Raw genomic sequence first — 144,179 nt, 5'->3', positions numbered from 1 at the left:
AGATGTTTACACTGATGTAGTTGAGCAATATTTGACTGTCCATGTACCACTTTTGTTGGTGACATTGCTAACACTAAGGCAGTGCATAAGCTTTCTGCATTGTTTAGGTATTTGTGCTTTCACTGATACTTTGAGGGGAAAATATATCTGGACTCATGTCTTGGAAGGAAAACCTTATTTCAGGTCACCTTTAAAATGTATTGTTCTGCTTCTGAGGTGTCAAAGAGGGTTTAGATCAGGCAGTGGTTAATTCATGTTGATAGAGAAACTGGTGAGGCATTGTTTCCTATTTTGTTTTTATTGCCATTATGCACATTGTTCCTGTTGCTTTGAGCAGTGATGGTAAAATGAAAAAAGAAGAAAACTTAAAACATACTTGTGATGTTACTCTCCATGTTCTTCATATAAATATTGTTATGATATGAATATGGCATAATTAAGATATGTTTTATGCAAGATGGGTCATGTGAGATATCATTGGAAAGGTTATGATTTGCTGAATGTGTTTATCCAATTTGTATGCATGTATCTTTTCTGTATCTGGAGTTAGCAATATTAACTATGTAACAATTACAACTATGTTTTCACCTGGGAAGCGCCCACCAGACAGTAGGCAAAGAGCCTGGATGAGCCATTAAGGAGAACAATAGAATTTTGAAAATGCTAATTTCACTCCTTCCTGAGAAGTTTATTGGGATGCTGTATTAACACAGCAGGGTCAGGTGACCATGTCACCTGGTACTGGACAATATCTTAACTTTCTGGTACTTTTCCACGTACGGGGACGGGGATCAAACAAAGGATTCCCACCTTAGGTAAATCCTTTTTTAAGGCTGGGAAGGGGGTTAATCTTATCTCTCTCTCCATTGCTGCCAGGAAGGAAGACTGCTAAAAACAACTAGAGGGAAAGGCAGGGTTGAGTCCAGACTAAGACAGGGGTCCAGTCTATAAAGAGAAATAACTGGAACTCTAAGCTACGGAAACTCTGCAACTTGCCTAAAACAACATTGAGAGTGAGAAATTACATTCTGTAACCTGTTTATTGAGTGTATTAAGTCTAGTTAGTTTTATTTGCTCAGTAATCTGCTTTGTTCTGTTTGTTATTCCTTATAATGACTTAAATTTACCTTTTGTAGTTAATAAACTTATTTCTTGTTCATAACATAACCCAGCATGTGGAATTCATATCTTGGGGGTGGGGGGGGGGGCAAGAAGCTGTGCATATCTCTCTCCACATTGAGGGAGAGGGTGATTTTTATGAGCTTACGCTGTGCAGATTTTTCTACATAACACAAGACAATATTATATTGGGTTTACTCCCCAAAGGGGGTGTGCATGTGAGTGCTTAGTAAATTTCTGAACTGATACTTCCCACACAGTGCTGATTTCAGTCTGTGTCTGCAGCTCAGTGTGGCCTTACCTGTGTGCATGCTAGAGAAGGCTTGAGGGCCTGGCACAACTAAGACAGGGTGAGGAAACCCAGGCTGATGGAATGGGTGGAACCAATGGGACCCCAGCACATCAGGTGGCATCCTGGATGGGGGAATCTAACATGTCACAATACAAATACAAAATATTCTCTCTCCAACAATATACAGCTTGTGCCCAAAATCTCCAGCCATACTGTTTCTCTCATTGCCTCTTTTCCAAGGCACTGCTTCCAACTGCTACAGTCCAAACACACTGAAGCCCTGGTATAAGAACATATGCTTGCCCTGTCACTTAAAAATTATTACTCTGACATAGAAGTACAAAACTGAATTTGAGGGTTGTGCATGTGAAATGCCATCTGCAGACATTCTTAACCAATCTAATTGGGGTTATCTTGCTTACAAATAAGGAATAATTTTAACCTACTACATCTAAAAGCAATCCTGCCTGGTACTCAATGTAGTAATTATCTTTTAAATTCCTCATTCCATACCAATAAGAAGTGATGTATTATCCACAGCCAAAGGAAAACCAGAGCTGCTTTTCACAGAGCCAGTGCTAATACATCGTTGCTTTTACAACTTGGTTACTGTATTTGGACTCCAACCTGAAAGGGACTGAATTCTCCCTGCAAACTATTGAGTAGCCTCAATCTGCAGTGCTGTCACTGAGAGTTGAGGGTACTCAACTCCCTACAGCAGTAGTTTTCAATCTGTGGTCCGCACTTCCCTGTGAGTCCGCAGACTATTTCTAAGGGATTCTCAAAAAGTTTTCATTACCATAGAACAGAGGTTTTCAACCTGTGGTCCGCAGACCCCATTGCATCTGCAGATTATGTCTAAGATTTCCAAAGGGGTCCATACCTCCCTTTGAAAATGTTTAGGGGTCCACAAATGAAAAAAGGTTGAAAACCACTGTCCGACAGGATCAGGCACTTTGTAGTGTAGGGTCAGTCCTGGGGCCAGTTTTGTTCAATATCTTCATTAATGATCTGGAGGATGGTGTGGATTGCACCCTCAGCAAGTTTGCAGATGACACTAAACTGGGAGGAGTGGTAGATACGCTGGAGGGTAGGGATAGGGTACAGAGGGACCTAGACAAATTAGAGGGTTGGGCCAAAAGAAATCTGAGGAGGTTCAACAAGGACAAGTGCAGAGTCTTGCACTTAGGACGGAAGAATCCCATGCACCACTACAGAATAGGGACCGTTTGGCTAGGCAGCAGTTCTGCAGAAAAGGACCTAGGGGTTACAGTGGACGAGAAGCTGGATATGAGTCAACAGTGTGCCCCTGTTGCCAAGAAGGCCAATGGCATTTTGGGCTGTATAAGTAGGAGCATTCCCAGTAGACTGAGGGACGTGATCATTCCCCTCTATTCGGCACTGGTGAGGCCTCATCTGGAGTACTGTGTCCAGTTTTGGGCCCCACACTACAAGATGGATGTGGAAAAATTGGAAAGAGTCCAGCGCAGGGCAACAAAAATGAGGCTGGAGCACATGACTTATGAGGAGAGGCTGAGGGAACTGGGATTATTTAGTCTGCAGAAAAGAAGAATGAGGGGGGATTTGATAGCTGCTTTCAACTACCTGAAAGGGAGTTCCAAAGAGGATGGATCTAGACTTTTTCAGTGGTACCAGATGACAGAACAAGGAGTAATGTCTCAAGTTGCAGTAAGGGAGGTTTAGGTTAAATATTAGGAAAAACTTTTTCACTCAGAGAGTGGTGAAGCACTGGAATGGGTTACCTAGGGAAGTGGTGGATTTTCCTTCCTTAGAGGTTTTTAAGATCAGGCTTGACAAAGCCCTGGCTGGGATGATTTAGTTGGGGATTGGTTCTGCTTTGAGCAGGGGGTTGGACTAGATGACCTCCTGGGGTCCCTTCCAAACCTGATATTCTAGGATTCTATGATTTTTAATCTGCTAAAGCAAAGTAGAGTGCTAAATTATATAGCGGTGTTTCCAGTAGGAATTATAATGAAATTAACTCATTTAATTTAGTCCACTGAACTACCATGCACAAGTAATGACACTCTCACTCTGTCAACTGTCAAAATCCAACCCAGTTTGATTTGGCGGTAAAAAGCTCCTTCTCACAACATTCTTTAGACAATTAGGGCTGGTCTACAGTAACGCTGTAAATCGATCTAAGTTAGGCTACTTCAGTTATCAGAGTAGCAGCTGTGTTAGTCTGTATCCGCAAAAAGAAAAGGAGTACTTGTGGCACCTTCGAGACTAACAAATTTATTTGAGCATAAGCTTTCGTGAGGTGAGCTGTAGCTCACGAAAGCTTATGCTCAAATAAATTTGTTAGTCTCGAAGCTGCCACAAGTACTCCTTTTCTTTTTACTTCTGTTATGTAAGTCGACGTAGCTTAGGTCAACTTACAGTGGTGTATATACCATGATGTGTTGTGTTATGTCACTCTCCTGCTGACTTACCTTCCCCCTCTCCGGGAGGTGGAGTACAGACTTCAATGGGAGAGCGCTCTCCCATCGACTTAGCTTGTCTTCACCAGACCCACTAAATTGATAGCACTGCATCGAACACAACAGTGCTGATTTAGCCAGAAGTGTCGACGTGACCTTAGTCCCTTCTCATGGGTTATACTGAAAAAGTGTCTTATGATTTGGAGCATGAGATAGGTAGTGGAGTCATGCCAATTTTAGATTATTGCATCTATATGTCATAGCATCAAACTGGATATTTACTGGAGCTTGATTCTGCAAGATGCTTAGCTCTCCTCCAAGATACTGAGCATCAGTTTCATTTTTAATGTCTGTATCAATTTATCTATGGACAATAGCAATGTCAGAACTGTAATTTTATAAAAGAATTGAAAAAAGGGAAAAATTATGCATTTCATTTATCAATTCAATTTATACTGGGAGGATGCTTTCTTGCAGGCTGAAATCAAGGTTTGACTGCAGCTTTCTGAGACTCTCAGTCCTGGTGAGAAGAAAACATATAAAAGCAGAATGTTTTCTTGGGGAACTTTGTACACTATACAGGTTTCATTGTCCTCCAAGAGCCAAGATACCAATAGATTTTAAGGCCAGAAGGGACCGTTATAATTATCTTTTCTGATCTCCTGTATAAACACAGGGAAAAGAATTTCATCCAGTGATTCCTGCATCAGGACCATAACTTCTCTAACAGAATAACATTTTTCCTACATTTTTTGATCCAATGAAGTGGGTATTCACCCACGAAAGCTTATGCTTCAATACGTCTGTTAGTCTATAAGGTGCCACAGGACTTTGCCATTTTTTTCCTAAATCTTCAATCTTGTATTAAGGATTTTAAGAGACTGAGAATCCAGCACCTTCCCAGGCAAGTTGTTCCAATGGTTAATTACTCTCATGGCTAAACATATACATATATCTAGCCTGTAGTATTCCAGGTGTTGGTTCAGCTTCCAGCCATTGGATCATATTGTGCTTCTTCATGCTAGACTGAAGAGCTCCCTCCTATCAGAAAACTTCTACCTATGCAGGTACTTATGGACCGTTATCAAGTCACTTCTTAATCTTCTCCTGGATAAAATGAGCAGATGGAGCTTCCTAAATCTTTCATTGTAAGATTTTTATTCTAGGCCTCATATAAATTCTTGCAGGATTTTTCTTAATCCTTTTCAATTGGTCAACATCCTTTTGAAGTGTTTGCACCAGAATGGCACACAGTATTCCAGAAATGGTCTCAGTAATGCTCTATACAGAGCATTGCCTCTACTCTGAACAGAGTAATGCTACCCCCTTACTCTTAATCAATATTCCCTTACTTATCCACCCAAGAATTACATTAACCCTTTTAGCTACACCAGAAGCTCATGTTTGGTTGCTTATCCACCATGAACCCTAAATCCTCACAGAATCACCTATTACACTTTGCAAAATACAATCATCATCCTTGAAGTCTGACCTACATTCTTTGTTCCTAGATGTATGAGCCTGCATTTGGTTGTATTAAAAGGTATGTTGTTCAAATGGCCACATTTTAGCATGAAATCCAGATTGCCCTATAGAAATGACCTGTCATTATATGCAGCTCCATCAAATTGCCATCTGCATACTTTATCAGCAATGATTTTATAGTTTTCTTCCAAATCATTGAATCATCATATACCAGCAAAAGAAGCACACCTTGTTACCTTTAAATTATCAGTGCTATTGATAGATAAAAATTGTTGAACGTTAAAGCACATAGCCAAGGATCAAAGAAAAAAAACTAAACATTTTCTGAAAGATATAAAAGGATATACATTTACCTAATGCATTTACCTAGGGCAATGTAAAGGATTATGGCTTTTAATTTTGTTGTATAATTTTCTGAAATGCCTACTCAATGTACCAGCTGCTAGGTTAAATTGCACTGCAGGTGTAATGAAGATGCTTAGAAATATGTAGAACTCATGCATGAGGAATGATTTTTTCTGTCTTTCTAAAAATACATTTTTGTTGTGGTAGACATTAATGAGTTATGGCTTTTCTTAGGATGGAAAATAACAATCGTCTTTTCAGCAGGCTCATCCTATTTATTCTTTAGGGAGTGTCATATTTAAAATTAAATTAGCAGACACGTTAAAAAGCAAGTCAAATGAACACCGAATGAAATTGTTGAAAAACAATCACATCTCTCAATACTGGAGAGTTTGGAGATAAGAATGCATGTCTCAATCGATTATCATTCTCATGAATCAAAATCTATTATAGAATATATACTGTCAGTACTAACAACGCATAATTTATCATATACTAACTGCATGTGATTTGTTAGTGTAATTAAAAGTTAAGCAGACCATCTTATTACTTACCAGTTCCAATAACAGTAAAGATACAGTTGATACCATGTATTTTATTCTGACACAGTGTATGTTAGGTTAAAAATAAAACTGTAAACAGAGTATGTTGATTTGAATTTCCCCATGGCTAACAATGCCAAGTTCTCAAAATCTCAGCCTTGGGGGAATTGTTTTCCCCTTTGATTCAGAATAGCAATGAAATAAGAAGAAGTATCCCAGCTCCTCTAACAATCTCAAGCAGGGGCAATGCAATTCAACTGCTGACACATTTAACAAGAAACCAATGTGGGTATGTTTGCAAATGTTCCAATCTGCTTCCCTGAAAACTGCTTTTGTAGATTGAAATCACAACCACCAAAAAGGAAAATGTCATCACTCAACAAAAATTGGACAGAAACACACTTTTAAAAAATTCCATTTGCAACAATTACGTCTCAGACATTCATCTCCTGTTGAAGTTATCTGGTCACTATATTTGTTTTCAGAATTAGAGCCATAACTTTTTATATTTCCAGCATTGAAAGAAAAATGCATTCAGATCCCAGCAGGATAATTAGCATTCAAACTTATTGCAATATATGAGAAACTAATTCTTTGATGCATTCTTGTGTTTATAAGCTAGTGATTTGCACACTGGTTTTTGTAATAGAAAGAGGTGGCTTAAATTATTTAAAACAGTGCATACAAGAGAGCTTTATGAAAAGATAATTACAGATCACTGAAGGGAGATGGCAGTGAATTTGTTCTGGATTACTTGAAATTCTTAGAACACATTAAGTACATACTTGCCAAAGCAAAAACTGATTTATCAACAATGAATTCATCTGAGAGGGAAACTCACCTTTATTCACATTTAGTACTGGGTGATTTCACATTTCCATTCTTGTCAGGTTAACAGGGATAAAGAGATACTTCCTACATTCAGAAAAAGAAAGATAATGTTAGTTTCTCAAGCACTTCATGCATCTTGCAGGAAATATATGCTATAAAATATAAAGTAGTTCTAGTGAAAATAAAAGTGTGATTGCTTGAACAATGCCATCCAGCTCATTTTGACAAAAATGATTCAAGTCTGGTATTCAGTAGCCCTGTCTGCCTATTGGTAAAAGAGATGGTGTGCGCATATGGGTTTTTCCCCCTCTCGAGAGATTTAAGATACCTTAGGATCCCACCCAAGCTACAACATTAAGACAGTTTGTGTTCGTTAAGGTGTTAAACCATGTTTGTGTGGGTGTTAACCTAAGGGATGGGTTCAATTGAGTTAAGGAAACTTGATTGAAAACCAACGTCCCCTTTTTTGGCCAAAGTAGAGACAGAGCCACTGATACCATTTTGTTCAGCACAAAGTTCATTGAGTGTGATAAAGTTATGTTATTCAACCATAAACACAGATTAGGTCTAGACTGGTCTTTCTGGCTTCTGACTTGAAAGCGTCATGGGCTCTGATACACTGGTATTCTAAAAAGAAAAGGAGTACTTGTGGCACCTTAGAGACTAACAAATTTATTTGAGCATAAGCTTTCGTGAGCTACAGCTCACTTCATCGGATGCATTCAGTGGAAAATACAGTGAAGAGATTTTTTATACATAGAGAGCATGAAACAATTGGTGTTACCATACACACTGTAATGAGAGCGATCACTTAAGATGAGCTATTACCAGCAGCAGAGCGGGGGGGTGGGGGGAGAGGTTGGGGGGCGGGGGGAGAAACCTTTTGTAGTGAAAATCGAGGTGGGCCATTTCCAGCAGTTGACAAGAACTTCTGAGGAACAGTGTGTGTGTGTGTGTGGGGGGGGGGGAAATAAACATGTGGAAATAGTTTTACTTATGTAATGACCCATCCACTCCCAGTCTCTATTCAAGCCTAAGTTAATAGTATCCAGTTTGCAAATTAATTCCAATTCAGCAGTCTCTTGTTGGAGTCTGTTTCTGAAGTTTTTTTGTTGAAGAATTGCCACTTTTAGGTCTGTAATCGAGTGACCAAAGAGACTGAAGTGTTCTCTGACTGGTTGAATGTTATAATTCTTGATGTCTGATTTGTGTCCATTTATTCTTTTACATAGAGACTGTCCAGTTTGACCAAAGTACATGGCAGAGGGGCATTGCTGGCACATGATGGCATATATCACATTGGTAGATGTGCAGGTGAATGAGCCTCTGATAGTGTGGCTGATGTGATTAGGCCCTATGGTGGTGTCCTCTGAATAGATATGTGGACACAGTTGGCAATGGGCTTTGTTGCAAGGATAGGTTCCTGGGTTAGTGGTTCTGTTGTGTGGTGTGTGGTTGCTGGTGAGTATTTGCTTCAGGTTGGGGGGCTGTCTGTAAGCAAGGACTGGCCTGTCTCCCAAGATCTGTGAGAGTGATGGGTCGTCCTTCAGGATAGGTTGTAGAGGTTTTAGTTGGGGGTGAAGGTGATGGCTAGTGGCGTTCTGTTATTTTCTTTGTTGGGCCTGTCCTGTAGTAGGTAACTTCTGGATACTCTTCTGGCTCTGTCAATCTGTTTCTTCACTTCAGCAGGTGGGTATTGTAGTTGTAAGAATGCTTGACAGAGATCTTGTGGGTGTTTGTCTCTGTCTGAGGGGTTGGAGCAAATGCGGTTGTATCATAGAGCTTGGCTGTAGTCAATGAATCATGTGGTGTGGTCTCGATGAAAGCTGGAGGCATGTAGGTAGGAATAGCAGTCAGTAGGTTTCCGGTATAGCTCACGAAAGCTTATGCTTAAATAAATTTTAGTCTCTAAGGTGCCACAAGTACTCCTTTTTTTTTTTGCGAATACAGACTAGCACGGCTGCTACTCTGAAACCTGTGGTACTCTAGTTGAATTAAACTTAGATTTCTGACAATGATTTTTATGGTTCTCTGAGTTCCTTGAGACTCTGCCCCTTGATTGCTTATAGTAAGTAACAGTATCATAGCCACATTATAACATACATTAATAACTATGTCAAGAAAAGAGAATGCCAACCATCCTCAAATGGACAGAAGTTTTGTTTTTTTGAGAAGACATCTCTTGATGAGGGTGTTGTTGCTTCACTGACAAAGGAAATTGCTGCTGTTTCTGGAATTGTCCTCCAGTTGTTCAGTGTCTTGCCCCTATTTAGGGAAGGTGATATAGAATGTGGTGGCTATTTGATTATAAGTGCAGTCAGACACTAGTAGGGTTCTGGTTTTGCTTAGCAGTTGAGAATGCTCTGCTGATTTTAAATGAAGGTCAATAGGACATTTTGGTTAGCTGTTATGCTTGATACGAAAGAACATGGGTGCTGTTTTGATGACAAAGAAATATGACTGAACTGCTGTCCGGTGGTTCATGTTATAAGTAGAAAACATTGTAAGAGTCCATCACTGATTGATATCTGTCTACCACAACCTGGGGGTTTGGTATGTGGCATCTCAAGGATCTGTCCATCTTCCACTACGTGCAAAACATCTGAGGCCTCTTGGCAAGGTAGTTTGTAAACACATGATGGAGTATTATCAAGATGCCATATATCTTGTCCTATAAATATTGCAATTTTCTCCTGAGGGTTATTTAGATAATAGTGCTAACTAATGTGTCTTAGCTTTTATATCCTCACCATGGGAAAACAGATCTTGCAGCATGGTGTTAGTTGCCATTGTGAAGATAGAACATGAAGAAAATAAGAATATCTTATTGAATGGACTTGTTTACAAGGAGTTGAGGTAAAGATCTTAATGTCACAATCGAATTTGCCTTAAAAAGCTGCATGGTACAAAACATTTTTGCGTGTCATGGGTTAGTGAGGCTGCACCCAAATTTATCACATGATGACCTGCAAAACTTACATACGACTGATTACAAGGTCTGATTATTGAGATTTGCTGAGGGAGTCCGCCAGCTCGTTTCGTACCCCTGGGAGATAGGACACCTCGAGGTGAATTGCATGAGCTATGCAAAGGTCCCAGAGGCGGAGAGCCTCGTGACAGAGTGGCAAGGAACAAGCTGCTTGTTTATATAAAACACGACAGTAGTGTGGTCTGTCAGAACTGTCATGCTGTGACCACTCAGAGTGGTGTGAAAGGTCTGGCAGGCGAGACGAACCGCCCTGAGCTCCTTCACATTGATATGGAGCGACTGCTCTGTTCTGGACCACAACCTCTGCATCATGAGGTCCCCCAGGTGAGCCCCCATCCGTGTTCTGACGTGTCCGTCACCAGCGTCAGGTCCGGTTGTGGGGCAGCCAAGGGGAAGCCTTCACAAACCACAGGATGGGACTGCCACCACAGCAGGGAGTCCAGCACGTCCCTTGGGGCTGTCACTACCAAGTCCAGGGGGTCCCTGCCTGGGGGTTGCACCCGAGCAAGCCACGCCTGCAGAGTCCTGAGTCTCAGTCTGGCATGCCTGACCACGTGCCTGCATACTGCCACGTGGCCCAGGGCATCACTTTTACCTGCAGATTGTTCAGAATACAGCAGCATATTTAGTCATTGGCCCTAATCTATGTTCTTTACACTGACTGTCTGTAAAGTGGCAAATTGCCTAGTTTGATCCAGTTTATTTTAAAACCCTAAATATTGTAAGCCAGATATATATATTCAAGCCTCCTATTGATCAGTAGCTGAGCAGACATATCCTTTATCCCAAAATCACATTCTAAATTGCCCCATGAACATGCCTTTTTTATAGTAGGCAGTAGGATGTAGAACTTCTTCCATCACAAATTTGTTCTCCTCAACTTAACACTTTCCTGTTAGAAATCTGGTTTTATTATTGTATTATTGACTCCATATCAAATTAATTCCCCCTCAATTTTGCATTGGAACCCACTGGCTTTTATTTGAGCATGAGTTTAATAAAGTTTTCACTGTATTTAACTACATTTCAATATGTTGTGCAGCACTCTGACATATTGTAGAGGGTGCTTCCAAAATAAAATGATTATTCTTATAAAGCAGCATGCTAACAACATTGGTTCCAGCTTGAAACATATTGTATGTTCCAGCCTGCTTTTCTCTTTGGTGATCATAAATATCTTGTAGAAATTATTTTCTTTCCACATAAACCCCAGCAATTTCATAGCCAGGAAAAAATAATTTAATGATAATATCTGACAGTATACAATTAAAATATTGTAGAGGAAAAACATTGGTAACTGTAACAGTAATTAAATTCAGACTAATGTCCCTACAAAGTATAGGGCAGAGCTTTTACTTAATTATTAAGAACTACACCTAAGTAAAAGGAAGATTTTTGTGAAGTCATAAAATAAAAAGTCTGATTCTGAGACGTGAGGAGTATAGAATCATAGAAGATTAGGGCTGGAAGAGACCTCAGGAGGTCATCTAGTCCAATCCCCTGCTCAAAGCAGGACCCACCGCAACTAAATCATCCCAGCCAGGGCTTTGTCAAGCCGGGCCTTAAAAACCCCTAAGGATGGAGATTCTACCACTTCCCTAGGTAACCCATTTTAGTGCTTCACCACCCTCCTAGTGAAATAGTTATTCCTAATATCCAAACTAAACCTCCCCTACTGCAACTTGAGACCACTGCTTCTTGTTCTGTCATCTGCCACCACTGAGAACAGCCTAGCTCCAAAATCTTTGGAACTCCTCTTCAGGTAGTTGAAGGCTGCTATCAAATCCACCCTCACTCTTATTTTCAGCAGACTAAATAAGCCCAGTTCCCTCAGCCTCTCCTCATAAGTCATGTGCCCCAGCCACCTAATCATTTCTGTTGCCCTCCACTGGACTCCCTCGAATTTGCCCACATGGTGGGTGGGTGGGAGCAAAACTGGACACAATACTCCAGATGTGGCCTCACCAGTGCTGAATAGAGGGGAATAATCCCTTCCCTTGATCTGCTGGCAATGCTCAAACTAATGCAGCCCAATATGCCATTAGCCTTCTTGGCAAGAAGGACATACTGTTGACTCTTATCCAGTTTCCCATCCACTGTAATCTCCATCTTCTTTTCTTCAGAACTGCCTCTTAGCCAATCGGTCCCCAGCCTGTAGTGGTGCATAGGATTCTTCCGTCCCAAGTGCAGGAATCTGCACTTGTCCTTGTTGAACCTCACCAGATTTCTTTTGGCCCAATCCTCCAATTTGTCTAGTTCACTCTGGACCCTATCCCTACCCTCCAGCATATCTACCTCTCCCCACAGCTTAGTGTCATCTGCGAACTTGCTGAGGGTGAAATCTATACTATCCTCCAGATCATTAATGAAGATGTTGAACAAAACCAGCCCCAGGACCGACCCCTGGGGCACTCTGCTTGATACTGTCTACCAACTAGACATTGAGCTGTCGATCACTACCTGTTGAGCCCCTACAGCAACTCCTAATCATGGCATTGAATCTCTCAGGAATGGGTCAGTAAGTTCAGGCTGAAAATCTCAACTAGCAGTGCAAAAAAAAAGGAACAACAAAGAGATAAGAAGAAATTTAAGTCTTGTATGTAGTGAAATAGTTTTAAGAAGACAGTAGATTGTTAAATATAATGAAGCCAAAATGCACCCATTTATCCTCTCCTTTATACACAGTAGCAAAGCATCAAGCTTAACGGATCAATTATTTAACAGGATAGTGCAAATCTCCTTAACCACAAGGAGTAGGATACTTGCATATTGGGCCAGATTCACCTACTTGCAGCTGGTCTGTGCAAGTCTTCTTTGCTTAAATCTCATGTGTGTATGAGGCTAAAGGAATGTGTCCAAGGGGGTCTCTCATTTGGCTTAGATTAGGCCAGTATGAGGAAAGGGAGATCACCTACATGAATCCCATGTACACTCCCCCCTACACACATAATGGTCACTATTCCAACAGATAGGAATGTATTGCAGCTCCCTGGCTTACCTGTGAATTAAGTCAGTGGATTCTGAATCTGGCTGCCTGTCTACACTCTCACTTCCATGATCACTACCACTGTTGGAGTTTGCAATGTTGTAGCAAAAGTGTGAAATTTTAAGGGGAAAAAAAGCATGGAGAAGAAGGATTTTCAAGCATGACCAGTAATTTTAGGTACCCAACTCAAAACAACTTCATGATTATTAGAAAGTGCTGAACTTCTTCTCTCAGTAGCAAACCAGTCTCCAAGATGTCTCAGATTAGATACCCAAAATCATAGGTCATTTTGGAAAATCTTGGCTCTGGAGACCAAAATCTTTGTCACTATGAACAGCTACTGGAATTTAACCACCCTTTCTGAAGTGGCAATAGGCCCATGAGTGTGAAATCCAAACGATGAACACTGTTTTGTGGACTTAAAGTACTTGTCAGTTTAAGTAACTGATTTAACATTGTTATGTGGACCAGAAATATGGATGCTACAAGGGACTTAATGCAGTAGTTCCTTGCATGCAACTATTGTGTTGCTAAGCGACTTCCATCCTGCTGCATCAGCCCTGGGCATATTAGAATATTGCAGCTCCATCTATGTAATTGGAACCAGCATATATTTAGTGCCAGTAAAGTTATTTTCCCAGGGATCTTTTGAAACATTATTACAATATGCAGTTATACAGGTAATTTGTGGGTGATAGTTTTGGTGGTAAAGGTTGGGGAGACTTAACAAGGTTACGTCTACTGTATAATTTAGGTGAGTAATGGCATGTCTCCTTCCTATATGTGAATTTAATTGCACTGACTGTTTAATGGCATATCTAACATTTATTGTTGCTTTTTAGCAAATCCTCTGGTAGCAACTTAGTAAAGTCTTTTTTCCCCTTTCACTTTTTGAATGCTGTATTATGACACTTGATCTTCTATATCAATAAGCAATGAAACGTCATTCATAACAAAAGGCTTTGTATATATTTTTCTGGAATGGAGCACTTTGAAATATCAAGAAAATCACATTAGGTATTAAGAAGATGAAAGTGAACAGGTTTAATCAAGTGATGTCTGGCATTACCCACAATAAATCTAGATAACCTTATTTTTGTAGCTGTGACATTTGTACACCTGAAATCAGGAAAGATTACTTGCATTAGCCTATTATCATGGTTTAAACAAATGTGGGCAGAAAAATGTAAAGCTGAAAAATGAAGTTTAAAATAGGATACTGAATCAGAACTACAATTGGTATCATAAGCAATCATTACTTAACTATACCTTTCCACCATTTAACTATACCTTTAACCACTGTCATTTAGGCAAAGTCATGAAACCTAAGACGACATATTTACTTCGCCTCCACTACACTGTATTAACACGTGATGTGGTTATCTTTTTTCCTTATGTTTCTTAACAAGATATTTGTTTATAAATCAAACTATCCCCTCCATTCCCAGTCTCTTCCTTCTGCCTACCTGACTCACTGAGACCATGACCATTGTTTCTGATATCAAAATTCAGCACCACAGGGTCAATAATGATAATACAGACCCTGAGTTTTGGCATCACTTGACGAATAAGATGTGAAAAGAAAGACAGGTTCCTTAAAAAGGGAAAAGCTCCTGTTTATTCTAAAATATTTTGATAATCAGCAACATTGAGAAAGGCAATATAAAACATGTAATTATATGACAGCAGTTTTAAATTGATTAACCTGCAGCTTTCTGGAAATCTTTCTTATTTTTCCAGACTGGCTGCCAGATTCTCATTTTACATCCCTAAATATCAGAAGAAATGTGTCACTGTGCTTACATATGCATGGAAAACAGCAGATTTTTTTATTAAGTTTGCAAAATAAACTGTACATCATGATTTAGACCTTCTAGTCCTGTCATATGTTTTAAATTCATGTGCGGTTGCAATTTGAATCTTTTCATAAGTATTTCAACTGCTAATAGCAACCCCTACCCGTATACAGAGGTGCTCATTGTTGTTCTTGAAAATATCAATCAATAACTGACGGAGAAAATTCATGTTCCAAAATGAATTAAACAATGCTTCTTGAAAATATTTTTGTTACAAATGGACAGGAAAGATTTCTTTATTTAAAAAAATGCTAATTACCTATTTCCAGAAACTGTACAAACATTTCTTTTGGAAAAGTGCTTAAAACATGGCTTGGGAACAGGAAGAGTCACTCACTTCCCTTTTGTTGTGAGGAAGTTTATATTAAAAACCCTGCTCTACATCTTCTAATTCAAGAGCAATACTAAACAATTCCAGTTATAATCTTCTTAAAACTCTTTTCTGCTCTTATAATATGAATAACAGATTTCTCTCAAAGATTCAATTTGCTTATTCAACCCATCTGAAGCCTCCCTATTTTTCCTATCTTCCACCATGTCCAAACCCAACATAATCTCCTAAATAGATGAAGAATCTTCAGGGACAAATCTCTACGCTTGCTTTCTCAACAATATGGTTAATGGATACCTTTTAGATCAGGCTGAAGTGTCTTTTCCAGCATCTGTCAGGACCCTTTGGGATGGGGGGTTCTGAAGACACCCATAACCAGACCCACGTGTGCCTCCCAAGCAGCAGGTAGTGGTGCTTAGCAATGCTGAGGCCAAATGTGAAATTTGGTCTCACCAGGATTTCCTCTTTATTAAGTCCCCAGAGTACCATGAAAATTCAGTTAGCACAAAATTTAATGCTGCTCAATTGCACTCTGAGGCTTAGTGTCACAGGGTGCTCCACTCACCACTTGTCTGGCACCTTCTCCTGGTCACTCTGGGAATTAGCTACTCAAGGTCGATGCCCCTTTCCATGGTTGTACACTATCATCCAATCTCTCACTCTAATCTGCATCTTCTTGCTCATCCCAGGAATTGTAGCATCCTCTTCATGACTCAGCCCTCCAGCTAGGTCACTGAGGGCTTGTCTTCACTACCGAGTAAGTCAACCTAAGTTATGCTACTCCAGCTACAGGAAAAACGTATCTGAAATCAACATAGCTTAGGTCAACTTAGTGTCTTTACTGCATTGTCTCACCTGGAGACGCTCTCCGGTTGACTTCCCTAACTTTTCTCAGGGAGCTGGACCCGCTAAATCGACACCCGCTGCATCGATTGCAGAAGAATCGATCTCTCTGGTAGTGAAGACTAGCCCTCGGTGTTCCCCGCTTCTGGGGTACAGTCCTTCAATTCTCCGCCACTCCCACAGTGACCCAGGCAGTCTTTCTATTCGCTGCCTCAGGTGCCAGTTCTTCAGTGGCTGGTAGGGGAACCCAGGCCTGCCCAATACTGCAGGTTCCAATCCAAGACCCTGTACCCAGCAGTTCTGGGTTTTCCTCTCTAAGCCCTCACTGCTCCTTCCCTGGACTTCTTCCTTCAACTTCTGGTTCCCCTCCTTGCTCTGGGTGTACCAGATCCAAACCCTCCACCCTCTTCCCAGGGAGTGTCTGCCATATCCCAGCAGCAACCCCTATCTATTGCTAGCTTCTTGGCTTTAAAGGCCCAGCCTGTTCCTGCCCAGCTGAACCTGCTTGCAATTAATTCCCTGCTCTCTGGTTCTCTTTCCAGGTGCATCCTGTGGAGTTAATGGGCCTACCTGGCCACCTCCACTCCTTCCAGTCCTGGGTGGGTGGATGCTCCCATCAGAATTAGTCTGCACTTAAAATGTATACTGGCATAACTATTATATTATAGGGGTATTATTAAAAAAAATACCCCAACATCCCTGACCAACATAGCTATGCCAATGTAGATGCAGCTATGCTGAAAGGAGAGGGCTTCTGGGGAGATGGTGTTCCTAGATCAGCTGGAAAACTGCTTCTGCTGGTCTATGCTGTGCCCACACTATGGCTATGCCAGCATAGGCTCTGTAGTGTACACATAGCCTGAGATATCACAACAGAGAAAGCCACAAAGCAGTATTAGCAGTAACGGATCTGCTTGATCCAACCATTAAAATAGCAGGAGGAGGAAGTGGTAGTAAAACTTAACCAAACTACTCCCAAACCTAAAAATCATTTTGTGGAGGGGGGAGAAGGCTCAGGTGAGTACTAAGTTATTCAAAATGGATTCACTACTCCATTATTTATAATGCTGTAGTATACATACATATTTTAGAGCTTTGCCAAAGTTAGAATGAAATAGATATGCCATACAGCTGTGGGGCAGGAAGAAAAGAAAATATCTTTCCACAAGTTATTGCAAACCTATAATCATATTTTAGTTCCAGGGCCTTTTGCATTCGCAGAATGTTACCAATTTATTTTATGTATAGTCATTTCTATAGGGCTTATTATATTAGTTCCCCCCCCCCCACTCAGAAAAGGACATAATTCTAATGTGAGCTGCTGGGTGTTACATTTCCAATGACTTTTGAAAGTTTGGCCCGAGGTTCCTAGCTAAAATGGTAGTAAGAAAAAAAAGATACTTAGATTTTAATAATGACAAAGAGTAGAACAGCATCTCTGGTGCAGTTATAGCTAAACATACCACATCTCAGAACATGCAGAATACAATTCCTGTTCCATTTGCTTCTTTTTCTTATGGCCCTAATTACCTACCACTAAACTCAAGCACTGTTAATAAAATAGTCATCATATTTTTCACTTATATGGAGATTCACACATTTTTAAAGCAATGTAAAAAAAAAAAGAAATCAACACAGCAATTGTTACAGAAAATTCAAAGTAACTTGTTCAGTGATAAACAGCAAGTCATACGCAGAGCTTGGATTAGAAAGCTCAAATAATTATTATATACTTGAACACTACTACACTGTCCATCTTGGAATAAATAAATAAATTCATTTCCAAGAGTAAAGAGAAGAGAAATATATGTACCTCCATATTTTGGAGAGGGGACTTGAAATTTGGCAAGGGGTGGCACCACGGTGTCAGGGACATGCCTGTTGCCTTCATCATGAAAATTCAACAAATTTTGGCTAAGTTAGAAGCCTCAGAAAAAACTGCAGTTTGCACATGTTCAGTAAAGACCTGTTAGAACTTGCAGCTAAGTTCTCTGAAGAGACTGTCTGTACTAGGCATGCTCCAGCCCAGGGCTGCAGGAGCTGAGAAGAACTTTCTCTGAAATTGTTTCATTATGCTGCCAGAGGCTGCTATGGCACGGCACATGTGAACAGAGAGCAGAGATACTGTCTCTCCAATGCTTTCAATATTCCTGCCGTTGGACCTCAGGCAGCTAAGCTGCAGAAGGTGGTCTAAGTAGAATGCAAAGAGATGATGAGTGGAGATGGGGGATAGCAGCAAAAAGACAGAGGGTGAGGAGAAGCCTGAGAGAGCCTGGGAACGTGGGGGTCAACGGGACCAGAAGGGGAGAGGGGCAGGAACTGGAATGGGGGTATATAGAAGATAAGAGGAATGGGAACAGGAGCCAAGCGTTTGGGAACGGGGAAAATGAAGAGAGAGGGACAAGGCAGAAGCTAGGGTGGGGTGGATAGGAGCAAAAGGAGACAGAGACAAATTGGAGACACAGAGGCAGGAGAGTCTATAACCACTAGAGAACACTACCCCCCCAGGACATGGAATTGAAGCCAGGAACCCTGAACCTCTACATTCCTCTGCTGTCAGCAGATAGCTGGGAAATCCAGAGCAAAGTGTGTGTCTCGTCCCCCCCTCTAGTGGTTGGTTCACATAGAGAATAACAGCTTACTGTTACCAGTTACTCAGTTCAAACAGTAAAAGTCTACACTATGGATTTAAAGGTCCAAACTTTGCGATGACCCAAGCATCAAATCTTCATGGATCCATATGATGGAATTTCTGTTTTATCAGTGTGTTTTTAAATTTAATTTCCTATTTTTTAAAAGAAAAGACAACTATGTTAAACAAACATTATGTTTATGAAAAAAAGAACCATAGAGTTAGAAAGGTCCAAAAATAAGGTCTCAGCCCCCTTGTGCATACGTTTTATGATACAGTTTATGATTACATAAGATTCCCCCCACAGACTGGGCAGCTGTAAGTAGCTTTGTGGCACCACTGGGGATTGGTGGGGGTGGGCTGGAGGGGAAGAACTAACCCTTTGAGAATCAGTATAGTTATCTCGATTGCAGAGCTCTGCTCAAGTTTAAAGTCAGGATTAAGACATGAGGCTTGAATTGGAAACCTTTTATGAGCAGCAAACATATCTTCATACCTGACTGTAAAGCACAAAGCACAGGTTTTTGCTATATGCATAAATGATTTTTTTGCTACATGAATAAATATATTTATTTTAGAGACTTTTTTTTTTTTTAGAACTTATTGTTTGGCTTTCATTGCACAGTCATCTTGATTTGCATGCATATTTTACAAACAGTAGACAAAGGTGCACTTCTTGATCTATGATGTCCCTGATTCTCCCTGCAATTAAGTTGTTTAAGCTGCTGGAGTCAAACGTTATGACCATCTTTGGTTTCTGAATTCAGATTTTCAAATGCCGAACGTACGAAGTGTACAAAGCTAAAATAGATCAAGTAGAGCTGAATGAGAGACAAATAGATCAAGAGGGTAACAAATCTTACAAATGAGAGCAACTAAGTGATTACATTTTATAGAAAATATTCAAACAAGTATTTCTTCACTACTTTTGACAGAGCCAATTTTTTTCATCTTCACTTTCATATCCATCATATTTAAATTGCTGAAGTAGTGATTTATCTGCTGCAGACTTCTTAGGTGAGACGATTGTCAGTGTACACAAGCGGAGAGAACATGAACAGATTTTACCCTTGGAAAATAAATTACAGTACCTGTTTCTTAAAAATTCTAACATTTTTGGTGGCTCAATCACTGGTACTATAACAAGCTGCACAGTTCCAGCTAGTTTACTGGAAAGCTGCATAGGGAAGGAAGAAGAAATAATTACCCCTATTTAAAACCAAATTTAATTAACGGGTTCAGTTTTCAAAAACATATCCAATTTATCATTATTTATGCCTGGTTGCAAATTATGTAGTTCCCTTATTAGTTTGCTCCTGCAGTTAAAGGGAACATGTACTTTTCTTGTGAGTTGCATCTGCCTGATCCTTCCTTTTAATCCTGCAAAATTGCAGTTTCTGGAAATAGAAGACAATTATATTGTAAAAATAATGTACCTTTTAGTCTTCAAAACAATTTTATTAGAAGTTGTCAACATGTTATCTAGTGACAGTTAATTAGCAAAAGCTTAGAGGAGTGATTCAGTTAACATAAGTATCCAAAGAGCTTATACAAAAACTCTTTCGTCTAGTAACTGGGGTGGAAATCTCATGAGAAAAGTCCTTCTCTGAGATTTCCAGTGCTTCTTGTTTTTAGACAGTTAGAAATACTGTGAAAAATAGCCATAATGCAAGAAGGAGAGAGTATTTTATATTCCTGCTTCCTGTCCTAGATGAATCAGGAAGTAAAGACATATGCAAAACTATAAACAAGTTTAAAAAAATTAACAGACCTTTACAAATTTCTGAAACTGTTTCAGTTCAGTCATATTTTATTCACTACCATTCATTCACACAGCCTTGCTAACTCCAATTTCCAATTACTTGTCAACAGATTCAGGTAACAAGGTATCCCGCAAAGTCAAATATCAACTTAAAAGTGCAGACAGGCAGTAATGGGATTTCTTGAAAGCTGCAACTGTATCACTTAAAGATACAACCCTAATATTGATGGATAAACAGGAATTTGGGGGATAATAAATAACTATGTGGCTCTTCACAACATCTGCTTTACTCTTACTTTTCTACAATAGTTTTGTCTTAAAGAGCTATCAACATTTTTAAAATACTAATTAATGGCTTGGGTTTTTTGAATTTGATCTTACAGATGGGTCAAATTTTGAATAAGAAAGCCTTTCGAAGCAACTGAAAGTATTATCCATATTCCTTTGTTCTAGAACTTGTCTCAAGTTCTCTTGAGTCGTTAACCTGGAAGTTTAAAGCCAGAAAGCATAAGAGTTCATAGGGAAAGTAGAACGGTTGCAGGCTTGGGCAAAGGACACCAAACAATAGAGGGAACTGGCTGCAAGAAAGAGTGACCAAAACACTGCAATATCTAATGAGAGTGTGTTAAAACTGTAGGCACAAGTACTGAGATAAAGGGGATCAGTATACAGCCTGGTCGCAGTAACCAATAAATGTTAGAAGGAGTTGGCTGTGTTGGAGCAGCCTGGCAGCAGGCCTGCAAGAAAGGGATCAGTTATGCAGTGATGTCAAGAGGCTGGAAGGTGAATTAAATGTGGTTCAAGTGGGGCTGGCTATCTTCGCTTTAACGGCAAGTCACCCTGTAACAGCACTGTACAAACTCAAAAAAAAAAGACAGTCCACAGCCTAAAGAGCTTACAATTTATTAACATGAAGGCATTTATATTTGCAGTTTCCTGGAGCAGTGGTAGAAAACTGATATGGTGTTACAATCTCTGCATAGTCCTGCTAAAAATCTTTACATAACTCTTATTATTACAGTACACTTAAAGCTGGGGTTGTATAGACTGATTTGGAGAAACAAAAAAGACTATCTCTGTCCCTTTTCATGTATAGAATTAAGTCCAATTAAACTATAAGGTTCTGAAAAATTCTGATCCTTTTTCCCCCAATCTTCCAATTTCTGTTTCTGGCTTGAACCAGATGTGCTGAAAGGCTTGTATCATGGTATTCTGGCTGTAACCAATAGTCAATTTTCCCCAGAGTGTAGATTTGAGGAATGGGCTTGCGGGCCCAGCCCTCTAAAAACTTTCATGAGACGTAGATCACTTGGCTAGCCCCAGAAGTTAGAAAAGAGGAGTAGGTTGGCCTATCAGCCAGTTACCTTAAGAAATGGATTTTGGAAAAAGAGAGAGACACAGTTACCTCATTAGGAGATGACATTGGAAAAGGGTCCCTCTACAAGAAGATATGCCAATAAGTTAGGGGAAGGAGGGCATTTTTGGACTAAAGGTATTTGTGTGACTTGGATGGTGGGAGTTAAAAACTGATATAGATTAGCACCTGAATTTTTCAATATTTGTTTCAACTCAAACGATCAGTGAATTTGAGGTTCATGCTTACTGTGGGTAGGTCCACACTGCAATTAGAAACCTCTGGCTGGCCCGTGCTAGGGGGTTTGGGCTCAGGCTAAGGGGCTGTTTAAATGTGGTGTAGACATTCCCTTCCATGAGGGGGAGGGCCCCAGAACTCGGGATCCAGCCCAACCCTGAACATCTATATCACAATTAAATAGCCCCTTAGCCCGAACCCCTTGAGCCCAAGTCAGGTGGTATGGTCAGCCACAGGTGTTTAATTGCAGTGTAGCTATACCCTATATAAGTTCTCATCTTTCTACCACTTTATACCTTTGATACAAAGTTATGACTAGAGCTAGGCGAGCACAGAAATTCTCTATCATGGAGGATTTCGAGGTCTCAAAATTTACTTTTGTTCTGATTCAGAACAAAATCTGAAAATTTCCAAATTCTCCACGAAAGGAAATTCTGATTTTTTTGGTTTCAGGTCAACTGAAATGTTTTGTTTCCACAAAACAGAATAATTTCTTTTCAACATTTACTTAACATTTATATGATATACTATAAAATAAAATTCAAAACGAGTCATTTCAAAAGCTAAAAAGTCAAAATGTTTGATTAAAAAGATATCAAGCTACTTATCTACACTGTTGGAACTCCTCCCTCCCTTTTTTTCTGTGAAATTAAATTTCAGCAAACATCAATAAACATTCCCAAAGTATTGATATTTTGACAAAACTGCATTTTCTGATGAAAAACTGTTTCAAAGTTTTTTCCAACCAGCAGTAGTTATCACGATGGAATTGGAAAAAAAATCAATTGTTTTAATCCTATGGTAAACAACTAGTAAACATAGTGGTGTTGCAAGCGTGGAACAATGGCATATTTAAAGAATTCTGGATAGACAGAAGTTTCTAAAATGTGATTATTTATTTGATTTTTGTTATAATATGCATACAAAACTGAGCAATTAGAACTCCAGAATGCTACATTTGTATTTCGTACAACTGTGAATATTATTTCTGAGAACTAAAATTATTTCTAACATGCAAAAGGAAGGAATGAGCCAATTCAACTAAAATAGGAAACTAGTTAAAACCATTCAAAACTTTAACCTGATGCGTGAACCAAATGGAACTAGAACCTTTTATGAGGGTGGAAATCCTCAATAAACCTGTTAGAAAATTTTCTAATACTCTTACACAGACCATATGGTTTTGCCTGAAATAAATAGTGGGCATATCACAGGAAATCCTATTCTTTTGAGATTTCCAGCCTAAAGAGGTAAAAACAAACATTTGAAATTTTTATGCTTATTTAAATTCAAACAGAAGTTGATATATTTTGTGGTTAGGGCACTCATCTGAGATGTGGGAGACCTAGTTTCAAGTGCCTGCTCAGAGCAACTTTTAGCTGTGGGACAGTGACCGTGCTTAGGCAGATTTGCACATAGCTATGGGCAGAAACCTAGGTGCCTACAAGATTAGGCAGCAGGCGAATGGTGAGTTTGAGATAGTCAGTGGTGCCTAAACAGTGGATGCAAAGAGGCAACTAGGTGCCTAAATACCTTTTTGGATCTTGCCCTCAGTGCTTAACTTCCATTGGCTCCTTTGAAAATCCCAACTTAAATTTTTGTAACCCATCTTCTCACGTCAGAATTCCTATACCCTTCATTTTAGAACACAAATATCAAAATTTAGGTCTAATTAATTAGAAGCAAGTGTGTGGCACACTGCTGTAAAATGGAGGTGATGTTCCATGCTAAAAGGCCAGGAACATCAGTTCACTTTTACCATACTAGTAAAATGCTTTGAGATTTGACTTGAGATTTTGAATGATGATATGAAGCTATAAACACAAATAAAATATAGTGTACAATATTTGTGTGATGAATATTCCATTTATGCCCTGAGGTGTGCTCCACACCTCCAGATGGCATTTTAGGTAAGAAAGACTGTTCAGAAAGTGTCCACTATTAACTTTTTAATACCAGCATGGCACTCTTTACCTCTGTCTGGAAATGTGCTTGAGTTAGCAGAAAATAATCTGTAGTTTGTAATTCACAAACTAGAATACATGCAGTGCATGCTTAAGCAACATTCAACTACTGTACTTTTCAATCTGCTATGATCACTTCAAATATATTGAATTACTATTGCAGATGGCTTATGATCAGGCATAAAGGAAATACTAATAGAAATGCTGAAGCTTTGTGAAAAGATTGAAGAAATATGGGTTAAATATAGCAGAATTGCTACTAAGCAGAAATGACAGAGCTGCTGCTGTAGCTCAGTGACCTGATTAAGAGGATACAGTGAGATACCATGGTCCTTGTCCATCTTAACATTCAACCATAAATTAGTCTATTAACCTCTTAATATGTAAAGAATATCTCTACTAAACTGGTAGTTAGATTGTTGAAAGACATATATTCATGTGTTCTCTGTTGCTTCTTTGAAAGTAATCGGAAAATGTCACAGTACAGATATTAAGGTTGAAATTCAGAGTTTATGATAGTTTTTTTTCTGATACAAGGGTTAGTAAACATTAAATAAAACCTATTAAAAACAGTAACAATGCAAAATAAACATATAAAAATAAAATAAAATTAGGGTCGCCAGTACCTTTCATATTGTTACTCATGATATTCCCCAAACCAGGAATGACTGAGTATATTGTAAGTGTACACTAAGTTTACACCCATACACCAGTCCTGGAACAAAGGTGGTCACAAACAGCATGCACTCCCTTCTTTCAAGAGTCTCAGAATGCTAGGTGGCCATGGAGTTCTGTGAATCTGATCAGAAACTAACTCAAGAGAGTAAACTCTCCTGTGGCTCCCCTTACAAAACAAAACTGACACCCATTGCACAGCATGTCTTCACAAGACTGAACGTCTGCTACCATGCAAAGAAAAATAGCTTGGAAGACTACGCCTAACAGCACTACCAGGTAAAATTTGCTGTAAGTATACACTATGGCTGACAAGAGAAAAGAAAAGTCTATAGTTACAATGTGGATAAACAAAATACATGGCACAGATCACAGCTCAGATTAGACAGTCCAGAATGGGATGGATGAGTGCTCATCTTAACCAAGGACTGCCAGTACTTTTAATGTGACCTTGACTAAACACCCAGGGATTCTGGAGCCTGAACAGAGCCATATTTTGGGGACTCTAAGCACACTCTTGGGGTATAGATCATTTATTTAGTACCCCCATCCTCAGATTTGGAATCACGTGGTCTACTGCACACTGCTGGGAACCAGTGGCAACCTCTCAGTTTCCCTCTATAGTTTAATCACACTTTCTGAGACCTCCAGCCATGTGGATGTTCTGGGCCCATAGTTTAGCTCCTCGAAGGACATGAGAAGAGCATAACAGAGACAGACTTTTCACAGGATTCTAAAACCATTACTGTTGTCTTAATTGCATTAGAAACAGATATACACAAAAATAAGAAACCCTACAGGAATATCCACACCACTCCAGAGCATTCTTTAGGCTGGGGTCAGGGTCTTTCTGTTGCAGTGTATGGCTTGTATTCTGAAAAGAATGGTTACTCAATTTTTATAACTGTTGTTCTTCAAGATGTGATGCATATGCCAATTATACTAGGTGTGAGTATGTCTCATCCTGACTCCAGTTAAATCAAGGACTGCTTTGATGAATTCTGTTCTCTGGAGGGGTACTAGCATTGATTTGTCATTGTTCACTTCCAGGCCTATGCATCAAAACAGGAGGAGTATTTGATGGATACTTTCCTCCTCTCACTGACAAGAGCAGTCCCACAGCAGCCAGTTGTCCAGGTAGGGGTATACCTGGACATCAGATCCATAGAGGTATACTTCCATCACTGCCATGCATTTGTTGAAACCCTTCAGTATAGATGATAGGCTAAAGCATGGAACTGTAAACTGTAAGTCATCTCCTCCTACTATGAACCTTAAACATTTTCTGTGGCCAGGGTGAATAGCACTTGGAAATACACATCCTTCAAGTCAAGGCAGCACACCTGTCTCCAGGATCTAATGAAGGGATAATAGTTGTAGTGAAGATCATGGAGAATTATAACTTCTTGATGTATTTGTTAGGTTCTGAAGGTCCAGAATGGGCCTAAGACTCCTTTTGCTTTGTGTATTAGGAAGTATAGGGACTAGAACCCCTTGTCCAGACACTGAGAAGGCCCTCATTCTATGGCTCCTAAAGAACATGCCTGCCCTCAGAACTGATTTGTGAGATGGGTCCCTGAAAAGGGAGTGGGAAGGTGGGGAGTAAGGAGGGGAATACGAGAATAGGAGGATATATCCTGATTCCACTGTGCTTAGCACCCACTTGTTGGCGGTGATGGACTGCCACACATTTAGGAAATGTGACAACCTGCTCCCACAGGAGGCAGGTTAGAACCCTCCTGGGGCTGGTTGAAAACTCCAGACATAGAAGGCCTGTCTGAAACCAACAATAGGCAGGCCCAATCCTGGGTGCTGCACAAGAAGGGTAAAGCAGCCTATCACTATTACACCGGGACACTTTGCTCCAAGGGGATATATTTCTGTAGTGTAGCAGGTGCCTGGTACCAACTTCCAACCGTCTATTGGTATCAGATGACAAGACTTCCCTTCTTGGGGGTTGGTTTCTGCAGTGCAATGGAGGGCCAGTGATGGAGCTGGTATAGTACTTGAGGCCAGCTATGTCTAGACCAGACCCTCCAATCTCTCTATCTGCTCTTGTCTTGATGGCTCCTACAAGAGCAGTCACCATCTCTAGAAGATGCCCTGGATTCCCTGTAGTTGGAGGCTGAGAAACCCATTTCAGACTCTGAGGTGGAGTATGAGTACGCCACAGGCCAGGGAGGTGTGATACTGGGTGGCATCATCAGAGATCAGGACCAAGATCTATGACTGGACTGCAGTACCAGTGGCAACATAAGGGACTTCCTGGCTATCAGTACTGCATGCTGAGGCAGAGCAGTTTCTGTTGGTATCGGAGCTGACATCATGATAGATGAATTTGATACTGGACCTGAAGCGACTGGTGTCATAATGGACATTGACATGGAAGGCAACATATGCATCATATGCAACAGCCCCGAGAAGAAAGTGTTGATCTGATTAATCAGCACTGGGGGTACTGAGAGGCTCAGGAGATCTTTTGCTGCTGCATAGGCCTCTGGGATGGTCGCCCTGTTGTGATCAATGGGAACAGCTCCAGTGCTGGCTCCGAGGAAACAGCCAGCCTTGATGGTACCAACTTAGGAATCAGAAAGTCAATAGCTTGATTGAGCCAGTAGGGAACAGTACTGGAGAGCGCCAAGCTAAAGGGCATGCTCTTCCTTTGATACTGAAATAGCTAGCCTCTGCAGCTGAGGATTCCCACACCAAAGATTTCGACAACATGGAAGCTGTCCCTTTCTTTGGCTTTAGAGGCTGAGAGGGCTTTAAGCAATTATGTCTCTTTGAAGAATGCCTCGGTGAAGGGGATCTCCTCCGAGCTCTTTGTTCTGGTTAGGCCAGGGGAACACTTCTGGGCAGAGAGGAACTCCCTGTAATTGGCTGAGGTGGTAACAAGACAATGCCAAGGTGAAGGGAGGCCTCTATAACAATGTATCTGAGTGGTTCTTCTCTCACCTTCTTGTTTCTTGTCTTGAAGCCTTGGCAAATCAGACACCTGTCCCTGTCATGATCCTCACTCAAGAACTTCAGGGAGTGAGACCATTCCTCACAAGCCTCTCTAGAGCAAGGTTTGAAGCCAGGGGATGTAGGCACAGGCTCCCTGCATACCAGGCAGAGCCTTGAGTTACCCAATTTATAAACAGTGGGAGGAAATAGGTAAAGAAAGAAAAAAAGAAGGAAAAGAAAGAAAAGAGGGTTTGAGAACCCCCTAACGAGTACCACTAACAAGGCAAAACATTAACTGCACATTCACAGAGGAACAATTGACAGTATATGACCATCCCTGGTCAGTGACCATCGCTGACCAGGGATGGTAAGCAGGAACTGAAGAGTAGGCAGAATGGACCTGTCCTTTTATACCTTCAGTTTGGATCAGGGGGGCAACAAGGCACAGGTGTCATCACTCCTAGAGGTACTGCTTAAGAAAACTCTTCAGCACTGAAGTACAAAAGGCACACACATCTAGTCTAATGGAAATATGTAATCACTTGAACAACAAGGAACTTTCTTTCCTCAGCTTATCTTCTCTGACCTGGCCAGTCCACCCCTTCTCCTCTCCTGCACAAAACTTCCTGTGTGGCTCTCAGTCCCCACTCAGAGTCCTTTTAAAACTCCAACTTTGTCCTCTTTGTCTCAGTCTGGTTTGGGAATTTGGCACTTCTGTGCTCCCTGCAGACAAGTTTGGGGAAGTCCCCAGGTCTAGTCAGTCCATTGTAATTCAGGTGTTTCCATTTGAGTAGGTGGTCTTTGAGACTTAACAACATACCATTGTCCCTGATCTGGAAAGGATGTAATACACCCTTGCCAGCAATGGTAGACATACAGACTGTCAAGGTTCCTCCCCCACTCTGAACTCTAGGGTACAGATGTGGGGACCTGCATGAAAAACCTCCTAAGCTTATCTTTACCAGCTTAGGTCAAAACTTCCCCAAGATACAAAATATTCCACCCGTTGTCCTTGGACTGGCCGCTACCACCACCAAACTAATACTGGTTACTGGGGAAGAGCTGTTTGGATGCGTCTTTCCCCCCAAAATACTTCCCAAAACCTTGCACCCCACTTCCTGGACAAGGTTTGGTAAAAAGCCTCACCAATTTGCCTAGGTGACTACAGACCCAGACCCTTGGATCTTAAGAACAATGAACAATCCTCCCAACACTTGCACCCCCCCTTTCCTGGGAAATGTTGGATAAAAATCCTCACCAATTTGCATAGGTGACCACAGACCCAAACCCTTGGATCTGAGAACAATGAAAAAGCATTCAGTTTTCTTACAAGAAGACTTTTAATAGAAATAGAAGTAAATAGAAATAAAGAAATCCCCCCTGTAAAATCAGGATGGTAGATATCTTACAGGGTAATTAGATTCAAAACATAGAGAACCCCTCTAGGCAAAACCTTAAGTTACAAAAAAGATACACAGACAGAAATAGTTATTCTATTCAGCACAATTCTTTTCTCAGCCATTTAAAGAAATCATAATCTAACACATACCTAGCTAGATTACTTACTAAAAGTTCTAAGACTCCATTCCTGGTCTATCCCTGGCAGAAACCAGCATATAGACAGACCCACAGACCCTTTGTTTCTCTCCCTCCTCCCAGCTTTTGAAAGTATCTTGTCTCCTCATTGGTCATTTTGGTCAGGTGCCAGCGAGGTTACCTTTAGCTTCTTAACCCTTTACAGGTGAGAGGAGCTTTCCCCTGGCCAGGAGGGATTTCAAAGGGGTTTACCCTTCCCTTTATATTTATGACACAGACAGAGAGGCATTCCATGATAAAGCCATTTCTTAACAATTCTGCAATACCAACCAGAATTCACAGGTTGACAGATAGATTCCCCAAAGCACCACACCTGCAAATAACTACTTTCCCCTCCCTCATATACGTAAATCATTCTTGTGCTTCTCCTTCATTATTTCACTTCTCCCCCTTCCCTCAAACTTTTTCTTCCCTCTGTCCCCAGTAAATTTCACACTGCTTCAACCCATGATACTATCTAGATTTGGCATGGGTACTGGGAGTAGGAATGAAACCTCATGACCAAACATAAATAAAGTCTGATTGTTCTTCAGTCCTATCCTTCATTCATTTTGCTTTGTCCTCCCTCCATAATCCTTGGATTTGAACTATTCCTGACTCTAAGGATGGGAAAGGGAAAGTGGATTTCAGAATCTGAGTGTTGTTGAACAGTGGAATTTTGGAGATCAAGAAAAGAGAAATGTTAGGAAAATGGAAAACAATATAGGTAAGTTGGAGGAGAGAGAGCAAAAAAAAAAAAATTGGGGATGGGGGAAGTGCTGCATTAAGTTTGGATCAGTACCCACACCTCTCAGGGCCTATCCAAACTGAACCGCAGTCTTTTGAGGTTTGACTATTACTAGCAGTTATTTAAAATGGTACTTAAAGAATGGTACACAGACAACTACACATGATATATCTCCAAGTAAGACAAAGTGAGTGTCTTTTTCTAATACTACCAGTTTCTGTGTGTCAAAGTTATGTATATTACTATCTAATATTTATATACACTTCACACAGCTCTGAACATTTAATGCTTATCTAATAACGAATCTCTAAAATATAATTAATTTTGTTCAAAACATGTTTTGATGCACACTATCAAAAGAATGGTTTAAAAAAATCCCACCCTTTGACAGAGTGTGTACGAGGGCAAGAGGGCGTTTACACAGGCACTTAGCCAGGAAGCATTGTGTTTTTCACAGATATGATCATTTAGGGAGGGTTTCTCCTCCAATTTTTGTAAGCTCTTCCTTTTCTCGTCCCCACACTTAGTCATAATGATACACCAGAAATGCTATCCCTCGTTAAGACAATATTTCATACACTACTGCACAATGTATTTTAAATAAGAATGTTCACTTTCTTTTAGGTAAGCACTTCAACGCTTAAGACTATTTATAGATATTTCACATAGTAAAGTGAGGTCTACTGCAACAAATGTAGTAGACCTGTTAAGGAAAATGTGAGCTGCAGGATACTTTCAGAGTGAATCATTAGCAAAATCCACATAATTAGTTCACCATTCATCATTTTGTAGTGAAATGCAGTATTGTTTATTAGCAGACTACATGCAAATCCTCATGGGAAACAAGGTCTTACCACTTTATTTGTATGTGCTTCTCTGCATCTTAAGTTGCTGCCTAAGATCCCTCAGGATCATGTGAGGCTAGGTTATATCTGAGAGTGCTGTGCTGTATGTAAGCTTAGCAGCTGGGTAGTGTTATGGTAGCTGCTTTCCTGTGCTAAGCTGATTTACTTGTTTAAGGTCTGACCTCACCATCCTGTCAGTATGGATTCCCACCTATACAGTTAACAGCAGCTTAGCATCGGCTTGAAGTGCTAGCAGTATATTGTCAGAAAAAAAGAGGGCTACTGGTATTTGTTCCTTTGTCGTCTTTTCTTAAGAAGAGGCGCTGAAACACAAGAGATAACAAAGAATCCATTTCCTTTCTAAAAGAATAGGCTTTTGTTCTTTTTTCCTGCAAAAATGTCAGTTTCTGGAAAGAAAGAGTTTGATGTGAAACAAATCCTAAGGCTACGCTGGAGGTGGTTCAGTCACCCCTCTCAAGGTTCCACAGGCACTGGAGGCTGCCTTCAGGAAGGATATGAGCATAGAGGGACACCGGTTCAGAATAGGTTGAAGAGCCACTCTCGGGACAGAAATGGGCTAAAGAAAAACAACAGTCCAGTTCGCCACAATATACTGGCACCAGTGCCAGGTCCAACCCCTGTGCACCACCGATCTATTCAAACCTGGCATCAACAAAACCTCATAGAACAGCTGCGAGCAAATGAGGATATCCCCAAAGCAAGCACAGAGGAAAATTGTGTCAAAGAAGATTCAAGTAAAAATATACAGGAGTTGCAGATGATCACAGACGACAATACAGATGAACCCACTGAGAGGTAGGCGTTTTAGATGTCTGCACTATACTCCTATCCAAATTATTCCTAAATAATGTCTTTGTTTTTAACTAGAGTTGCCTACTATATTCCTTGAACTTGCACTGTAAAATACAGATGTGACTGACAAAGAATATTTATAAACAAAAAAGTGTTCAAAATGAACATGAGCCTTGCTATGTATTTTTTGAATCTTTTATGCTTCACATTTTTCATTTTTGAGATCTAGTTCCTAATGAATAAGATCTGTCACTGTTTCCTTTGTTACTGCTTTTAGCAGCTCCAAAAAACATGCTAATTTGTTGCCCTAATTTCCTATGCATAAAAACAATGAAAAACAATCCATCATAAAACACAGCCCTCATTCTGATTTTATCAATAACTGCAACTTTGAGAAATGTAAAATGTTGGAGATGCACCCATTATGTTGTTGCCACCAGTCTGTTAGCATCTTCACTGCCCCTTTTTACTTCCTTCTTGATAAATATAATTATCCTTGAACCATGTGGAAAGGGACCTACTTGGCCTGGCTTTGAAAAGGTTCATTTCAAATCATATTACCTTCACAGCTAATTTGCTAGAGAGAGAGAATAAATACTCTCTGCAAGCTCAGGTAATAAAACATTACTTACAGCTATGAGATCTTAATGCAGGAAGCACAGGGTATGAGTTATTTTAAAATGTTGATATTGAGGGCTAAGATATTTATACAAGTCATTTGATTGAGGGTGACAGGTAATATGCTTATTTTATTTTTGCTGATTTTTAATAAGCAGATACCAACATTATGTACAATTCCACACAAAATTAGATCCAATCGAGTGTATATTTTAACATGGCAATTTATTTGTTGTATTTTGTGGATTTGCTATCACTCTACCGGGAAAATTGAGGATCTTTACACTGTAACAAAAATGCAAGACTAATTTACTTAGAGACAGTTTCTGGCAGTAAGACACAGTTGACAGTTTGTGTATTTTTAGCAGTTATCTGTTCAAATTGTGATATCTGGCATATAGGACATCTGTGATTCCTTAAATATGTCTATACAAAAGAAGATGCATTCTTAAATTTCTTAGCCTGAAATTTCATTTCAAGTAGCATCCTACCAGGCAGTGTTTATTATATAAATTCATCACAAAACAAAATCAAATAGGGAGCAGTGTATATAAACAAATCACTGAAGTTCTCAAATGCAATCAGATCAGATAAAATTAGGTGTATGCAGGTTAACTTGGTCAATCAATTGTAAGAGGAATGAAAGATCTAAGGTCAGAACATGCTTTGTTGAGATAATACTGGATATTTGGAACTGTTATGAAAAAACAGTCAACGTTTCCTAAAAATTAAGTCAAAGTATAAATTTGCTGAGAAAGTATGTGAATGAAAACACTGCCAACAAGAACTGTATTGCATCAGAGAAGTGTCCACTGACTGTTCTGAAACTACCCGAGCTTCAAATTTTAAAAAAACTATACATTTTGACTATGAAGTGAAAAAGAAAAAGAAATGATCAAATTCAATTAGAGAAGTTATTAAGGACCTCTCTCTCAAAACAATATATTCACAACATTTACCCTTTTGTATATAAACATTCTATCATAATCTGACAAAATTCTGTGTCCTAACATTTCAGCCAATGAGTCATTTCAAGAATCTGTAAAAGTACTAGAGTCTGCTTCTTGCTTTAAAAAACCTATATAGAAATATACAGCATATGTTAGTATGTGCACACAGCGAAAACAAATCTCTCTCTGGACTCTTCTCCTTTTAGTGTCTCTTGTAAAAGTTTTATACTGAGACTATCAATTTTTTTACAAATATAAGCCTCTTATGAAATAATGCAGCTATTCAAGCCAGTGCTCTTTCCACATAAATATTAAGAAAAGATTCTGCTTTGTTTTATATTTTTAAAAAGCCTATTAAACTTGAAAATATAAAACTTAACTGCAAGGCGGTGGGGGAAATACCTTAAAAGAAGTTTTAATACATCCAAGCAATCTTACTTTAGCTCCTATATCTCAATTTCCACCATCAACGCCCCTCCACCAAAAAAAAAAAAAAAAAAAAAGTTATTTCTATGGCATACAACTCCATACACAAACCACACACACTAATTCATATTGTCATTGCAAGAGTAGATGTTAAATAATAGATGCACTACAGTTCATAACAAATACAAAGACAAAGCCTTTACTACGTTACCAATAGAAGTTGTTGCTGTCATAAATTGACACATACGTTTTCTGCTCTTTAATGCTATCGTTGTTCAGGTACCGACAAAAGCAATCATCTTAAACCACACAGGGCCTGACTTCTCCCCAGAGATGTTAGGAAGCCACGATTTGAACCAGAGTCACAGGGAACTGCCAGTGCTCAGGCCTTCTGAAATATCAGTCTCACTCAGTCTTCTGGATCTGCTTACTACATCTTACTACACTGTTAAAGCTATGGCAGATTACCACAGCCATACACTCCAAGTTTCTCATCCGTGCCTGAATCCATACAAAAGGTGTTATCAACAGTAGCTCTTGTTCTAGGAGTGTAATGCCTCCATAGAAGTGCCTTGCTGCCATACTCTTTAAGTGTGCAGTCACATAGCCATGGAATCACTATACTGTAGTAGGTAGCAATCAGGAGGTATACACAATTACTTCAATCCCAGTATTCAAAACACAGAAAGTGTAAGTACCATGCTGCTTCTAACCATCCCTCCACTCCTCTCTAGATTCAGAAGCCCTATTTGTAGCTGGACTCTAAAAAAGAGGGGAGAAGTTCTAAGGGTCACTTTGACCAAACCAGAGACAGTAAGAACTCTATGATAAATGGAAAAGGACAGGAAACCAGGTCAAGACCTTTACCATAAACAGGCTTTTGAAACCACTTCCATTTGGCAATGTAACTCTTATGGAATCTAGATGAAAATTCCCTGCAAAAAAAAATTGATTCAAACCTGAAGATCTGGCCAGGATGTTTGAAGTTTTCATCTTTTCCTAAGGACTCATCTGTCTTCTAGCTGTAAAGGTCTGTGTCTACAAAAGACAGTACAAACCTTCAGCCTTGGGCCTCAGAAAGACCACAATTCCTTGAGTCAGGCAAGCCCTGAGAGAGAGATGGCATTGATGCCAGAGATATCAAAGGAAGTCCCAAGGGAACATTTGGACACACATACAGAATTTCTTTTCCATTCCCTCTTTCTGGAATGGGCTCAAGAGACAGCTTTGTGTCATATAGATAAATATACTTCCAAACCTATATAGATATATTTACAAACAGCTGAAAATTGGCATTTCTTAACCTCAGGAACCCTAGTTTATTAAATAAGCAAACTCTTTCAAAGTACATGGAGGCACCTGTCTTCAAGCAGACAAATACAATAAAATGCTGGGTATTTTTAGGCCAAGCTGTTTTTGAGACACTATAAGCCAAAAACACAAGGGAACTTTCCAAAAAGCTGAGAAAATAATACCTGATTTTTAAAAAGGTTAGCATCTCTAAAATACATGGTAAAAGTTTCCTTGTACTTTAAGAATAAAGATCTATTCTGGCATCAGATCCTATATGGAACATTTTAGACAGTCTTATTTCAACTTGGCAAAATTAGCAGGGAAGGGCATGAACAGATTTTAACAGAAATTTAGTTCTAATGTCAACTATGGACAGAGATAAAATGCAGAAGTGAAAGTCTGATAAATGGAGGCTACTTACATTATAGAAATCAAGTTTTTAAGGGGAAAAATATACATACATACTATACACTAGAGGGGTGACTAGAGAAGGGAAAATGCAAAGGCTGCTTAGATTACACACTAATTGGAAGATAGATTAAAATTAACAAAATAGACTACTGAAGAGTGATCCCTATAGAAAACAAAAAAATTGAAACACCAAATAAATTCCAGGTAACATTTTGTAGGCAAATTCCCACATCAAACCTATATATAAGCTGGATATTAAATATCTGTTCGCTATATTTTTTATGAAAACATTGATATGGAATTGATGCCTGATAGATGTGATTATGTATCCGGATCTGTGGAAGCATACAGTATCTATAAAAGCAGAGATGTATTATTCCAGGAAACACACTACCACATGCGTATTGTTTAACACTATGTTCATCCAGGTTATTGTACAGTATGTGAGAATTAGAATTAACTGTGGTATGTAAGATACCACAGCTATTTCCATTTTTCAGCAGAGATTGAACTGTGGTGTCTATGATATCACGATGTGTTACCTATGGGTAAATGTGAGCACTGTCCAAGTAAGGAGCTTTTGAAAAACCTCAGCCTTGGAGATATAGATGTACAACTCCCATTAATATGAGTAGAATTTTCCCCTCTAAATTATAAGGTGGTTTTGAAAGTCTTAGTAATGGTGTATAGTATGGTGAAGTATATATTCAGTAGGACTCCTTTCTCCATGGAGGCAATGTATTTTCTGTAGTTTCCACTTACAATTTTCAGTTATATCTGGTCATTCATTCTGAAAGATTTTGAAGTGTCTGAGATTCCACTTGAGGAAACACTGAGAGGATAGACTGAAGTATCTTATAAGAAATGTGTAGTAGATTTCTTGTTGAAGACTGAAAACTCATTTAAATGTCAGCTATGTATGCCATCCACACAGATAAACATTATTACAAATCCTATCCCTCACTCTCTCCGATAGACAGCTGTCTATACAGTAAGCCAGTAGACCCTTCATGTGTTATTACAGTGAGGGTATCTCTCTTGTAGGTGCTCATGATGGGGTGAAACCCATCACAGGATGGAAAGGGAAAGTTAATTATAGCACAGGTGCAATAGATGTACCTAATAATATGCATGTCAGCTGCAGAGTGTGGGATGGGATGCATTCGGTAACTTCATGGACACCTTGGTCCCATTAAAGGGAGGAGAGTTCAGTCTGAAGGCAGAAGCCACAGACAGACTATGTTATATGTGAAGGAGGCTATCTTAGACCACTTGCGAGCAGAGCCTTGCTCAAAGGACAATGCCAATTGACTTGATGACATGGTGGTTGTGTCCTGATAGGAACTCATTGGATAAAGTATCTGAGTGAATAATTTTAGAACAGTTTTAATGAGTCTTGCCTGCTGGATCCCAAAGGACAGAGGAGGCTGTACTAGCACAGAACTGGATTCTCAACTTGGGGAGATACCAGAAAAGGATGAGCAGAAAGCTCAGGGTACACAGATTGGTGACTGCTGATCAGGCCATACGAAAGGTCATACAAGACAAAGAACAGCCGGAGGAATACTATCAAGAGAGTCTGCAGGAAAAAGACCTATGGGTTATGTGGGTGCATGAACTAAAAGAAGAACTAGAACAGGAATTTGGACCAGCACAGTAAGGAGGAGGAGAAGGTGGTGTGATAGGATAAAAACAATCACAGGCTAGAAAGAGATTAATAATTATTAACGGGAAACAATAGATTACTTAATTAGTTACATCTCAATCACAGGGTGTGGGACTGGAAGGCATCAGGTGATAACATAGTGGACACGGATGCCCCAAAAAGGCAGGAAAGTTCCTTCTGATCAGAGAAGTAACAGGGAGCAGACAAGATCCTATGAAAGGCTGAAGTGCCAGAGGCTGTTGGAGGCTGGAAATTCTAGGAAGCTTCATTCTAGAGATGGAGAGAGGCAATGGAACCCCTGGAAAGGGGTTAAGCACCAGACCCAGAAGAGAGGTTGATTCTCTTCGGGACTTTTGACTGTACTGGGACATCTGTTGCCCCAGAAGGGGGTTAGTTTAGCAACTTCTCAACTAGAGGGCTGAGTGGTGCACAAAGAAAGATGACCTGCGGGGGCACCAGAGACAAAAGTCCCTGCAACATCACACCCTGACACAAGGGGGCACACTGGAGGTGAGTACGATAGACAAACGCTACAATTCTGTTTCTTTTTTAAATAAATGTCTGATATTATCAGAAAAAAGCCTCAGCTGACATTTTTCAGGTAGGAACATCATGAAAGAATTATCCGTTTGATTGTTGCAATATCCTGACAGGTTGGGAGAGTGTAGACTATTAAAACAATGGAAAATGAATCAATGAGAGTTCTCTGGTCCTAATTGCCAGTTCAGAGTAATATCATTTTGTCTTAGTTAATGTGACATTTGCCAGTGGCACAGTCTGTCACATTTCTTATTAATAAAGGACCCTTTTGGGGAAGCTTTCACACTACACACTCATGCCCATCTAAGTTTTGCAACAGACATTCAGTGACACATAATGGCATTTTAATTTCTCAGGAGCAAAAGATCAGTTCCTATCAAAAAGGATGAGAGTTGATCATTTCTTTGAAAAGAGAACATAAAATTTTTGTTTTTTAAACTGAGCATATTCAGGCTAAAAAAATCCTCTCCTTACTGAGAATACAACTCTGAGTATTCAGCTTAAACTTCTAGACTAGTTAATAATGTTTGAGAATAAATAAAAAGAAAAAATTAATGAGTTAATTGTATACAGCACCCAGGAATTAAGACAGTATTGTGGCTGTAAAATGTCATTACTTTAGTTATTTGAGCAGGCTACTTACTAACTGTCTCAGTGCAGAATGTGAAAAGAATAAAAATGACAAGGCACTCATTTTCCAACCTTAACTAGAACATGGACAGACCATGGTATATTTAGTAGAACAGGTGAGGAACTACTGTGTTCAATATGCCCCATCGGGAGACTAGTTCCCTGCCAAGAGTAAAGAGTCAGACTTGTAAGACAATTTCTTGATGCTTCAGGCAAAGTTTAGAACTACTATTGCTGATCTCATCCGGCAGCAATCTTTATTTTTAAATGAAGCCATTAGCTGTTTTATTTTATCCCATGGTCTCACTGAACTTCTAGTGTTGTAAAGGAAACCTTTCAACACTATTTGACATACTCACTAATGTAATAAAGAACGCTAAAAAATGTGGCTGGACAAGAAATAGTTTGCCTCTGATCTTCATCAAGAGCTGAAAACTGATTTTAAAAGTGGTTACTGGATGTTAGGCAAGCTATACGTTACAGTCATGCAAGACAGAGGAAGAGGTTTGGAAAACAGCATAGATAAAACTGAGGGCTTAAGATGCTGAACACAATGCTTTCATTATTTCTAAGAGAAAAAGGAAACTCTAAACTATACCAAAGGTCTAACTATTATATTGGAGAAAAAAAATATAGAGCTGTGCAGAAGATGGAAGTTCCTTTTTACAAAGGATTTTAAGATTTCAAAATGTGGCTTAATTCGAAACAAACTCACTCCCCAAATTTAGAAATTCTCTGCAAAGGAGTATTCAGGGGAAAAAAATCATTTTGGTTCAAAACATTTCAAATTCACAAAATTGTAGTCATTTCAGAACAAGAAAACAAAATGTTTCATTCTGCAAGTGTGGAAGGGAGCTGCATTGGGAGGTGGGAAATAGGGTCTGTGCAGAGCTAGCTTCCCTTCCTGATTTCAGAGCAATGGTAGGGATCGTTGGCATAAAGGATATGTTAGACGTAGGGCCCTACCAAATTCATGGTCCATTTTGGTCAATTTCTTGGTCATAGGATTTTAAAAACCGTAAATTTAGTTATTTCAGCTATTTAAATCTGAAATTTCACAGTGTTGTAGCTGCAGGGGTCCTGACCCGAAAAGGAGTTGTGGGTGGCAGGGGAAGTCACAAGGTAATTGTAGGGGGGTTGCAGTATTGCCACCTTTACTTCTGTGCTGCTGCTGGTAGGGTGCTGCCTGCAAAGTTGGGTGGCCGGAGAGCAGCAGCTGCTGGCTGGGAGTCCAGCTCTGAAGGCAGCACTGGTGCCAACAGCAGTAAGGATGGCATGATATGGTACTGCCATCCTTACTTCTGCACTGCTGCCTTCAGAGCTGGGCCCTCAACCAGCAGCCGCCGTTCTCCGGCTGCCCAGCTCCAAAATAAGGGTGACAATACCATGATTCTCTCCCCCTCCATCCCCCCCCACAGCCTCCTTTTGGGTCGGAACTCCAGTTTGAGAAATGCTGGTCAGGGTAAAAGTACACAAAAGACCATATTCCATGTGGGAGACCAGATTTCACGGTCCCCGATGCATTTTTCACAGCCGTGAATTTGGTAGGGCCCTACTTATACACTCTAGTTCCCCTTGCTCTGGCACACATGAAAGGCCACGATCTGGCCCTTCCGCCCCAAGAACTGTGAAAAAGTTCTTAATATTAAGTTCCCTTACCGAGATATGACATTTTTGCTAAAAATTATGTGCAAATATAAATAAGTAAAGAAAAATGCATGGCTGAAATGTTATAAACTGAGAATAAAAACAAAATTAAAGTAAGTATTAGAAGAAGTGTGTGGTCAGAATTATTCTGGAGGTTTCTGGGAAATCTATAGTACTGAATGACAAACCTACACATTTGGTAAATTTGACACCACGATTTTCAAGCTTCCTTTTTTATGAATTAGTATCTAACTTTTCTTATAGGTTTGCAAAGCTTGCTTCCGCAAATAGACTGTTCACCTGAGTCTCCAGTGTTGCTGTGCTTGTGTCATACATAACAGGGTATGCTTTCAGAGCGATGCAGTGTGTTTTAGCCACATAACTGCCTTCAGTGTCTCTCCATGTACCATATGCAAAAGGATGTTCAACTGAAGATGGGCATACTCTTCCAATTGGCTAAGCCTCTCAAAAGAATTTTTACACTGAACAATTTCATGACCCCATGAGCAGGTCTCACTAATTAACAGATTAGTTTTAATAAGATGGTATTAGAAATCCTTAATTGGAATTTTGTATATTCCTTTAAGGGAATGGTTTCAATTGCTCAAGAACAGGAAAAAGGAAATAAAGGAGGAGACTCCACCAGTCTTTATTTCTGATTGATAATTCCATTGACATTAAGAGCGTGATACTCATATCATGAGATGGGTAAACTTCAAAGAGAGAGACGTGTACTACTTATGTATTGACTGCCAGTGAGTGTATAAATGCAACAATTAGTAGACACGTACAAAAAAAAGTGTAAGACTCAAATCTATTCTTGAAATCAGATCTTCTACACCTCAAGGTAATGTGCTGCCACTTCATTAAAATAAACATGCTAACTTGCATCACTATAAAAAAGATTGTCAAAATGTGTCTGCAATTACTTAAAAATATCCTCCTCAAAATCAGTAACTCTGGGACCAAACTCCCTAATTCTAAAAAAAGTTATGAGAGGATAACCTGCATAATTCTGCACAATACCATTGACCTACAAATATTAACCTATCTAACCATTCTTTGCAATCACTGCAGAAAACCAGCTCATCTGAAATATGTGCCTTTTTTGCAAAAACTACTAAGTGCTATCAAACAAAGGTCTGGAAAACCCAAGAAACTTTTATGAAACAAGTGCATCATGTGAGTCTGAGATGGAAGTACCTTTTTAACATATGACCGGTTATTTGCAAGCAGCAGTTTTCCACTTTGCATGAATACACACACAGACAGAACTCAAGGAAAAGTTAGTTTCTTGTGAATTTTTCCTCTCTATACAAAAGCAACAGGAGTACTTGTGGCACCTTAGAGACTAACAAATTTATTTGAGCATAAGCTTTCGTGGGCTACAGCCCACTTCATCGGATGCAATAAGCCCATAAAAGTTTATGCTCAAATAAATTTGTTAGTCTCTAAGGTGCCACAAGTACTCCTGATCTTTTTGCGGATACAGACTAACAGGGCTGCTATTCTGAGTCCCCTCTATACAGTATCTCAGATTATATAAACAGAAGCAAATACAGTTATCTGTCTCTAATGTCTCATGCGAATGCTGTCAGCAGATTGGAAGTCATGTGTAAGAAAGGCTTATATACCATAAATTCTCTTTTGTTGCAAGAATACCTTTGTCTCATGTACAAAAACAGTCTTGGCCTTATTTACTTGCAAATAATTTTCCAATTAGATGCCTTTATCACATTTGAAGTGGGATGTACAGAAACGAAGATAAACTTGGTCCTATAGATGTGAAGAAAGTGTGTCCCTGATCAATAGAACTATATCGGGAGCATTAAGCTCATATTGTCTGAATCACTACCAGGTGTTTGAAGATCCCTTGATAGACAACCTGTGTCAGATACAGTAGTGATGGAGTGAGGCCTGGAATATAGATGGGAATCATAAAAAATAAAGCTAATTTATTTATCTGTCATTTCTTACATTAGGGAACATGGGCTAGCACCAAAAACAGACAGCTAACCAAAACACATACCTCAGCTTGTTAACGCAGTCTGCATCACCAGAAAATACTAAGACTCAGATCCACAAGGGTACTTAGGTGCCTAAATCTGAGACTTAGGCCTCTGAGTCCCAACTTTGCTCCACCTATCTCCTACCTAAGCCCCAGAGTGATTCACGAACTGGGGGAACCTAAACATTCAGCTGCCTCTTGCATGGGGCCTGATTGAGTAGGCACACTCAGAGACTGCCTACCAGATCAGATCCTATTCAAAATCTGGCTGGAAGAAGTGGTGGTCACCTTATAAAGTTTAGCCCAGTGGTTAGTACACCCTTCTGGGATGTGGAAGACCCAGGCTCAATCCCCCCCTCTCTGCCAAAGGGGAAGAAATGATTGGAACAGCCTTCTCCCCACCTCTCAAGAGAGAGTTCTAACTACTGCGCTAAAAGTTACAAGGTGAGCCCCACCAGCACTTCCTCCTCCTCTGGCTTGTTTGTGTGGCATGAGACAGGCACCTAACTCATTCTCACAAGATGTGCCTTAGGCACCTAAGCCACCTGACTCTAGGAGATGGGGTCCTGTTTGCGGATCGCTTGCAGAGGTGGGCACCTTCCTGCAGCCTGGACTTAGGAGCCTAGTTCCATAGGAGGGGCAGGGTTTAGGAGATACCCGTCATCAACATCTCCCATTGGCTAGCTTAGGCAGCTCCCTGCCTAGCATACTGGCTTTTGTGGATTGCATTTAAGGTGCCTATCCCTCCTATTCATTGTGCAGAGAGCCTAGGAATCTAACTCAGCTTTTGTGAATCATACTGTTGTTCTTGTGATTTTCTAGACACTGCAATGCCTAAGTCCCTTCATGGATCTTTCCACAACTATGTGGGATCTAGTTAATTTATTAAAGATTCTTTTCTCCTTGTTATAGTTTCCTGTTGGCGTGACTGAGGCTCCCTCCTGCTCCCTTTCATTACTCACCAACACCTAGGCCTATATCCTCCAAGGAATTTAGGCACCTAACTTTCCTTTAAGGAACCGGACCCTGATTCCCACATTCAAGTGTTTGGCTAGGACTACCCAGACATTTTGGAAATGAATTGGGGGAAGGGAAGGGCTGCCCTCCCAGAGCGAGAGAAAGGATTTGAACAGGGGTTTCCCACCTCTCAGGAGAGGTGCTCTAACCACTGAGCTACGAGATATTCTGATGGGGAAGGGGGGGAGGCTCTTCAATCTTTACTCTTGCAGCTGCTCCACAATGCATAACTAACGAATGAGTGATTGGAGCAGAGAGACTGGACCCGGGTTTTCCCACCTCCCTGGTGGGTGCCCTAACCATTGGACTGCAGAGTCATTCTTTCTTTCTCTCTCTCTGTGGCACAACAGCTACAGTAGAACCTCAGTTACAAACATTTTGGGAATGGAGGTTGCTCATAACTCTGAAATGTTCGTAACTCTGAACCTTATAATTCTTTCAAAAGTTTACAGCTTTGAAACTTTACTATGCAGAAGAAAAATGCTGCTTTCCCTTTATTTTTGTTAGTAGTTTACATTTAACACAGGACTGTACTGTATTAGCTTTGTTTCTTCTGCCTCTGCTGCTGCCTTAGTTTTGTACTTCCGGTTCCAAATGAGGTGTGTGGTAAACTGGTCAATTCATAACTGTGGTGTTTGTATTTAAATATTTATCCAGAGTGGAACAGACATTAGGCCAGAGAGAGAAAGAGAGAGTGAGAGTATGTACCTTTGTGGATCCCATGCCTTTTGACTATGTACATTTGGGTCCTACAATCAAAACTGTTATGGTCTATTCCAAGTTTTGTTGTTGACCTCCTCTATAAACTTGAGCAAATAATCCAACTTCTCTGTGCCTCAGTTTACCCATGTTAAAAGTAAGTATCAATTACCTACCTTTCAAGGACAATGTAAAGCTTAATCAGTGTTTGCAAATACCCATCTTTTCATCAAAGATGCTATACAGGAGCAAAGTATTTTTAATAATATTAATTAATAAATTATGTTGATGCAGTATACCACTTTGCTTCACAGGTCATTTTTCCCATGACATTATCTCGCACAAAAATCTCAGCTACACTATATTACTGTTACATTTTCTATTGCAATACAATGATCTAAACAGTAGTAACAGACAGTGGCAATATTGGAGTGTTTTCATCAGAGAAAGAGGGCAGAGACTGTCAACATTTGCTATGCTTCAGTTCCCCTTACAAGTTAGAAATAAAGAGCAGAGGGTGCCAATCTTGCAAAGTGCTGAATATTTTCAATGCTTGTTGATTTTAACGAAAGTTGTGGAAATTCAGCACCTTTCAGAATTGGGCAATACATACCTGGATGTAAATGAAAACTGATGTGTGAACCACTGAAAGGTAAGAAATCTTAAGTGTGGAAGAACAGCTATTCTCAGATCATTCGTATGGTGTGTGTTGCCAGGGAAACCTTTTTTTTTATATATATATAAACACAATATGAATTGAGCACAGATGCTCAGCAAGCTCTGTGTATGTTATAATTTTACATTGCACTGGAATATTAGGAATTATATATATTATAATTATATTTTCTTAATATTTATATGTTATATATTTAAGAATTATATATTCTTAAATATTTATTGTTTAAATATGTATCTGATTAATTATATTTTACCCATGCCCTGTATTTGTGGGGGATCTCTCGTGTTTTGTCTCGTTTGCCACATTCATTGTGATTTCTTTGCTTCCAGGACACAAGCTTAGCTTTAAATGCAATTTTTAAAATATCAGGATGCAGTTCTGAGTTTTCACAGCAAAAAAGTGTGCACTCAGAGTTTCTTAAATTCTGATCCATACAGGTTCACATTTTAGATTATAAAATGTTTGGGGGCAGTGATCTTATCTTTGCATATTTGTACAGTGGAAATAAGTCCACCTCTGGTGTCCAGATTTTATAATGGATGTTGAAAGAGTAGACTGGGTTCAGACAACAGCTAGAAATGATTTGTGTTCTGAGACAACAAAAAAAGCTCCTATCTTTACCTTCAGTAATAATTTAATAAAGTGCATCTAAGACTGTCCTGCCAATCCATAATCTGACAAATTTCATGATGGGCAGTTATGAAGTTGTTGTTAGAGCAGTTAGAGTTGTTTTATTTTGTTTGTTAGTTAAATCTATAATATAAAATTCTTTACCTATAAAGAGGAAATGAGATGAGTGTCACTGAAATGAAAATTGTGATGATATATATGAGTAGAACTACACTTATAATGATAACAAAACTCACCAAATCTTTAGTACTATGTAATGTAGAAACTGGAGAAATTGTTTATTGGTGGACCACACCTTTATTAAAATATCATTTGCCTGTCCATGTCTTACATCAGCAGGTGGAGAAAGAAAGACACGTAGTTGTGTAGTTTTAAAGTCTCAGAACTACCAAACCAGTTTGAGACTGGATTGGGGAGGAAGGGGGAAACTGATTCTTGCTATGAGGCAATCTAGTTGCTGTAGTGAAAGGCACCATTTAGTTATGAAGCAGACATCAGCCATTCCACACAAATTATTCCCAGGTCATCAGATTCTCTCTTTTCCGGTGCACCAACAATTCTGAGATTGAGAATTTTCTGCTGGTTTCCTAGCTCATCAGCTCTGACAGCTTCTTATCATTCAAAACTGATGTAAATATAACTAAACCATAGCAGTACCAAGAATTTTAAATCTGACACACAAACACACACCTCTTTGTGTTGTATCTTGTCAGAAACATTCCATCTTTTTATCTACTCTACTAAAAAATATCCTGCCATGTGTCTACTTCAGTATTTTGTACAGTAAATCCATACATTTGGCAATAGCAATTTTCCCGGTTTCCTATTGTAGTAACCCAGGCAGTTATTGTTGGTCCACCAGGCAAAGTCTCAGCTTGTGATAACAGTCCCTCTAGACAGGGAAGGTTATGGAGGGCGGGGGGGGGGGAAGGGGGGGGAGACAACAAAACAACCACGTTAAGACTGCGAAGAGGTTTTTTTTCTTATTTTTTTTTCATACATTTAACCATGCCTATGTGAACCTTGAAGGAAAACTAATGGCTTTAGATCTCATTTCTGTTAAAATATACAAATAAAGATGCTCCATATGAAGCTTACATGAGAGTCCTCTAAGCAATAGCACTCAGGTACATGCTCTCCATTTACCCTTATGAACAAATCACTGTCTAGTTCAATTACTATCTAGCTTTGTTTAAATTAAGGCTTCATTACACTGTTTTAGTTAGTGTTACAGTACATTAAAAACTGAATTTAACACAACTGGCAACAAATGTGAAGTAAGGTCTGGAACAACTGTGCAACCTGTTTAATAATTCAAGAGTATTCATTTGTCAGATATAAAGCTCCTATTTGTACTGCACAAAGTACATCTCTCCCAATATTTTTTTTTAAGCAAAACATCACATTTATGCTTCTTCTGTTCATATATACAGGATGATCTCTTGAATCAAACATAGTTCTGTATAATTAATAAAACATCCTCTTTTGTGCGCCACATTTGAGACAATTAGAGGAAAAAGCCATTATTTCATTCCTGCTGGATACTACTGTGACATTTCATAAACTAAATTGATGGTGATCATTGATCTGATTTTCCTGTTTGTCATCTTTTAATGTAGAAGTCATATCATGTACTTAAAAGAGGTTAAAAATGCTAAAGTATGAATGACAAAATATTTGTATTGTTTGTTACTTGTTTCTTTTGTAATCAGCCCATCACATTTATCAGGATTTTTTGTGTTGTCCTACATTAGCAGATCCTTAAAATAAAACACTCCTGTCCTGAGTGTTATGATATACTTAAAGCTAAATTTTCAATGTAAGAATGGCTGGTACAAAGCAGGAAGGGATTGCCATAGCTTTCAATGGTCTGTAGAAAACTCGCAAGATAAAAAGGAAAGCAATGGGAAAAAAAAGGTCCTGACCCAGATAAAATATAAATAGTTTCAACTTTGTCTGTCCATGTCTTACATCAGCACTTTACATTGAATTTTCTCCAGTAGACTATGTTCAAAAGCATGTCTGTGTTTAAATAGGGAGTAGTGTATAGGAAATTGTGGACCTACCATAAAAAAGTTACATCAGTTCTGGAATAACAATGTTTTGGTAAAAGTTGGGAGTTCAGTTACTTAATATGGCCTACACCAGTGGTTCTCAACCTGCAGCCCAATCAGCACACAGCTCTGGCCCATGTGACATCCTCAGGGCCATATAGGTAGTACATATATTGTGTGACTATGGCCCACATAACACACAAAAAGCTGCATATGCAGCCCACAATGGTAAATAGGTTGAGAATGACTGGCCTACACTAACAACCAATAGGAACATAGACATTGGCATACAGGTTCAAACCAGTACCAGATGTTTCAGAGGAAGGAGAAAGAAAACTTGTGTGCCAAATTATGGAGTAATCTGTCTACAGAAAGCTAGATCATGGCCTTTATACCACAACCTTATGTATCACATTAGCAACTACAACAGGTTCTCTTTGAATCACTATTTTTATTGTTCAAATGCTCAAATAAAATCTACGGAAGAGGCACTTGTTTTCTTTTGCAGACGTTCTGCTGGTTTGTTCCAGTTATCTTCATGTGGGTGTTTTATAATTCTACTTTTAAATTATAATGTCATTCAATTTATTTATTACTGAAGGAAGACTCACTGATCTGTAATTTCAGTTTCATTCTGGTTTCTTTTTTAAAACTAGGTACAATATTTGCTACTCTTCGGTCCTTTGTTATGAAAGTTGATACTAATGACATATTGCAGGTTTTTGTTAGCAGTTCAGCCACTTAAAAATTAAGTTATTTAGAACTCTTTCATTAATAACCAGCCAGCCCCAAGAACCAGTTGATCTTCAATTTATTACTTGGTTCCAGCACTACTATTTCTATGTCAATCTCTGACAGAACCGCATCTTAACCTGCCAAAGTAAACCTTTTGAGGGATTTTTGTACAAAAACTGAGGACTTCTGGCAAAAGTCAGATATTCTGGAATAGTTTTAGCTAACACATGTGGAATTTCTGCAGGGATTATTCATTTTGGATTGGTTTGGAAATACTCAGAGTTCTATTTAGGAGAAAATCCCAGTATTAAGAAGAGATGGGCCCCAAATCAAAATGCAAAAGCTGCAATCACAAACTTTGAGAACATTTGAATCTCACACAATTAACTTAAACAAATGAATCACGATTAACTGCAGTTTTAATCGCACTGTTAAACAATAGAATACCAACTGAAATATATTAAATATTTTGGATGTTTTCCTACATTTTCATATATATTGTATTCTGTGTTGTAACTGAAATCAAAGTGTATATTATTTTTTATTACAAATACTTGTACACTAAAAATGAAAAACAAAAGAAACAGTATTTTTCAATTTACCTCATACAAGTACTGTAGTGGAATCTCTTTGTTGTGAAAGTGCAACTTACAAGTGTAGATTTTTTTTTGTTACATAACTGCACTCAAAAACAAAATAATGTAAAACTTCAGACCCAACAAGTCCACTCAGTCCTCCTCCTTGTTTAGCCAATCGCTAAGCTAAACAAGTTTGTTTACATTTACAGGAGATAATGCTGCCCTCTTCTTATTTACGTCACCAGAAAGTGAGACCAGGCATTTGCATGGCACTTTTGTAGCTGTCATTGCAAGGTATTTAAGTGCCAGATATGCCTAACATTTGCATGCGCCTTCATGCTTCGGCCACCATTCTGATGACACTTGTTAAAAAATAATGGGATAATTAATAATTAATTTGTGATTAAACTCCTTGGGGGAGCATTGTATGTGCCCTGATCTATTTTACCTGCATTCTGCTATATATTTCATGTTATAGCAGTCTCGGATGATGACTCAGCACGTTGTTCATTTAAGAACACTTTCACTGCAGATTTGACAAAATGCAAAGAAGGTACCAATATGAAATTTCTAAAGATAGCTACAGCACTCAACCCAAGGTTTAAGAATCTGAAGTGCCTTCTAAAATCTGAGTGGGACGAGGTGCGGAGCATGCTTTCAGAAGTCTTAAAAGAGCAACACTCCAATGCAGAAACTGCAGAACCCAAACCACCAAAAAAGAAAATCAACCTTCTGCTGGTGGCATCTGACTCAGATGATGAAAATGAACATGTGTCTGACCGCACTGCTTTGGATTATTATCACGCAGAACCCATCATCAGCATGGAAGCATGTTCCCTGGAATGGTGGTTGAAGCATGAAGAGACATATGAATCTTTAGCGCATCTGGCACATAAATATCTTGCGACGCTGGCTACTACAGTGCCATGAGAATGCCTGTTCTCACTTTCAGGTGACATTGTAAACAAGAATTGGGCAGCATTATCTCCTGAAAATGTAAACAAACTTGTTTGTCTGAGTGATTGGCTGAACATGAAGTAGGACTGAGTGGATTTGTAGGCTCTAAAATTTGATATTGTTTTATTTTTGAATGTCTTTTGTACATAATTCTATATTTCTAAGTTCAACTTTCATGATAAAGAGATTGCACTACAGCACTGTTATTAGGTGAATTGAAAAATACTCTTTCTTCTGTTTTTTTACAGAGCAAATATTTGTAATAAAAAATAATATAAAATGAGCAGCGTACACTTTGTATTCTGTGTTGTAATTGAAATCAATATATTTGAAAATGTAGAAAACATCCAGAAATATTGAAATAAATGGTATTCTATTATTGTTTAACAGCGCGGTTAATTTTTTTAATCTCTTGACAGCCCTACTATTTTTCCATCAAATACATAAATGTTGTCTAGAAAAAAGTTAGCTGGCAGATTTATATTTAAATAAAGACTAAATAATATTTTCAAACTCATGTTGGTTCTGAATCCCCATTAAATACATGATTATTTCTCTTCAGGTTTTAAAATTACCAGGAGTTATTAGTTTTGTAAAGCTGATTGGAATAGAGAAGCACTGTGACACACACAATGGTGAGCAATCTTAAGGGACAAATTATTTTATGTGATACATTTTAGCTGAAACAGCCGTTGTTAAGCAATCCACACTACCAATTTCATCTTCTACAGGGGCCAAAGGAAAAAAGTTAGTTTTCCTTTCAGCTAATGATTTTTCTTCTTTACTGTAAGCTTAGTTACCATCATACAACAACATATTTTACTTATGGTAAATCTCTCTTATGATGATACTATAACCTCAACTTGAGCTGCTCAAATAGTAAAAGAAGAGAGCCATAAATATTTTCTTGAATAAATGTAATGAAATCACTCTGACACTATTCATAGATCATATTTATGAATATTCTGTTGATAATCAGTTTAATAACAATGTTGCAAATCTTAGCTCAATTTTTAAAACCGAAGGACTATTTTAGAAAATTGCTACCCATAAATCATTACTCATAATTCACTATTCATTATTCTTATATTTTAGAAGTTTCAATCGTCTGCTTAGGGAGCAGAATCAATATGATGTGACCTAGATGACCAATCACACACCATAAATAAAGAATAGCGAATAGGTAAAGTCGACATTTCACTGTCAACCGTTCTATGAGAATTGTTCATGTTAGTTACTTGTCAAATACTTGCAAATAACCTATGTATTTATAGAAATTGGGACCTATTCACAATAGAAAAAAGGGCTAAATTCATCAGATAATTGCTTCACAACAAATAATTTGCCTACTACATCCTCTTCCCACTAATTACCACAAATAGAAATCATGAACAATACTTCAGATTGCAGTTGGCTCACCTAGTTAACAGTACATTAAAAAGTAACCAGCACTGAGTGCAGACTGAGTACTATGATTATTAAAGAGACAAAGTGGGTGAGGTAATATCTTTTATTGGACCAACTTCTGTTGGTGAGATAGGCAAGCTTTTGAGCTTAGGGTATGTTTACACTGGCAAGTTTCTGCATCACAAGTTATAGTACTTTTATTAAAACGCTGGAATTAAACCATTGTTGTGTGTCCACACTATGCTGCTTGTGACACTGGAGTGCATCCACATTAGCAGCTTTTGCAATGGCAAAGACAGCAGTGCACTGTGGTAGTGTATGTCTCCAGGGCAGCCAAGTTCAAAACAATGAGCAGAGCGGTCACCTGAGGCATTATGGGACAGATCTGGAGGCCAATTACAGCGCAGAAAGCAATCAAGTGTCTACACTGGCAATGGAGAGCTGGAGCCTCTGCATAAATAGCCTTACAACTCTTGTCAAGGTGGTTTTTGTGCAGCACTGCAAGTCAGGAGTTTCTCGCACAAAGTGGCGTGGCAGTGTGTATACATCTGCAGTTTGAGAGCAAAAAGATGCTTTACTGTGCAGAAACTTGCCAGTGTAGACAAGCCCTTACCCAGAATTCTTCTTTAGGTTTGGGAAACTAACCCAGAGTGTCATTAACTAAATACAAGGTAGAACAGATTGTTTAGCATAAGTAGTTAAGAGATATTTCAAGGGACCAGTCAAGGTGAAGTGGCCGTTTAACACCCCTTTAGTCATATTGAGGAAAGTAAGGGGGGAGGGAAGCAGCTGGCAGTCTGATTGTTAGTGGGTTACAGATTGTTGTAATAAGCCATAAATGTAGTGTCTCTATTCAGTCCATGAATAATAGGCCACTTCACCTTCACCACATCAGACGATAATGGTAGCACTGCCGGCAATTAAAATGGTGCTTACTTTTCCACGGTGGGGGAAATTTTCATTACCACAAAGGGCCTTTGATAGTCTCACTCTCTCTATCACAGCTTACAATTCAATATGTATTTTTATGAAGTTACCTTGATTTCATTGCTCCATTAAAATTTTACAATCTAAACCATTTTCAATGGCAGGACTAAAGAACAAAGCTTTCAATACACTGTATTTTATGTTTTTCTCCCCCTACCTTCATCCATACCTATCCCTTTTTTCTTTAGTTTTTCCTCTCACTTTCACCACTTATTTCTAAATTACGTCCTTTGGTGCTGACTATAATCTTCTACGTCATCAGGGTGCAACAGGAGTGTGGTGGTTACACACATCAACATCACAAGTTATTTCCTGATACCACTGTTTCTATGGAAGCAAAGGTTTGCAGTTACCGTGGCTATCCCAACCTTCTATGTACATCACTTTGGAGGAAGGGGAAGTTGGGGCAATATTATCTCTACCCTACCATATTGATTAAGCTTCTCCTACATAAAATTCACCTTGTTCTGGTTCCCATATTTATTGTCTATGGTAGTGCTTTATGTAAATATTTTACCAAGGAACCACAACTGAAATTAGATATTTCAGTAGCAGTGAGGCTTTAAGCAAGGTTTTCTGCCATTCATATCAACATCATATTAGCTCTTCAGACTTTATTTTATTTATATTTTTCATTGTCCAAATTCAGTTAAGTGAAGGCTTAAAAGCACATTTGACAAAGACCCATTGAAATAGATAACAGGCAATTACCACTGCATTCTTTCCAGATACAGAAAACATCTGTCCAACTTTAACACCAAGAATGGTATGCTTCTATAAGTCAGACTATTTAAAATATAGTATTAAATACTTGATGTTCTCAGATAAAGACAGCCCTATATTATGTAATCTCAAATTGTAAAGATGATTAATATAATTATTTCATTACCTTGCACTCAGAGGCTAAAAACCTAATTTATTAAAAAGACAAAAATGATTTCTTGAATAATGAGTACATATCTCAGAAAAATAGGGAAAGGATTTTATTGCACTTGTAAAGTAAACTACATAAACAAAATCTAACAGAAACCCATCAAATGACTTTTCTGAGAGCGTGAATAAATAATATGCAGTGCATGTTAACATCTGAGCTTAGAACAGGACAGAAGCAGAAAACAAAATATTTGGGTTTGGAGGGGGATGATCACCACTTGAGACAGGCAGTACGGCCAGGGTCATTGGTGTCATATGAGGACTAGCTATATTATCACACATTTTAGTGTGTCTGGGAAGTAATTCTCTCTCTGAAACAAGCTTTTCAGTCCATTGTAGATCCAGGGTTCTGCAATGGGTTTCATTAGTTTGGAGGAGGTGGAGTCTGTCCGGTATATATAGGACAATATGTTTCTCAGTGTCTTTATGGCCTGCGTGACTGAGCCAAACTCAGTCAAAAACAAAAAAAGGCACAATGAAAACCTCTCTCTGTCCTTCTTTGTTCTTTTTGAGACCAGCTAACCAATCTCAGATTTGTTTGATCTTTTCAGTGAAATAGGCAGCCAGCTCCTCACAGTGGGAGGTATTCAGCTATGGGGATGAGCACAGACTGTACTGATGTAACTAGTTTTCTGTGTAGTGCAGTTATGCTGATGTAGAGCCAGCTGGATGGAGAAAGAATGAATTTGGCTTCCTTCACAGCTATAAAGGAATAAAACAGGTTTTGCTCTTTCCTATTGAGATCAGAGATGGTGATGCACCACCAGTATTCTAATCTTCTGCCATCGCACATCATCTGATGCGGTGCATCCTTGAAACATGGTGAGCAGTACTGTCAGTGAATAAGTGAGAATTTTGGATCAAAAATGTGTATGGACAGCAGATTATTATAAAATTCTACACGTCTGTCCAAGAACCTCACCAAGTTTGGGACCCCATTGTTTTAAATGCTGTACAATCGTAGGAAGACAATCTCTGCTCCAAACAATTTAAACTGTAAATAGACAAAACAGATGGAGGTGACAGAGGGGAAACACGAAGCGCAGAGAGGTGAAGAGGCCTGCCCAAGTCAGTGGCGAGCCAGGAAGAGAACCCAGGTCTCCTCAGTCCCAGTCCTGTGTCCTATCTACTGGACCAGGTCCATGATAAAAAGAGGAGATCCACATATAGAAGCTCCACTCCATCTACAGACTTTAAAGGTACATCGGGGCATAGGTCGTCAGAATCTTAAGACTGTTGCCAGAACAAAGGTAGTGCGTTAATATGATGTACTGGGGCATTGTGAAAGAGGGCAGAGTTAAGGTTGCATGGGTATTAACATAGTTTTTTTTGCCATTGAATTACCTAGTTTTTTTTTTAAAACAGGAATAGCTATATTGTTGTTAGGAGTTAATAGTCACCTAGGCAGTTGTACATCTTAGCACCTTGAGCCAGTCCTCTGCCCCCCAGCATTTCCTGTCCTGCAAATCAGCTGTGCCCCAAGCTTTGGCTTATGCAAGTAGTTCAGGTCTCGTCCTCTGCCTCATGTGACCAGAAACTTGGTGCACAGAACTCGGATAATACAACACAGTGTTTCATATCCTTATGCCATTGATCTTTAAATACAAATTATCTTCTTCCATAGGAATTGAACATATGGTCCTTACAACATATTGGTAGGTGTGAATCCAGATTTTTATTTATAAACTGCAAGGGGCAGAGCACTCTGTCTCTGATCCAGCAAACTGCTTAAGAACGTGACTAACTTTAAACTCAAGAGGTCTGATCCAAAGCCCACTGAAGTCAACGAGAGACTTTCCATGGACTTCAGTAGGCTTTGGATCAGAACCACAAGTTGTTTAAGACAACACACTACTCATATCCTTAATAAAGGAGATAACTTATTTTAACCAATTCCAACACTGAGAAGTGGCAAGATTATGTCAAAGAGGTTCTTTGATGTATCAGGGACAGTTGTCAGCAACTTTCATGACAACCCTCAAACAGCAGCAGAAAAATCACTACTGTTGCAGAGACAACGGTGCATGTTGACACTTGAACAAATAGTTTATTTCACTGATACTGTATTATTATTATTAGAGATTTGTAGTTGTCATAGCCAAAGGAGAATTGAACCATGTTATTTTCATTTTTTTCATTTTGCTCAATAAGATACTAGCGACAATTTTACATTAAAGCCTCCTTGTTCTAGAATATACCCTAGAAAGCAAACTGTTGGTATAAAACTGTAAGGCAGGCACAGGATGTCAATACAAAAAAACCCACAACATGCTGTCTTAGATAAAGTGCTTCAGATAATCTTCCATATTTAATAAAAAGAAAACTGAACAATGGGAATGCCCACAATCATTAATAATCTGCATTACAATAGTCCTGAACATTAATTTTTACAATTAACCACACAATTAGCCTAATCTCAGTATAAGAATTTAGGTACAACTTTCTTAGAGCATTTCAGGTAAAGTTATATAGTTTTGTATTTTCCTGAATAGTTCATAGAATAAATAGTAAGTTTATTGTTTCGTCTGATTATCAGTTTATAGCAGCTCTAAATGTTTTTGTATCCTGCTGTGTTTTCAGCTTCTTTGTTTGCCAGTGGACTAACTCCAGAAATGAAATGTATTATCTTCTTTTTATAGGAGGAATTAAGATATGATTTTCCCAAATTGTGTCTGGTGCAAGTTATAGTGGCATTTCTTTATACATCATTGTGCTTGGGGGAGGCGGGGGAGAGGAAATACAACTGCAGTACTTTTTCCTTAATAAATACTTTGTAAATGCCACACTTTGAACATTTCTGTAGAAATGCCAACGAGTACATTTGTACTTGTAATACAGGAGATAACTTATTTTAACCATTTCCAACACTGAGAAGTGATAAGATTATGTCAATAGAGAGTCAAAAACATTACTAAAAACAGGCAGCCGAGAGCACCATGTACTACTGCATTGTAAAATTACCCCTTTAAACTTTGATTTAGATTTGCTTTGTTGAGTGGTTGCTGAAATGCAGCATGAGAATCACACATATAATTTGCTATCTCTTATGATCAAAAGTAACAACTACTGAGTGTACTACAATTATTCTATTCCCACCAGGAAATAGAAATCTATCATTCATATAATAGAAATTTAGGGCCCTGATGCTATAATAAGGTACAGGACAGCAGACTCTTGTGCTTACATGTGGAAGCTTGCAGGATCAGGGCCTGAGAGAATTACCATGTTTCTAATACAATTCTATCACCTGCGACGTTTACTTTAGTTAATTAACATAAAATAATCAGTTTCAGAGGAAGGACACAAACTAATATTTGCTAAATGGAAAAATTATTCAGTATAAGGACAAGGAAAAGGAGCTGGGACTAAAATGACAAAATGAAAATCTATCAGTGCAGATTAACATGACAAAACGCAAACAAAATTCTAGCTTCTATTGGTGTTTCATTCATGAAAGAAAGATGATCTTGTGACTAGAGCTGGGCAGGAACTAGATTTTCTGTTTAATGGGAAATTCCACAACTTTAAAAAATGTTCCATTCCAAAAAGGAACAAAACCAAAACAGCTGAAATTTACCATTAAACAGAGTTCTGGGAAAAAAGTATTTTGGATCAATTAAAATGCTATGTTTCAATTAAATTGAAACAGTTTGGTCTCATTTTGATTTTTAAAATGTTTTTATTATGCCATATAAAATTTTAAAACAAAGTTATTTTGAAATAGAAAATCAAAATGTTTCATTTGAAAATGGTTGAAATGTAACGTTTTGATCTTAACATTCAGTTCCATTTTCTTAATATGAAATGTAATCAAAATCAATACATTTCCACAATGTTTCACTACCAATTAATTGTAAAATTTATCTGTGCCTTACCTTAAGTTTCCTTTCTTGGAGTAATAAGGTTCAGACACTGGGTCTCTGCTCTCTGCAGCCATGGAAGATGACCAACCTTGTCAATCAGTGGCAGTGAAGGGTAGTCCCACCTCTGAAAAAACATAGGTTTATGGAAAACAGATCCTGTCAAACTAACTTGATATCTTTTTTTGATGAGATTATAAATTTGGTTGATAAAATGTTGATGTAATATATTTAGACTTCTGTGAGACATTTGACATAGCCATAGACAAATAGACATTTTAACCACATGACATTTTGGTTAAAAAAACCCACAGCCATACAAAATAAACATGGCACACATGAAAGAGATTAAAACTGCCTGACAGGTCTCAAAATATAATTGTAGACAGGGACTCATCATCAAGGTGGTGATGAAGCATAGCAAACTGAAACAGGAACTGGGAGCAATAACCTGAACATAAGGACCTGGTGACCTATGGTGCCACCTGGGAATGACAGCCCAAAAGTTAGGACATAGTGATCCAAAGAAGCCTCTGGGGAAGACAAACCAATACTTTCCCAATCTCAGGTGTGGCAGGAGATCCCTAACCCACTATTAAACCTCCCAGGGTACATGATAAGGAATACATAGTTTCTCTAAGACAGCTGCAGACCTCCTAAACATCATTTACAATATTCAGTGCATTGTTGCCTGAAAAAGTCTATTCTCTGTAGTTTTGTTTTTTGTGGGTTGGAGCAGGGAGAGGAGGGTTTGAGGTTTTTAGGTTTACTTTTTGAGTCTACTATCTTATCTGGAATGCTGGCCTTCCTTCCCCATGGAGGGAGAATTCCCTTTGTTGAGAAGAGCATATGCACACCTAGAGGATCAATACAACACTATGGCCTGGTCTTTTCTGCATTGATTTGCTATGCTGCACTCTGTGAGGGTGACCATGGGAAGCTGGCGGGGATGATTTTCCCTCATGCTGCACACTGTGAAGGGGAGTAGGGGGAAAAGATGCTGAGGAGTTGCTGTACTCTACAGATTTATATGGCATGAGGGAAACAGATTTTGGAATGTTTCCTTTGTACTTCTTGCAGTAACTCCTACAGAAATCTCCTGGACCAGAATCTTCAGAAGATAAAGGGAATCAATGGGCTCTTCTTCTCTTAGTGCTTTTTTGGAGTGTGGGGAGTGATGTGAGACCTCTTCCGAGCAGCTTCTTTTCCCGAAGAGAGTAGTTCACACCAGGGTGCTAGCCTGGGTACAGTAGTGGGCTTCCTAGGGTGCCATGTTTTATTCAAGGGAGATTCTAGGCCATGACCTGGACATGCTGAAGCACCAGGCTCCAACCCTGGACATTCAAAAGGAGTCTTTGTCAACTTCTGTAATGTTCTGGGAGACAGAACTGGCTGACATAGCTGGCAGGGAGTAGCCCTGAGCCACTGAAAGGCTCTGGAGGGAGCAAGCTGTAGAATGGAGGGAGGAATTGGTCTCAAGGACCCCTTACCAATTTCTCTTTGCTCTGTCCAGTGGCGCTGGAACATTTTTACTAGTGGGGGTGCTGAAAGCCATCCCCTTACCCCTTTCTGCCCCCCCTCTGGAAGGGGAGGGACCCATTGTAAGGGTGTCGAGGTTGGGGGTGGGTGCAGGGCTAGTAGCCAAGACACCACGCGTGGGCCTGGAGCGGAGCCCTGGGAACAGGGCTGGTGGGAGGGGAGCCCCAGGCGTGGGGCTGGGACCCTGTGTGCAGGGCCGTGAGTGCTGCCCCAGACAGTCAGGTATTCTGGGGAAGTTTCAGAGTCTGTGGTGGTGAAAGATAGAGATTGACAATGAAATCAAATGTTTGTTCAGTAATCAATTTCTAAAAATAAAACTTTCAAGGGATATATTTTCATGTAAGGTGAGAGTCCGAGACCCTTACTCACCTATGTGTGTATTTTGGTGAATTTTTGGTTATTCTTTTTATATATATTGATTTTAGAAGATCAAAAAAGGCAGACAAAAGTAGCTAGGTGGAAGGGAGGCCAGCCTATTTCTTGGCTGTTTCTAAACTTCTACCTCTTATTTCAGACTCACTTTTCCCTACTTATATCACCCCTGGTGGAGCACATTCTGCTTCATGCCATGACATTTTATTGTTCTGACTGGGGATAACCAGCAACATTTGAAAGCCCTTTTTTAACTGAACCTCTAGAATTTTTGAGGATCACCAATCAACACTGTTTAGCTATACCTAAAAACTGGACTACAAGTGAGTTTCTAGATGGTACCACAAAAGCAGCACATTCCATAGCTTAAAAAGAAGACTGTATACCACATCAGCAATAACCAACCTGTAGGCTTCAATTTCCTCTCTGCACCTTCTCCAATCACCATATGCATGGTTAAGGAATTAAGACAACAACAATCTCATAGAGAAATGAAAAAATATTGAAACATCTTGCTATAACTCGTGACAACTCCTGTCAAAGAGAAGCTCATTGCATTTTTGTTCCTCCTCTCACTAATCGCCCCCAGAATGACTTAGCAGTCTGCAGTACATCAGACTTTCTAGAGGAACAAGGATATGCATTCCTACTTTTAGAATCAAAGAGCATTAGAATCCTCAAGTTCCAGAAGGGTATATTTTTTAAAAGGTAAGAAACATACAGTGATTTTTAAACTTAAAAGGAATGGTCCCAATTAAATACAAAAACAGAATTAAACATACATGCCAAACCTCTGTGAACCCATTTGCTGTGTGGCATATTTGCATTCACACTAAGGTCATTGGGCTTGTACAAATGCAACAGAAGTATTTGGCCCAGCATTTTTTGCACAAAAACAGATATCTGTCATATCGTCTCTGGCCCATAACCCCTATTGTAATTCTTTAGTTTTAGTGTCTGTACTTAAGGTTTTGGGAAACTTTCAAAAACCAATGTCATTTTCCATAAGAGTATTATAGTTCCTATTACACATTACTCACTTAGGCCCCACTCCCCCCCCAGCTCCTCCCACCTACCAGCAGCCCCACAGATCAGCTCCTCCCCCTCCCTCCCAGCACCTCTCACTTGGCGCGGAAATGCTGTTTAGCGGCATGCAGGAGGCACTGGTTGGGGTGGGGGAGGAGTGGGGGTAGTTAGAGGAGGGAGCAGAATGGGGCAGGGCAGGAAGAGGCAGGGCACAGTTGGGGACTTGGGGAAAAGGGTGTAGTGTGGAAGGGTCTGGGGCAGAGTGGGGTGGGAAGAGGCGGGGTGGGGGACTTGGAGGAAGAGGTGGAGTGGGGGCAGGGCCTGGGGTGGAGTGGGAGTTGAGCACCCCCTAGTATCTGAGTAAGACCACGCCTATGCCTAATCCTGTAAAAACTTTGCAGGACTGAGACCTAACCCCAAGGTTACCTTTTTTACCTTCCGCTGCAGTATGGGGCCTGGGTTACTTGCAGGCTTAAGCTAGAGTAAATGGTGGAGTCTCTGTAAACTGAAGTCTTCAAACCATGATTTGAGGACTTCAGTAACTCAGCCAGAGGTTATGGGTCTAGTACAGGAGAGGGTGGGCGAGGTTCTGTGGCCTGCTATCTGCAGGAGATGATCATGATGGTCCCTTCTGGCCTTAATGTTTATTGGTATGTCTACACAGCAAAGAAAAACCTGGACTATGGAATTATTTGTACTATTATCAGTAACACACACTGACTTGCAATTTCTGAGCAATCACCAAGTTACTGAAGAGCATTCTTTCAATCATGAGGCTAATAGTTGCAATTACTGTACTTCTATTAATTGCAGCACAGTAATTCAATATAAAATCATTAAAAATAGTAAATAATGTGTATCACCAGAAAAATATATGGCACCATCACTAGCAGGCTCTTTCTGATGCCAAAAAGAAAGTGATACAGTGAAGCATATGTTAGAAATGGGAGGGTTTTTTTTATTATTATTCTCTGTAGTCTTCTCACAGAGATTTTAAGGTGGCTCAATCAATTTCATTATATATCTATTGATAAGTCACATTCCTGAGTCCAGTGTACTGTAATCAAATTTTAAGTTTATGCTCTTATGTTCACAAATAGTAAATAATCATTATAAGGTAGTTGGCTGAACAATCTAGTATAATTAGCCCAGCAGGTAATCAGTGTATATAAATCAGCTCTGCCATTACTGTATGCTGCATGGAGGATCACAATAGGCAATGGATGATAACATACCCAAAATATTTTTCAGATTAAACATATTACATTTAATCCATGCTTCTCTTATTATATTGGACAGAGACACACGACTTCTAATGGTTATATTCTTATTCTTCATCACTATTAGAAAAGGGAAGTGGTCAGCTGGTGTGTATAGCTTGACAGGTGCAGACAAGATGAGATGGCAAACTGCAAAGATTTCCCACAATATAATTTCCCTAACCTCTACTAACAATGTATTTATAGCATTTGCTCTCCAGTTCCGCTGTGTATAATAGGCATTTGATATAATGTACAAAAGATCTGAGCACAGATGTACCCTTTATATAACCAGCAGGCATGTCACCACAATACTAATGCAAGGAGACAATCTTTAATTTTCTTGTAAATAGGTTTTCTAACATATTCTCAGCCTTATTATTCTGTCTGCCAATGAAAAGCAAAAAAACAAAACATTAAAATGAAACAAAGAAAACTTGTACTCTGTCAATAAGAATAAATAAGAGAAGAGAAATCACCTCAAATATAGACAAAAATCCAACTCAAATTTTATTTTTCTGGCTTGATTACTAATTCAACATTTATCCCTCTCCTTCCTGGCCACTTCCTGGCCTTTCTTCCCTTTCCTCTATTGATATGGTTGTTTCTTTCCATGCGTCACTCTCCTCCAATTTTAACTCCTTTGCCCCTCTCCCCCATTGCAAGGTCATCCCCGTCAACTCCTAGCCCCGGCTCACCTCCCAACATACACTTCTGCTCGCACTCTGCAGTACATAACTGGCAGAAATTCCATGACAGAATGACTTGCTCCACTACAAATTCATTTTTTCCTCCTTTGGTCCTGCCTTCCTATCTGAACAACTCTATTTCTTCAACTTAACTGAATTCCACGCTAAAATCCCCGCTGCCTTTTCACCACCTTTGACTCACTCCTCAAACACTCCCACACTCCTACCACCACTTATCTGCATGTACAGAATCTTCCTGTTTTCTTCCAACAGAAGGTCATGTAGTATTTTTTCAAATTTCCTCATGCCTCAGCCTTTGCTTTCCTCTCTATAACACTCTCCCTCCTCTTCTTTCACTGTCAGAGAGAGAATTTTCTGATCCGCCCTCCTCCTCTAACTTCTCCACTTGCCCCCATGATCCTACCACATCTGCTCACCTGCTCATCAATTCCCTTACTTTTCTCCTTAACCTCTCACTCTCCTCTGGCCCCTCATGATACAAACAAGCTTTATTCTCTCCCATCTCAAAACTCACCACTTGCTTCTCCAACTACTGCCACATCTCCTTTCTCCCATACATCTAAAGCTCAATGAATAAGCGGTCTACAATTGTGGTCTGGAGTTCTCCTCCAATTCCATACTAGACCCTCTCTAATCCAGTTTCTCCCCGTTGCATTTAGATGAAACCACTCTCACCGAAAAGTCTCTAAGAACCTCGTCCTATCAAAATCTCAGAACTGGTTTTCCACCCTCATCCTTCTTGACCAGTTAGCTACCTCCAACACTCGTCCATGCTTCTCTTTTTGAAATCTCTTCTTCCCTTGGCTTCCATGACTCTGTCTTCTCCTAGTTGTCCTCTTACCTCCAGTAGCTCATTCAGGATTTTCTGTGGAGGATCCTTTTCATCCCCCTCCCCCCACCCCCAAAGGTTCTCTCTTTGGTCGTCATCTCTTCTTCCACTATACTTTATTTCCAGGTAATCTCATACACAAACACAAATTTAACCATATCTTTATGCTGATGACTCACAGATCTACTTCTCTATTCCTGATCTGTCTCTTTCTGTCCACATTAAAATCTCAGCCCGTCTCTCTGACACCTCCTCATGAATATCTAGCCATCTGTTCAAGCTCAACAATTTCTAATCAATTGCTATTCTAAATCTAAACCTTCCCCCTAAACTCTCCCTCACTTCTTGATCATTGCAGACACAACCACCACTCTGACGGTCACTTAAGCCCATAACCTGCATGTTATCTTAGACTCAGATCCCTCTCTATGTCCTCACACCCAGGTTACGTCTAAATCTTGCAGATTCTTTCTGCACAGCATCTTTATGGTATGGCCTTTTGTACATTTATAAAGTTTGCAGATGATACCAAGCTGTGGGGGGAGGGGGGTGCAAGTGCTCTGGAGGATAGGGTTATACTTCAAAACGAGCTGGACAAACTGGAGAAATGGTCTGAAGCAGGGCCGGCTACGGGCACCAGCGTTCCAAGCAGGTGCTTGGGGCGGCAGTTTGAAAGGGGCGGCAGTTCCTCCGGCCACAGCAGCAATTCGGCGGCAGCTTCTCTGTGCTGCCCACCACAGCGGCAAATTGGCGGCAGCCCCTTCCCTTTGCAGCTTCTTCCTTTTGCTGTCCGCGGTGGCAGTTTCTTTCATTGCTTGGGGCGGCCAAAACTGTGGAGCCAGCCCTGGTCTGAAGTCAATCGGATGAAATTCAATAAGGACAAATGCAAAGTACTCCATTTAGGAAGGAACCATCAGCTGCACACACACAACATGGGAAATGACTGCCTAGGAAGGAGTACTGTGGAAAGGGATCTGGGGGTCATAGTGGACGCAAGCTAAAGATGAGTCAACAGTGTAACACTGTTCCAAAAAAAGCGAACATCATTCTGGGATGTATTAGCAGGAGCATTGTAAGCAAGACTCGAGAAGTAATTCTTCTGCTCTACTCTGCGCTCATTAGGCCTCAACTGGAGTATTGTGTCCAGTTCTGGGTGCCACATTTCAGGAAAGATGTGGACAAATTGGAGAAAGTCCAGAGAAGAGCAACAAAAATTATTAAAGTTCTAGAAAACATGACCAATGAGGAAAGATTGAAAAAATTGGGTTTGTTTAGTCTGGAAAAGAGAAGATTGCGAGGGGACATAATAACAGTTTCCAAGTACACAGAAGTTGTTACAAGGAGGAGGGAGAAAAATTGTTCTTCTTAACCTCTGAGGATAGGATAAGAAGCAATGGGCTTAAATTTCAGCAAGGGAGGTTTAGGTTGGACATTAGGAAAAACTTTCTAACTGTCAGGGTGGTTAAGCACTGGAATAAATTGCTTAGGGAGGCTGTGGAATCTCCATCATCGGAGATTTTTAAGAGCAGGTTAGACAAACACCTCTCAAGGATGGTCTAGATAATACTTAGTCCTGTGATGAGTGCAGGGGACTGGACTAGATGACCTCTCGAGGTACCCTCCAGTTCTACGTTCGCATGATTCTATGCATACACATAGCTAAAACTCTCATCCAAATGCTCATCAGCCTAATTAGTGCAACCTCCTTTTCTCTTCTCTTGACAAGTGTAATCTTGCCCCACTAATATCCACTCAGAATGCTGCTACTAAGATTACTCTCCTAGGCCATGACTTTGACCATGTCACCCTACTCTTTGTATCCCTCAGCTGTCTTCCCTTTCTCTATCACATCAAACATAAGCTGCTTGTCTTCACTTTCAAGGCAAAGTCCACTTTCATTGACTATCCCCATTTTACCTATCATCTCTCATTCATTATCCAAACATCGACTCCTGCCCCCAATCGTTCCATGATGCCAACCGCCACCTTCCACTTTTTAAAAATTTTTAAACAAGCACCTTTCTGCTTTCTTCCATGTAGCCCCATACACTTGGGAGGAGCTCTCCATAAACATACACAAAGTTACATAATTATCCTCCTTCAATATTGTCCTTTGCTATGATGCCTAAAGAAAAACTAGAGAATGGTTAGGCTGCTGGGGTACTGTTACCAATGCCTATCCTGCTGACCAATTTGGTCTCATCATTTCCTTGTGCTCCCCTAGCTATCTTTCTGTATCCAGCTATTGTCTCCTCTCTTATACTTAGTTTGCAAGCTTTATGGAGCAGGTACCGTTTTTGTTCTGTGTATATATAGCACCCAGCACAGTGGATTTCTGGTCCATAACTAGGGCTCCTAGGTGTTATGGTAATACAAATAATTAATGAAATGATATAATTATTAATTGATAAAATCTGGTTCTCCAGTATGGTTTTCTGAATAAAACGGTCCTAGACATAACTCAAAACAATTACAGCACTGCAGGAGCTAAATGAAATCTGTCTGGCTCTGTTCATGATGGAGTTGCCAAACTGAACTCATAGGATTCAACTAAAATTATAATGGGAATTACAATAAATTTGAAACACAAGATGGCTGCTAGAGAGTATTGACCTTTATTTCCTAAACCCAGTCATCTGACCTTGGTCAGGGTTTTGTGACCATTCCTGTCACACTGTTTCCAGTGGTTAGCATTGCAGGGAGATAATTAGATACACAAATGTAGAGAAACTGAAATCATCTGCAGTAGAAAGAGACATCAAGCATCAATCTAGATCCACTGCTATCTAAATTTTTATATAGCAATGTTAGTTGTAAAAAAGTATATTTAATGCTTGTATCAATCTGTAAGTGTTTTACAGCTCATATTTCAATATGTTTGCCTAGCTACATTTCTAGATGCACTGGTAAAGCAATTTAACTTGCTCACTGCATTAAACAACACATATTAGCTGTTGATTTGCTAACAGAAATGTTTACCTATTTGAGGTTTTTTTTAATTTAAACAGATTACCATTGTAAATAAAGACAACATTAAATTTGAAATTATATAGCCATCTACTAGTAAATGATACTCTTTCTATATTGGGAGAAATAGGGTGGTGGGGGGGAAACAGGGTGAGATATTCCTCCAGGACTAGAAAGGAGAACAGCTGATACTGATGGTAATAAACCACCTACAATACTAATACACATAGACTATCTCCTTTAATTTCCTATAATATTACACAAATGCAAGTGATACTGAGCTGATCTGGCAATCAGTGAAAATTGGTATCATTACTGTTAAAAGAGATCATTGTATCAAAAAAGTATTTGACAACAAAATGATGGTTTCTAACTTATAAATCTCCCCCACCCCCATAAAGCAATTATTTCCTCAGCTGTTTGTTAACTAAATACACAGCATGCTTTTGGAGAAAATATTACACACTAGCTTTCTAATTAATTATTCTTCTAATGATTTTCTTCTGTGATAATGTCACTTACATTTTTTAAGAGCAATTTCTTCTAGAAGCCCTTCGTGGAAGCTAATCTAAATACATAGAAGAGAATAAATGATGAGTGCATACTATAATGTTTAAAGCTAGAATTCGAAGGTGAAGTTGAATGTGATATGCATATTTGAAGCTTGAGGCATAAGCAATGGAAGAGGGGCACCCAGTTCTATGTGCCATTAGCAATATAACGTGTATGCCACATCAGTGGTGAATAATAAATCCAATAGTGCAACATTTGTTAAATGTGCTGTATTGAAAAGATGATTGAAAAGCAAGTCTAAAGCATAATTAGGGACAGAATAAAGAAGACAGAAGAAAGCTGAATATGTTGCTGATTAGTACTAGAGGTTGGTTTAAAGGGCAAAGGAATGGGAAAGGACAGAATATTTTCCTGTGAGTCATTTCTTAATTTCTGTTAAGCATGACATCGAATGTCACTCTCATGTTATTCTGCTGGACTGTTTTATTTCTCCTTTTGTTTGTTACAAACACTTTATGAGAAAAGAGATAGAGATATTAAATATTTTATCTCAGCATCTCAGAATATCTCCTACTCAGTGGGAGTATGGGGGTAAGTCTGTGACAGCACGTTTGATAAGGTAATCATTCATTGTTATTGAACTGAGTAGCAGAATTCTATTTTCCTGAATCTGCACACGTTACACTGGGCCATCAGCATAGGTTTTTTTTTTGTTTGTTTGTTTCCAGTAGCAGCCATATGGCCAGATTCTGCCACCCTTCTTCATCGGTTGTACCTTAGTCATTTCAGTGGGATTCCTCAAGGAATAAAACACTACTCAACATGAATAAAGGTGGCAAAATCTGGCCCATAGCATACTGGATGCTATACAAATACAAAGGTGACATGGTCCCCGCCCCAATAGTTCACATTCAGCCGTTTGAATTTTCCTCAAAAAAACTCCTCCATTTTGAATTACCTGTATTTTGATTACTGAAGTAGGATACTTGTGTAACTCCCTCATTTTCCCCTCCTCTATTGCGATTTGTTTCCCTAGGAAGAGAGCGACTCATTTTGGAGAGGGTTTAACAAATCAGAAAAGCAGAATATAATTTGTACCTTATTCTGAAAAGTCTGAGAAAAAAGTATCAGTGTGATGGTTATGTAATGAGTAGAATGTTAGGACGCAAGACTGGAACTCATTGAATTCTCTAACACTCAGTAAGAATACAATTAAGTATTAGCACCGCTGGTCTCAAATGTGAAGAGAGTTGTGAAAAAAACTGTTTTGTCTGCATTTGCCTACATTATTCATCAGCATTCTGAAAATTTTTGACTAGCTCTAATTATAATATTGTTTTGCTATAAGCATGTTTAAGAGTCACTTGGCACTGGTAGAGCGACCAGATTTCCTGATTTATAGGGACAGTCCTGATTTTGGGGGCTTTTTCTTATATAGGCACCTATTACCCTCCACCCGTCCCGATTTTTCCCACTTGCTATCTGATCACCCTACTTGGCAGTCTTGCATCTCTCACTGTTGACTACCCGAATGCTTGTTACAGTAGTTTGAGTGAACTGAAAGGGATCACAGAACAAGGAGTAATGGTTGCACTTTTATCTGCAGATCCACAGGGCACTCTGCACCACAAAGTGGAGACAATCATTGGCCGCTGTTGAAATTGTTGGTCTTAATGGTTTAAGCAAGATTCCAGGAGTGTCCAAATTATTCCATAATGAACAAACAAAATACCAAAAGAAAACAAACAAACAAACAAAACAACCAATGAAAAAACCCCAACCAAGTTGCAGTGTGGCCATTTTTTGCACACATTATGGAGTGTCAAAAATGTACAGCTTCTACTGTGTGAAAATATAATTTTTGTAAATATAGCTTTTTGTGGGATGGGGCCTAATTAAGTGGAAAGTTGTGTGCAATTCACAGTGACGTGAAATCTTTCTTTGGAAGCATTTCTCTATTTTCTCTAAGTTTTTTCCTCCGTCTCAGTGTGTTTTTTCCAAGGTGTGCTGTAAGTGCAGATCCAAAGAAGCTCTAGTCTTGCAGAGATTAGGCAGTTTAGCCACTAAACTCTTCAGAAACTGGATTTTTCAATGTGGGTTTTTAAAGCACCTAAGTAGCTCTGTGGTCTACACTGTCTGCTGGAAACACCTACATGTATATACACTCACAAAACCACCAAGTGAAATGATAAGTGGAAATTCATGCACAAGAATATGTTTGCTAAAGATTTTCTTGGAAACATAAGAAGAGAATGTTTACTGTATTCTTCTATACAGGTGAACGAAAATGCAAAATGAGGGAAAGGCACTTGAAGTAGGTGTCATACCAATTTACAAAAGCAAATTGTCGCACAAGCTGCTAGGCAGTCATGGATTACTGCATGAAACAAAAACATTTTATAGCATCCAATTCCAAAACCAACCATATGTAAAATTATGCAACAGTGAAGCTTTCTACTATATGATTACAAAACAATACCAGATAATCAGGGTGTGGGACAAATTCAAACAATTTTGATGTTGTTTTCCTCCTGTCTACCTTTCTCCATTTCTGTCTGTGTGTCAATTAAAATATTTTGTATAACCATACCTAGAAGTTTCACTTGTCTTCAATCACGGTCATCTAATGTAACTAGAATGTCTGTAAGAACAGAGTTGTCAAAATCTTCTCAGATTTTCTCAAAGAAAATCCCAACAAATCATTAAATGACATAAATCCAAGAATGTTTATAGAACGGTGTACAATGAGGGCATGTCTACACGACAAAGGCTTTGCTGGTATAGCTATAGCACTAACTATACCAGCAGTGCCCATATTGCAGATGCAGCTTGTGACAATGGAAGGAGTTTTTCAGTCAGCATCATAGCACCACCTCCCTGACCCACATTAACTATGTCGACATGAGCACTCTTATGGGTGTTTTTGCCAGTATAGCTACATCTGCAAAGGGTGTAGCTTTTTCACACACACTCTGGCCAATATAACTACCCCGACAAAACTTTGTAATATAGAGCTGGCTTGAGCTCATGAGACACCAAAAAGGAAGGAATACTTTCCATATCACCTTTAAAAAGGGGAAAGGCTCCTCTGCATTTTTCTAAGAAAACATGCATAACAGCAACCACCCTCTCAAGCCCCAGTAACCTTCCCCCTTATTTGTGTGTGCATTTCAAGATCAACACCGCAATGGGTTTCTGTACATACATCCTCCATGAATTTTGCCACTTCAAAAGAGTTACAAAACTTTCCAACTTATTTGTCACTTATTCTTTATCGTGCACCACTTCTAAAGCTATGATGCATTTTCTAACAAAACTAATTAGACTAATTAGACTGCGATATTTGTGATCCATATCATCCTAATCTAAAATTTACTAGGCCTAATGATTTCATTTATATTATATAATATGAACATACATATAACACTACTAGCTAATTTTTCCTTTAGCCAGAAACAATACACATAATGAATTCCTGAGAGCTCACCATAGCTTCAGAGATGGCAGGAACGATAACACTGTAATGCTTTACAAATCTTTTTGCTCACATAGCTATTTGACAGAATAGCCAGATTATTGTTTAGGTAAAAGGATAAAACAAGTGGCTAAATGGAAAACACTTCTAAATTCCTTCAGCAGTATTACTATTCTGTTAGCAGAAATTTATTCGGTGGAGAAATATCACTGTATGTGCATTCTCAGGTGCTAAAATATTAAAGACCCAAGGGTTTAAAAAAAGAACTTATCACACAACTTAAATACCAATTAAGGCATTTCAATCACTACTTCTAGTTACAGCAGAAGTGTTCTTTACTTAGTAATAGTGGTCAGAATAATGTAAAAGTGTAATGGCATACAGGAGTGGGGTTTAGTATGGGGGAGGGGAAGAAGGAATAAGACTGGAGCCACTTCAACATAGACTTAATTTTTGTAACAGCCAGCCAACTCTGTCTGCAGCCTGTCCCTTGGCTTTCTTCTCTGCTCCTCAGTGAGAGACTAGCATTACCCTATTGTCCATGTCAGATTCACTCTCTGATGTGTTATTTTATTGTACTGTGTCCAAGTCTGTATAGATCTTGGAAGGACAGGGAAACTATAATGAATACATTTTTAAAAATGATAAAAATAACCAAATATAGCATTTCTATGAATTTTTATCATGACTTCTGCACATCTGGGAGAAAAAGGGGAAATATTTGTTTTCAGTTTTATTTAAAAACTAGCGTCTGGCAGGTGTTCACAGGCTAAGCATTTGAGGATGCAAACTCATTTGCCTCCTTGCTATCCCCCTTCTTTGGGCACATAATACCTTTGATGCTTTTCACTCGTGCAAATCAAGTCAGAAATATTTCCCCCTAATCATAGCCAAGCAGAACAAATTTGTGATTCTGGAAGAGCCCAGGCCTTATTTACACTGGTGGTGGTGTTTAGGGTACGTGTAGCTACATGCTGCAGTGAAAGGCAAGCTGTGTGCACAATGCAGCGTGTAGCTACACACAGTAGCAAAAAGCTCTGGCAAGAGGGAGGCAGCGGGGAAAGATTCCAGCACAGGGGAGCTGCCAGAGCATCTCTCTATTGTTGGAGTCTTTCACGGAGGTGGGGAGAGGCTCTGGCAATAGGGAGGGAGTGGGACACTACACTGTAGACATGGGATGCACTGCTTGGGTGTAGAGAGCACCATCTAGAACCTTTTAGAAGTGGTGTGCCGAAGACACACTTTAATATAAGGTTTCACGCGCCAATAATACATTTTAACGTTTTTTAGAAGGTCTCTCTCTATAAGTCTATATATTATATAACTAAACTATTGTCGTATGTAACAAGGTTTTCAAAATGTTTAAGAAGCTTCATTTAAAATTAAATTAAAATGCTGATCTTATGCCGCCGGCCCGCTCAGCCCGTTGCTGGCCTGGGGTTCCGTTCACCTAGGCCAGCAGTGGGCTGAGCGGGGCCTGCGGCCGGGACCCTAGCTGGCAAGAGGCAGGCAGCCAGAACCCCAGACCGGCAGTGGGCTCAGTGGGGCCAGCGGCCGGGACCCCAGACCAGCAGTGGGCTGAGTGGCCCAGCCCGCTGCCAGTCTGGGGTTCCGTCCACCAGCTCCTGCAAGCCGGGGTTCCATCCGCCAGCCCCGCTCAGCCCGCTGCCAGTCTGGGGTCCCGGCCCTGTCCACATAGAGTAAGTACCTACCTTCTCCCCGGTTCTAGCCATTCTCTTCCTCTCTCTGCACTGAGATGAGGGTGGGAGTATGCTGAGAACAGGGCTGGGGGTGAAGGAGCAGGCTGGGGGCTGGGGTGCAGGGTCTGGCCAGGAGCTAGAATGAGGGCTCAGAGTTGGGGCAGGAGGTTTGGGTGTGGAGCGCTTACCTATGCAGCTCCCATTTGATGCGAGGGGTGCAGGTGAGAATGTGGGGGGTGCAAGAGTCAGGGCATGGGGTGTGGAGGGGGGCTGGGTATGTGTGGGGGATGCCGGAGTCAGGGCTGGAGGTGTGTGAGGGGGGTGCAGGGGCCAGGGCTGAGGGGTATGGGTGGGTTCATGAGGTCAGAAAAGAGGGCTGGGGACATGGGGGTGCTCCCAGCCCCCTGCCATGAGCGGCTCATGGCAGGGGGCTGGAGGGGTATGCCCTGATTCCACCCCCTTCCCCAAGGTCCCCGGAGCAGAAAGCGGGAGCAAAGAGCGCGCTGCGGCTCCACTTTTCCCTCTCCCCTTCCATAGCAAGGGCCATCTGCTGATAGGCTGCAGGGAGGGAGAGAAGGAGGGACAGGAACCCAACACGCTGGGGGAAGAGGCGGGGGAAGGGGGAAGCTTGCCTGCCCTGCAAGGAGAGGGCGGGGGGCGGAGAAGAGTGGTCCGGGCCAGGCAGGATTTTTAATGACATGCTGCTGTCTGCTGGGGTCGGCAGACAGCAGCGTGCCATTAAAAATTGGCTTGCGTGTGCCTTCTTTGGCACGCGTGCCATAGGTTGCCGACCCCTGATCTAGGGTATATACCCTAGTCATTACTATAAGGTGGGAGTAAAATGTATGAAAGACTGTGCTAAAAGAGCAGTTAATTATCAATGGTTTGCTGTCAAACAGATTGTGTAGAGTCCCTCGGGGCTCTGTCCTGGGTCTGGTAACATTCAATATTTTCATTAATGACTTGGATAATGCAGTGGAGAATATACTTAATAAAATTTGCACGTGACACCAAGCTGGAAGGGGTTGCAAGCACTTTAGAGGACAGGATTAGAATGCAAAATGACCTTGACAAATTGGAGGATTGGTCTGTAATCAAGAAGATGAAATATATTTAATAAAGACAAGTGCAAAATACTATACTTGGGAAGAACATCATCAACTGCACAAGTACAAAATGGGGAATGACTGGGAAAAAGATCTGGGCGTTAGAGACTATCACAAACAGATTATGAATCAACAATGTGTTGCAGTTGCAAATAAGACTAATATAAGGCTAAGGCTGGGGTGTATTAGTGAGGATGTTGTATGTAAGACAAGGGAGGTAACTGTCCCGCTCTACCTGGCACCGGTGAGGCCTCAGCTGGAGTACTGTGTCCAGTTCTGCGTGCCACACTTCAGGAAAGATGTGGACAAATTGGAGGGAGTCCAGAGGAGAGCAACAAAAATGAAAAAGGTTTAGAAAATATGACCTTTGAGGAAAGGTTAAAAAAAACTGGGCATGTTTAATTTTGAGAAAAGAAGACTGAAGAGTAACCTGATAACAGTCTTCAAATATGTTAAGAGCTGTTATAAAGAGGACAGTCACCAATTTTTCTCCATATCCTATGAGTATAGGTCAAGAAGTAATCAGCTTAATGTATAGCAAGAATGATTTAGGCTAAATATTTTGGGGGAAAACATTATTTTTTAAGGACAGTCAAGTACTGAAATAGGCTTCTAGTGGACGTTGTGGATTCCCAGTCATTGGAAGTTTTCAGGAACAGGTTACACAAACACTTATCAGGAATGGTCTAGGTATAGTTGGTCCTGCCTCAGCACAGGAGGCTGGACTAGATGACCTCTCGAGGTCCCTTCCAGCCCCATATTTTTGCGATTCTATTATTTGATTGACATCAGGTAGAGGCCCTTAGTTGGTCAGATTGCGAGTCATTAGTTGTTTTGTCATCATCTTGCTAGAATTTTACTTGTTACTACTTCATGGTAAACCAGCTTAATTTTTATTCAGTTTCACTTCATGTATCAAGTGAAATTTAAACCTGCTTCATTGCATACTAGATAACATCTATCATATGGAATTAAAGCTCTATCATCAGCTTTCTGGATCTGGCATGATGCACCCAAATTACAAGATTGTTTGTGACACACAGGTTTGATATCGAATACTTTTTGAATGACTTACAGCACTGGCATTTTCCTTTGTGTAACAAAATGAAAAAAACTGCAGAAAAACCTTGACAGGAATAAATAAGGAATATATCCAATTTCTTAACCAGAAAACAATCTATACTCCCATAATCCCCAAACGTCTACAAAAATATATTCAATTGGCTCATTAGCACTGTCGTCCCCCCGCCCCCCCGCCACTTGGTAAGGCAACTCCCATCTTTTCATGTGCTATAAAATATATTCTGCTTACTGTATTTTTCATTCCATGCATCGGGTTTTAGCCCACAAAAGCTTATGCCCAAATAAATATGTGAGTCTCTAAGGTGCAACAAGGACTTCTCGTTGTTTCAATCTGAGTAGTATGTTTATGATAGAATTATTCTGTTTTCACCTTTGGGGTCACAAAAATTGGTCTGCACTCTAGACAGCTAGACTGTGAAGGATACAGACATTGTGGACACATGGATAACAGAAGACGTTTCTTAGCAACAAGAACTACGTGAAAGCTTCTGGAATTTCTTATTACCTCAATTTATTATTTCCTAAATGTAATAATGGCTTGCACATTCTGTATGGTTAACAAGCAGAATCAGACACACCGTATCCAGTTCCATTGCACAAACAAACTGAATAATTGCAGTTGTTATAAAGAAGGAAAGAATGAGAAATAAAGTGAAGAAATTCCAAAGATGAATGGGCAAGGAAAATCTGAATTTCATTCCAAACTATTTAATGTGACAAGGAAACCTCACTTTAAAGAATAAGAAAAGAGTTCATTCTGTTTGGGCGGGCGGGCAGGCGGTGGGAGGGGGGAAGAGCTAAAGGGCACATGAAAATGCTGCCTCACTCCAGTAGAATCTTTATTTTGTTGTTGTTTTAGGGGCTGCTCTCTTTTAAGTCCTGCCATTCATTTCAATAGAAGTTGAATTAGGTGCAAAATTAATGGTCTCAAGTTGACTTTGAAGTTACACTTTCTCAAATATCTGGTTTACTCTACAGACCTATGTCAGTATAACTACAGTCGCTTAGGGGTCTGAAAAATCCATACCCCTGAGTGACAGTTATACTGACCTAACCCTCTCCCCACCATAAAGACAGTGCTATGTCAGTGGGAGAGTGTCTCTCACTGACATAGCAACTGCCTCTCGGGGAGGTGGATTAACTAGGCCCACCGGGGACCTCTCTCCCATTGGCTTAGAGCATCTTCATTAAAGCATTAGAGCGGAGCAGCTGCCGCAGCATTTTAAGTGTAGACTTCCCCTAAGTAAATAGGTTTTACACAATGTTGAGATAGTGCCAAAATAAAAACACAAAGTGTCCAGATCTACACTAGAAAACTTTGCTGGTATAGTAATGTCGGTGAAGGATGTAACTTTTGAACAACACATCTATAGAGGCAAAATCACAAATGTAGACACAGTAATACAAACATGAAAATGCTTTTGTCAGTGTAGGTAGTTTCACTGAGAGAACTGGTAGATGCTATATCAGCAACAGAACTCTTGTCTGCATAATGTGCATTTATACTAGGCAGGCATGCTGGTATAGCTATATCTGAAAACCTCTTCTACTCCAGACCTGGCCAATGCACACACACAATGGCAGCAACCCTACAGGACCAAAGTGTTATATTATGAAGACTACCTTTGAAAACAGTGAAAGTGAGAAATTTCTTTAAAATGGAAGCTTTGATTCTACAAATCCAGAACATGTTGCTGAAAGACCTTATCATCATGAAAGTTGCTTGTTTCTTTCACTTGAGTTTTCACATGCACAATGCATGAACCCAAAAGAACTAAGGTTTGCTGCTGCTTCTTGACATCTTCAGGCCCACTATAAATCCAAATATAACTGTAAAGATAATTTTCCAGTTTAAATGTACCAAGTATCAGGAAAAAAATATAGCAAACTAGATTTCATCAACATGATAAATGGCCAAAGAAATGATTAATCTTAACTCAAGAAGAGTTAGGAAAAAGTAAACATCCATTAAAAGTTGACAAAAAAATAAAAACAAAAACATCATTTGAAGAGGTGATGAAAGGAGCTGGGAAAAATAATATGCATATCAGACGATTAAAGTTCATAGAAATGGCCTGCAGATTAGGTACCTACTTGTTAAAAAAATTAAAAATCATGCATTGAGTAATATGGTATTCAGCAAGAAGAGGAGAGGTCCAATCATGAATTCATTGAGACTTTTCACATTACATTTATTGACACTCATGTGCTTGCTGATTAATTAATATGAATTATCAATCAAATGTTTGGTCAAAAACCAGCGGTTTTTTTGTGTATTTTTAGGAGTGTAATGTAATGCGTTATTTTTGTATTGAAGTCTGGGATTTGCCATGAACTTTTTAGACCATGACACTTTATCTTCATAGGCTCTACCCATGTAAACCTTTACTAGCATCAATAGTCCTCTAATTGATGCCCATGGAACTGCTCTTGGTAGAAATTGGTGGACTTAGTTGTCTTTGCAGGATCAGACCCACAGGAAATAATTCTAAAATCAAGCTTTTAAACTATCAGTATTGCATTCATATTAATAAATTGGTAGACATACTTATGACAATTGCCTAAAGCACACATCTGAGCAGCAAAAACTACTTAAAATAATTGGAAATACCCAAATTATATTTACTGTATGATTTAATAAAATCAGCGCAGTAAATGAGAAGGAAGTAGTATCTGGAGGAAAAAACCAGCGCCACCTAGTCCTGATTCATAATCTCTTTTACTCAAATCTAGAATCCTCTGCCTGACTTCATAGAACTCACTAAAATAGTGTAATATATCCCTAATATTATTTATATTTGCCAGATATGAACCCTTTCTTTTTATTTTGTTTTTCTCTTAGAAAATGTTTATTATAGTTACAATAAGTTTTAAAATAGTTTACAAAAGGTCTGAAGTATAATTAAAAGAATCAAATGGAAAATGACACATTAAGTCCACTCTCACCAGATCAATATATTTAAAGATTTCCAGTTATACTGCAATTTCCACAGCTCAATTAAAGATGAAGTTAAAAGCATTCTCGGGTTTGATAATGCTACAGTAACCTCATTTTCTCTTTCTTTAACAGATTATCAATAGCTAGCTGTTCACCCACTGGAATGAACACCAATGGCTCAGACGAATACTTCCAATCTACAAATCATGCAGAGCAGACATTTCGCAAGATGGAGAACTATCTCCAGCAGAAGCAGCTGTGTGATGTTCTTCTCATTGCTGGAAATCACAAGATTCCAGCTCACAGGTGGAATTTTCCTTATTGTTTACTAGCCTTTATAGCCTGACAGTTCCAAGAGCTCAGACAATGTGAGTTCCCACCTTGTCCCTGATTAGTTATGAATGAATGGTTACAATAATTAGCACATCAGCTGAAGACAGTTAAATGATATGATCACAGCTTTAAATTCATTATTGTAAATAGAAAGAAATTCAAGTATGAACCAGTTTTTTCTATTTTGCTACAGTCAAACTTTAGAGAGATGAGTGAAGCAAACAGCACAAAGACACCCTCTGAAAGAAAAGTTCAGATTCTAATTTACTAGATTACTTTAGATTACTTAATTCCCTTTTAACTTCACTGTAAACCACTGTAAGGATAAAGTCTTTTAAAGGCAGCCAATATGTTTCTCCTAAACACACAAATGAATTGCATAATAATGGGCTGTTTCCATTTCAAGATTGGTTCTTAGCGCTGTGTCTGATTATTTTGCTGCAATGTTTACTAATGATGTGCGTGAAGCAAAAGAAGAAGAGATCAAAATGGAAGGAGTGGACCCAGATGCACTGAAAGCTTTGGTGCACTATGCCTATACAGGTAATTCCTAATCTATTCTCTAATTCTGTAAAGAAAGGTGAACACTGTCCAGCATGCAAAATTTTTCACCTCATCCATTTTATATTAGTGCTTAGATACATACCCAATACTGGAAAATATATTTGTGTAGAATGCTATTTACTAAATATGATGACAAAATAAAAATAACCCACAACAACCCTAGCTAGCTCTTATTGTGAGGAAAAATAAGAATATGTCATAGTTACAGGGTAAGCTGTGCTTTAGACCCTTTTGTGTCCTTTGAGTGCACCGCTAAGGTGAAAGTTCTGGCTTCATTCATCTCTCTGAAGGGTGGAACAACATGGTTCAACCCCTCTGGGACTGGACCTCTGGGTGGTAAGTTCAATTCAGTCCAGTTACTTCCATCTCAGCTGGGAGAAGCAGACTGTCTTGCTGCATTCTTTCCCTCCTTCCATGAGTCTGCATTGGCATCTCCATCTCAGGCAGCTTCTGACAACCAACTCAATCCCTTTTCTTACCCGTGCCAGCATCTTTAAGGTTTCAGAATCCACTTAGATCCTAGGTTTGGCTTTGGGAAAAACAAACCTCACTGGAGTGAGGCAGAGAGTGAGGGGGTTATTAACTACCCCCATTGTTTCCTCAAGGAACCCCATGATATTTTCTCAGACTGTACTTTCTCTTTGCCATTGTTTTGTTTCCTGTTTCTCTCCTCCCCCATCTCTAAAAAGCCTCCTTTGATTCACTTCTTTGCAGTCAGGCAGGATAATATCAAATAAGTAAACTGAGGTGCACGTGATATATATAAAAATAGACAACTCCCTCACACTCCACATCTTGTATGACAAATAGCTTATTCTTTTATTGGACCAATGTCTGTGGTGAAAGAGATATGTTTCTGAAACTGAGGAAGAGCTCTGTGTAACTTGAAAACTTGTCTCTTTCACCAACAGAAGCTGGTCCAATAAAACATCATCTCACTCACCTTGTCTCTCTAACATCCTGGGACCAACATGGCTATATCAACACTGCAAGTACTTATTCCAACAGATATACGAATGTCAAAATATTCTGTTACTCTGTACATGATTAGAACATCTGCTATTTTTAATTCAGGCACAAAGAAGAGGAATAGTAATTTAAATGAATAAAGGCCAGATTCTGCCTGTTGCTTTGTTCATGAAGTTATATGGGAAGAGCATGCTGAGAACCTTTGCCCTTTGGATGCCCCACCAAATGGCCAGGTTCAACTTCAGCAACTCATCTCCTTCAGGGGGAGAGGCACAGGCCCGTCCTTGGAACTGGATCAAGGGGAATAAGATGTACTCCTTAATGTCATGAACTAGCCACAAATTTGAAAAATTAACTACTGATGTTTACTTGAAAAAAATTGGTCTAAGATATTTTATGTTAGTAGCAGAGTATTTTCAGCTTTTCTATTCTACTCTCCCCACTCTTTTCAGTACAACTGCACCCCAATGTTTACATTAATTACTAATTTGATTCTGAGAACTTAGTCAATAGCCAAACAGACCAAACCAGAGAAGTGTGAATTGTCTTTTTCTTGCTGCTCTGTAATCTGTGGAGAAAAAATGTTGTAGAACAGATTTCTGTTACTCTAGTGTACAATCCAATTAAAAATATCCACAGCATTCAAAGTTATGCAAGCACTGAAAGGCTGCAGATACTAGCTCTTTGGGAGATTATTCAACTCAGAATAAAGGTCACTCTGCCATAGGTGCTAAAGGAGCTCCTTCTCCCATGCCTGAATCTTGAGAAGGGGGAAAAAAACAGTCTCCCAGAATGTAGCAGCACACAAATTACCAGAACAACACCCTTGCACAGTCTATGGTACAGAGATGAACTATCTCGGACTGATCTTCCATTCTCCCTTTCTCATACATGCACTCATTGGTTTGCTTTGAATAAGACAATTTTCTACATGCATCACCTCCAGAACGGGACATGAGAAACTGTGGCTCATACCTGTTGAGTGGGTCCAAGCTTTCCATGCATCATTTCAAAGAGAGTAAAACATTATTTCATGGCAAATATAAAGTAAAATTAAATTTTAAAAAGGTTACTGTGCAAGAACTTGGCATTTAAAATGTTTTCCAAGTGCTCATTTCATTTACTGTGTTTTGATATTTACATTAAAGTGCTAAAAATATAGAAGACTGTTTCCACTTTGATGGTCTTAGAACCTGTAGAAATATCAGGTATTATGTAAAAGTGCAACCTACAACTAGAGATTTTACACTAATATTCAAATAAACCTCACAACAATGATATTATGGAACAAAATATGTAAGTGTAATTCAAGAAAATGGATGAATGCAATTTTATAAAAGTTTAACACATTTTAGTTGGTAAAATTAAAAGAAAAATATGATTAATATAAATTAACTGTAAAAGTCTTTTAAAAATGAGATATGGGAAAAGTTTAATTCATAATTAACATCAGAATTTAAATTAATCTACAGGCATAGTATTTTATTTGAAAATAAATGCATAGCATATAAGCATGAAATAAACTTTCCATGTTGTTAATATTAGTTGACCCCTTCAATACTATGTTACATTAAACAGAGTCTACCAACCCCCTACCTAGTACAAAATTACCAATTTTCTGGGGTTTGGGTTAGTGGGTAACTCAAACAAGATGCCGTGAATTTCAGCCTAAGATTTCTCCCCAGACTGGCTGTTTCTAGATTTTCCCTGCAGGTCCTCCTCCATCCCAATCCCTTGATTCCTATTTACAGAGATACACTTTATATCCCGGTTAGCAGTACTGACCCAACCTAAGAATGATCAACAAACATCCTTCTGTATCTTGACTCAGAATTGTCTGGGTATACCGCAAGAAGGACAGGAGACTTGTTATGGGTTTTAATCAAGCCACCACCTTATTCTATAGATGTCTGGGCCTACCCAGCAGATAAAGTATACAGTGCAGGCAAATCCATGCTTATTAAACTCAATTCTCCAGGACTTCCACCAGCCCCTATTTGTTTCCATCCAGGTCCCCCAGCCGACCCATGGCTTGGACCTTACCATCCACCAGCCTCGTAAGAGGGTTAAGGAGGGCTATGAGAATGGAGGGGGTTGGCTCCCAGCCATACCGATCATAGGAGTCCCCGAACCCCCTCCCCTGTTCTGTTCCTTTATCCAGGACCTCCTTTTAAGTCCTTTACCAGGCCATTTATTTGGTCACTGGCTGCCCTCCCTATGGAATACATTCACTGAACATCCACCCAATATTACAAAATAAGTTGTGACAAATCGCCTACCACTTTTTCTATTCACCAGAAAAGGTCCATCCTCACACCTGCTGTGAGGAAGTTGAAAAATCACACTCCACTGAAGCCAATTGTTGTGGTGTGGGAAAAATTCCTTCCCAGCCCCGCTTTAAAAAGGGCTACTAGCGTAATGCCCACAGCAGGTCCTAAACCAGCCTGCCATTCACCTTCACTAGCGGAGATTGGGTGGGTGCTGGCTTCCTCACTGCTTGGACATAGAGACTTGCCCCTCCCCCAGATTTCGTACCTTTATGCACATTCCTGGGGGGCAGGGGTGAGTCACTGCTGCAAAGCACCTTTTGCAGCAATTTCTGACCTTCCTCCTCTCTCCCCGCCCCCCAACCACAAAGCAGAGCTGCCTTTCTTTGGGTAAGCCCAGACAAATTTTGCCCCACTGTTAGTTGTTGTGCAGTCATTAGCATGGAATGGTATATCAGAAGTGGGTTGCGGTAGGGGCTGACAATTAGATAAGATCCAGTTGCTGACAAATGCACACAGAAGGGATATAGGACGACAGCAGACTCATTTGCAACCTAGACTGAAACAGTGGCTATAAAGGGGTGGTTTCAGAGTAGCAGCCATGTTAGTCTGTGTCCACAAAAAGAAAAGGAGTACCTGTGGCACCTTAGAGACTAAAAAATTTATTCGAGCATAAGCTTTTCGTAAGCAGCTCCCTTCATTGGATGCATTCAGTGGAAAAGAGGTGGTGATACAACCTGAAGGCTTGCCCAGATTTTCCAAAGATTATTCCCCAATGAGGAAAGACTCATGGGGAAAAAAAATACAAATAGACCTGTGGGGTACATCTACATACAAGCTATGGCATACACATACTTGGACAAGCTCTCATCTGAGCTAACATACCAAAAATAGTAGCGTAGCCATGATAGCACAGGCAGTGGCAGTACAGGCGAGCTGGGCCAAATACAAAACCCTTTGAACCCTGTAGGTATATGCTTGGGGTGGCAAGCCCGTGCTGCTGCCTGTGCTACCATGGCAATGCTATTTTTACTGTGCTAGCTCAGATAAGAGCTAGCATGAGTACGCATACAGGAGCTGGAAATCACACCCATTGTTCGTAGGGTAGTTGTAGCCGTAGGTACAAGGGAAATGAATGGCAAACCAATTAATGCATAATTTTCTTGATCTAAACCACACTATAGGAGTTTTAGAGTTAAAGGAAGACACTATAGAAAGTTTGCTGGCTGCAGCTTGTCTTCTCCAGCTGTCTCAAGTCATTGAAGTGTGTTGCAACTTTCTCATGAAGCAGCTCCATCCTTCAAACTGTTTAGGGATTCGATCCTTTGGAGACGCACAGGGTTGCATGGAACTCTTGAAGGTGGCACATCTGTACACTATGGTAAGATTATTAATCCAACCATTTTGAAATGACAGTATGAAGAGCAGGCATGAATACTATATTGGATCTGTAAAATCAATGGGGTGATGGAAAGATGGCCAGGGGTTATTGCAGCAGAACTTAGCTGAGTGCAGAGATGTATTGATGCTGTAATTTCACAGACTGATGCAGAGGCTGTGCTCTCCATTTGCACACCTGAGATCTAGAGACACTGAGCCTTGCTAAGGTACCATGCGTCCAGGAACTCCCAGTGCAGGAGTATCCTGCACAATGCCTAACAAGAAATATGTGCCACAATCCATCCTCAAAAGGAAAATGTAATAGGTGTAATTACTGGGATGAAATTGGGAGCTGATAAAAACATTAGAAAGGAACATTTGATTTTGTTGTTTATATTTTTGACTTGTTATTTAATAACTTGCTGTTATTAAAAAGAAAAAGTATGAACAGCCATCTTGTTATATTTGAAGATACTGTATGCAAGCTATATTGTATCCTTTGAAAAGTCAACAGGATTCTGGTCTAGCGGCCGTCAAGGAAGGACAACAGTTCATCTTTATTGACTAATGGTAGTGCAAAGAGAAGTCAAACACTGCTTTCAAGGGGTAGGCAAACAGGAAGAAAGGCAAAAAAGAAAAAGTAGATGAGATTTAGAAAAAAATACAAAAAAGTGGCAAGTATAGCAAAATTAATGTAAGAGGAAACATTCTGAGGAAACAAATAGCAATTTTATTCTCAAACTATGAGCACAAGATATCAACAAATTTAGTAGCAGTGTAAAGGCTTCACAATTCTAAAAGCCATTCCAGAGATAGAAGTAAATTAATTTGGACATTGTGGCAAATGAGGACAAACGCTGGGATGAATTTGAAGTCACAGGTTACAAATTTATTAAATTTAACACAGCAGAGAGGTATTACCCTCCTTGCCAACTATACTCTCAGATATCAGGCATTTTAAGTGGTTTCAGTGCAGGGTTACATGGCTCCTACCACATAACCCACAGACTCTCCTCAGCCTAACCCTAGGACTCAGATCACTCTTCTGAATCCTATCACTGCATCAGTTTCTCTGACAGGGGGACAGAGGGTACTAAAGGGGGAACCTTGGCCCCCAAAGGCACAAGGCCCATCAGCAAAATGTCAGGTTGTTTTTTTTTGTTTTTTTTTTTTAAAACACTTCTGGGAACTCTTGCTTTTTTCCTTTTAAGATTGGAAACTAGCTACAAGTTGTGACAAACTTACATCCCTAGCAAACACTACATCCTATTCTTATTTAACTCCTCCAGGATGCCCTGAGGAATGCAAAAATACCCACCGGGCCTTAGCTAGTTTGGCCCCTATGGGAAGAAAAAAATCCTTCTTGACCCCAAAACAGGTCAACCCCACTGCATCTGCAATAACACAGCTCTGAAGCTACCAGTTTAATGTGGGAAGGGTGGGGCTGTTGAAATGGGTCAAAATGAGGCTCCACATGGCCTTGGCTAGGGTTTAAGTTAATGAAAGGGATGTGTTAGGGACCAATCACTACCCCCGCTCTCCCATCTGGCCAATGAGTGGCTGGAGACGAAGCACTTGGAGAGGTCACCTCTGCATCCCCCAGTGTGTGTTCGCCTTCTCATTTCTACTGGGATCTCCCAATCACTGATGGCCCCATCCAGTTTTTCACCCAGTAAGGTGGGCAAGTAGCATGAACAGATTGACGGCACTTTTTGTGTCCCTTCCTATAATATTACTAGAATACATATATACACTTATAGAGTTTGTGGACAATACCAAGCTGGGAGGGGATGAAAGTGCTCTGGAGGATAGGATTAAAAGTCAAAATGATCAGGACAAAGTGGAGAAATGGTCTGAAGTAAATAGGATGAAATTCAATAAGGACAAGTGCAAAATACTCCACTTAGGAAGGAACAATCAGTTGCACACATACAAACTGGGAAATGACTGCTTAGGAAGAAGCACTGCAGAAAGGGATCTGGGGTCATAGTGGATCACAAGCTAACTGTGAGTCAGTGTAACACTGTCGCAAAAAGCAAACTTCATTCTTGTACGCATTACCAGAAGTGTTGTAAGCAAGACACAAGAAGTAATTCTTCCACTCTACTCTGCACTCATTAGGCCTCAGGAGTATTGTGTCCAGTTCTGGGTGCCACATTACAGGAAAGATGTGGACAAATTGGAGAAAGTCCAGAGAAGAGCAACAAAACTGATTAAAGGTCTAGAAAACATGACCTATGCGGAAAGATTGAAAAAAATTGGGTTTGTTTAGTCTGGAGCAGAGAAGACTGAGGGAGGGACATGATAACAGTTTCCACGTACATAAAAGATTGTTACAAGGAGCATTGAGAAAAATTGTTCTCCTTAACATCTTAAATACTCACATGTATCCAGGAGCTGAGGCTTTCAGAAGAATATAAAATATATCAAGACTCAGGGTAAAGTCATGAGATTTGGTCACACTGCACAGATGTTACTCCCACTCCCCCTCTTTCCTGCTACCCAGATGGAGCAAATCCCAGCCTCCAGAACTGGCTCCTGTTCTTGTTTACAAAATGAAGCATGGTGCTGGCGAAGTGAGGCAGAGAAGAACACTGCAAGCCCCAGAAGGGGGCCTTATATCGCCCAATCACTAAGTGCTTAGGGACAAGAAAGGAAACCTGCACCTTCTGGAATCAGTTGAGGAATAAATTTAAAAGAAAATTTGTTTTAAAGTAGATTGAACCTGTCTTACAAAATGTTTTGGGGAAGGTCAGGTAATACTGCACACACCCTGAACTTCAGGGGAGTGAACTGAATAAAAGATTATGATTTTGGCCCATCACCAGTTCAAACATGTAAAAATATCCAAATTAAGGGAGCAATTTACAAAGGCATATTGCAGATAGAGAGATTGCTTGCAATATGAACTAATAGTAAACAGATTAGAAAATCAGCCACAAAAAAGCAAACCTGAGAACTTCTGTTCAATTACTTTAGTTATTGATGCAAAGTATTAACAATTTCCTGCCTGGTATCTCTCTCATGCAGATGAAGCCTGTTCTGATAAACAGCTTGTACTATTTTTGTAACTTAAAGTGGATTTCTCTTCCTGTTCCTATTCCCTGGAGTATCACAACATTAGAGCAGGATGTGTATTAAGGACCAAAGTGAACATCTCCTTTAAACCCCCAATACTGTTATTTTTATATCTATTTTAAATACAATAACTCTTTTCAAGTTAAATAGTAATAAAGTCTCTAACATTACTATAATGAAGTCTATAACATATTACTGCCTACAAACAAAACGCGTGATATTTTCAACTTTGAAAATGTCTCCATCTCCTTGTTCCAGGTTGCATTATATTTTCAAATATGATATACTACTTTAATGTAATTGTAGATATTAATTTATATTTCAAGCACATCCACTGAATGCAAACATACCTGGCTACATGTGTACAACAAATATCATCTTTAATTTATTTTCCTTACTACTGACTTGTAATTAGACTTCCAGAAGTAGTGTTTTTTGGGAAAATAAAAATATTGCTTTGAATGAAAGATTTTAGGACACCAAGATTCATGGCAAAATCCTGCAGTCCATGGAGAACTGTACCTGAGTAAAAACTGCAGGCCTGGGTCCCCAAGTATTTGAGATTTTAGCGGGAGAAATGTATAACCAGGACTGAATTTCCATGGTCTAACAAAAGGTATTGTTAAAGAGAAAATGTATTTTCTCTTGCTATCTTTTCTGCCCTTAGTAGTACAAATATGTGGTCAAGACTTGTCACAGTTTACTGCAAAAGAATGCTGAGGTAAGAACTTGGTGTATTTAAGACATTTGCATTCATCAATATCTAACCAGCAATAAATTGGACATTCAAACTGATTGTATGTATTCTATTCCAGGTTTATTAGTATAATTTAGCTCTGATTTTCAATCTTAAATTGTTTTAGAACAACATATAGTCGTTGTGTAGAGACTGTGCTGGAGTGTAGGGGCTAGCAGGTGCTGCTTCCTCTTCTGAAACTGGGGCAGCATCAGGCCTCCAAAACTGGGTAATTTCCTCCTTCTTTTACATGTACTTGACAATAGAGTAATGGATTACAGAGAGAAAGTCTCATGTTAAATCAAGATAGAAAAGCTTGTTCATGAAAAGCGCGCGCGTGTGCGCACATACAATTTTTAAAAATAAGTCATTTAAATAACCTGGATTTAAATCACTCCATCTTGATTCAGAGCATAAGATGGAGTCAAAAATCCTGGATTCTATTCCTGATTTTGTCACTGATTCACTGTAAACTTTGGACAAATCACTTACAGAATCATTTTCAGAAGTACTTAGTAACCATGCTCCTCATGCAGCTGAAACTCAGGTCATTAATCTCTATAAAATGGGTGCAACTTTCAGGGGTTTTGAGAGACCTAGAGAGTTGTTTTACTTCTAATCTTGGATGAAATATCATATTAATAGTAAAACAATCTTTAATAATCCCTCTATATATTAAGAATAAATCATTCAATCTGAGTGTTTAATGCTCAAAAAAGTGAGGAATTTATCTCTCTCTGGACCTGGGTGCTCTCTAGGCATATGGCATACAATCTTCTCCATACTGTTGTTAATGAACTTCACCACCATTGTGCTTCTGTTCCTGGGCCTCTCTTTGGGCAGAGTGTGACAACTAAGCCAAAGTGTTTCGAAAGTTTGTTCACAACATAGCACAATGTTAAAAAAAAAATCACTACCCTGTAATTCTGTTTCTTTGAAGATACCACCCAAGATTCTTGTCCTGGGGCCTCAGCTTTCTAGTGCCAAACTGGTTCGAGATCTCCAAGGTATTAGATTGTTGACACGGACAGTTGGGTATGAGCTTCTCCCCTGAGCTCCGTCTCACCTCTGCCTCTTCCCCCGCCAGAACCTTCTAAATACACTCCTGAGGGAGCACCCCTAAAATTGCCAACTCACCAGGTTGCCTTTCCTTGCCACTGCTGATGTATCAAAGGAGGACCCCTGAGCCTGCTAGGTGCTAGTGTGCTAAGGCAGAAAAAACATAGTTGTTCTTCTACCTAGTACTGAAATGTCAAAGCAACTATGATGATGTTTCGAACCTCTCATGCATGTTAGCCCTCCATGCCTCTGATGAAGGAGTGACCAATGGCTTGAAAGAGATGGAGCTGCCTAAAAATAGTTAGTTTCCTCAAAAGAACTGGAGTAGCCATGGGGGAAAAAAATCCAGTGCACGGTTCCTGTGCGGGAGCTCCTTTGCTAACCATAAAGAGACCGACTGACAGAAGATTCTAGAAGGAGCTGAGGCAGCAGTAATTAGAATGGAACACATGGCTCAGACCCAACTGCCAGTGTCTCCAAGAACAAAGATGTAAGATCCAGAGGAATTCTAACCTATCTTGTTAGTAGTGGTGTACTATTATTTATGTATTACAGCAGTGTCCAGAGGCCCAGTTTGGATTGGGGGCTCATTGTGCTTTGCTCTGAAACAGTTCCTGGCCTCTAGATCTATCCTGTTCATACACTATCTCTAAAGAAGGCTAAAGCCACAAAACTCACTTTGATATCTCACTTAAGTCATAAGTCACGGTCTGGAATTCACAAATGAAAGGTTGGCATAGAAACTCAGTACAAATCCTCTAGATCTTTTCTATGTGGTTTTCAATTGCATTCTACATTTCAAGTTATCTATTTCTTTTTAGGCATGGAAAACAATTTCTTAAAGAAATTAATTTTGGCTGTACTTAAGAAACCATGTTAGATTCAGTAATCTGTAGAACATTTGTCTAGATTCTATTGGGAAGCAGGCATACAATCTATGCAAAAGATGCATTCTCTGTTCATATACTGTATCAGGGTGTCAGTAACATGAGTTCATTGAAATCTATTCCTTTCTAGGAACACTTCACAGAAGTAATAAAGAATCAGGAATTTCTTTTGCTTCCTGCTAGTGAAATTGCAAAACTCCTGTCTAGCGATGACATCAATGTACCAGATGAAGAAGCTATATTCCAGGCTTTAATGATGTGGGTGAGACATGATTTGCAAAGCAGGCAACAAGACCTAGGAATGCTCCTCTCTTACATTAGGCTGCCGCTACTCCCACCACAGGTATATGAATGTATAGTAAGGGGTAATAGCTTTAAATCACTACCTGCTCAAAATCTTTCCTCGCTGCCAGGGTACAATCCAGCTCAGTAGGGGGCTGTGTCACTCCTGCCTTACAATCTTGGGAGCCTTGCAATGACTTGCTGAAGTAGCTCCCACCTGGGCCACTCAGAAACAGCCTTTCCAGTATTCAAGCCACACCTTGAAGGTCTGTATGCAACTGCTACCTGCCAGCCATCTTTGGGTTACACTGTGGCACTCACCATCCTCGGTTATTCTGCAGAGTGACCCTAACACACACCCCAGTCTCAGATTTTTCCACAGACATGTTTGTCCTACTCAGCCCTCTCTGGGACAGTACACATATTTTAAATTTGTTATTCCTTTAAGGGAATTGTATCCCAGTTTATTATCTCAAATAGTTATTCAGACTCCTCAGTTTAAACACATTAGATTAGTGTGATGCTCTGAACCTTAAGGGAACACCCTGCACCCCCTTGTTCATCCTTAAAATATGATTGTGTGGTATCCAATGCAAATTTGTCCTGTCGGATGTCTTTGGAGGGCTCATGATGCACTGAGCATTGTTGTTATAGTATTCTTATAGGTTGTAATTTCATGTATATAGTTTGAGGCTCAAAATGTGTCCTCATGGCTTAAAACAAGCCCAGGCAAAACTCTCCAGGAGCAGAGGGGCAGTTCACATCTCATCAGGGCATGGATGGGACAAACCCAGCCCAGCCTCACAGGAACAAAGGACACCGGCCTAGGCAGCAACAAAGGATCTGTTGGACTCTCGAGTGAGTCATCCCCCTTTCCTTGGTCAGTTTGGGACTACAATAAGGTAATGCTCACCTGAGTCTGAAGGAGTGGGGAAGCAAAGCCAAGAGGGAAGAAAGAACATGATAAAAGGGAGAGACATTTGCCATGCAGTCTCTCTTCCACTTCCATCTACAGACACCATCAAGCAACTGAAGCACTGATCAAAGAGGAGAGCCTGGCTGAAAGGCAACCAGCCAGCCTGTGGTGAGAAGCATCTAAGTTTGCAAGGGCACTGAAAATGTTAAGATCAGCTTAGAATGCATTCCGCTTTTATTTCATTTGACCAAATCTGACTTCTGGTGCTTGGATTTATAAACACTTAAAATCTATCTTTTGTAGTTAATAATTTTGTTTGTTTATTCTATCTGAAGCAGTGTGTTTGGTTTGAAGTATGTCAGAGACTCCCCTTGGGATGATAAGCCTTGTACATATCAATTTCTTTGTTAAATTGATGAACTCATATAAGCTTGCAGCATCCAGTGGGCATAACTGGACGCTGAAAGATGGGGGTTCCTAGGGTTGTGTCTGGGATTGGAGATATTGGCTAGTGTCATTCAGTTGTACAATCCAAGCAGCTGCTGGCCAAAAGTGCTCACTCACGTAGCTGGCAGCAGCTTACATGCCAGAGGCTGTGAGTGAACAGCCTGGGAGGGGGGGTTCTCATAACGAAGCAGGGTAAGGCTGGATCCCAGAGTCAAGGATTGACCTAGCAGATCATTGGTCCAGATAACACCAGGGGAATGTCACAATTAGATAAAGCAGTAAAAAGTTTATTAACTACAAAGAAATTGATTTGAGTATAAGTAATTAGGCATAAAAATCAGAAATGGTTACCAGAAAATACAGATATTTATTAATGCCCAAACAACTATATTAGATTCAAGAAAAGTTTCTCCAGCAAATTATTGCAAACTCAGCAAACTCTGAGATCAGGACCCCTCACCCAGAGTCCAGCACCTGATTCCTTTTTCTCTTCACGTGCAGTGAATGCGATAGGCAGGGGGAGTAAAAGAGGCCCCAGGGGGCGTTTGTCCCTCCTTTTTATAGATTCAGTCCCCCTCTTGAAAAAAATATTTCAAGTTGGGCACTAAGAGACAAAGAGTCTGTTTGGAAGGATGTTCCCTGATGGCTTTTTCTCACCTGGTTGAGCCTTCTTTGTTTCCCTCCCAGCTTGATGACTCTGTTTATTGCTTAAGTGCAAATTAAGGCAAGTACACATTCCTTTGTCTAGAACATTCCTATTTGCTGATTTCTGTTTTGGCAGGGCTGTGGTGTTTGAAATGTGTGTTAACAACAATATACAAGTAAATCTTATAACTTTACATAAAATGTTGCCACAAATATTTTATCAGGATGATACTGACCAGCTAATTATGAGTTTTTAAATGATACCTGAAAAGACATATTTTGTACAAAGATTATTACAATCATGTGTTGGGTGCTAATACAGGGGCGTATTCTGTCTCTCACACACAGATGTACGTATTTTCAGTTTGGTAAAGAACATATTTCTATACTAAAAAGATTTGATATTTTGGTAAATGGTCAAGTAACTATTATTGATTTGCAAAGATCCAATAAACAGATAAAAAGGATATCATAAGGCCAATATGGTTATTCGTGCTGAAAATCTGCCCATTTTTAAAATACCAGTCTACAGCGTATCTACCTGAAATGTAGTGAGTGCTTTGCTGTATTTTCTCATCTAGTAACAGAAACTTGGATATCCTACAAAATCACTAAATTTAAATTGCAAATCAGTCCGAAGACTGAATAATTTTTAAAAAACATCCAAAACTTTTATTGTCTTGAATTTTAGCAGCATACCACACAACATAGAAACCAGCAGTGTACATTTCATTACATGCATCATTACTCAACCTTTAACATTGAAATGGACACTTTATCAAAGGGAGTCACAGAGACAGCTTTACAATTCTGTAGTGAGTTGACATCTTATTACAGCTTTGTGATATTTGTGGTATGAGACTGTCAATGCAACCCAACATCAAAACAGAATGTAATGTGTTGCAATGCATTATATGACATGCATTGTTAGATATCACTTCATAATTATTTTATGGCTTTCTGATTCTCTTAATATTTTTACTCTATGCATTTCAACCATGCTAGTTGGTCAGAATCGGAGGTCATTCCTCTTTCCTTCCTAGTTTTTTTAAAGGGTATGAGAGGGACCCTAGTCAGTCTGGTACGCATGTCAGAATATGAAGTGCTGATCAAACCTAGACTCCAACACTGCATGTGGGTTCCCAAAGTGCATAAGCTTCTACAGTTGCAGGCTGGATATCGATATTACACATATTTCATTTAAAAAATAAAAGACAAGCAGTGGTGAGCTGGAGCCAGTTCGCACTGGTTCAGGCGAACCGGTTGTTAAATTTTGAAGCTGGTTTAGAACTGGTTGTTAAAGGGGTGGGGAAGCTCAGGCGGGATGGACAAGATGTGGCCCACGGGACCGTCCTGTCTGTTCTGCCTGAGCTCTCAGCTGGGGAGGCTCCCACGAGAATTTTTACTGACCTGGCGGCACTCCAAGCCTTCGGCAGCACTTCGACTGTGGGTCCTTCACTCGCTCTGGGTTTTCGGCGGCGAGTCCTTCAGTGCTGCCAAAGACCTGGAGCGAGTGAAGGAACTGGTTCTTGAGCTTCTGGCAGCTCATCACTGGACATAGGACTTCTAATTAGTTTCTCTATTAGTAAAGTTGCCTCCTTTATTATATTGGACGAGCTTCTGCTTCTAATCAAGCCAAAGGGAGTTTTGCCACTGACTTCAATGGGAGCAAGATTGTGGCTGTTCATAAGAGTAAATAAAAACCTTTTCAAGATTTTATTTTCTTATATTTACATTAGTTTGCATCAGATAATTTATTTGGACTATGACAAACCTCACATGAAAGATGGGCCCAAGATAATTAGATCTGTGATTTTGTTTCAGATATTAAGCTTTATCCTATCTTTTATTATTTAAATGAGTATAGATCAATCTGTTTGATTTCTCAGTTACTAGCAGATCTTGAAAATAGCCCAATGTTCACACATGACCTTGAGTGTCAGAAACTTCTTATGGAAGCTATGAAGTATCATCTCCTACCGGAAAGAAGGTCCATGCTGCAGAGTCCTCGAACTAAACCTAGGAAGTCTACAGTGGGTGCACTTTATGCTGTGGGAGGCATGGATGCTACTAAAGGCAAGTTTGGAAGTTTTTTCAGTTATTTTAGGAACACCCAGATAATAAGTGACAAAGCAGTTATTGGGTTATTAGAAAGTTTCTAAACACAGAAATTTAGGGATGAAAGAATAAATGATCCTCTTACTCTGTGCTATGCCTTCAAGCAGGAAGACCCACAGTTGTAAGTAATAGATTAACTTCTCAAAGTTTAGACTTCAGGTTCAATTCAGAAGAGCACTCAAAAATTTAGAGGTTTACAGCAGAATTTTTCTGAAAAAATGATGAGAAGAAAATTATATTATTACCTACGTGTGGCCAGTTTGGAAATACTGTGAAACGATCTTTTGCATATTGTTTTAGAACTTTGAGCACCAGTCTCAACCAAATCCTGAAAGGTGAGAGGGAAAATATAGAAAAGTAAAAAAAATTAACTCAATATTATTGGACCATTTTAAGAGTATCATTTATTATCGCTTCTAAACAAAGCTAATCACATATTTTAAAAAAGAGAACCTTTCGTTAGAGTCTTGGGTTTTTTTCACTCTTGCAACAATACATAACATTTTTCAGTACTGCAAAGAAAATTCCTACAGCTTGTCCCTGAAGACTAATTGTTACAGTGGTGTTCTACATTTCCCAGCCATCCCATTGTTGGAACGCCACTGCCTTCCCCTTATAAGAGGATTAAGGGGGCTAGAGGAGGAAGGAAGTTGGTTCCCTGGTGTAACAGATGTAGGTGCCATGAATTTCCCTTCCTCAGCTCCCATAAGGGCTGATTTCCTTTACAACCTTGTCCAATCCATTTTATCCAATAACTAACTATAGCCTTTCCATAACAGGAACCTTCATTTGACATATGCCACAATTTTACTTACTAAATTGCAACATTACAACCTAACTCCCTTGGCCCCACCCTAATGGGTCCCAAACCTGCTGTGGAGAAGGTGAAAAAGCCCATACTGACAGTGAGGGAAAAAATCCATCATAGCCCCTGAGAGGAAAGGGCAACTAGTGTGATACTCACAATGGATCACGAAGGGACACTGTTCCTTTTTTCTAGATTCTATGGGGCAGAGGGGGAAGTGCTCTCAGCCTCTCAATGATCCAAGTGAAGCAGAGCTTTCTCTGGGACTGCATGAAATATAAATACCACCACCTTCCACTTCCCCCAATTTGTTCCAGCTATTTCCTGCTCCTCGTTGCTCTGCACAAGTAAACTTTCCCCCCTTCCTCTACCTCTGCTACCAGATGTGGAAGGATCCCCTCAAGATGCAACAAACCCTTTTCTTCCAACCAGCTGGACAAGAACCCAAAGCATACAGTGTGGTGAGCACATTCTCACACCTGAAGTCATGTTCAGTCATAATGGCATGTACACAACCAAAAAATCAAGGAAATATCACTTAGCAGTTTCTTTTCACAGTCCGCATCCTATTCTTTAATGATTTACTAAGAATTATACATAGAAATGTCATTCAACAGCACTCTGTGATTAAGCCTTTTCAAATTACTAACAAGAGACCGGAAGTACAAGTTCATATGGACTGTAATACTTTTATGTATGTCACTTTAAAAATGGAATAGTTCATACATTAAGGAACATACTGATTAATGTTCTGCAGGAACCTTACCCTCATACCTACAGTATGTGAGCCTGGAAATACAATTATTCCAAAATGTCATAGGGTTACGTCACAGAGCTCCTGCTCTTCAGAAAATAAGCAGCAAGATAGGATGTTATAATTAGGTTCAAGACTAGTGATTCACTCCTTTATTACATTTTGCTGTATGTAATGAATATTAATAGCATTTCAAGACAGTTGCCCATTCCACTTTTAGGTTTTAAAAGTATTACATATACTGAGTTCCTTTAAAAATTACAGCTCACCTCCTAAACATCAAATATCCATAACAGCCAGTGTTATGAAGAGCAAGAAAAATGGTTAGCATGATTGATTTGTGTTCCCTGAAGAGTCTGAAATAATTGCAACTCTACAATCTTTTAAAAGTGAAACACACGTGATGACACCTATCACTAGATAAAGGAAAGAAACTGAGGCTCTTTCCTGAAGTTAGTTTCATCAAACTAAATGATATTGTTGTAAATCATCTGCTACCAAGAACTGTAAGCTTAAAGATAAACTAGGGTTTTTTTCCCCCATCAAAAGAAAAAAAAGGCAATTTGTTTTCCAAGCAAGGACTATAAAAAGAAAGGACTTTTTTTATGAACATGTGTACTTCCCATCAGTGACTCTTTTTACTCATTATCTTGGAAAGAGTCCATTTGTTTGAACTTTCGCCTTTTGATGGTTAGGAAGTCAGTATTTCCTCACTTCCCCACTTTCCCATAACCACTCTGACTCACATCTTGAGCCTGCATTGGATTTGTAAGATAAAATCAATCAACACCTAACTACTGTACACTAGTACAACAGCATGGGGAATGGGAGTAAATTATCACCTCTACCAATAATGCAATTCTGTGAGGAGAACAAAAAACCCCCACTCCCACCACCCCCCGCCAAAAAAAAACCACCAAAAAAACTCCACAACCACCTATGGTACCATTTGTATTTATCAGAGGATATTGTGAAACAGCTCAAAGGAAGATCAAAACTAGGCTTATTTGCTGAAATTTTCAGAGGCGTCTAGGTTCCCAAATCCCATTGAATTTGAATGGGAGCTAGCTGCCTGACTCCTGTAGGCTTCTCTGAAAATTACAGCTGGTATGCACAGATACACTGTTACCAGATGTGCCCGTTACTTTGGGGTATGCTCATTTATTAGGGTTACTCTTCTGGGGTGGGGGGGTCTGTAATTCTATTAATGTACTGCTTATGTCACTTGTGTGTTCATATGGAGCTCTACTCCTTCCTTCTGCAAGTCCACTCCCAATGGAGCTATCTTGCAGGACCTAGGTTCCCCAGGACTGTGATCCTCCAGCCCTAGAACCAGAAGAACACACACACACACACACAGAGCAAGTCTGAGCAGACCAGATCAATCAGCACTCTCAAGCTGACCCCCTTATATGTCCCTATACTCAATGGGTTGGGTCAAGCAGCATTTTCAAGCTGTCATCCTTATATGCCCCTGGTCTCATCAGGCTGGGCCAAGCAGCACTTTCAGCTGCCACTCTTATGTGCCATAGGTTTAACATGTCCCTATCCCCACTTTCACGTCACAATTATACTGGTAGTAACCCACTTGATGAGTATTTTGGGCACTGTAGGGATCTTTAGCTTAGGTAAAAGAAGCGTTGCTGCAGAGTAAATGGGGGAAGCTAAAAACACAAAAGAGTAAAGTTGTGAGAGAGAGAATCAACCAGCTTAGCCATAAAAGTTACTTATTCAATAATAGTGATAACTACACAAGGAGAGCCTAAACCAACATAACAGTTATATTATTAAAGGTTAATACCTGAGGTAGAAAAGAAAAAGAAAAAGAAAAAGAAAAAGAAAAAGAAAAAGAAAAAGAAATCTCACCCATTCCATGAGGCTTGAACTGGTCGGGGTTCCCAGGTGATGGTGGTAGCTCAGTGTCCTGAGTGCTGGAGAAAGGCAGAGCCCCCAGCACTATCAGTCAGGAGATGGAGTCCCAGTGGAACTGAGGCAGAGTTTGGGCCCATGCATCAGAACACTTACTTGGGCATAGGTAGGGGTTTTTGTAGAGAAACAACAAGGGTTCAAGGAGAACATTAGCTTTGTTTATGGGTAAACTGATGACTCAAGGGTTTTCTTTAGGCTAGACTATAGGAGCTGATCACTCTTGGCTATGGGGTGGTGTTTTCTTCCAGGGAGCTCACAGTACAACTTGGCTGCTTCAGTATTTTGGATATCAATCAAGGATTCATTACTAGAATTGGCCTGATAACTGCTGATCTGGGTGTGTGCAGGTGTAGGTTCATTAACGTCTGGAACAGAGATCCCCCATGCAATGCTTCCCTGCTTTTCAGGTACCAGAGTTCAGTGCGCTTCTCTGTTCTCCATTCTGTATGCAAATGGAGAGGTCTCCCTGTCCCATCTTTCAAGCAGATGAGGCTAGGGGAGTGGTCTCTGTTGTTCAATCTGTATACTAATGGAGATTTCTTAATCTTGTCACCCTTGTCAGAAGAGGTCTAGCCATGTCTCCCAACGCCCTTCACTGCTTTCTGCAAGCCTTTTCTCTGATCAGTTTGGTTCAATCAGAGACTTGTGGGGTGGTGTGTCTTTCAGGAGTCAAACAGGCTAGATACTGCGCCCTGGTTCCCCAAAAACACAGAGCTGACTAGTGTCACCATACAGAGTTAATGTAATTTCACCTACTTTTAAAATTAGTGGGTTGAATGTTTCTTTAAATCTTTTGAAATAATCAGACTGGAGGATTTTGTGAAAGCTCACGCATTAGGAGAGCAGAGCAAATGGGGAGGGGTCAAAGGAATGAGTAGCAAATAGGCAAACAAAATGGAGAGCATTGAAAGAGGTAGTGAAAGGGATATACAAATTCAGAATAAAAGGAGAGACTAGGGAAGGGGAAGAAAGTTTAAAACTAGGAAAAGGGACAAGATCAGCGGGGGGGGGCGGGGGGAGAAGGCGGCCAAAATATAAAAAGACAAACCATTTTAAAATGTTATTTTAAACTTCTCGATTTCTTTAGTTCCATTGCCCCATTATTCCTCCAATGTATCTGGAATGGTATATCCAAACAGGGTCTGGTAGGCAGCGATGTGTTCCATGGTGTTAGTCAGAGCAGTAGGGATTAGTCAGATTAATTTCAAGAGTCATTAGATTTTGAAAAGCATGCAACAGCCACCAGAAGGAGATAAAAAGAGAACATTAGATATTGTTCTGGTTATTTCAATATACTTAAACATAGTGTGGAGTCACTCCTGACTGGATTTGTGAGAGTACTATGCAGTAAATTCTAAACCTTCATTCCAGTTTCTTCCTGCTGTTGTGTTGGTGCCATAAACCATACTTTAATTGCTAATTACAGGGCTTGTGGTACTTGCCTTCACTTCTATCAAAATTAGTAGATTTTATTCACATTAGGGGACAGGCAGAAAATCAATTTGTTTTTCCATATGGTTGCCTTCAAGACCACATGAATGAAACCACCCAATCATGCTAGAAAGAATCTTCGGACTCATAGGTATGATTAACAATTGCCGCCTGCCTACCTTAGTTACTGGGCAGTTGCCTCCCCGATGTGTTAAATCAACAATTATGGAAGCAACAGCAACTACTGAATGACTGACAGGAGCCATTGCTTTGAAAAGTGTAATTTTGAGTGGCATGGAGTCAGGGTTCTAATAATAGAGGTAGAAATGACCCTTTCACTCAAAGCATTACAAAAAACACAGCAATGTAAAAAGAAAAGTGAAAATACAGATCATGTATTATTGCAGATATAGGATTATTTCAAGCCCATGACATGGCTGGAATTCATGGTAACAAGACAATTTTACCGTGTCTGTTTTTAATAAAATAAAAAGTATATCAAATGTTGTTTTGGATGCACATGCAGGACTCATATACATTCATAAATATATTAAAGGGCAGATATTTAAACATGGCATCTGCAATTTTTCTTATGGTTGCAACAATTTAAGTACGAATATTGCTAGGCACCACAGTGCCCCCAGATACCATATTCATAAGGAAATGAAGAGAAGAGAACCTCACAGTACCTAAATAACTCATGAATTTAACAACTTTGCAAAATTAACTATAGCCAAAACATTTGTTTACATCTAATTCTGCAGTCTCTAGTGCTTGGTTTACTTTTATATGCCTGACGATGCTATACCAATGCATTTAATGCAGCTGTCTCAGTAAGTCCCCAATTTTCAACCTAAGAACTAGATCTCAATAAGAGTCCATGCACAGCATTGTCAAAGCCTTCAAATTTAGTAATGGTATCCATGACGGGGATGCGTTGGGGAGTGGAGAGGGTTTTGGAATAGAAACTACTGAATGTTAAACACTAAGGACCTTCTGATGTAGTTTAAAGTTTTTATAATTATGCTTTTAACAGGTACCACTACAATTGAGAAATATGACCTTAGGACAAACAGTTGGATACAAATTGGTACCATGAATGGTAGACGATTGCAGTTTGGAGTAGCAGTAATAGACAACAAGCTCTATATTGTGGGAGGAAGAGATGGCCTGAAAACCTCTAATACAGTTGAATGTTTCAATCCAACTACCAAAGTTTGGACTATAATGCCTCCTATGTCAACTCACAGACACGGCTTAGGTAAGAGTTAGAGTTACTGTACAATACATATTGCACCACATTTACAGATTAATACTACTGATTTTAAGAATGATAAATGTAAAAGTTAAGTGTTGCCATAATTTTTTTAAATATTTACCAGTACAAAGCAATGTTTATACAGGATATTTTTCAAATCCAGCTACTTTCCCACTGCTATAAAATCCTGCCTTGTTATTATCCTAACAAACTTGCACTGGCCTTTCAATGCTAATTTTGCTCTGAACATTTGCAAAAATATATACAAAGGTAAAAGTAACAAATTAGTAGGAAATTCTAAATTCCCATTGACTATCTAAGGGATCCGTTTGCAATACACGATGGACCTTGCAGATGCCATTGACTTCAATTAGCATTGGGAGTGCTCAGCATGTCTGAAAATAAGGACCTATAACACTGGTAAATATAATTAAATATAAGTGTGCAAAGAATAATATATTTACAAACACCTACATCCTATAATCAACACACTTTACAACATTCAATGAATTTGTCCTTTCAATTCTATTTAGAAAAATATTCTTCTACTTTACCAATTATCCTACTGAGAGAAAGCTCATACAACTTAATGTACCTTTGGACTATATCCCTCTATACATCTTTAATAACTATGTGAAATCAACCATAAACATACAATTGTGTGTTCCCATTACAGAACAACAAAAACAGGGACAAATTTAAGGCTGGGTGGCTCAATATAAGCAGGATTTTAAAAGGCTGAAAATCCTTCTTTGGGATAAATTGTAGCATGTGAATTGAGAAGGACACAATTCTAGAAACAAGTATTTCATGAAAATCTTCAAGCTGTTCACAAAGATAATCGTTACAGTAAACACAATAAGAATAATAATTTTAAAAGTCAAATGACTGATGAAATTAGATTCATAACCATTCAATCACCCCAGTCCCATGGCATGTTATACCTTTCCACCAAGTACTCTGTACTGACATCACAGCTTAGCGCTCTTCCAGGTCTGTCAACTTTGCAACTATTTGCTTTGATAAGACAAGTAGGAGCTCTACATATCTGACATAAACAGGTGAAATCCTAGCCACAATTAAATCAATGACAGTTTTACTACTGACTTCAATGGGGAGGATTCACCCAATATATAAACTATAACTTTAAAACCTGAATGTTTATAGTTTGGTTCCTAAATCAGCCTGATTTTCAAAGCTGTCTTGAACCTATGGCTCCTATTAGCTTCAATTAGATTTTGTGTCTTTGAAAATCAGGCTATTTATATTTAGGCCTGTAAATATGGATTTAGAAGTCGAACTTTAGGCATCCAGATTCAAACAAAACCAACAAAAACTAAACATAATATAAAGTATACTAAACAATATGAAGGGCCATCCATCCCTAAAGGGAAATGAGAAAACTCAAAGGCTCCACAGTAGCTGAATGATCTTGTTCCTGTACCTAAATGCATAGCGTCAATGAGCTTATGTGCAACTCCTAAACATATTAATAAATACTACTACTACTAACCTGAAGGGTTCAGTACAAATGGAAATGGCCAAACCCTGGAGCGGGGAGCGTCCATGTTAAAACTGCTTCCCTGTTTATCTTTGAGTGAAAGTCAGTGTTTTCCCAGCAGAAATACTGTATTCACATTAAGTGTCTGTGACTTACATTCTGCTCAGTGTCATGCAGATTTTATATAGATTTATATGAGATGATTATTCTGTAAAGACATTTTTAGAGAAATGAAAAGCCATAACTATAGCAGGCAATGAATATTAGTTACTGAAATGTTCTGATGTCAGACCTATCTAATTTTGTCCCCAATTCTATTTTTCAAAGGCGTAGCAATGCTTGAAGGACCAATGTATGCTGTTGGCGGTCATGATGGATGGAGTTATCTTAATACAGTAGAAAGATGGGACCCCCAGGCACGGCAATGGAATTATGTTGCTAGCATGTCAACTCCTAGAAGCACAGTGGGGGTTGCCCCATTAAATAGCAAGTATGTAAACAGACAAGCTGAAGGACTGGGGGTGGGTTGGAGGGTTGTTTACTTACTTTTGCTCAGCTATGTATGTGTGACCATTTACTTCCAATATTTAATAACGTCTTCTCTGAAGAGAATTTAAGATTGTAGAATAGCAAAAAGACATCATCACAGACCACACAACCTCAAAAAATTATTGTGGTAAATAGCCTTTCAAATTTTCCCTTCATAAATTGTATCTTTATGGTATTTTAGCTATTCATAGTTATGCTAATTTGAAATGATACCACAGGTTTGAAATAATTTATCTCCCCAGAGCCATAGTTTTTAGTCTTGTCAGGGTTTATATAGTCTTTTCTTCCATCTAATCTAGACAAATTGAGTTCCAGGCAGTTTATTGTTCCTGGATCTTTCTGATGAGAATTTAAAATGGATGTTCTGTGTACGTTTCAGAGACACTACAGATCCCCAGGAACTTTGCACAAAAGTAGACATTCTATCCATGCATCTTTGGCTAAAAATTGCCCCTCCTCCCAGTGTTGTGTAGTGAGGCACATTTTATTTTCTTCTCTTTTCCAATTTAATAAGGGGCTGCAGCATTTCAGCTATTGGTGGAGCAATTCCTAAATTGGTATATGGTTGGATCAATTTTATCCTCCATTCCCCACACACCAGTCAGGAAGGAAATTGGAAAACCAGGTGAAATGGCACAGCTGCTTTTCGAAGCCTCTCGGTATGATGTTTTGTGGGGCATGGATGAGCATGACAAGGTCCCCTGGCTCACACCCCTCTGCATCCCATGCTGCCAAATCCATTTATATAAAACTTTCAGATTCAAGCAAATTATAACCCAAAATATGCAACGGCAGAATGAAGCTGGCAAATGACCTTAAGAAAAGAGTTTCATGTATATGTTTACTCAAAACATTTAGAGAAGCAGAACTAGCTATTCAAGCCCATTTTATCACAGAGGAAATACCTTGCAGACATCCTCAGTATAAATTTTACAAGAAACTCCTCTTAGTGTCTTCTACATTGATATGCAGGAAATCCCTTTGCTAAAGAGGAAATCCAGCCCCATGGTGTCTCAGGCCTCAAGCACTCTTGAAACAGGCTGCCTGGCTCCAACCTGACCTAAATTATGTCTGTTAGTTTTGTGAGGTAATCTACTACACAACAGGGGATATGATGAGATCAGGTGTGATTCATTTAGCTCCTACTACTGCCCTTCAACTTGGTGAAAAGCTTCCATGTAGACTTTTAAAGACTTTCTCCCTTGTTTCCCCAGGATCTATTTTTTTTTAAAAAGCAATGGTACTGAAATTAGAATATTTATCCATCAATTATTAACTACACCAGAAAACTTTTTAATTGAGTTTCAGTACACACAATGTGTTTTGCCCAAGGAAACATGTAGGAACAATACCAGTTTGTAGTGGTATTTGGTCTTTCTCCTTCAGAGAAAGGGAGAGGTACATCTTATATTTAATTTCTAAAACATGCCCATCACATTGCGCCTGGGTATATATTCTTACATTAAGAAAAAATATCATTCAGGTATATACCTCCTCAGCCAAACAACTGTGCAGGGAAGTGAGCTTTATCCATTGCCCTGAATTCAAAAACTCGAGCTTCGTAGGGTCCAACCCATGAAGAGTGTGCCAGAGTCAAAGAAACTGCCATGAGCATACAAAATGTTAAAATTTAGGGGCGGAGAGTAAGAAGTTTGGTTTGAACAAACATTTCCTAACCAGCTCTAGTGGGAATATATCATCTGATTTCACCTGTAAAGATGGTTTTCATGGAGATAGATGATGATTTCTCTGGTGTGTAGGATAAACATCATGCAAGGTTTGAAAGATCAACGTGACCTTGAAGAACTACATCTAAAAGAGAATAGGACTCTCATGAAGTCTTTCAAGAACACATTCAATTTTCCCCATTCAGGTACCATTTAATACACTGCCCCCTTCTGCACCGGATATAATGTCTGAGTAATCTGCAAGCAGAAATTGTACAAATCTAATCTGGAACCGAAAGAGGCATGGATAACAGATAAGGTTCAGATCTGAAATAAATTCTCACACTAATCACCATCAAGCCACTGCAGCTGCCTGGGAGCAACCCCCAAGAAACATTGGGAAATCCAGAAGGGTCCCAGGATTTATAAAAGTTATTGACAAAAGGCTGAAAAATATCCTGAGTCACAGAGCAAGCACCATCCCCACCATATTCTCTCTGCTCCCAACCAGTCAGCATCATTTGTGTCTTACCTGGATTGAACTTCAGTCAGGTCATTTTAATCAAGGTCCTAATATTAGCCAGGCACTGGAAAAAACAAAAAAGACCATACTACCGAAAGTAAAATGCCTTTTTAATACTAATGGCAAGACAGTGCAAACTACATCACTGTGTCCTCCAGTAGCTTCACACAAGTTTAATAGAAAGGATGATATAACAGGTCCCTGCTGAAATCTACCTTGAGGTCTTTCAGACACAGGGAATGATGTGTCAAATAATTTAACTGATATAAGATTCAGTTTAATAAAGTTTTAAATTATTAATGGAATAATAACATTGTTTAACAATACCTTGTTCAACAAGTCAACCATCCAAAAATAAACATTTGTAGCATCTGTAGGAAAACAATATTATTTTTAAGATTACCTGTTTCCTGTTTTGTCTCTTCAGATTATGTTTAATGAATAGTTCATATGTGAAAAGGCTCTTTAATCTTATTTTTCTTTTCTATACTACTGATAATACTTAATAGTGAGACATGCAAAAATATGGTAGCATTCTTTCCCTTTGAGATTAGAATCATATTCTCCAAAAAGCATTATGGAAAAGAACCCTAGTGCATAGTTAGTTCCAAATTTCAGTCTGTGAGATTAGCCTCACTTAAAATGCTTTAAAATAAACAAATAAGATCTCTATTAAAATGAATGAGTGAAGACAGAACATATGTTTACAGCACTGGTTTATCCCTATGTGGATTATTGTAGATTATATGCCGTTGGTGGACGGGACGGTAGCTCCTGCTTAAAATCCATGGAATGCTTTGATCCTCATACTAACAAATGGAGTATGTGTGCTTCAATGTCTAAGAGGCGAGGCGGTGTTGGTGTTGCAACGTACAATGGATTTTTATATGCAGTGGGAGGTCATGACGCACCTGCTTCCAACCACTGTTCTAGACTTTCTGATTGTGTGGAAAGGTAAGGATTTTTATTTATTTTTTTAAAATCTCTGGAAACAAATTTACTTACAGTACAACAATGGAAATCCCTTAGCTTGGAACATTACATTTGCAAAATATATTACAAAAGTAAAATTATAAAAATGCTAAGGGTCTGCTGAATTTAAATAGATTTTTTTGAAGGCTGGGGTTCATATAGAACACAAATCAACAGAATCTGAAAGTTTGGGTTTCCGTACCCAGCAGCAGTAGAATCCGGCAAGGTTTTATCAGCCCTATTGATGTGTTTCTTCTAGAAGGTCAATTGAACGAATTATGTTTTCACCAAACCCCTAGGTTGCATGTATAAACTATCATGGCTAATGGAGGACTTGTTCATCCCTTTACAAAGCTGTTTCAGAAGCACATTAAGTTGATCTCATGTGGCATATTCCCTCCCTAAATTACTGTTCTTCAAAGGTGAGCTTCATCTCTATCCAGATACCCAACAACACGAGGCCTATGCACCATTTAAGTCCCACTTAAACCCTCAAAGCCATGAGCTAAGTATGAACAGCAACAAGATATTACAAGATAGTTGCTGGGTTTGTATGCATTTATTGAAGAAAAGCTTTCATATTAACCCTTTTATGCAAAGATTTTTAAATGAACCTTATTGAAGCATATTTGCATATGAGATGCTACCAGCAGACGTACAGAGTCTCCGAAAAATGCAGACACTGGACACATCTTTTTAAGGACAATAATATTGTTATATTATGTGCTGCCCCCCACACCATCCCAGTTTGCAATATGAACTAGGAAAAGAGTATGCTCATAGCCTGCTTAAACAGTGACTTGTCTGGACATTTAATTAGCAGTATTGGCAGTATGTACTGAGAGAACTGTTGGGTGTCTCCTGCAGTGCGGTGCTTTGAGAAAGGCAAGGGAAACACTGGTGAACATGCAAAACACCAGAGGGGATAGACAGAATGGTTAAATTCTGCTTTCTGTTATATTGATGTAAATCTGGAATAACTTAACTCCATGGGAATTGAGATTTATACCAGTGTATCCTGAAGCGATTGTATAGGCAGAAGCAAACTAAAAAACTCATGTTAGATTTACTGTATATATTTTGAGTTGTCGACTTTTATAAAGATAAATATTTTAATCAAAATAAATATTACCTACATGAGAAATGTTTCATGTTTGCAATGAAGTTTACTTTAAATGTTAACTCTGGCTTGAAATAGTGGCTGCATGCTTTATGAGCAAAGGGGAAGAAGAATGCATTGAAATCTGTAGCAATTTATCTGATTAAGCTACTGTCACAATATTATTGCTGCACACTTCACATTATACAGCATGAAATAATTGTATCTAAGATGATAGGCAGTGACTATGTCCTGTAAAATGAGAAGATTTTTTGTGCGTGTGCTTGAAGAGTCCTCTAGTGGCTAAATAAAATATTAAACCATTTTACTTCTGTCTCTCTCTGCTGTTAACTGTAATTGTCCATGAATTGGTTCATTTTCTTCTGTACTGTAGTTCATCTAATCTGAGTTGTTTAGAATTTAAAAATGCTATAATCATTATCTTACCTGTGACCAATTATTTTTCTAATCACGGTCATAAAATATCCTAGATATGATCCTAAAACTGACACCTGGACAACAGTGGCACCTTTAAGCGTACCACGTGATGCTGTTGGCGTCTGTCCTCTTGGGGACAGATTATATGCAATAGGAGGCTATGATGGACACAGTTACCTGGACACTGTGGAGTCATATGATGCACAAAATAATGAATGGACAGAGGTAATGTCATATAAATAAATTAAAAACTTGACACTACACTAATTATTACAGGGACAGTAGAGGTGAGTACATTAAAAACAAATAATTTATATATGCTGTACACTGGGACATATAAAAATCAAGATACTATTTTGCGTATGTATAAAATATTGGTAGTGCCTCATATATGACATCAACTTAATTCCCAAACAAAAACTATATTAAGATGGAATTAACACTGAGAGCATATGTTAATAATTTACAGTAACACACTTTAAGCTTCAGCAATTTTGCAAAATGTCCTCAACCGTGGGCTCTGATCACACTTATAATGCCAAGACCAGGATATGCTCTGTTGAACACAAGACTATTACGGAGATGTATTTGATCAAATGTTAAACGCCACAATCCCCGCTTCCCAAGCTAGTGGATGCACAGCCACTTTCAGAGTCTGATGAGCAGAACACCTTAAGTAGATAGTATATAGTTGTTTGATTGCAGTTACAATTGACCATTTAGCTGTATTGCACCACTACATATTGTGTACTGTAGCTATGCAGTTCTTTATGAAATTCTAATGTGCTGTAATAATCTACAAGATTTTGGAACATACAAGAAAAAGGTAAAAATTTGATAACGCGAATAAAAAGGCAGCTCTAATCAATGAAGATTATTTGCTCCTACTATAATGTGTCAACCACAGTGAAAGCAGAAGTGAAAGGTCAAAGCAAATACTTTCACTTTATAATGAACCTCCGATTCTTTTGGTTCTCTCTTTCTGCCTAAAAATAAAGTTTCACATAGACTGATCCCGTTCTGTGGAATTTTACATGTTGATCAAAATACTGATATTTGCATAGATTTGGTATTGCCTTGACTAATGTTTGTCACCACCGCCCTCTACTGGCAGGTATTTTAAGATCTGCTCAACTTTATGTAATAGCATGCTATCTTATTTTTACCATTTAGTTATGTAAGTATAATGTTTACATTCCAATTGATTTATTTCATTTCAGTGTTTAATATATAGAGCAGTATAAACAAGTCATTATCTGTATGAAATTTGAGTTTGTACTGAATTTATGTAGCCTGTTGTAAAACTAATCAAATATCTAGATGAGTTGATGTACCCCCTGGAAAACCTCTGTGACCCCCCAAGGGGTTGAGAACCAGTGTTCTGGACCACCTCCTATTACTTATAGTTGTCAGAGATTCTCCTGTAGGTAGCATGACCCATGCTCCTGGAGCACAAGAAACTGAGTTTTCTCTCCACTAACTGAAAAGCCCCATATGGCCACGAAATCATGACAGCGTTCATTAAAATTCTGCTAACAGCAAACATTGCATTTTTTTTAAATCACTCTTTTGCATGGTTCTATTTAAACATATTTAATGATTTTACATACTAGAAAAAAAAACACTGCTTTCCTTTGAGTCCATGAGTGACAGATTACATGAAATTAACTAAACAGAGAAATGTGTTTCCTCCTTTTAGGAAGTCCCTGTCAATATTGGAAGAGCTGGAGCTTGTGTTGTTGTGGTGAAATTGCCATGATGGATGTCCCTGGTGTGAAATAAACCCTGAGTACAGTTCCATAAAAACCATGTGACAGGAGGAAAAGAGACAAGTTCCAGAACATACTACAAACTACATACATTTTTGCAGCTCTCTACTGGAGGAAGACTCAGATCTGAGCCATTACGTGGTTTGAGCACAAAACTGAAGTTTATCTCCATTGCACAGACAGGTTTTTGCAAAACATGAATCATATGCAAATATCAATATTTTGTTACACCTGATACACAGTAATACAATAATAATGTTTAAATGGTTCAAGTCTATTATAAAACTTTACTTGTTGTTGTTAATAATATACAACAGCAGCTAAAGTGATAGATGTGTGTCACTGAATAAGACTTAATAGACATTTTCTTGTCCGTATCAGCAGCAATGTTTATATGTTTCGAAAACAAGAAATGTGTGTTTAAGTAAGTGAAAAGCAGACACTGGATAAAATAAATCTTCAATGATAGGTAACTGTGCAAAAGGCTGTTTGAGAACTAACACTGGCAACTGAAAATCACAGAAAAAGTTCCTTTAATGTAAGTTTACATTTAATGACATCTAATTTCACAAATGAGAATATTTAGTGGATTTTTAAAAAGCATATAGAAGCAAATTATATCCGAAAATTGTGGAACTGATTCTGTGCCAAATTACAAAACCTAGTTACTAATAATAAGTGTGATACTGTCTAACCTTTTATTATTAAACACTATGACAGAATAATCATTTTTAGCAATACAGACGATTAAATTCTCTAACATTTTAAAATATCTGCCCGAGTCTGAACAAATCATTCTTTTATTAAGTTTCTGCCACTGAAATGAAATCTCATTTATAAAAAAAGATTGCTAATGTAACTTGCAGTATCTAAAAATTGGTAATTTGATAATGTATTGATATGCACTAGTAGCACCCTGATCACACAGTCAGTTTATTGCCCACTAACCATCTGTCAAAATATTTTAAAGAAATTTGGCTTTTTTGGAATAATCAGCATGCGTTAGACTTATCACTGGTAAAATGTTAGTGTAATTACATTAATCAAATATAGCTTGCATAATGGAAAAATGTATATCATATTGATATGACAATCTAGGACCTCAGCTGAAGAGTGCCAGCTTCCTCACATGTACAGTAGAAAATAATGTAGTCAAAGAACATGTGTACTGTGTAACATTATGTACCATTAAAATAAGCATGTTTACATTTTATCTGAAACCAGCTAGAATGCTAAGAATGAAGATAAACTTCACTGAATCAAAGGATCACTTGAAAAACAGCACAAAATATTCAACTGCATTACATCTCTTTCATGTGCCAGTTTATATGAAGGATTTTTTTTTTCATTTCTGATAATTTTGTGTGCTGGAATTATACATTAGGGAATGTTATCATATATGTAAAATGTTCTATACCGTAAAACATGATATTTGGATAGTGTCTATGTTAGCCTTTAGAACTCATCATCATTTCATTCTGAGAAAAATTCAGGGTAAAATAGTAACAAATGTGCTTTATGAATATGTAGGCAACTTTGGGAATGGAATGTTGCATTTTCAGAACTCTTCAATATGCTGTTTTAACAGGCTTTATACTATATATTGTGTAGAAAAGTTCTAAGACTCAGCAACCATGGGATTATTTATAAAAATAAAATGTTTTTAAAGTTGCAAATCAATTCACACAAATTATGTTTATAATATGGCATGCTGAATTAAAATAAATTTTACTTTCTCTGCTAAGAAAGTCTCTATGCAATTTTAAACAGTATTTCAAGAATTGTGTGATTCCTAACTTGTATGTATTTCCAACAGTACTAGTGACAAAAAGACATTTTCTTCCTAAAGTAGTTTTATATAAAAGACCCAGTGTTGCTCATAGTAGCAAGTCTCTCTCCTTTCTTGGTGATGCTGCATCAATATAGGTCATGTGTTCCTTCCAATAGCTGAGAAATGACAGTTTTAAGAGGAATAGAAAATCTTACCTAGCCCTCAGCACACTAGACCCATCTCTCCACCAGATATCTGTGCTGTTCATCCTGCTCTTCTCTTGAGCTAATCTCACTCTCTTGACATAACAGGTTCAGGTAATAAACCAAGATCTACTCCCCTGCCCTCAATGTCCAAATCCTTTCAGCATCTTACCTCTCTATTCTGTGTGACCTCTAAGAAGGTTATTACAATGCTAATGCAGTCACATGAGAATCCCCTTTCTATGGATGCAGAAAGACTCAGGTGCTCCCAATCCTTCTACAGAAAGACCAGATGGCTCACTTGCAAAGTGCTGAGGGTTGCTATTTGACAAGTTTACTTAGAGGGGCCACTGTACAGTGCAGTCCATGAAGCACATGGAATCTCACTTACTAATTACCAGTTTTGAACAGACTTCAAGTCTTTTGGGTTTCTAAATCCAAATCACTTTGGAGTTATTCAATCAATCAATCAATCATCTGGCTAGTATCCAAGCAACAAAAGAGAAATCTGTATTTTTCCACATTTTATGTTTTATTACTATTCATGGAGTATTTCTTTTACATGTATATTTACGTAGCTTTATATAAACAAAAAAACCCCCAACAACCAAGGACAAACTCTCTCCACAATTTAAAAACTAAGTCAAATGTAGGACACACAACAAGGGCTCCGGTGCTAGAAGGGAGGTTGGGAGACATTGATGAAATCACTACTTTTAGCAAAATAAATGGGTCTCAGATGGAGAGGAAGGTTCCTACGAGGAATGGGAAGATGTTCCAAGAATATAGAATGGGGTGAAAGAAGGCACAAAGCAGCAAATTGGAGGATCTAAAAAAGTCCTTAGAGAGAAGTGAGGATGAATACAGGAATATAGGGTCAATGCCAAAACCCATGTTTTTTTCTGGAAATTAAGGCAGAGGTGAAGATGAGGATAATTATAAAGACCTTTGAAAAGGGAAATGTGAAAGGTTAATGTAGAAGACCAGGGAAGCCACTGAGAGAATTCAAAGAGTACAGATGACATAATCCTAGGAATAAAATAGTAAGAATTTATCAAGGGCAATTCTCCAGCCTTTCTGCATATTCTTTCCCCTCCTCCTCCAATTCCCAGTTTTGTTAGGAACTACATAACCATTGAGAAGTGCACTCTTTTTCATTTTTCCTCATTTCAAGATACCGCTGTTCCAGCTATTAATACACTGTATATTTAGAAAGAAAAAAACAAAAAGTAGGATGGTATTGTGATACTGATCTATCTTTAAATTAAACTAACTAAAGTAAGCCAGTTAAGAGGGGGTTGAAAAAGGTACTAGAAGGCACTCTCCATGAAGCAAAGCTCTCAATGCAGACACAGAGAGGGAAAGGTATATTTTTTCCAAAGGAGAAAACTCTAATTTGTTATTCTCAATACTAAATGCAGCTAGTGGATTCTGGCAAGTTCCATTCTATTCTAACAGTATCTATTGACCAAAATCCCCATCATGGATTTTATGATTTTTCCAATTCTACAGCTGCATTAGATGCCAGCTGCTATAGTCCTACTAGGGCATTATTCCAGTTTCACAAAGGTTAACATATCATTCCAGATGGCATTCAGACTCCAAGACCTTCTCTCCCCATGCCCATCCAGAGGAAAACCCTGCTTGCCAGTTCACTTTAAACTGGGACAACATAATATGGGGATGAAGGATGAGCCTGGTTGTGGAGAAAAGAGCATAAGGGTGAGGATGGCTGAGAGGAGATGGGGAAATTTGGTCTATATTCATTGACAAAAAGCACAATGGAGAAAGAAACATGGTAAGTGAGGGGAAATAACTTGTTTAAATATACATCTTTAAAATCTGATTTTGAAAAGTTTTTTTGTGAAAGGGATACTAAACAAGGTGAGGCTCACCAGGACAAGTTTATTAATAGGACCGATTATTAATTCTTGAAAATCCTCAAAAAATTCTAATATTACTCAAAGTGCACATGTTGTGTTCCTCTTCCAAAAAAAAGGGGCAGAATTCCTGTTCTAACTGAAAATCTTAACAAAACCTTAACTATGAGAGTTGCCACAAGTGCCTCTACATATAACATGCTCTGTCTCTTGATAACATGTAAGCACTACAAAGGAACTAAATGAATGCCACTGGCCGGTAAATTTTAAAATGGAAACATGAATTCTCCCTCTTCCCAAGCCACATATTACTGGCACGGATGTGTACTCTAATCAAACAAAATCCGATTTCCCCGGGCCTACTCCTTTAAATCTCTAGCATGCTCAGACAGTAAACAGTAAAAATGGATTTTTAAAAATGTCTCTTCAAGATAAAGAAAATATTGACCTCTTTAAAAAAAAGAAGGATTGAGAGACTACTGAAATGAATGTTTAAGGATGAAAACATGGTTACACTTGTATCCTGATTTATTTTTTAGGATTTTTTTTTAGGGTGATGGGATGAAAGAGTCTACTGTAAATCTAGATCTAGAAGTCTTGACAATCAAAAAGGGCAGTGAGGTCAAGCCTGGATTCCAATATTAAAATGGTACAATTAAAATTATAAAAGTAAGTAACAGATGGAACGGATTGAACATTAATCACCATTTTCTCTCAGACTGAAGATATTTGTCTTCTGTTGTTCTACAATATTTGTAACTAACAATATTTGATAAATGTTGGAGAATTAAGGACCATTATCAAGGAAAACATAAGCGCTAGGGTCTATTGGGAAGAGGTTGTACTGAGACCCCAAATCCAGAAAAAGGAAGACAGAAATGAGAAAAATGTAAAGTGGGGAGCGTGAAGAAGACTATAAACCATCCTAAGGTGAGAGGAGAACATAGGTATCCCCTACAATGAGGCTTCTTCACTTCAGATTTCCCATTTTAAAAGCACGAGTGGAATCTACAATGATGGCAGAAGTGACGATTGGCTTTCATCGTTTACAAACTACTATATGGCAGCAGCCCATACAATGCTCATACCTGCTACTCCATCTGCAAACTCTATTTCTGGAGTAAGGTTCTACAGAAAGTGATCTTCTCTTACCTCTCTGACCCAGTACTGCATTATCCCCCTTCAACCTGATTCTCGCCACTGGAGTGACTGCTACTTATGCTGTCCCTCCTTCTTTGTCCAAATCACTGAGTTTCTTTCCTCTCTAAGACTTGTCTTGAAAATTCCCTTTTCTCTTTGGATTTTGAGTGACCCTCTTTGTAAAGCAGTTTGTGATCATGCATATTAAGAATGTAATATAAAATTCAGTGTACAGTATGTGTAATACACCATTTCTCAAAAAGACAGTATCTCCCCATGTCAGGCCTTCCATTGGCAGACCAGCAGTAACACTGGTCACAGAATCAGAGTAATTAGAGACATAAGAGAACGATTGGTTCAACTGGTTCACCCCCCACCATGTTGTATAAGATTGTTTCTCTGTTGTTTAGATGCCCATAATGGGCTTGGCAAAGGAACCTAAATGGAACAGATAGTTCTCTACAGAATGTGATGGATTGGCTGAGCACAGATGGTTTATCTGCTGCTTCTCTTTTCTTCTTATGATTAGTTGCTGAAAGTTGGGAAGAATGGGTAACAGAGATAGGGTGTCTAGGGCCCTGATAGGAGCGTGTCTTGAGATTCGCCATGATTTAAAGTCATAGAGTGTTAGCAGCTAGAGGGTCTGCAACTACATTTATAGTCTCAAAGGCTTTGTCCAGTGTAACATTAAGAAAGGAAGAACGTTCCAGATGCTCATTAATTTCAGCCCTCTCAAAAAGGGCAAAGATGCTTCTGCAAAGAGGTAGTGTGAATGTTATTTATTAATAGGTTAGAACTGGGTGGGGAGAGGAAACCAATAAATCTAAATTCTTCCCCCCTCCTCACTGCATTATGGTGCAGATTTTTATTATGTGATCACAAACTATTTTGTTTCCATATAACCTCTGGCTCCCTAGGTGTCATGATGGACAATTCTATGTGAGGCCTCAGTTCAATATTGTTTTTTAACCCCATCTTTCAATGAGTGGGCCTCATACTTTATTTATTGCTCATCATCCAAGCCCTGCACTAAATACAAGAATTATAAATTTTCTCATGGACCTTTCTAGGCCCTCATCACCCTCATAACTGTGTGCCAAACAAAAAATAGCACCCCTCTGAAGAAGGGAAAGAATATCCATATTTTACTGATAGGGAACTGAGTCCAGGAGTGATCGAGGCTAACATGCATATGTGATCGCTAATTTTTGATGCTACACAGATTTTCACACTGCAGGTGCATGTGAAGTTTGGTATTTGAATCTCCCCTCCCTCAGTCTAAGAATTCTACTTCCTAGGAGATACAATACACAACACTTGATATTTTATGTAATGTCCTTAATATGCAGCATCACAAAATGTTTAACAGAGTCATTCATAATCCAAAAAGAAAAGTGATTTTAATTTATACTTTAAACAGTGAAAATAAAACAGTGATGTGGCTGGAGAGGGAGCAGTAGCTTAAGAACCTCCCCCAAGTCCAAGGCCAGGTAACAGTACCAAATATTCTGGAATTACAGAAATTAGATACTGAATCAACCATTTGTGAGGTCTGGGCCATTACTACATCAGTTGTTCCTATACTGAATACACAGCACAATGATGAGCTTGGTATAAGATTCTAGATGGACTAGATAGTTCTTAACTGTATCATCTCAAGTTTTGTCCAGCCTAACTTAAATAAGGGGGAATTCCACCACTTGATTACTTCAACAATATCAAAGGATTAAAGATTACTTCATTCAAGTATTACCTATTAATTAGAAAATTGGGTTAAATGAAAGGTTAGAACTGTAAGATGTTTTTTAGGAGGTTTCCCAATCTCAGGCACTGACAATATACATGGATGAAAGTTAAATAGTATAAACAGACTTGGCTGAATACTATATTCTGTGAATTTTTCTGCTTTTCATTAGGTATTTTATGCAACACATAATTTTGTGGTGTTCAGCCAAATCTTCTTGGGTGAGCAGTATTTGTAGAAGAAATTATTTAACCATTTCAAAATTCAAATAATTGATTCAACAACTATTTTTCTGCTATTTATCCAGTCATAGCAAATAACAGAGCCTGTTTGTTGACCTAAAGCATTAGTTTATCTTTGAACTCAGCTCATGCAATGATTTTAACAGGAGTTAAAAATGCTTTGCTTTTGTGTTCTCACATGTAGCTGTCAGCACCTAAAAATGCTAGCTGCCACTGTCGTGCTTGTAGGTCTTTAGTTACACCTGAATGGGTAGAATCATTTTGTTCTGGTCATATTTTCTGTTCTAAGATACTGTTGGTATCAAGTGAAATTGTACGTGTCTGAGACTCATTCTCCAAGATAATAGTGGGATATTTCTCCATCAGTGGTCATATTCTCACCCCACTATGAACCCATACTCAAGACTATGGGATTGGATAAGCAGGTTACTGGTTTTGAGCCTGCAGACTGGTTACTAAAGATGCCTCACAATAGATCCCATTTATTTTCCTTCTATACTCTCTCTCAGCTGTTAGTTCCCTGAGAAGATTTGTACCCATTTTAAGATGGCCAACAATGGCTTGAGCAAATTGAGAAGCTTTCTCACTGACCACAGTCCCTTTCCTCTGCTTGGACTTTAAAGAAATGTCAGGTAACAGACTATAAGACTTTCTGCAGCGATTCAGTCCGTTTCTAGTCCCGAATATTAATGTGACTGCTTCTCAGGGACAGAAGTTCATAAAATGTCCCAGTGGCTGCCAATGAGTCCAACAATCTATACAAGTGTAATCAGGATGCTTTTTTAAAAATAAAATGTTTGCTTACCATGAAGGAAAAAAGGAGGAAGGGTACAAGAGACAAGATTCAATTCTGCACTGCTCTCAGAATGTGCTCATATACTGCACTTATCACAAAGCGAATGAATGAATGAATGAATGAATGAATGAATGAATGAATGAATGAATGGAGAATAAATCTTACTTTTCACATACAAGTTCTAGAGGTTTTCTGAATAACAGATATTTAAGCTCAATATGTCACAAACATTAGGGAGGGGCCCAAACTAAAATCCTGCAACTTTGTCATGTTTGGATTCGATCCAAACTTTGCAGTTTAAAATGTCTGTAAGAATATTTTAACTAGATGATCTTTAACTTAGTCATACATTTTGCAATATGAAGTTTGCTCAGAAGATGGTGCTATATGATAAGGTTTTTTATGAAATCTCCTTTTACCATGAAAATATAGTATTGTAATAAGTTATTTTAAATTGTGAATAAAATGGACAAACTATCTTCCCCATTTTATAATACTTTACTATCGTCTACTGCCTTCTTGTCAAAGCCATCTCCTCCATTTCTCTATATTTGGCATAGGTATGTTGTTGAATTTTTACAAACAACTTTGGACACAATGCCAGGCTCTGCTGAAGTTCGTACTACCCTCCTATTTTTCCCATGATTGTCTTAATGTGACAGTAAACATGGATGATTCGATACAAATTTCATGATACATTCAGCAAATTAGTGTTTGAGTTTTTCCTTTTACTAGTCTATAAGGGTTACAAAAATTGTGAATTGAAAGGATAAAAAGAACTCTTCTCAAAAGGGGAGGGGTGCCCGAGTTTGGCTAATCATAATAAAAATCATCAGAATGAACAAGGTGATAACTACATAATGTATAACAATCCTGAATACCAAGCACACAAACTGTTGGTTGATAGTTGAACACATTTAATTTGTTCTTTTAAATCAAATACTTCCAAAAATGTATGATTCATTCAGCATATTATATACAGACAAGGGTAGGCAAGAGAGGAGTTTTCAGTGGTTAATCAGGTCTATATTATGGAAACTTTTTGACTTCAATCCTCCAACAGTTTCTTTTAACACAGAGGCCCATTCATGGAATATTTGTTGCTGTTATTCTTCTTGTTATCTGAATTTCTCCCATACTGCCATGTTAATTTGTTTGACCTCTGTCTCCATTGCTTCCAGATCCCACAACACCATTTGTCCAGAAAACACAATCACTACTTATGTTTCACTGTTTAGGACATCCAGAGAGGTTCACATCTACTGGTCAGTTTCCTCTAAAACATAACAGACAACTTGGATGCTTTGCTCTTCCCTCTAATGACCACCATGCCTGGAGGAAACATTGGAAAGTTGTTTTGGGCAACTTTGCTAGTTCTGAAAACAAGGCAAAGAAAACTTTCTGTCCTTCGTTGATCAGCCTTACTTCTTACATTTAGTCTACATTTTAAATCTGACCTTTACAAGTACAAAAGATGACAATAAGCTTTGAAATTTTACAGCAAATTAGCAAAGACACCCCTTACAGAATGGTTGTGCGTAGACTTCCCAAATACTGCCATCTCATTATTCATTCAAAATCAACTGATGTTTCTAGGTGAAAAGGGAACTGTTAAGGTAGGAAGAAAAGTGTATTATAAATAACTAAATGTGCATGTGTGAGAGAGAAAAGAAGCTCCTTTCCTCAGTTGCAGCCCTTCACATGCGTTTCTCTTTTTCTGAGACTAGATCCTGAGACACTAGAATTCCCTAGATCCCAGAACAACGAACAAACAGCATGAAAGCTACAGCATGGCTTCTCTCGGTACATAAACCTTTCACGGCAGTTTAAATATTAAAGAGTATATTAAACTTGTAATCATTTCTCCTGCTCACGCCTTCCTTCCTCTAGGAGTCCCTTATCAGACTGCCCAATAAAGAGATAGCTCCACCTGTTCCTCCTTTGACCTCTCCCCCAATTTTCTCCAAAACCTGAAAGCCCCATTTTCCCTACACTACCCCAGCTATCACCAACTTTCCAATCCTCAAAGGTTTTGTGGAAGAAAACAAGTCCTCACTCTGCGTTTGTTAGCGACAAGCCAGAGAGTTTATTATGAGCAATTGCAAGGGAAGACTGCAGTCGGACAGGGGCTCCCCTGACCTTAGGCAGATCTTCCCCATACAAGAAGTATAAGATAAGGATTTATATTTTCCCGTTACATACATCAACGGCTAACGGTTATCCTTTGTTTATACAAATTCCCTCCAGATCCTACCTTATCTCAAGGTTTCGCTTAAGTCAGCATTCCATCCTTATCAACTAAAAGCAATGGTACCAGCATCTCTTACAACTCTTGGGTTGTTAGGGTTAGGGTTTTCTTTTGCTCAATTCCTCAATTAGTAAAGACATCTACCCTCAGACCCACCTAATTTTCTTACTTTTCTGCTTCCACAGTTTGTTCCTCTAACTCAACCAATGCCATGCCCCAACCCCGATGCCCTGACTCGCTCATCCTCCCACTTCTAATTTTTAATATACCTACAGCTGCTGTTTGGCATTCCTTTCCTGTAAAAATTTGCAAGATGTGATGCCAACAATCAGTCCCAGCAGCAATAGTAGAAGCTCCGGACAATCAAAATAGAATTCCGCCAGTAGACATCAAAATAGATGAAATCAAATCTTCTAGATAAGAAAAATACTTTCATCTAGCTGCTGAACAACTCTTGATTGTAACTGGAAATGGTATATACTGCCTGAGGCCTTGCTGATAAAAAGTAGTACGATTCACATCCAGACTCGGAAAAAAATTTCCCCAGATAAAGCAAAACTCAGTCCAATCCCGTTTATTAACCAGTTCCTTTTGTGAAAGAGGTCGCACTACAACAGTTGTGTAACCAAACACATTTTTTTAAAAAATAAAAGTAAATTATCATAGCTTCCCTCTCCCAAAGGCTACATTGTGTATACAAAATTAACAATGTTTTGTTATAATAGGAAAAGATTGGGAAGGTTGAGCCAGGAACTGACTCAGAAAGTGAAGAGAAGGAACAAAGAAGCAGGTAGAGAGATTGGCTCAAAAATAAGTTGAGGGGGGCTTTCAAAATACATTTAATCTGTTAAATTTAAAACCGTCTTATTTGATTATTTACTGCACCAACAAAGAACGATAATCATGAAGGAAAGCAGAAAGCAACAGCGATATGAGACAACTCAGAAACATTCCTTTTCCTTTAGAACAAATGATATTCCACACTAAAAACAGCATGAGCCCATGTTTTTTTGTTAATACAGCTACTTTACTTCCAAACCAGGAAATAAAAGTCATACTAATTCTAATAATCTGACATATATGCAGGTTACTGGATTTTATATTCAAACATTCATAGTTATAATATAGCAGCATCTTATATTTCATTCAGCATTTGATACCCCAAAGGGCCCAACCTGACTCTTTGTAAAAGAAAGGATCCTTTTTTTATTCTCTACATCAAGCTCAGCCTTTGAGAACCTCACTTTATATATACTTTGTCTGCTAGCTTCATTGTATTTGTTGTGTTTGTTCACAGCCAATTTCATTTTTCGCCAGTACCTTTCCATCCTAAAGTACTTAAAATTCTCCCAGGATTGTCAGGTTTGTTCATCCTTCAAGAAGTAGATATGCGAGTTCTGCTAACTGGCACCTTGCCATAAACATATTGTATCTAGAGATGAAAGAAAACTTGTGCAACAGTTATTTAAAAAATGGTGTTGGGGACTTGATTAGATAATAGTCACTATCTTGAAAGGTTTATATCCACACGATTTATTCGGAACCTTTTATGCTTCCTGGGGAATATGTTCTTGAAATACCTTTATATTTCACTTGTTTTGATGTAGTACTTTCCCCTCAAAAGGGCTTATGGGTAAGCCCACCTCTCTTTCATTGCCCCCAATTATATGTCCAGAACATCCCAAAGTACTTACCAAAATGATATTGATGTGAATATGTAAGCATCTGGAGAAGCCACTCTATGCTCAGCAATTGCTCACATCCAGCTTTGGGCTTAAGAATCATTTTATGGAAAGAGAAAAAGTTGATCTGGAATCCTGTTATTTTCTATTCATGTCTTAATGCAGTAATAGGCTCTTCACATTCCTCATTTGAAAGAAAACACTTCTAAGGATATGATCCTGCCAGGTTCTCAGTACCTTGTAGAATTGAGCCCTTTCAATAAATGCCTACAAACCACACTTTTTTGGCATTGAGAGTGCTAAGTCATTCTAACCTATAGGGTTGCTATTGAAGATATTTCCACAGAAAACTACTGAATAAATTAAGAGTGAAAAATCAGCCAATAATAAAATCTTGTATTCTTTCCATTTCAATTCTTTCAAACTCCTATTCCCCAAGTGCAGGTTTTGGGACACTGCTTCAGCTGTATCAAGCCCTGCACTTAAATATGACTGAAGAGATATGTTATGATGCATCAGATGCAATATCATCAATGTGAAATAACTACCAAATGCAGCTTTCCAAAAATAGAGGATAAAAGCCTCTTTCTGAAAGATTTTTTTTTTAAGAAGTGCCTTGCTATGTGCTACCAGGATGTCAGGTCCTTGATGGGAGTCTTAAAAGCTAATTAGAAAGTACAATTAGGAGATCTGTAAAAATATCTGCTGTCTACAGTATTAAAACTTGTTACTTTCTCAAGGTTATAGTTAAGTTTTGTCAATACTTCCATTATTTTATTTAGCAGTTTATAAATTCAAGGTACAAAATTCCCTGTGGGATGAAATTTGTTGTATAATACTGTACTTTGCTTACTTGGTATACGGATCATATTTTTTTAATTTGCCCGATTTCATAAAAACCATTAGCTCACTTCCATATAACAGCTGCTTTTTTAAACAAAAACTCTGACTGGCATCTATTCCATTATGTATATTATGCATTTTTTCTACAAATAAGGGTCCACCACAACTAGACAACATATGTCCACACAATTTTTATGCTACAATTAAGTAATAAACCATAAGTGAGTTTACTTCATTTCTGTGCAATTATTCAGACTCTAAAATATCTAGAGGATGATTAGCTGTGATAGCACCATGACTCAATGTGATGCTGAGGCCAAAGTTCTGCTACAAACGTACTAATTTCCCTACAGACTTGGGGACAACATGACACACACAAGGGCAGATTTTGGCCATTTAGCACAACTACCACAGAGCCCAAATCAGCAAATTTTACTTGTGTAAGTAGTCCTGGGGTTTCAATGGAACTATTAATCTGAATAATGATTATGCAGTGGTAGGGATTGCTACCCACCTCTATAGAAAATAACTGGCAGAAGTAGTGTAATATCTTCAACCATTAGTTCCGTAATTGCTTAATCCAGGCCAAGATGTAAACAGTTGGTATGGAAACTTTTTGTAGCACAGGCTGCATTCTTCAATCTGTGAGCTAAACCTGGACTGACTCTGTAAGCAGCTTTACACTGAAAGTATGCAAATTATGCCAGGTTTCACATGAATTTAGGAAAACAGGACACTTGATTATTTAGTTTCAGTATCAAATGAACTCCAAACAAAAACAAACCCTGAATATGACGTGTCTCAGACTGAAACCAAAAAATAAAAAGCAAAACCACCCCATTTTGAAAAGCTCAATTACTACCAGCTAGATCAGGCTTTCAGGTTGTGACTGTCCATTTTTTAAAAATCAATTTGGCCTATAAATGGGACCATGGAACAAAACAAAAACAAATTACTCCAATCTTTCTTACAGTATGGAAGTTGCATTAGAATTAGTATTTCATCACTAGCTAATAACAGCAATTGAATTGTTTGGATTATTTGTGGAAGGGGTACGGGAAGGAAAGATCCACTGACACCTTTCCTCTTTGCAGGGTGGAAAGGCTGAACTCCCATTCCTATATCTCAGTCTAATTCATAACAACTCTCCAGCTGGGTGGGAGAAACACTGGCCAAGACCTTTAAGCACGAATATATTTCTTATATTAATGTTTTGACAACATCAATCTTTGGTTTATAGGCTGAATAAATAACAGTTTATTTCACAAGATATCAGTTCTGCACCAAATTGCCACTTACCTACCTCCCTATAAAAACTTTGGAACAAAGTTGTCTTCAACAGAAACGAACCGCTTATGATGCACGATTACTGCTATCCGTTACGCAGAGGGGATCTGGATATATGAAGTTCTCTCAGTGTTGCACTCCACAGTTGTGAAGTTGATATGGACAGAAAAGAGTATATACAACCCGGGGTATTTTATAGTCGAGGGTTCAGGGATTGGATTAGTGCTGAAATGTCACAAAATTTCATTCTCAAATACTTGAAGTCCTACCTAATTACTTGAGCTCACAGAATTTCTGCCATTTTACATGAGGAATGTGAAGAGATCAGCTGTTCTTATGAGATTTCTGACACCTTGGGCCACACCAAACATACATCCACAAAACATTCCCCTTCTGACTTTTAGTGTATCCTAGAACTAAAAATCATATGGAATGGTTGGAATTGGGGCTTCACGTATTCCCCTACTCTGAGGTTCAAGTGATCACTTGGTGCAGTTTTCCTGGCTTGACCTTTCTAATTCTCAGTAACTTGAGAGTTGATCTAGACCAGGGGTCTCAAAGTCAATTAACCTTAGGGCCAGTGCCAGTCCTCAAATCCTCCCAGTGGGCCAATAAGATCACCGAAGATGGTGTTCACACTACCTCCCAGACGGTTTCCCACCCTTTTCCCTCGCTCCCTTGACCTCATGCCGCCCCGGCTGACTCTGCTCCTCGACTAGTGATGCTGTCTCCATGGCTGACTCTGCCCAGCAACTAGTGATGGTATTTCTGTCCCTCTCCCCCAGCCAATGGGCGCTGCAGGGGGTGGCACCTATAGCAGAGAATGGGCAGTGTGGCTGCATGGGTCTCTCCTCCGCGGCTCAGCCAGCAACATCAGGAATAGGGAACCACTTGCAGGGAGCGGAGCTGCCCGAGGTGAATGACACGTTGCCGAGTGCAACCCCGGGAGGGTCCCAGGAGCAGCAGGATGGAACAAAATTGCGGGGAGCGGCATGTGAATCTCTCCTGCCTGTTCCCCTCCCACATGAGGGCCGGATGAGGGAACTTTTTAAAAAGTTTCCACGGGCTGCAGTGGGGAGGTTCTCAGGTTGCAGATGGCCCACGGGCCGGGACTTTGAGACCCCTGATCTAGACAGTAGGTCTGTGTTCTTCTCCAACTCAGGTAGTCTTAGTAAGATGCCTACTGTCATTTCTTCATTTGTTTTTATTCCTGGTATCCTTATCCAAAGGAATTCACAAACAACCTCTTCTGGGATGGAGGAAATGTGCCCTCTACAAAATCCTACCCACAGTCCAGCATATTTGGCAATGAGAAAAGGGACTCCTGAAACCAAAGCAAACAGCAGATCTTGGCCAAAGTTTGAACCTACAGGCAACCATTTCTTGATTCTGTGTGGTTACTTCACATGCCCCTCAATTTCTGATCCGTACTTATATTTATCTTTATCAGGCAGCACTAATTACTCCAGAGGGAATTCTGGAACAAAAAATTTAAAATTCTGTACCAAAAAAAAATAAAAATTATGCACTCAATATTTTAAAATTCTGGTTAATTCTGCAAATTACATTTGTCAATAAGTAAATGTGGCTCCAGCATGGCAGTGGGGAAGCACAGGCCAATGGTTGCACTGAGGTGGAAGATCATCCTCAAGCCCCCACATTTCCCAGTACAGGGACTTGGCAGTGAGGCTGCACCCAACCCTGACACAGTGTAAGCACCGGGTCTGTCCCAAAAACACCCCGGGGCCCTGCCCCACTGCACCAGGCACACGATGTGTGGGTCGGCAGCCTCAGTCCAGCAGGATCCAAGTGTGGAGTGGCTTAGTGTGGGGGGGATCCAGGTGTGGGGTGAGAGGCTTCTGTGTGGGGCAATTTGGGTGTGGGTGACTCAGTGGGACATCTGGATGCACAGGGAATCATTGGGGGATGCAGGGGCAATGGGACTTGGAAGGGTATCCAGGTGAAGGTGGTTGGGGCTCAGCAGGGGGGACTGTGTGTGGGAGATGGGATGGGTCTGGGTATGGGGGGCTCAGTAGGGGAGTCCGGGTGCTGGGAGCTCAGTGTGGGGATCCAGGTGCTGGGGGAGTGAGGCTTGATGGAGTGGGGGTCCAGGTGCAGCTAGTTGGGGATCATAAGGGTGGGGGTTCAGGTGAAACTGATTGGGGCTAAGTGGGCTTGGAGATCTGGGGGTCTGGGTGTGGGAGGCTCATGAGGGGGTGTTGTAGGGTTTGTCAGGGTGAGGGTTCGATAGGCCTGCTTAATGGGGGAGCCCCAGCTGCTGCCCAGGGGATGCTGCATGCCAGGCTCCCGCTTCCCCCTATGATTCCTCTATCCCCTTTTCTTCCCCATCTCATCCCCCTCCCTCACTGCCCAATGCCCCAGCCCCCTCCTCTCACTCCCACATTTCCCTCCACCTGCCCTATTCCAACCCCTTTCTTCCCTCAACCCCTTCACCACCCTTTCCCTAATTTCCCCTAGCCCCACTGCTGGAACTCACTATTGCACAGAAAACAGGAAGCCTCTCAGCACACAGAAGGGGAGCTTGACCGGCACTTGGACCCAGGAGACAGCATTCAGCTGCAGAGTCAGCGGAGCAGAGGTGCAGCCTCCTTCAGCTGGGCAGCTCTGCGCTTGCAGAAATGAGGGGAGGAAGTGGCACATAACATCGTGTGCCCCCTCATGCCCAGTCTCTGTTTGGGGGGGCAATCCCCCCCCCAAACTGCACCCATGGTCATAGTCATCCTTGACCTCCTCACACACACACAGGCATGGCTTCCCTGATGTTTTCAGCAGGGAAGCACAGGAATTCTGCGGTGAGGTGTTTTTTCTGTGGGCATACAATCTTGCAGAATTCCCCCAGGAGTAACTAACTCTGCTGCTCTGCACTCATCAACCAGCTGTAGGAAAGACTTTACGCTAAAGGAGGACACTCCAACTCCTTACCTATGATATCAAACCCTGCTTGGGGTCTGCTTAGGAAAAAGCTATTAAAATCAATCGTTTTTTGCACATCTGGTCTGATTTCTTGCAATAACCAATTAAATGTATTAATCTCTAAAGACCTTTGGGGCAGAGAGAGTTGTTCAGTTTGTTTTTGAGTGTATTTTACCACTCATTAAAGACATTAAAATTTAGTAGTCTTATTACCAAGACATAATTGGATTTATCCAAATTAAATTCTGCAGAAAGTACCACTAATTAAATCTATTTGCCGCTGAAACTCAGATGCTCGGGTCATGCCACCACAGGGTTGCAAGAAGGGAATAGTTTCTTTGAGGCCTGGAGGGAAATTTTGTCAGGGTGTAACAGCCAGGTCAGCATTCCCTGTTCTCTAATGTGTGAGGACTGTGTCAGAGAAGTGGTTTTGCCTTGTGTCAGGATACTTAACATGGCACTCCTCAACTGCCACTTGAGAATGACTCTCAAGCATCGCTGCCCCTAGTATCAGGCAAAGAAAATAGAATGAATGCATCACTGAGGTCCTATCAAATGCTATTGATTTTAGGGGGTATGTAGAGAGGTTTTTGGGGAAAGGCCACCAAAATCTCGCTTCTAAAATGAACCTGAAGCATGACTGCCACCTCCGAGGTACAAAAAAAATGAGGCCATTCAGGATGATGCTGAGTCCATAAAGCTGGATAGCTAGCAGCATGCACTGTGCACCCTTATAGCACCAAGCACATGACCTCAAAAAGGGATGATCCTGGGAAAGCCTGGACAGTTGGCAACCCTAACCTGAAGGCAGATGGAGTAGGGCAGAGCAATGATATCCCAATATCTGCAGAAGACTGTGGGAACACTAATGTACCAGAAATTTTTAAAATTTGAATTAGGGGTCGAGTGTAAATTAAAACTGATTGGAAATTTTCCATAGTAATATTTTGTTAGAAAACTCCATTTCCACAAAATCAAAATTTTCCACAAGAAAATTTTGCCAAAAAATATTGGATTTTCTACAAAATATTTAGTTTCACGTTGGTTCAACCCAAATCAAAACTTTTTGATTTTTTGATCTAACTCAAAATATTTTTTTGAATCAGTCCAACATTGAACAGCCTCCTCCTATTGTAGCACATTGCTTCATGGGAGCTGCAGTTCAGGTTCCTGATGCTCCATTGTGACCAAATGAACCAGAATCTCTGGCTGGATTCCATCTCCCATGATGCACCATGCCACTCAGTCAGCAGGGAGACTGTATTGCATCATGAGAGTCACATGGTTGCAGATGCATCATGGAAGATGTCATCCAGCCAGAGCTCAGCCCATAGGATAGAACAGGCACAACTGGCTACCCAAACAGAACTCTGTTGCATTCCCCCCACCCCCCTCTATTACTTTTAAGAGAAAGGCTGTAAATATAACCCCAAAATTTTGGATTTGGTCTTTGGTTCAGAAGTATTTTTATGATTCTGGCAAAATGTAAGGAGCAGAAATGAAAGGACATGGAAATATTTACGTTTTCCCATATTCTAATAACATATGCTTTGCACAACTCCAATTAATATAATTATAGCAGGATGCCAGAAACATTATATAATAGCTGTTAATCATCTTAATATTCTGTCAACAATTTGTTATAAACTTCTTTCCTTTTCAATAAAGTTTCTTCCAATTAGAAAACTTCATGAAAACAGATTTAGGGTTTTGCTGTTCTTCTTGGACATGCCATAAATCTTGGTGTCATATATGAACTACACCTTTAATATAAACAACAGTTTGAGAGTTGTTACAGTGAATTGTTTCCACAGGATTTCTTTTAGGTTTAAAATTAACTAAATTTCTTGGGTTCATAATACTTGTTTTGAGGATAACTTCTCTAATGTCCTGAAGTGTACTCTCAAACTTAACTCCATTTTAAACCTAATTTTTTGTCTGGGAATGAGCTGGAAGTTATTTGTACAGGTACATAAGATGTCTTTTGTTCGAGTTCCCCCGAGAAGTCTTCCACTCAGTTCCCAAAGAACTCATTTGACTCCAGTCTCATCGCTCAGGTTCATTTATTGGCATACAGTTAAACTACACTTGAGTTGATCAGGCATAAGTATGGGGTCACTCGGTACAGTGCATCCAAAGTTACATAGAAAACCTCTTGCTTCATATAGATCTACACATTACATTACTTTTACTATACTGATCCATTTACCTCCCTAATCCCGTCTTCCAAAAAAGGAGGTCTCAGTCATGTCCAATTACTGACATCAAGCCAGGTCTACAAAAAATGAGACAGCTCTAATTGTTTTTAGCTGTAGAACAATACAGGTGCGTATCAAACTGTCTAAAGCATAGGTTCTGCTTTTTAGCACTATCCACATATGCTAAAAGTCCTAAATCTCTTCCTGACATTGTGGCTCATTAGTATCCTGGAGGTTTCAGACTTAAACATTTTTGAGATGTAACTATAAGGATAGAGGGGAAGGGGAAGCATAAGGACTAGTAATTAAGAATTGAAAGCAAAAAACATGGCTGACACCAAAACCACAGATTAGTTAGGCTGCACACAAAACTACAGACTGAGACATGACAACCAAAAGGAAATAAAATAAAAGTTGACAAAGCACCGGTAACATCTATAGAACTGTACTGATCAGTCTTCACATGATGCCTCTTCTGCCATTTGCCATACGGTAATACCACAATCAAGATACTTGATTTTTATATATTTACAAAGTCCTTCTAGATAATCTCTACGCCACACATGGTTTAGGCAAAAGGGATACATTAGACTTATTTTCTTTAAACACCAAAACAAACTCATCTATAAGAGGAGGAGGAGAGAAGTAAACAGTGTGTATGACTGAGATGAGGATGAATGAAAGGAGAAAGGGGAGGAACTAATGAAGCAAAATGAAATGGACTGAGACAGACTTACTTTGAGTGATAAATTACCTGTATAGTAACATTTCATTTAACGCATGCCAAATTTTACTCCCTTTGCAGTCAACGCTGGTAAGGATTTCATTTTCCAATTACTGTCCCAGCATTTTTTATACTGACTCTCAAATTCTCTTTCATAACTTTATTTAAATTCTTCTTCCTCCATTGAACTGTAGTCTGAAATTTTGACCTGCACATACACTTGAATCTTGAGAAATTGTTAATTAGCTGCTATGATAGAGCTTTTCCCTGTTATTCTTTTTTATCCAAATAGTTTCTTTCAGTTTTCTGTTAAGACATTGTCACAGGGCAGGGCTTCTCCTCAGTTTGCTAAGGGCTCACGGCCACATCCACAGTCTCTTTTAGGTAAGTTTGTTGTCTAAACTTCTACAGAGATCCTCAGCTTACTCTTTACATTTTAGGCTCTTACTACCTGCCATCCCAGGGGACTCTGGCAGTCCTGCTTCCTGCAGCATCTTAGCTCTCTTGCTTTCCCTTTCTCTCAGTCAGTTCTGACTCACTGGGTCTCTTCCTGACCCTTTTAGCCCCAGGTGCAACCCCACCCCTTAACAGCTCAGTTAGTTCTGTTCTGGCACAAGTAAGCTGGATCTACTTCAGTCACAGGGACCAGCCAACCTAGAATAGACACATTCTTTAAATGTATGATTGAATTCTGCCCTTGGACATAGGTCTAGCTCTCACTGAAGTAAACGTAGAATTTGTTATTTGATATAAAAAAACCACCAGCATTCTTTACACATCCAGAGTCCAGAACTGTATGACAGTATTATGCTCAGTTAAAAGAAAAAATCCATTTAAAAACAAATTTGTCTATGGAAGATGAATCTGACTTCTAGGTTGCATTTTCTCTATGCATTGATTGTGCATTGAAGATTTTTTGCAATATCGTACCATTGCTGTGCTGGAGATGAAGGTAATGATGAAGGAATGTAAGAAAGCAGACAGCAGACCCCCAGTGGATTGCCCTAAGCTTTAATCTACTGATATGCAATCTCACTTCTCAGATATTTCAGTGGCCTTGACAGTGAATATCTGAACTGTGGCTGGAGGTATCTGAAACTATCATTGCCCAAGAAACAAAGATGAAAAGATCAGATCCCTAAAACTTTGTCCCTTTAGAGAGAGTGTAAAGCTCTTCTCTGGGCAGCATCAACAACACAGATACTGTAATTTATGTTGGGGACATAGTATCTTGCCAACCAGCACCGGAGAGGTCTCATGCTCAGCCACACTTAATGGAGGCCACCTAGATCCACCAGACAGAAGACTATCACTGACCGACATGAATCCTCCAGTAAGAGTTCTACAGCTGTGCAGGTCATAAGACCTGTCCTTTGGCAGAAACTTTCCCCAGCACCAAATCCAGGGACTTCCTGAATAAAGTCATGCCCGGGGTGGGAACCGTGAGAGATTTCTTTCAGTTGGTGAGAAGGCCCAACCATGGAAACAGACTGCAGAATGTTTGCATGGCTTCTGCTGGAACTCCTTGGGACAATGCTCTGAACTACCAGACACCTAAGTAAGAAGAGACATGGATGTCCTGTCTGCAGAATTGGGCTAGCACAGCTGACAGGCACTTTATGAAGACTTAAAGGTACTTCAGAAAGTCTGAAAGGAAGGACCTTATATAGACAGTGTGCCAACTGATGGCAAATCTCAGGTATTTTCAATGAGAGGGATTAATACTGATGTGAGAACAAATGGGGCTGAAAACAACAGCCCCAAACTAGCCTTAAAGGGATTGAGAAGGCATAATGAAGGTCATGGTAAACATACAGAATCTGAATCTTCAGATGAAGGAGTTCAACTTTCTGAGATCCAGAATAGGTCAAAGGCTGCCAGTATTCTTCAGAATCAAGAAATATCTGGAGTAAAACCCTTTTCCTTGAAAAGTCAGTGGAACGTGTTCTTTCACACGCCACTCCTGGATGGGCCACACCTCTGTCAAAGGAGGGTCTGTGAACAGGGATGGAGAAAATGATTTTGGAGGTGGCTTGGAGTGAAATTGAATCACATAATTCAGTTGGTTCTGGGTACGGTAACATCAGTAGACTGATGACACACAGCTCTATGCCTCCATTTCATGATTCTCTGATGGTATGGTTGCTCATTTGTTGAGGATTCTGGGTGAGATCAGGATTTAAATGAGGGCTTATTTACAAAGACAACCTATATAAGACAACAGTGATGCTGGACGATGTAGGAGATATTAAGAAGAAACAATGGAGGTGACAGTCTTTCAATTGAGGGGACATCACTTCCTTTTCTTATGGAGGTTGTAAATAAGGAGTCTTATTAGTGGTCTTAGCTTGAGTTGCGTCTCCAGATGATCTGACAGAGCACAAATTTGTTGACTTTAAGGGCACGCTGCCTTTTTACTAAGGCTTTCTCCCTGAGAGTATATGTTGGGTGAGGGTTAGTTCAGTTTCTTTTTTGAGGAAGGACCTAGCACTTCATTAATATTGATATTGTGGATTAATCAGTAATCCTTTCCAGAACAGTGTAGTGCAGGCCAGGTTTTAGGGAAACCTGGTGTGATAAGTAGACAGTATGGGTTGTGTTAATTTGGGACCAAGGGAGAACTACCATGTTGTGCCTCTGTTCAGTGGCATAAATAACCCTTTTTAAATTCAGTACAACTAAGTTTTTATTTCTTCTCGGCCACAAGGGACACCACACACAGATATGTCAGCATAGACTGAATGGTATAGTTTTAAGTGGGTGCCCAGAGATGACAATGGAAACACTATATGACTAAAAAAATTAAGAAATAGTGATATTGCAATAAGGGAGATTTATGTTTAAGCATTTTGACATAGAAAAGTCCACAACAAGCAAGTTCTCTGCTTGATAGAATAAGGGGAAAGAGGAACAAATTGCAGTATTTGAACAGCATGAGAAATTGAGGGTTGTATCTTATCAAACATTTGACCTCTCCTTAAAATGAGTCCAGAGAAGTGTTTTAAATGAGTGTAAATAATACTCAAATGGTGCTCATTAATGGTGCTGCATATTGCTGATCATCATCAACACCTGTGTGCTCTAAGAAGCCAGATTTTTAAGTCTTGTAATTGGAATATCAAAGATATGGCATTTCACATGTATTTTGGATTTAATAGCAAGGAACTTTATTCACAGATGAGAAAACTAATGAGAAAATATGTGGCTCTTGCAAAGGAGACAATATTATATATTAATTGTATAAAGTTTTCTGTCATTTACTAAAAAGACTAATGGGTGATGGATTTAGTTAGTTAAAAATAAAAATCTATAAAACCTTAATTACTTGTTAGGACACAGTATCAAGATGCTCAAATGAGAACTTCAAAGAAGGCAAGACTTTTCCCCTCTGTGTTTATTTACCTATAATGACTTGCAATAGCTGAAAACTGACATGTCAAAGGTCATGTCTGCTTAACTTGAATCTAAATTGGTCTTCAGGGTTTTTTTTATTACACTTTTCTGAATTAAACTGCTTTTCAGGTGACATGTTACCAGGAGAATTAATACCTACACCAATTGGCTAGGATGACAATCACAGTACTTGTACAGTCCCTGCTCTTTCTGCTGCTAGTATGAATTCCTGTGACAAAGTAGCACTATCTGGGTCCCCTTCTCTTGACCATGACGCTCCAACACCCTTCAAGTGTTATATCAAGGAGGGAGGGCAGGGGCTGTAGTGTTGTGGGATGGTAGCTCTCTCATGACTGCGTAATATGATATGTACAAGACTTTCCACATCTCGGATTCCTCCATGTGGCAGCATTAGGAGGGAAATCCTTTGTCCCCTTCCTGCCATTGCCCTCTATCTGAAGATAGAAGGGTATGAGCACCCACTCCTGTATCATGGCACTGTGAGGATTAGATAGGGCCGAAGATGCTTTCTTTGTCTCAATAATAATAAAAGGGGAGAAAAAAACTACCTTAAATGTGAATCGAAAACGTGCCACAGTGCTCCTTCACACACTGCTCACTGTATTTACCAAGACCTGAGCTGAAGGTCTTGAGTTTTCTTAATTAGCTTTTCACACTATCTTATAAATAAAATAAAGTTACACACTTTAAACTATTTAAATATGTACATTCACTAGTCTCAGAACAGCAGGCCTGTTTTAAGATATTCCCAGGAAACAAAAAAATCTTCACTGAGACTCATTGTAGGTTACAAACACAGAATTGTTTGAGCAAGAAAGCCTTACTAGAAGATTTTAAACATTTTTGCAAAACAGAAAATTCTAAGGGAAAATATTTAATGCTCTTACCTTATTTATTTCATGAATACTCCCCATTCAATAAGTGGGCCAGATCCTCAGCTGGTGCATATCAACAAGCTGCCTTAAAGGTAAGGTAGCTACGTCAATCTATACTAGTGAGGATCTGGCCCAATGGGCCTATTTGTGAAAAAAGTATTACCCCTTGTAAGCATAGCAGAATCTGGCTGCAAGTCAAAAGGATGCTTAAAAAAATACTCTTTGAAAGTCTAGGAATTCAAAGTTAAGGTTCCACAGTCAGTCTCAACTCTGCCCCCATATACTATGCATTTATTTTTAAAACCCTCAAATAGGCCTTGACTCCTACTCAGTGTCTCTTATTTACCCAGGAGATTAGCATCCAGATGGGGATTTATATGTGGAATATGACAATTCAATAAGACAGTTGAATATGTGGAATAAGACAGGCTTTTATACTTAGCTTTCCTATAATTCCACTGCCAAATGGCAGATAATGGTGAGTGCTTGGGGACTGCATGTGGAAATACTGCAGTCTCATGGCAATGGGAATGGAGGGTGAAGAGAGGGAAATCATCTATCTGTACATGGAAGATTAGAGACAAAGTGACCAGCATAATGCCAAAAAGAGGTGTGTTGCTGTTCAGGAAGGAGGATACCAGGCAACATGAGGAAATCAAAAAAGCAGTTTGTCAGCATAGCTACTGTGGAACCCAAGCCAGATTTTTCAAGTTGCTCTGCACAGTGGGGTCACCAAAGGAAGGCAGAAGATTGCTGTTGTCCCTGTGGGTGAATGTATCCGATGAAGTGAGCTGTAGCTCACGAAAGCTTATGCTCAAATAAATTGGTTAGTCTCTAAGGTGCCACAAGTACTCCTTTTCTTTTTACATTTCCCAGAACATTTTAATATTTCAAAATTTAGTTTCATTCTGGTTCAGAACAATCCCCCAAATTTTCCAGGATTCGGAATGGTGTACAGACCCTGGAAGCTCTGGGAGTCTTGACTGCCAAACAGTTGCATGTCTGGAAGCTACTGCTTTCCAGGCTTTCAGTTCCCCAGCAGTCCACAAGGTGGGCTGCCAAGGATCCAGAATTTTTCCAATGAATGCTAGTCACAATGATGGGTCAGCATGTCACAGTGTTACATGTAGTAAAATTACACAGCAATATTGTGTGACAATTCAGGAATGCTACAGTGACACCTTGCAATATCATTGTGTAGATATGCTAAAAAATGAACACCATGGCAATATACAAGTTACTCTGAGCACTCAATTCCTCCTAAAGTGAATGGGATCCAACGTTTGATGTTGCATGAAATAGAATAGGTTGAACTCAGATCCACATCTTTCATTATCTTATCCTTTAGTTGACCTACCCCTATTCTTGATATGTTGGGGAGAAGGGGGGGTTGCTCATAAAAGGTGCTATGATATTTTTGTTAAGTAATCTCACTGTTTGTCCATCACCTAAAATTCTAGTAGAGTTCCAAGTTTCCATCCATGTTTGCCCTTTTTTGAGCTCTTATGCCACAGGTATTACATGTGGCCTTGAAGGGGATTATTGAAGCATTAAGAAGTGTTTTATTTAGAATATATGTTCTGTTCCTTTCTCTGTGCACATTATACAAAAATATAATTGCAACTTAATAGGCTTTTTATGAATAGGGATGTACAATTTTTTAACTTAGACTGATATTACTTGAAAAGGTAAATTAAGCATTTTAAAGTATAAAGATGGTAAGAAAATGGAGAGTTAATTCAAGGCTGGAGAAGAGTTATGCTACTCAGAGGAATCTGAGAAGTACTCATTTGCATTTCTGTAATCAGTTATAGGGGTTATGAGGTGTCGATTATGTTCCATGTGTGACCTTTTTAGTTTCTAGGTAATGTACCTCAATTAATCGTCTGTGGCATCGTAAAGAACCCTTTTCACTACAGCATGACTATGAAAAGCAATAAAATTCTTCCTCTGCAGCTGAAGTATGAAATGCACAACTGACCTTAGCACTTAGCAGTAGCTCACTGATGCTAATGCAGACCTTCTATTGGCATAAATTACAATGCAGTCAAGATTTGACTAGCTCAACTAATGCTTTCCTAGTAGACATGGCAGATTTTTGTAAAGTCACAGAAATGACCATGCTTTGAAATTTCTGTTTCAGTCCATCAGTTCAGCTGTACACTAGGAACCAATTAAGAATTCTGCTGTTAGTGATGCTGAACGAGTTACCACTCTGGTTACCAACATAGCCACAAGAGTGTATGTTGTTATGAAATGTAAAACAATTATTCAGTAAAACAAGCACCTTTTGGGGGTAGATGGGGCTGGCAAAAATCTTGGTGTTTAAAGTCTCCTGCAAATACAGAGTGGGAAAACAAACACTAAGTAGGTGCCACATGAGAGAAATCTTGCAACTTGACTTCACAAGCCTTTCATTTTAAGAGCTCTAAGTATGTTATGTGGTAATGGAGATTAGTGCTTGGTGAATAGTGAGATTGGTTTTTGCAAATTCATTCTAAATCACACTTCGACTCAAACATGTCCTCAATCTTCTTCACTATTCTGTAAACATTTATGAGCACAGAGGACATTTCAAAATGTTCCTGGAAGACTAATTTTGGGCCTTTTGCTGAATTTTGTTTTGTGCAGAAGCAGAATTATTATAGCAGCATTTTAGGTTTTTCATTTCTGAGATTAATGAAAGAGGGTAGATGGCACTGCAGAGAGGGAGCAACGGAGGAGGAATTGAGAATAAAGGTGATGGAGAAGGGTCCAAAGTAGTTGGAGGTGGACTTACTCGGTACTGGAGTGACAAAAATGATAGGAAACAAGACCCAAAAAACCTCTGTAAAAGACAAGTAAACTAACATGCCAATGAACACAGGCTGGATTGTTGCTGTCAAGCACTTCTGGGGAAAATGGTTCTCCTTTGCATCTGCAGGGGAAGTGATGGCAGGACAGAACACCTACAAGGGCCCCCGTGCAGCACCCTCTATAATCTGATGTGCTGGAGGTGGTCTCAATCCCCTTGTAGAAATTATTCTACAATATAGAAGAAAGGAATGGAATGAATTTTATAGAATTCACCTCTCTAGATACTGTGTAATCATCCCTGGACCCCATAAAAATACTTTGGGCAAGTTATTTATTTTTGCTTTAGGAATAGATTAAATAGAGCCAAATATAACATTTTAAAATATTTCCCTCTCCCACCAGATCTCCCAACAAGGTTTTTATTCCGCTGGCCTTCAAAATTACATTAGCTGAATGTCATGCTACATAGTCACTGTACTCAGTATATTTTAGATAAATTCAAGTATAGTTCCAGAATCTGACAAATAATATTAGTTTGCCAAGCGTTTCTTGCCTCTTATGAGATTTTTTTTTTTCTTAAGTGAATAGATTCCCCAATCTCTTCCCTCTTTGCAAACATACATACATCCTTTGAATATGAGATTCCCCTCCGCCCAGTTTAAGTAAACAAATTATTATGTCAGCTCCTTGTCCAATTACTTTAACATTTTAGCAGTGGAAACACACTTTCAACCGTAAATCTTTTTTTTTTAAAATTTGTAATACATGTTAGACCCCTGTGTTTGTTTTTTTAATATGATAGCGTTTAAGCTTCAGGCAAATATAAGTGTTTTGGTCTGTTACTTTTCAAGCGTATTCACATTTTTAAACAATTAGAAAATTGTGACCCCCCTAGAATTCTTGTGTTATGAGAAAGAGCAAACACTTCTTTATTTACTTTTCTCCATATTAGTCATGATTTTGTAGACCTCTATCATACCTTCCTTAGTCGTCTCATTTCCAAGATGAAAAGTACTAATCTTATTAATCTCTCTTATACGGAAGCTGTTCCATACCTTTAAATGTTTTGGTTGCCCTTTTCTGAACCTTTTCCAATTCCAATATATCTTTTTTGAGATGGGGCAACCACATATGCACACAGTATTCAAGATGTGGGCGTACCAAGGATTTATACTGAGGCAATATGATATTTTCTGTCTTATTACCTATCCATTTCTTAATGATTCCCAACACTGTTAGCTTTTTTGACTGCCACTGCACATTGAGTGTATGTTTTCAGAGAACTATCCACAATGACTCCAAGATCTCTTTCTTGAGTAGTAACAGCTAATTTAGACCCCATCATTTTATACGTATAGCTGGGATTATGTTTTCCTCTGTGCACTACTTTCCATTTATCAACACAATTTCATCTGCCATTTTGTTGCCCAGTTACTCAGTTTTGTGAGATCCCTTTGTAACTCTTCGCAGTCTGTTTTGGACTGAAATATCTTGAGTCATTTTGTAACATCTGCAAATTTTGCCACCTCACTGTTCACCCCTTTTTCCAGATCATTTATGAATATGCTGAATAGGACTGGTGCCAGTACAAACCCCCCGGGGGCACACCATTATTTACCTCTCTCCATTCTGAGAGCTGACAGTTTATTCCTACCCTTTGGTTCCTATCTTTTAACCAGTTACCAATCCAGGAGAGGACCTTCCCTCTTACCCCATGACAGCTACTTTGCTTAAGAGCCTTTGGTGAGGGACCTTGTCAAAGGCTTTCTGAAAATCCAAGTACACAATATCCTCCGGATCCCCCTTGTCCACATGCTTGTTGACCCCCTGAAAAAAATTGTAGTAAATTGGTGAAATTGGTGATTTTGTTGTAAAATACTTTAATTTTATCTTTTTAGTGAGAGTTCTGGCATGAAAAAAAAGCATTATGCAAGTCTGCAAATTACAATGTTTAACTAAACTTATAGCTCAAGCTGCTAAGAACAGTTTGAGAAACAATACTTCAGCAATAGGGGCCTGATTCTGTAACCACTTACAGCAGACCCATTGAAACTGAAGTGAAAAGCATCAGAGGGCAAGGTTCAAGTTTTGTATCTACTTCTGTCATTAGCACTCTCAAATGTTTAACCTAAACTTGTTTGGCATTCCATTTATGAAATGTACCACTTAGTTCTGTTCTTTGAAAAATCGTCAGAGAGAGAGATTTCATTTTCAAACAGTGTATGAGCATGCATTAGGAATTATCATATGGTATTTTAGAGAACTCTGGTTATTTTATGGATAAAATAATTCAATGTCTGCTAATAATATTTCCCAATGATCCTAAAAAATGGGATTTCATAATATTATGCCAAAAATGATATTAGTACAGTATGAAGTAGTTCAATAGTAAGCACTATACATTTATATGAAACATATAGATTAAATGAAAATCATATATAGGAAGCCAAATCTTAGCAAAATTTGCTACATTAACTCATTTTTATAAATTTAAAACAGCACTCCTGTTGTGAAAGTTTTTTTCCAAGAGGATACATCCAATCTGAACAATTTCCAGGATAGATGTCATGACCCACTGGTCTCAGATTTGCAGGGTTTATCGGAACAGTCATGTTCCAACCCTCCATCTGGCAGCCTGCTAATGCTTGCTTACCTGGGACCCATGAAGCCCAGCTCCAGTTTGAGGCTTTCCCCCTGCCATCTTATTGGCAAAGTCCTAGAGCAGCTGATTGGCCTGCTGGCCCTACTTAAGCCAGCAGCAGGAACAAGAAGCTGTCAGAACTGGGATCCATCCTGTTTTGCACTGTGTGCCTTGTGCTTCTTGCTCCTGATCCCCGGCTTAATTTCCTGGCATCTGATTCGGGGTCCTGACCTCCAGGTATCCTGAGCCAGCTTACTTCTCTGTCTTGTGACTGGAAACTCTGTTTATGACTACTAGCTCTGGCAACCCATGACCTGCCTGGCTGTGACAATACGTTTCTTGGAAATCACAGAGAATCTAAAAATAAACTCTGATGCCCATTGAAATATTGACAACACATTTTTTCCCAGAGTAAAGATCAATAGTTAATGAAAAAAAGTCAGCTTACTGAGATCCTATTGACAAGCGTGATATAAAGATTTAGATGACAGATTATTTATCCCCCGAGCTCAGTGCCACAGGACTGTAGAACAAAATCATAACATATGTACAGAGATATCTATTTGAGCTTTGCTTTCCCAGAAAATTTACAGGCAGAGGCCTATACTGTTGCTAGGCTGAAATCTAAGTGCTAAGGTTTTCATAGGAGCCTCTGAAATGGTGTTCAAAAAATTAACATACACACACAGAGTTTGGCATCTGACACAGTAAACAGATAATTGTGCACATACACATCATATGATCACTGTAAATTCCTGGGGTTTTTTTGGTAAACAGGTGCACACGCAAGTTCTGGGAGTGCAATTTAGATGTTTTTTCTGAAAATGTGGTCATTATGGCCAAATTCTGACCTGTTTAAAAACACAGGTAGAGTGAGGAAGTAAAAGATAATTTTTCAGAAGTGCTTAAATGACTTACTTGGAGCCTAAGTCCCATTTTCAAAAAAGTGATTTTCCTAAATCAGTTAGACACTTCTGAAAATTTTACCTTAGATCTTGAGCCCTGTCCAGTGTCTTACCCATAAAGTTTTCCCTTCTCCCAAATGGAAATAGCATAATACCTTAGTTAGAATTTTATGAAATGGGGAAAAAAATAAAGCTGTAATTGTTTTGGTCTTTCCTCCTACATTCTGAGAGTGTTCGTCTGTCAAGTTATATGATCTATATGGAATTGTATTAATGGAAATATAACAGCTCCTTCATACTATCAGTGATAGTAGATGGGGAGAATTTGGGTTACTGCAACTTGTCAATTCAATCAAGACCCAATGACCAAAGAAGAACAATCAGATTTATCAAATCCGAAACTCTGTGGAATTTATTACCAAACTTTGTGAAGCACTGATTTGCCATGCTAATTTACTATTACTACACCATGCAACCAACACTGGGCCTGATCCTTCTCTTACCTAAGATAAACTGAGAAAATTCTGTTGTTAATGGAAGTACAATCAAACCTATTTCTACAATCAAGTCTATTTCTTACTATATGAAGCTGCATATAGCAACGTGTTTTGTTGCTGCATATATTAACATATTTTGTAGATATATACACAACAAATAGCACAAGTGAAAGTGATTTTTCTTGCCCATGGGAAGTTATTTTTAGATCAATCTGAAAAAAAATGGTCAAGAACACTATTGGAAAAGAGATATTGGTGTACATGTGCATCTGTCAGTCTGTATGTCCATCCATCCAGTATTGATAAGTGGCTCACTTTGAGCAGCTCAGGTAACCTATAAAATAACTTTTCCTCCTAATGTTGCATGTGACATTGAAAAATGTCCATTAAATCGGGGAATCAGTGCAGGTACAGTAAATGATGTGTAAAATTGAGTAGAAAGTTCTTTACTTTTTCTCCATATTTATTGTCACCAACTATTCTTGGAATGCAGGAGGTTGACAGAGCATTCAGTGGCGGATTCCATCCATGTGTAGCTTATTTTCATTAAACAGTATAGTTTTGTGTCAAAGGAATTTATGTTCAGTTCTGACAAATTATACTATATATGTCTTAGATGTAATAAAAATGTTTTTGATCATCCAAGTTTTTGAGAGTCATTTATTCATTTTGCTTTCCCTGTTCAGCACATGCCCTTCAGTTCTTCTATAATGGCGCTTTAAACTGTTCTTTCAGCAGAAAAATATAGGAGCAATTTCTCTAACCAACAATTATGGCAACCCTGGATCTTGACATACTAGTCATTAAAAAGAAATGAAACAAGTTACAGTTATAATGAAGATTATTTAAACATTTAATCACATCTGATTACAATAATTCTACAGGTTGCATTATAACTACAATGTTCTCAAGTGAAAAAATTTACAACTAAATCATGGTTTGTCTGGCTTTTGCTTTTAAGTACATCTCTTAATGCTGTAGCTATTCCACCCTCCCCCAGCCCCCGTCCTTTACTTCCATGTCCAAGTTTTCCTTCCCCAAGTTGACATGAGGGCTCAACACACACGCAGTCCATGTTCTTTGCCCATGTTTCTTTTGCAAGGTGATTTCTCTAACTCACACAATTAGCTAAAGACATAGAAACCTGAAGTGCTTACAGAGCAAGTCTCAAGATAAAAAACACTGGGTTTCAAAACATTTGCAAAAGATGTAGTGGGTCACATCCCCACTCAGAAAGGTATTCTGCTTTCCCAGCATTTGGAATGGAGTGTCATCAATATGGCATAATGCCTATCCCAGAGGACAGAACTCAAACTCTAATTAGAGAAAGAGAAATCCATTTTCTATGGTCTATGTATTGGGCAGTCCTGGTCCCATGCTTTGGATCCAGGAGCCTACCTGTACTATCACAGACTTTCTTTGGTCTCCACCAGCCTTGTTCAACAACCGGTAAAGTGACTCTCTCCACAACCCTGAATTTCCCAATAAATGTGTGTTCTGTAATGTCCAGCCCTATCCTGGAACAATCAGAGAAATGCCCAGATTCACTGCTCCTTTAAAGAGTCAATATCCAATATCCAACAGTTTGTTACTTTAACCGGAGGTACAAAACAGTTCACTTGAAATGCAGTACTGGATTAGATTAAGTTTATATAATTCCAAAGAGATAGATTTTAAGTAAATACAAGTCAAAAATGGCTACAAAAGAATAAATATAAAAAGTCTTCTAGTACCTAAAACTTAACAAGCTAGACTTGGTTCAGGGTAAAATCCTCACCACGTTTCCATCAAGATAAATTCTGTCCCAGGAGCTCCGTCAGTTATCTCCCAAAGTCAAAGGGCTGGTGTCTTTGTCTTCTTAGGTGAAAGGTAGATAATTTGGGATTATGTACCCCTCTCTTTTATAGACCATTGAATCTTTGAAATGGATTCTTCTGAAGGATACTTCAGATAAAAGTCTATTTCCAGCTGTGAGATAGGACACAGAGTTTGTCTTAATTTAGCGAGTCAAGCGTATGTGCCAATTATTTTATAGGGTGCCCTTGACAGTTTAAACAATTCTAAAGTTAAAGTTACTTTATTATTAAAGATGTCAATTTAATGCAATCCCTAACACACACACACACTTTAAAGAGATACTCAAGGCCAAGCTTTTTTATTCTCCTCCGCCCCCTCCAAATTTAATTATACAAATGATGATTTAAAGCTATTTTAGTTTCCTTGGCATTTCACCAGTACTGTACATTCTTTACGTCACTTTAACCAAATATTCAAACAGTGGCAGAAAGATTTACTTTATAAGCCAATTCAATGCTTCCTTCTCTTTTGTCTAAGACAGATGTCAGGATTTTTTTTTTTTTGTAAACCACAAAATGTGTGTGATTTCTAAGCTGATCTCTTTGAAATACTCAAGATTTCTCTTCACTATATTTTGCTATAGGTAAGCATAATTTCCTCTTACCAGTAAAACTTATTATATTAACTGCCTCATATAGCTAACCCCAACAATCTCAATGACTTTTAAAGTTAGCATTATTTCTAAATAGGTAAAATTAAACTTGTTAAAAACATGCATTATACAGTTATTTTATTAGGATTAACTCAGGTATGTACTTCCTGAGAAGCATTTAGTTGAATATAACCAAGTCATCTCTTGGGTAAAGTAAATCTATGTAAGGTGTATTCTGTAGGTCATGTTCACAATTTCAGTGAATGGCTACCTGAGGCAGATTGAAAGCTATTTTTAATAGAAAAATACTATTAAAATAGTTTTCAATCTATCTCAAGTAGCCATTAATTTCAGGTGTTATGACAGCTGTATTCTTGTTCTCTTTCTGGATTTTGAAATTCAGGACTTTAGAGGAATGAATTAATAGGTGTTCTCAGAGGCTATCCAGTTCTTTCTTTCAGTCCTTTTTGTCAGGGTATGTTAACTTCATTGAGCAAAGTGCTGAATACACACCTATTTATCTAGATTTCTCTTCTTGGCAAAGTTAATGTGGGGGTGATCCAGGCTCCTGTAAAAGATTTGAAACATCTAACAAAAATACAGATTTGGGCTCTTCTCCTCATCCAAGAGAAAATGATGCATCTCCTTTGAGACATTTTTGCAATTGTACACTGTTGCTTAGAAGCCAGAACAAAGTTCACACAGTCACGTAAACATCTTATAGACCAGTTTTTGTAAGGCATGTTCGGCCATACCAGTTTGTAAAAGACATCATAGCATGGCAACTATTCAGCATGCACTGGTTAACCTCTAGTCAGCAACCTATATCCACAGGTTGTTTCCCTTGGGGATCCCTGTGGTGAGGTCTTTGGCCATCTTGCCATGACTCCATGTTAAATCCCAGTTTACAATTTCTTTGGCAGTACCTTGTTCTGTCTACTGAAATATCCATATCGAAATTAGCATAGAGTCTATCTATAGAATCTCCTCATGTCCCTTCGACTGTCCTTCACATTCTGCACTTGTTTAGTAGTTAATTATGCAACAACTTAAAGCAATTTGTCTCATTTTCTTGGTTCATCCCCATTAATGTTGATGATAATGAAACAGTAAGACAAGACAGCTGTAGATACTTGTACACTAGTATTAAGCTATTCCCATCCCTTGAGTTGTGAGTACTTTCTACGTTAAGCCATCTCTGTTCCACTCTCAGTCAGCCACAAATGCCTTGTAGCTCTGTACGGCTCGAAAGCTCATCTCTCTCAGCAACAGAAGTTGGTCCAATAAAAGATATTCTCACCCACCTTGTCTCTCTTGTTGCCATTTAATCATAAATCATTTTTGTAAGTTTCATGGTAAGAGATTTTCATTTTACATTGGCTTCTTAAGAATCAACTAAATGTATCATTCTTTAAAGACCAAACAAATATCTTGTTATACTTGGTAGTGATTACAGATATATATTTCTTATCAATTGTATTTCTAAATAAATATACAACATGGTCCAAACTATTTGCAGCATTCTTTATAGTCATTGTTTCCTTGGCAAGGAAACTTCCTCAGACTATGGGGTCTGTTACAAAATGCTTTAGAAAGCCTTACTTCTCAAGCTGCTTATGTTTTAACCAATACTTTTAGCTTTCTAGACATACAGTTTTAACAGTTGTCAAGGTTCCTTCCCCACTCTGAACTCTACGGTACAGATGTGGGGACCTGCATGAAAAACCCCCTAAGCTTATTTTTACCAGCTTAGGTTAAAACTTCCCCAAGGTACAAACTATTTTACCTTTTGTCCCTGGACTTTATTGCTGCCATCCGCAAGCGTCTAACAAATATAACAGGGAAAAAGCTCACCTGGAAACGTCTTTCCCCCCCAAATCCCTACACCCCCTTTCCTGGGAAAGGCTTGATAAAAATCCTCACCAATTTGCATAGGTGAACACAGACCCAAACCCTTGGATCTTAAGAACAATGAAAAAGCAATCAGGTTCTTAAAAAAAGAATTTTAATTAAAGAAAAAGTAAAAGAACCACCTCTGTAAAATCAGGATGGTAAATACCTTACAGGGTAATTAGATTCAAAACATAGAGAATCCCTCTAGGCTAAACCTTTAGTTACAAAAAGACACAAAACCAGGAATGTACGTTCCATTCAGCACAACTTATTTTATCAGCCATTTAAACAAAACAGAATCTAACGCATATCTAACTAGATTGCTTACTGACTTTTTACAGGAGTTCTAACCTGCATTCCTGCTCTGGTCCTGGCAAAAGCAATAGACAGAGAGAACCCTTTGTTTCCCCCTGCTCCAACTTTGAAAGTATCTTGTCTCCTCATTGGTCATTTTGGTCAGGTGCCAGCGAGGTTGTCTTAGCTTCTTAACCCTTTACAGGTGAAAGGGTTTTCCCCTCTGGCCAGGAGGGATTTAAAGGTGTTTAAATTTCCCTTTATATTTATGACAACAGTATATTAAATGTTAGCTTGAGCTTGTATATAGAATTGCTCATGAACATCTATGAATAAAGCATATTATGTATAAGAAAAAGATCAAGAATAAATGACTTCATGACAATTTTGCAAGTGTCTGATTATTTTCCCACCTAGCTAATTGTTACCCAACCTAAAACTACTCTTAGAAATAGAGACATCGTCAGCTGTTTGACACATGAGAAATTCAGGCCTAAAGTCCCAGCATAAAATGTGCTTGCACCACTGTGTTGTAATCGGAGAACCCTACTGCTGAAAATTAATCTAGCATATGAACAAATGGTTGGAGCTCTGCAAACAAGAATACATTGCACTGCATGTGCGCCTGTGTTTACAAGACACTGCAGTTACCACTAGTATAATCACTTCAATAGCTTGTCTTTACCGAGTAAACTGTCACCCTCTTTGGAGCTCCCTGCAGTGCAGGGGTGCACAGTTGCCTAAGCGCATTCTGTCCCCACAGTACCGTAGCCATAAGATTCTGCTAGTGGGGAGCCATGCTGAAGACCAGCTGCTACTGCTCTACCTGCTTCCTCTTGAAGGGTCGTGAGGGCAGAAGCAGCACCCCATGCGCCGACCTGCTCCTTTTCCATATGGCAGAAACCCGGTGCTGTACCGCTTCTGTTTGCAATTTTACATGGGGAAAAATAAGCAAAAGGTATACTTTGAAACATGAAAATGCAAAAGAGAACTATTAATACATAAATGCAAAGTGCTCAAAGTTTTAGGAGTGTGGAACTGTCCCAATGAAATTGTGTACATTATTTACCAGAATTTCATAAAAAGGATGTTCATGGGTGAGCAGTATCCTATGAAACGTAACCTTCATATCCCTAGAACCATTCTGACAGCCTTGATTTCCTCTTATAAATTAGACCACTCCTGAGCATTCAGCCAGTATCATCAAAAACAGATCCAGCTGACTTTCTGTAGGGGAAATTATGATTCCCTAAACTTGATAATCCTCAGCTTCATCCTATTCAACCAACTTCATACTTAACATTTTAGTTTAACTGTTAAGCACTTTTAAGTTTTGCTAATCCAGTTTGAAAGTTAATATTGTTACTGAAAAAAACATTTTATTACTGATCTTCAATTATTTGTCATTCTTTCATCCATCCATCTAGATCAGCCGTTCATTTGACTTGCTCGTCAAGATTCATTAGTGAGTATATTGAAAAATAGTGCTAAGATCTTAATTTTTTATTTTTGATATAATGACAAAGTTGTAACAGTTGGTGACCTTTTAAAAAAATATGCTCAGGTTAAATCTACAGATCAATTTTAAATCAGTTGATGCATTTCTTTTTTGGCAGAGGGGAGAGACAAAATTCAGGGACACTGCTTTCAACATGAAGTTGTGACTGAATCTTGTTACAGAAAATTACTGTACATGGGGCAGGATGCTATGCGCCTTTGAAAATACTGGATCCTATTGCACAATCGATGAACTGTTGGACAATAACCACACCACACTTCCCTTCCCATCATCATGCTTTCTTGTCTTCCAAGCACAAATTACCCACTGACCTCTGACCCAATTTCAGTAACACTGACATAAAGGGTACCCATCACACTGATGCATATGCAGAGCCACTGGAATGACAAATGAACAGCAATTCGAGTTATAAGGCATAACATAGCTATAGACCTGGCTCACTATCAGCCAATCATCTTAGCCACACAGAAAGGAAGACAAGATGCAAAGGATGTAGTTTAATTACTCTGCAACTGTATTAGTTCATTTGGGAAATACATGGCAATAAATTGTACAGTGCGGGTCATTATCTTTCCTTAAATCATTTCCACATATTTGGACAGGGCTGTCACCAGCCCCTCCACTCCTCCAAACCTGTCCAGCTGCCCTCCCCTTGGACAAAGGATAAGGGGCTGGAGAAAGAGCATTGTCCTCTGATTGCACCAGTTGTTAGGTGCCCCAGCCCTAGGGTTGGGAACTTTCTAATCAAACAAAACTGAACACCCCTGTCCTGCCCCTTCTCCAAGGCCCCATCCCCCGCTTGCACCATCCCCCCCCTCCCTCCGTCACTCGCTTTCCCCCCACCCTCACTCACTTTCACCAGGCTGGGGCAGAGGGTTGGATGCTGGTAGAGGGGGGGTGAGGGCTCCTGCTGGGGGTGCAGGCTCTGGGGTGGCTCCGGGCTGAGGCAGAGAGTTGAAGTGTGTGTGTGGG

General features: G+C 39.2%; 1 protein-coding gene across 3 annotated transcripts; it reads left to right on the top strand.

Moving 5' to 3' along the window:
- The first annotated feature begins 30,916 nt into the window (after positions 1–30,916).
- KLHL4 (kelch like family member 4) lies at positions 30,917–107,934 on the top strand. Of its 3 annotated transcripts, XM_073360869.1 has the most exons (11): positions 30,917–31,617; positions 75,989–76,162; positions 76,596–76,732; positions 81,174–81,370; positions 87,260–87,472; positions 91,309–91,495; positions 97,493–97,717; positions 99,543–99,705; positions 102,696–102,908; positions 104,517–104,688; positions 106,163–107,934. In XM_073360869.1, the coding sequence occupies exons 1-11, from the start codon at positions 31,199–31,201 to the stop codon at positions 106,220–106,222; spliced, it is 2,160 nt and encodes a 719-aa protein (XP_073216970.1). In that variant the 5' UTR covers positions 30,917–31,198; the 3' UTR covers positions 106,223–107,934. The 3 variants fall into 3 exon arrangements, with proteins under 3 accessions (XP_073216970.1, XP_073216971.1, XP_073216972.1); XM_073360870.1 differs by lacking the exon at positions 104,517–104,688; XM_073360871.1 differs by lacking the exons at positions 102,696–102,908; positions 104,517–104,688; positions 106,163–107,934 and adding an exon at positions 101,525–101,927.
- The last annotated feature ends 36,245 nt before the right edge of the window (positions 107,935–144,179 follow it).

Source organism: Lepidochelys kempii, chromosome 9 (genome assembly GCF_965140285.1).
Source record: "Lepidochelys kempii isolate rLepKem1 chromosome 9, rLepKem1.hap1, whole genome shotgun sequence".
Classification (NCBI taxonomy): domain Eukaryota; kingdom Metazoa; phylum Chordata; order Testudines; family Cheloniidae; genus Lepidochelys; species Lepidochelys kempii.
The sequence above is the reverse complement of the archived record's forward strand: the minus strand, read 5'-3'. Positions and strand labels throughout refer to the sequence as shown.

Bases quoted from the DNA above. Each gene is read 5' to 3' on its own strand.
- KLHL4 (XM_073360869.1), top strand. From the start codon at position 31,199: ATGTCAGTTTCTGGAAAGAAAGAGTTTGATGTGAAACAAATCCTAAGG. The intron at 31,618-75,988 runs GTAGGCGTTTTA...TTTCTTTAACAG, and splicing joins ACAGATGAACCCACTGAGAG to ATTATCAATAGCTAGCTGTT. The intron at 91,496-97,492 runs GCAAGTTTGGAA...TGCTTTTAACAG, and splicing joins AGGCATGGATGCTACTAAAG to GTACCACTACAATTGAGAAA.